We start from the raw sequence: 144,179 nt of genomic DNA on the forward strand, positions 1-144,179 counted from the left end.
GTTCAACAGATATGGCATCCCAAGCTTGCGAGACTCTAACGATGCTTAAGGAGTGGCCAGCCTATTACGTGTAGAACCTGCATTAATCTTTTTGGGGAAAAATACGTCAGTTTACACTGGTAAATACATTCAACCGACACTCTTGTAAAATGTTTAATAAAATTGATTTGAATGCACATGGCACAAACTCTTTATAACTTGGGATAATATATAAATCAAATCTTGTAAAAGAATTACATGTTCACTATGCGTTCGGTCGCCCGGGTCGTGGCGGGAAAACCAACGGCTAGACCTTTATAATTATGGACACATTGTCGGTTGTACGCCTACACTCGCGTGTCAAGGTCGTGGCCATTTCGTAAAATGCTGCCAAGGATATCCGGGACATGGTCATTAAGCTCCCAAAGGCGTAATGCCAACAAAACCAATTTTTAAATGGGTCACATTGAAAACACCCGGCTACTAATGAGTTGGGGTCAATTGCCCGACCAAGCGGTATCTTAAATACCGTAACCCAAGCCCGTATAACGGAAAATAAGTTAAAAGTATTTACCTGAGCAAGTAATATCCTTAATAAACAAATGCAAGTTTCTTTTACTGGTCTCCTATTCTGGAACGAAGGTTTAAACAACCTATTAGAATCCTAACGATTCTTTAATTTAGCCTTAGCTTAGACCGGTCAGTTTCAAAGGATATATACGGTTTTGTCGCGTGAAAGGCAAAAACCGGGAATGGAATGTGGTTTGGACCCAACAAGTTTGAAGACCTGTTTTATATGGGTATAATAACCACACTCTTGATTTTGAAGTGAAAACGATAAGGTTTGACCCGTTTCGGCTAGTTTATGTAAACTAGTTACATAAACCGAACCGTGCGCGCAAAAGGCGTAACGGGTAACCGTGAGAATCCTACACAGGTTTCCTAAGTTAATATGCTCTAAAGAGGTTGTGGTATTAGTAGGATACCTTCATAATGCCCGTAATGAGTTAAATTTCAATATACGCCCCGTCGGGGTATTTTGGTCATTTTAAATGAGGTTCCCGAGTTCTACAGGAAATGTGAGTTTTCCGAACAGTTTATAAAGTTCAAAATACTTTATTTATTATTTAAAATCAGTAGCAACTGGAATCGGGTCAAAAGACCACGTAGAACTCAAGTTATGTCCGAAAAGGGTATATTCGGTATTTACCGAACCGGTGCCATAACCGCAGGTTATGAGCAGGTTAAAAATAGTTAAAAATCTTTAAATATCTCAAAATATTATTTTACATTAGTGTGTAAAAGGTTTGGTGTCGAAATTTGGGTTTAGATAGGCTTTATGCTAATTGCGCCGTTAAATTACTAAAGTTTCCGTAATTGCGCTAATTAGCATAACTCCTATTCTAGACCTCGGATTGATGTGAAATTTTAGGGACATGCTTAGAAATCAATAACTAAGGTCATTGTCCTTTCACATGTCCAAAATTCTCATTTTAAAGTAAAAAGGGCGTTATGGTCAACTTTTAGGCGTTTAACGGAAATGTGTAAAAGACTCGGACAAACAACGAACCGGTCACAGAGGGTTATACCATCATGTAACCTGGTCCTAAGAGAGTCCTAAGGCATATCTAAAACATACCATAACGGGTCAGAACTGAGGTCAAAGCAAAAGTCAAAGTTTTGCGACTTTCGGTTCCGAACCGGGTCAAAACAGAAAACGGTCGGATCAAACAAGCTTAGACTAGTTAATATACTTATTATTATGTTATATGAGTGTTAAAACAGGTTACATGCCAACTACATTACTGATTATGCATAAAATCGCAATTTAGCATTCTGTTGACTTTTTCTAAGCAAGTTTGACTCGACATTCGGACTAGTTAGAGTGGGAAACAGAGGGTGCCCTTTTAAGGGTTTAAAGCCCACATAATTACCAACAAATAACTACCTTTGATTCGGCTAATCACTGGACCATTTGTGATTAACCGTTAAGTCAACCGTTAATTACGACGGTTTGACTTTTAAGCTATAACTAACCAAAAACTCAACTAAGAAAGGTTAAGGGTGCTTACCAAAGTCCTATGCACGACTAGGGATGGCTTGGTTCTGCTTTGGAGCTCCAGAAATGATCAGAAGTGCAAGAGAAAGGTGTGAAGAACTTGTTGTACATGAAGGCCTTTATATAGTGTTCATAAGGCACTAGATTGTTGACAACCAAGTCTACCCATGCTCATTCATCATCAACAAGTGTCCCTAAGGGCCCTAAAGCATGTAGGGGGCGCCCATGCTGCAGCATTAATGGATCTAAGTCAACTAGAGTGAAGAGGCAAGCATGGAGCAAAAGAAAAACGACCAGACAGGCCCTCGCGTGACGCGAAGGACCCCCCCTTTGGGCCTCGCGTCGCGCGACCCCCTTATGCACCAGATCTTCAATTTTTGATTTTTGCGATTTGATCCTTGGCTCTTCAAACTCTGATTGGCCATCATTTTCTTGCATATTGAGCCTTCAAAATTTACGTTTAGGGGCTTCAAGACTTATACCCATTTCGTTAAGTACCCGGTTAACTTTATTGTTACCCGAAACAGTCCTAACTTTCAATGTTGACGTTTTAATCCCTCGCATACGAATTTGATCACAACTTGCTCATATGATAACGAAACTTTATGAAATTTTTGTCGAGTATTCTAGTGAGCATAATTAATCGTTAAAAAGCTTCGGGTTTGTCAAAAGGTCACTCAGAGGTATAACTTAAACATGTTGACACATTTGACCCCTGTAGTTTGTAATTTCTCACTTTCTTCCACATTTCGATCCGTATGATCCATGATTCATTCGTTTGAAGGTACGGGCATCATTTAGGGTTAATGTACAATATAATTATCCCTTGTTGACATTTTTAACCCTCGAATCTGCATACTTTCAGTGTTTGTCAATTTTAGTCCTTTATTTAGTATTTAACACCACGTGTAAACCTAAGACACGTGTCAATACATTATTGGACGCAAAATTTCGAGGTGTTACATCCTCACCCCCTTAAAAGAAATCTCGACCTCGATATTTATTGAAATAAATGAGGGTACTTTTCTTTCATCGTGGACTCTACCTCCCACGTGTACTCGGGACCTCTACGGGCATCCCATTTCACCTTCACAATTGGTATATACTTCCTGCGGAGTTTCTTAACCTGTCGATCCTCGATCGACACAGGTTTCTCAACGAACTTTAAGCTCTCGTCGATGTGTACATCTGTATGTGGTATAACCAGTGATTCGTCAGCGAAACACTTCTTCAGGTTACAGATGTGGAACACATTGTGGATACCACTGAGCTCTTCCGGTAAGTTTAATTTGTAGGCAATCGATCCGACACGTTCGATTACCTTGAAAGGTCCAATATATCTCGAGCTTAACTTGCCTTTCTTACCGAATCGCATCACCCCTTCCAGGGTGATACCTTAAGCAAAACCTTGTCGCCTACTTCAAAATTGAAAGGCTTACGCTTCAGATCTGCGTAGCTTTTCTGCCTGTCTCGGGCAGCTTTCAATCGATCGCGAATTTGGACAATCTTGTCCGTTGTTTCAAAAATTATATCAGGTCCTGTTATCTGGACATCTCCAACTTCTGCCTAACAAACGGGCGTTCTAAACTTTCTACCATATAAGGCTTCAAAAGGTGCAGCCTTAATGCTGGTATGGTAGCTGTTGTTATAGGAGAATTCGACTAATGGTAGGTGGTTATCCCAACTACCACCTAAGTCGATCGCACACGCACGAAGCATGTCTTCCAACGTTTGAATTGTACGCTCACTCTGTCCATCTGTCTGAGGGTGGTAAGCCGTACTAAAGTTCAAACGTGTGCCCAAAGATTGTTGGAAACTTTTCCAAAAGTGTGACGTGTATCTGGTATCTCTATCAGAGATAACAGACACAGGCACGCCATGAAGGGCTACAATCTTGTCTACAAACAACTGGGCTAATATATCGGAGCTATGAGTCTCCTTTATGGGAGGAAATATGCTGACTTAGTCAGTCTATCAACTATTACCCATATTGTATCGTTTCCCTTCTTTGTCTTTGGCAATTTGGTGATGAAATCCATCGTCACCATTTCCCATTTCCACTCGGGAATTTCAGGCTGTTGTAGCAAGCCTGACGGCTTTTGGTGTTCAGCTTTCACTTGCGCACAAGTCAAACACTTTGCTACGTAGGTGGATGTAGACTTCTTCAAGCCTATCCACCAAAAGTTTGCCTTCAAGTCCTGGTACATTTTATCAGCACCAGGATGAACGGAATATCGGGAACTGTGGGATTCCTAGAGAATAACGTCACGAAGACCTCCATAAACAGGAACCCATATCCTTCCATTCAATCTCAGAATTCCGTCTTTGCCATAGGATAACTGCTCTTCAGTTACTCCTAACTTTTCGTTTGGATAGTTAGCTTCTAACACAGCCTCTTTCTGTGCAGCTAACACTCTCTCATTCAGACTGTTCTTGATTTCAATGCTCTTGGCATTGATCCTTATTGGCTTCACTCTTTCTTTCCTGCTCAAGGCATCTGTGACTACGTTGGCCTTGCCTAGATGGTATCTTATTTCACAGTCATAGTCGTTCAGAGTTTCCATCCAACGTCGCTGCCTCATATTTAGATCTTTCCGATTGAACAGATGCTGAAGGCTTTTGTGATCAGAATAGATCACAAATTTAATGCCATACAAGTAATGCCTCCAAAGCTTTAGTGCAAATACAACGGCACCCAACTCCAAGTCATGGGTGGTGTAATTCTTTTCATGCACTTTCAATTGTCGCGAAGCATAGGCAATCACCTTGCCCCTCTGCATAAGCACACAACCCATACCGGTGTGCGATGCATCACAATATACGACGAATTCTTCCATTCCGTCACGCAATGTCAACACTGGAGCATTGCTCAGCTTTTGTTTGAGGATATCAAAAGCTTCTTGCTGCTTAGGGCCCCAATTAAACTTTATACTCTTTCTAGTTAATGAAGTTAGGGGTGCAGCAATCCTTGAGAAGTTTTCTATGAAGCGTCTGTAGTATCCTGCTAGACCTAGGAAACTGCGAATCTCCGTAGGTGTCTTCGGCTCCTGCCAATTCATGACGGCTTCAACTTTAGCGGGATCCACCTGGATACCACGCTCGCTGACTATATGTCCAAGGAACTGAACTTCTCGTAGCCAAAATTCACATTTAGAGAATTTGGCATAAAGCTTTTCTTGATGAAGCAATTTAAGAATATATCGAAGATGTTTCTCGTGGTCAGCTTGACTTTTTGAATAGATGAGGATGTCATCGATGAAGACAATGACAAATTTATCCAAATAAGGCTTACAAACGCGATTCATGAGATCCATGAATGCGGCAGGTGCATTAGTGAGCCCAAAAGGCATCACTAGGAACTCGAAATGACCATAACAAGTCCTGAAAGCAGTTTTGTGCACATCTTCATCCTTGACCTTCAATTGATGGTACCCTAACCTCAGGTCAATCTTGGAAAAGTAGCTCGCTCCTTGCAACTGATCGAACAGATCGTCGATCCTGGGCAAAGGATACCTATTCTTGATTGTAACTTTATTCAGCTCACGGTAATCGATGCATAGACGCATCGAACCATCTTTTTTTTGACGAACAGGATTGGTGCTCCCCAAGGAGATGAACTTGGTCTAACAAAACCCTTGGCTAGCAGATCATCTAGCTGCGTCCTCAATTCTTTCATTTCCGTGGGTGCCAATCTATAAGGTGCTCTCGCAATAGGCGCGGCTCCTGGAATGATGTTGATACTGAATTCCACTTGCCTGTCTGGTGGCAGACCAGGCAGTTCTTCTGGGAAAACTTCAGGATAGTCGGAGATGACTGGGATGTCTTCAATTTTGGGTTTCTCCTCACCGATAGTCACCTGTGCCATATAAATGACACATCCTTTCTTCAAACATCTGGATGACTTTAGCATAGTCACTTGCGCAGGCAATCCATGTCGAGTATCTCCTTGGATGGTAAGTGGTTCTCCAGACGGAGTCTTGATTACCACTTGTTTCTTGTTGCATACAATCTGGGCCTGGTTATGCGATAACCAATCCATACCCAACACTACGTCGAAACCAGCGAGTTTAAAGGGTAACAGGGATAAAGGAAATGAGTGATTCCTAATGGATATAACACATCTATCTAAAACAGTTGAAACTGTCCCCATAGTCCCATCAGCTAGTTCTACTTCGTATTTCACATTCAAGGCTTTAACAGGTAATTTTAACAACTCGCAGAACTTATCATCCACAAAGGATTTGTCTGCTCCAGAATCAAATAATACTCTTGCGAATACATCGTTGATAAGAAACGTACTGGTTATGACGTTGTCGTTCTGGATAGCCTCTTTAACATCCATCTGAAAGACCCTCGCATTGGTCTTTTTCCCATCTTCAGCCTTCTTTACTATCTTCGGGCAGTTAGTCTTGATATGCCCCTTCTCATTGCAACTATAACAAGTTGCATCCTTGAGTTTCTTGCACTCAAGAGTCCTATGCTCAGAGGACTTGCATATCCCACACGCCTTCGGCTGGGATTTCTTTTCAAACATGCACCTTCCGAAATGGTGCTTCTGACAGACCTTGCACATGGGCTTATCGCCCGACTGTCGATCATTCTTCTTGTTCTCTGACCCTTTCTTGTGGTCACGATTGCCCCGATGCTTCTTGCTAGACCTCCGTGAATCATCATCTTCACGCTTCCTCTTCTCACTATCAGCATTTCTCAACGATCTCTGTCTCACTGCATCTAGTGTGAGAGACAGAGATATATATATGCCATGGATCTGAAGGTAGCAGGCCTAGAAGCCTTCACGCTAGCTTTTATCTCTGGGGCCAAACCCCCAATGAAGCGCGCGATCCGTTTGGATTCCAGTGTTACAAGATACGGAACCAATCTCGACAGAGTGTTGAAAGTCGTGAGATATGCCTGGCAATCCAGGTTCTTCATGACCAACGATAAGAAGTCAGACTCTATCTTCTCAACCTCGTGCTGAGGGCAGTAGTTTTCCTTGATGAGAGCAATAAATTCCTCCCATGTCATGCTATACAAAACAGCCTTCCCAGAGGCTTGAACCAGAGATCTCCACCACGCTAGGGCTTTACCCTTGAACGACTGGGATACAAACTTCACCACGTCTCTCTCAGCACAACCACTGATGTCCACAATAGTGTCCATTTCGTCTAACCAGGTCATACAATCCACCGCGCCCTTCTCCCCAGTAAAATCTCTGGGCTTGCAGGAGACAAAGTACTTATACGTGCAACCCTTGGCGCGAGGTGCGTCATCGACCACTTTCTTCTTAGGGTGGACGCTATTCTCATTGGATGAGTGCCTATCGTCGTCCTTCTTAGGCTTAGACGAAGTCGAGGGTGGTTTGCTGTGAGATTTAGAGTGGGTTTTTGGCTTTGAGTGTGGTGTAGATAAGGTCCTGCTTCGAGACTCGCTGTACTCTTCGTATTGACGATCTAAGGCCGTCTTCATAGCGTTGTCTACCAAAGCTTTCAATTCAGCACCCGTTATATGAATTTGGGCGTTATCATTGTCATCCTCCTTTGATTGACTATTAACTCCACTTGGGTCAGCCATCGAGATCTTGATCTGCTACAAGGAATATGACAGAATTTTATTTAGGAGTTTATTATGGAATTGTCTTTTATGGCAATTCATTAACCATGGTAAACATAGACCATATCTGGTTAATTTGTTACTCACTTTTATTTAGGATTTGGATATAGCTTATCCTATTTACAAATAATATTGTTAGTGGCACAAAAGCCTAGTCACAAGGACGTTTTTATAATACAAGCCGGGATTACAGAGAATCAAGGCATGAAGGTTTGAACCGTAGTTCTTTTACCTTTTCTGACAGGGAGTTATAGACTACAACTGCCTTTTGTCTTATATGACAATAAGTATGGCCCGTAGGCATTTCATCACTAATGGATGTTTAAATAAATGATCATCTTTATTGACGATTTAACCCATGATTTACAGATCATTAATTTGGGTTTTGGAATCCTTTGACGGATTCTTATATAAGAATGACGCGTGTGATTTTAACGAATCACATTAGCCAAGAACGTTAACATGTTTACAGAGGTTAACAGGAATCTGAATCTCTTAATTAAGTCTTACCATCTTGGCCGGGTCTTATAATGACACCAGGCTAGGTTTCACCATTAAGATTCTTTATTTAGGCAGATTAATTTAAAATGAATGATTTTTGATTTATTTCATATAAGAATGTATCTAATCACAAAAATGAAATTTATAACTTAACCTTCCATTAATCATAATAATGATTACATACTGCCCTAAACGGGACTTTTAAATAGACAAAATACCTACGCAGAGGTTTACAGAAAACAAGTCCATGCAGGGACCAAATACAAGGATAGATGTCCGTACAGGGACTAAAAGATAAGTCCACACAGGGACTGTAATGCAATTGTCCACGCAGGGACTAAACACGATAAATGTCCACGCAGGGACTAAAATACTCAAAACAAATGTCCTCGCATGGACTTGACTGTAATAGTAAATACTAGTACATAAAGAGACTAATGATCTCGTTTCTTCCTTCCTTTTAGTAGGTTTGCTAGGCCTTTGAGGAATCCACGATTACTTTTACGTTCTTGCTCAAAGTCTCGTTCCACTCGGTTTAGACGGTGGAGGATTTCTTCTTGCTCCGGTGGGGAAAAACGTGGCTGCTGCGACGGCTGCTGAACCAGAGGTCTAGGAGGTGCTGGATACCCATGAGCTGCATATCCTAATCCCCAAGGATTTCCATAAGGTCCTTCGGGATGGAGAGCATTGTAATTAGCCGCTACCACATATGGGTCGGCATCATAATTATAGTGAGTGTGAGTCGGCTACTCAAACGGGTTGTACGCGGTGGAACCGGCGTACGCTGGTCATAGTCGAATGGTGGCGGAGGTGGTGCAACTGGTACAGAATTCACCTCTGCAGGGTGACTCGAAGGTTCCCCTAACTGTGGTTCTTCAGGCACTGGCGGAAAGTGACTTGCGGATGTTTAGATCTTTGATGGATCTTAACTTGTTTATGTGGAAATCGGTTAGATCTAAGCTAATCATAGTGGAATGAGGCCAAAACATGATGTTCTTCAAGAACACCATGATGACATCACCCAAGAACACTTAGATCTTGGTGATTTCACGGTTAGAATCCAAGTTTTGAAAGATAAAAAGGTGTAGAATCAAGTAATGATCAAAAACGTACAAGAATTAAAGTGGAAACTTACCGGGATTGAGAGAAATCTGAGAAAACGTGAAGAAGATAGCTGGTTCGGTCAGAGCTTTCCAAAAATGGAAAGTATGACAATGACAGCCCTATTTATAGGCTCCAAAAGAGGAAAGTGGCAGCCGATCGGCCAGGAGCTCCGATCGAGTGGGCTGCTCGATCGGTTGGCAAGATGCTAGCCGATCGGCTGGCCTGTTCGATCAGGTTGCCTCCTGTTCGATCCGCGACACACTTTGGGTATTTTGCGACGATTTTCGATGCTTCGATTTCGATGGACGCTGATACGAATACGATCGGGTTCTTAGTCAAATTACTTTTAATCCCAACCACTATATCTAACATTCAATCTTCTATAAGTCACGTTTCGATGTCGTTTTCGATGGTTTTTGATTGCCTTTCGAGTTTCGATTCGATCTTCGATTGATTTGCTTGAATACCACGCCAAATATAAAGTAAAACACGCACAAGTAACACATAAGGCACACACACACGTATAATCAATACCACAATTCGTATAATTCGAAACTCGAGTTTGATGATTGTTAGATCGGCTTGATTGCTGATTAGTTAACTTTATCGCATTGTTACTTCCTATCATTCACAGTCGTAGATCGGTTCGCGTTAAAACACATTCGATTTCTTCGATTCTTGCTGATTACAACACTTACTCCACATAATACAACTAAAACACAAAATCGACTATTTACAGTCAAAGAAGGTCAAAGTTGACTTGGACTTTGACTTTGACTTTGACATTCGAAAACACGGGGTGTTACAGGGAGCTAGTGCGCTTAGTATTTCATTGCTAGTTCACTTTTAGTGTTAGTTTTCTTTTTTTTGTATTTTTGTGATTTTACTTTGGGTGGTCGAGCTTGTTTGTGCAGGTACATGTTTTGCAGGCACCATCTTTCGATATGAATTGGATAGATGATGATCCGTGTGAGTGTTGCGGAAGCGGAGAGCATCTATTAGAGGATTGCTCAGTTCTCTACGAGAAGGTTCAAGCATACAAGGATCGGGAAGACTACCTCAGCGGATTGTATGAATATAGGAGGGCAGATTATGAAGATTTCAATGGTCCATCTACACATTATCCATACTGTCACACCCCGATTTCCACGTGTATCACCGGTGGGCCCGGAGGGGGATTACCGTGACGTAGTTGGCAACAATATAGTCAAACCACACAATATATAAATGCACAGCGGAAGCATAAAGATAAATATATTTCAACAATCGAATGTAATATCCAAATATCACAAATCGTTGAAATATAATCCACAGGGGATCAAAATAAGATAGAAAAATAATTGTTCAACAGATATGGCATCCCAAGCTTGCGAGACTCTAACGATGCTTAAGGAGTGGCCAGCCTATTACGTGTAGAACCTGCATTAATCTTTTTGGGGAAAAATACGTCAGTTTACACTGGTAAATACATTCAACCGACACTCTTGTAAAATGTTTAACAAAATTGATTTGAATGCACATGGCACAAACTCTTTATAACTTGGGATAATTTATAAATCAAATCTTGTAAAAGAATTACATGTTCACTATGTGTTCGGTCGCCCGGGTCGTGCCGGGTTTAAGGTTAATAGACACACCACATAGCATAAAACCGTGGCGGGAAAACCAACGGCTATACCTTTATAATTATGGACACATTGTCGGGTGTACGCCTACACCCGCGTGTCAAGGTCGTGGCCATTTCGTAAAATGCTGCCAAGGATATCCGGGACATGGTCATTAAGCTCCCAAAGGCGTAAAGCCAACAAAACCAATTTTTAAATGGGTCACATTGTAAACACCCGACTACTAATGAGTTGGGGTCAATTGTCCGACCAAGCGGTATTTTAAATACCGTAACCCAAGCCCGTATAACGGAAAATAAGTTAAAAGTATTTACCTGAGCAAGTAATATCCTTAATAAACAAATGCAAGTTTCTTTTACTGGTCTCCTATTCTGGAACGAAGGTTTAAACAACCTATTAGAATCCTAACGGGTCTTTAATTTAGCCTTAGCTTAGACCGGTCAGTTTCAAAGGATATATACGGTTTAGTCACGTGAAAGGCGAAAACCGGGAATGGAATGTGGTTTGGACCCAACAAGTTTGAAGACCTGTTTTATATGGGTATAATAACCACACTCTTGATTTTGAAGTGAAAACGATAAGGTTTGACCCGTTTCGGCTAGTTTATGTAAAGTAGTTACATAAACCGAACCGTGCGCGCAAAAGGCGTAACGGGTAACCGTGAGAATCCTACACAGGTTTCCTAAGTTAATATGCTCTAAAGAGGTTGTGGTATTAGTAGGATACCTTCCATAATGCCCGTAATGAGTTAAATTTCAATATACGCCCCGTAGGGGTATTTTGGTCATTTTAAATGAGGTTCCCGAGTTCTACAGGAAATGTGAGTTTTCCGAACAGTTTATAAAGTTCAAAATACTTTATTTATTATTTAAAATCAGTAGCAACTGGAATCGGGTCAAAAGACCATGTAGAACAAGTTATGTCCGAAAAGGGTATATTCGGTATTTACCGAACCGGTGCCATAACCGCAGGTTATGAGCAGGTTAAAAATCTTTAAAAATCTCAAAATATTATTTTACATCAGTGTGTAAAAGGTTTGGTGTCGAAATTTGGGTTTAGATAGGCTTTATGCTAATTGCGCCGTTAAATTACTAAAGTTTCCGTAATTGCGCTAATTAGCATAACTCCTATTCTAGACCTCGGATTGATGTGAAATTTTAGGGACATGCTTAGAAATCAATAACTAAGGTCATTGTCCTTTCACATGTCCAAAATTCTCATTTTAAAGTAAAAAGGGCGTTATGGTCAACTTTTAGGCGTTTAACGGAAATGTGTAAAAGACTCGGACAAACAACGAACCGGTCACAGAGGGTTATACCATCATGTAACCTGGTCCTAAGAGAGTCCTAAGGCATATCTAAAACATACCATAACGGGTCAGAACTGAGGTCAAAGCAAAAGTCAAAGTTTTGCGACTTTCGGTTCCGAACCGGGTCAAAACAGAAAACGGTCGGATCAAACAAGCTTAGACTAGTTAATATACTTATTATTATGTTATATGAGTGTTAAAACAGGTTACATGCCAACTACATTACTGATTATGCATAAAATCGCAATTTAGCATTTTGTTGACTTTTTCTAAGCAAGTTTGACTCGACATTCGGACTAGTTAGAGTGGGAAACAGAGGGTGCCCTTTTAAGGGTTTAAAGCCCACATAATTACCAACAAATAACTACCTTTGATTCGGCTAATCACTGGACCATTTGTGATTAACCGTTAAGTCAACCGTTAATTACGACGGTTTGACTTTTAAGCTATAACTAACCAAAAACTCAACTAAGAAAGGTTAAGGGTGCTTACCAAAGTCCTATGCACGACTAGGGATGGCTTGGTTCTGCTTTGGAGCTCCAGAAATGATCAGAAGTGAAAGAGAAAGGTGTGAAGAACTTGTTGTACATGAAGGCCTTTATATAGTGTTCATAAGGCACTAGATTGTTGACAACCAAGTCTACCCATGCTCATTGATCATCAACAAGTGTCCCTAAGGGCCCTAAAGCATGTAGGGGGCGCCCATGCTGCATCATTAATGGATCTAAGTCGGTTAGAGTGAAGAGGCAAGCATGGAGCAAAAGAAAAACGACCAGACAGGCCCTCGCGTGACGCGAAGGACCCCCCCCCCTTTGGGCCTCGCGTCGCGCGACCCCCTTCTGCACCAGATCTTCAATTTTTGATTTTTGCGATTTGATCCTTGGCTCTTCAAACTCTGACTGGCCATCATTTTCTTGCATATTGAGCCTTCAAAATTTACGTTTAGGGGCTTCAAGACTTATACCCATTTCGTTAAGTCCCCGGTTAACTTTATTGTTACCCGAAAAAGTCCTAACTTTCAATGTTGACGTTTTAATCCCTCGCATACGAATTTGATCACAACTTGCTCATATGATAACGAAACTTTATGAAATTTTTGTCGAGTATTCTAGTGAGCATAATTAATCGTTACAAAGCTTCGGGTTTGTCAAAAGGTCACTCAGAGGTATAACTTAAACATGTTGACACATTTGACCCCTGTAGTTTGTAATTTCTCACTTTCTTCCACATTTCGATCCGTATGATCCATGATTCATTCGTTTGAAGATACGGGCATCATTTAGGGTTAATGTACAGTATAATTATCCCTTATTGACATTTTTAACCCTCGAATCTGCATACTTTCAATGTTTGTCGACTTTAGTCCTTTATTTAGTATTTAACACCACGTGTAAACCTAAGACACGTGTCAATACATTATTGGACGCAAAATTTCGAGGTGTTACACATACGCTAGACCACCACCACCAACAACTTATCAAGACTACTACTATCCGGAGATCGATTACCATTATGAGCAAGAGCGAGGTTACAACAACTATGAACCCGACTTGCCACATTTCCCAAGTTACCAGGAGGAGTATGATGACTATTATTATGACTCCCCTCAGCCGACATACGAGGAGCCTCAAGATTCATTACACTCTAACCTCGACGCAATCATGGACATGATGATAGAAATGAAAAAGAAAGACGAGCTGAGGGACAAATCATTTGAGGCTTTGGTTATTCAGGTTGGTCAACTAACCGAGGAAATAGCCCAAATTAAACGCAAGCGGGACGTTTTGGCTAATGGTACAATGGTGGATGGTGATGTGGTGGAAGAGGTTATAGATCTTCCGGAGTAAGAAAATGAATGTTTGAACCGAGCGGAAGACATGACACCGCGATACGAATCGGATCCGAAAGAATCCCACGTTCACATCGATCCTTCTCCCGTAATCATCACTCCAACCAACAAAGTTGGGGATGAAGGTTCGGGTATAAGGATTCGAAGGGTGGCGTTGCAAGACATTGGTCAGATCAATAAGAAGAGACCCAAAGGTTGTAAAGTACGCATGCCGGATAGAATAAAAAGAGAGTGGATTCGGCATGCCAACTACCGAGCATATGTTGGAAACTCGGTAGGCAAATGTGCACTTCGACCACCATGAGAGGCAAATCAGGTATGATTGTTGTAGAGTTTGTATTATTATTCGTTTTATTTTATTTAGTAGTTAAATGAACGTTGTGGGTGTGTTCCCTATATAACCCTCACGAGACCTACTCGTCCTCCCGAGCTATCGAGAGTTTTAAAAGGGCTTGTTGCATAAGCTAAATTCAACCGTGATTCCTACGAAAGTGAGTTAGGTTTGTTGTTATTGTACATTATTTTTCCACATAAATCAAAGTGAAATAAAGTATGGCTTGTGTTGGGATTGAACCCTGCTAAAGGAACAGATAATAAAAGCCAAAACTGGATCAGAGCAGTGGATCCAGAATAAGCAGATGTTATGCATGCAAATCTATCCCCTTGAAAGTGGTTTCAACATCTGCTGACCTCCTATCCGCTGATCATGCAAACTGCTGACCTACAACTGCTGATCAAGTCAAAGACTGTTGAAGAACTAAAGCTCGGCTGCTCAATCTACTGCCTTGTTTCAAGCACTGCTGATCATGACAAGTACTGCTGGGTTCACAGCAGTGGAAGGATGCAGCAGCTGTTTATGTTTACTTTATGTAATGAATTGTAACATCAGTAGTTATCATAGCAGTGTTTGTATAGGTCAGTTGTTAAGAGTTTGTTAGGAGGTTAGATGTCACTTTCATGGTGACGTCAGCTTAGATGCTCAGTAGTTTGCTAGTGCCTATAAATAGAACAGTGCTCTGTACTGTTCTGTTTAGCTCTTTCACCATCTTCTTCCTGCACGAACAAATACTGAGCTCGGGCTGAGGGGGAGTTTGCAAAGCATACATGCAATTGTAATCAAAGTTTGAAATAAATTTAAGCATTTGATTCTTTGTTGAAAATGTATGTTTGAAAGCATTTCTTCTGTTTGATTGTGAAAAGTTTGTTTCCATTTAATTTCCGCTGCACAACTCATTCATCAATTCATCAATTCAAACACAAATCACAATCAGTCCAAACTCAGATCCTAACAGCTTGGTAATGTTTTCATAAAAGTGGTAGAACTAGGTAACTAACAAACTTTGATGGTTGTGAGAAGCATGCTTCTACACAAGGGTTGAGATTTGTAGGTACACCATGTTCGTGAGACGGCCACTTTGTTGAAAGACGAAGAGCACACGAGGAATGAGCTCAAAAATCAGGTGCATACGTTTCCTTTTACCTTTGATTTTTAGTTAGCAAATAAGTGGAGTGTAATTTGTATTTTATTTTCCGGGGTGAAATTTTGGGGAAGGTTAGTCGTGTCACATCCCTTGTGCGATTTAAAAAAGCTCTAGTTCTTACACATTGAGGATAAGTGTGGGGATGGGGGAGTAAAAGTTTTTCGATTTTTGACCCGTTCATTTAAACACTACACATTGAGTACAATGTTTACCTCAAGTGTGGGGATGGGGAAAATTTTCAAAAATTTTTCAAAATGTCTTTGCTTGAAGCGATCTTAAGAGCACAAGTAACTAAGTCAACGAGGGATGGCACAACCCATTTGGTCTTTTGTCATTGTCAAGTTCAAATTAATAGCATGACGGGTATTTAGCGGGTGGTTATTTGGGAATAATTCGCCTGAGAAACTAACATATCATGCATGTCACATACCATACCCTTTATATGTGAGGTTTTGAGCCATTCTTACATCATAGAATTACATATTTATGTTTCTTTGTTTGAGTGGACCATTAGTCACGTATTGTAGAACTTGCGACTTTTGATACGTATGAGACCATAGACCGAATACAAGCACGAGAATGATTAAGGAATTAGGTGAACATTTTCCTTTAAAACCATTTATCTATCTTTACCCAAATAAATCCCCTAGTCTCCCACATTGAGCCTAAACCTTTCGTTTAACCAACCCAGTTAGTCCATAACCTTAAACCTTTTTTTTAAGCCCGTGTGATGAAAATTATATTGTAGGAGTATATGTTCGTATAGTTGTGATTTATTTATTTATTTGTGAAAAAAAATCAGAAAGAAAAAAAGAAGAGAAAAGTTGTTGAGAAAAATACAAAAATATGTGTTTTTGAATAAAAGGCGAAAAGTGTTGCCTTCTAGCTCGATGTCGTAGATAGTTGTGTTTAGCATAGTGATTTTGTAATAAAAATCGATTTTCATCACCTTAGCCACTTTAAAAATATCCTATTCCATACCCTTCGCCTAGCCCCATTACAACCCTTCAAAGACCTTTTGACTTGTGCTTAGTATTCGTGTTCGGTGGTGGAGAATGATTGAGTTGCAAGCCTATGCGGGTACGTGTTCTATTCGGTTTTGAGTGATTACTTTAAAAAGGTGCTAATACATCATTAAAATTAGCCAATTTGTAAACCGAGTGGAGTGAACATTGTGAGGGATATGTATGATTTGTGAGTTTCAAGGGCGGGTTAATCTTGGATAACCATTTTTATATGATTAATCATTTTTTTGCTAAATATGTTGAAAATTGTAAAGAGTTTGAACCGGGTATGACATCATACCTTAACCTTAGTCTTGGGAATGGGGCGTGTGTTTCTCGTTCGACTCACGTGAAAGTGAAAAACATATTTGCTTGAGGGCAAGCAAATGATAAGTGTGGGGATGTGATGGGTTAGAAAATTTCCAAAGCTTAATGTGTTTAATTATATCAACTTGTGTGAAATTAAGGTTTTGAATACCCTACTTTGAGATGGCTTGTATTTTGCAGGCCTTGATAGGTTTAAGGTGTATTTTAGAAGCTTTAGGAGCTTTGGAATGAAGGTGACAAGGAAATCATGCATTTAGGAGCTTACCGGAGCTTAAATAAGTGCATTTCTGTCGCAACCCCCGTCCCCCTACTCAAATACAGGAACGGGCGGCCGCGAGCCAGTTTCGGTGGTATCGCGTATTGTCTAATTTGGCAGCGGAATTTTCATCAGGACCGTAGTTAGGAAATATTTGATCAGAGTAAAATACCACATTTTCATAATATTAAACACATGGGATAAAACCCAAGTTTGCAGTACATACATTTTCATAGGAACAAATCCTATTTTATTTAAAAAAAACATCTATTTTATTTTAGGTAACTTTATTGCCACTTTTCCAAGCCTTCAGTGCTGTCCAGCTGGCTTCTATTTTGGCTTTCACAATTCGTTACCTGAAACGCGTTTTAAAAACATTTGTCAGTGGGAAATACTGGTGAGTGAATCCCAGTTTAATCAAGTTTAAATAAAAACCATTGTACAGTATTGAGGGCGATCTCGCAATTATATTTGTTTCCAAGTCATATCAATTATCACCCGTGGTACTGTCAGACCCGACTTGTGGAAATCTTACCCCTCCAGTAACAAATTTTGTATACAAAACCCCAACATACCCACGATAATTGTATCCTTACAAATACTCATAACTGCTTAATATATAACTAATTGTGTGAGGTTTTGTAAAAACAGTTAACAAAAATGAGATTACTCACAAAAAGGTTTACACAAAAAGAAGGATTACTCACATTGTTGTCTTAGATTATCCTTTAGGGTTTCCTGAGAATTATAACGGAGCAGAACTTCGTTATTTAGGGGGGTATTAGACCCGAGTATAATGCCTACTATTTAGAAATTAAGTGAGAAAGAAAGTTTTGGGACGAACTGACTGGAGATCTGAGCAAATCAATTTATAGGGCCTGAATTTGACTTTTACGCGGCCCGCGTAAGAGTAGGCAAAGGCCTACGCGGCCCGCGTCAACTCTGGTCAACGGCATAGGCGATCCGGATCAGCTAGTAGGCTCGACATGTGTTGGGCCACGTGGTGGCCCATGGTTCAGCCAGCTTTCACCTTCACGCGGCCCGCCTCAACCCTAAAAACTTCATTTTTAATTAATTTTAATAATATTTAAGGTATTCGGGGCCCGTTTTCACGTATGGGGTGTATTTTTGGACATATTGGGATATTTTAAAATATATTAGGGTGTCGGAAAATTTATAAGGGTGTCGGTTTAGAGTTGTTATATCCTCCCCACCTTGTTTTAGAGCTCGTCCACGAGATCTACTGGAACAAGTGTGGATATTTCCTTTGCATTTCTGATTCAAGCTCCCATGTGTACTCAGTTCCTCTTTTTGAGTCCCACTTCACTTTGACCAGAACTAATCTCTTATGCTTGAGGTTCTTAACTTTTCTGTCTTCAATCTGTAGAGGCCTTTCTACAAATTTGAGTTGTTCATTTACCTCTATATCCTTAAGAGGTACCATTAGCGATTCATCAGCTAAGCATTTCTTGAGATTAGATACATGAAATACATCATGTATTCCTGCCATTTCCTCTGGCAATTGTAGCTGATAGGCTACAGGTCCTATTTTTCTAATAATCTTAAAAGGTCCAATATACCTGGGACTTAGCTTTCCTCTTTTGATGAATCTTACTACTCCTTTCCAAGGAGAGACTTTTAACAATACTTTGTCACCTACCTGGAATTCTAACGCTTACCTCTGTTATCAGCATAGCTTTTCTGTCAATCACGTGTTGCTTTTAGTCGTTCCTTAACTTGAATAATCTTGTTAGTTGTTTCTTGTACTATCTCAGGTCCAGATAGTTGTTTTTCCCCAATTTCTGCCCAACAGACTGGGGTTCGGCACTTTCGTCCATAAAGTGCTTCGAATGGTGCAACATTGATACTTGTGTGATAACTATTATTATAAGAAAATTCTATTAAAGGTAAGTGATCATCCCAATTACCTCCGAAATCAATTACACAAGCTCTAAGCATATCTTCCATTGTCTGAATTGTCCTTTCGCTTTGTCCGTCCGTTTGAGGATGATAAGCCGTGCTTAGATTTAACTTGGTTCCCATTGCTTTTTGGAAACTTGACCAAAAATAAGAGGTAAAACGGATATCTCTATCAGAAACAACTGATAAAGGAATTCCATGTAATGAAACAATTTTATTTACATATACTTTGGCTAATTGTTCCATACTGAAAGTTTCCTTCATTGGTAGGAAATGAGCTGATTTGGTTAGCATGTCTACAATCATCCAGCTTGTATCATTACATTTTCTTGTTTTGGGTAATTTAGTAACAAAATCCATTGTTATCAATTCCCATTTCCAAACTGGCATTTCTAGCTGTTGCAATAATCCTGAGGGTTTCTGATGTTCAGTTTTGACTTGTGAACAGGTTAAACATTTAAAAACATAGACTGCTATGTCCTTTTTCATTCCTATCCACCAGAAATTCTTTCTTAAATCCTGGTACATTTTATCACTTCCTGGATGCATTGTATACTTAGACTTATGGGCTTCTTCTAATATATGATGGCACAGGTTTCCTAATTTGGGTATCCACATTCTCTTCTTATGGAATCTCCAAATTTCATCTGTTCCTTGTTCTAATTCCTTTAGGATACCTTTTAACTTTTCAGTATCCTCCTTGATTACTGATGTTTGTGCTTCTCTAATCTGATCATTTAAATCTACTTGCAGATTTAATTTAAGAGAACGTACCCTTTTTGGCTTTTCGTGATACTTTCGGCTTAAAGCATTAGCAACTACATTTGCTTTTCCTTCATGATAGTGAATATCACAATCATAGTCACTAAGTATCTCCATCCATCGTCTTTGTCTCATATTCAATTCTTTTTGCCCAAAAACATATTTTAAACTTTTATGATCAGTAAATATGGTAAACTTACTACCATAAAGGTAATGTCTCCAAAATTTCAAAGCAAAAATTATTGCTCCTAATTCAAGATCATGGGTTGAATAATTCTCTTCATGATTCTTAAGTTGTCTAGACGCATATGCTATAACCTTTTTGCGTTGCTTCAACACACATCCATAACCTAACTTAGAAGCGTCACAATATACTACAAAATCTTCAGTTCCTTTTGGTAATGCTAATATGGGTGCATGGGTTAATCTTTGCTTAAGAATTCTAAAAGCTTTCTTCCTGTTTTGGTCCCCATTCAAACTTAATGGATTTACAGGTTAACTTAGTTAAAGGAATGGCTATTCTAAAAAAATCTTGAATAAATCTCCTATAATATCCGGGTAATCCTAAGAAACTTCTAACCTCGGTTGGTGACTCAGGGGTTTTCCATTTGGTAATCGCCTCGATCTTTGTTGGATCCACATGAATTCCTTCATGATTGACTAAGTGTCCAAGAAACTGTACTTGTTCTAACCAAAACTCACATTTTGAAAATTTAGCGTAGAGCTTTTCCTTTCTTAATAGACTTAGAAGTGCGTGCAAATGCTTTGCATGTTCCTCTTTACTTTTAGAGTAAATAAGAATATCATCTATAAAGACAATTATGAATTCATCCAAATATGACTTACATATTCGGTTCATCATGTCCATAAATGCGGCTGGGGCATTGGTTAAACCAAATGGCATGACAGTAAATTCATAATGGCCATACCTTGTTCTGAATGCGGTTTTAGGAATGTCCTCTTCCTGTACCTTTAATTGATGATATCCTGACCTTAAATCGATTTTAGAGAAAAATCGAGCTCTTTGCAATTGGTCGAACAGATCATCGATTCTCGGTAATGGGTACCGATTCTTAATCGTGACCTTGTTTAATTCACGGTAGCCAATGCACATACGCATTGATCCGTCCTTCTTTTTAACGAATAAAATCGGTGCTCCCCATGGCGACAAACTTGGCTGTATGAATCCCTTCTCTAATGATTCATCTAACTGTTTCTTTAGTTCTTGCATTTCGGCTGGTGCCAACCGGTAGGGTGCTTTGGCAATTGGTGCTGTTTCGGGTAGCAAATGGATTCTGAATTCGACTTCTCTGTCTGGCGGTAGTCCTGGTAATTCTTCTGGAAATACATCTGAAAACTGAAACACTACCTGGAATGTCTTTTAATTCCTTTCCTTTAGTGTTAGTGATTATAGAAATCAAATACACTATAGATCCTTTTCTTATATAGCTTGCAGTTTTCATCACAGAGATGAATTTTGTGGATCTACAGGGTTTATCACCTTTAATTGTGATCTTTTCACCCTTTGGTGAATTTACTTAAATTGACTTTTGATCACATAAAATACTGGCTCTATTGGCTATTAACCAATCCATTCCTAATACAATATCAAATCCTGCTAGATTCATGGGATAAAGATTTGCCATAAACTTTTGATTTAAAAATTTTATTCTTGCTCCCTGCAAGATTTCAGAAATCCTAACCGTTTCTCCATTTGATGTCTCGACTAGACATTCTTGTGAGAGTTTAGTTAATGGTTGATTAAGAAGTTTGCAAAATGAAGTATTAATAAAACTTTGGTTTGCACCAGAGTCAAATAATACTTTAGAAAAAACATCATTAACTAAAAACGTACCGGCTATTACGTCCGGAATCATTTTTAGTGTTCTTGTTGTTCGCAGCTGGAGCCAATTTCGGACAGTTCGGCTTGATATGACCTTTTTCTCCACAGTTGAATCATAGTCCATTACTGGATTTTCTCCTGCAATCTTCTTCCTTGTGTCCTGGTGCCTTGCAGAAATTGCAGTGAGTGGAGCATTTTCCCGAATGCTTTTTCTTACAGACTTTGCAGTATGGTGCAGAGGTAGAACCTATATTCCTATGGTTGGAATTCCCAAAACGAAACTCTTGGGTAAGCCTTTGAGCTAGGTTTCTCCTCTGGTCTTCTTCTCTAGTACGCATTAGCTCATCTGTCAAGGTATTTGCTAGTTCTACAGCTTCTTCTATAGTTTGGGGTCTAGCTGCCTTGACTACATGTCTAATCTCTCCATTTAATCCCCAGATGTAACGGGAGATTAATACCGGTTCAGGTGATGCAAGGGTTGGTACTATTCTAGCATATTCAAAGAATGTGGTAGTATAACCCTTACTATCTACCCCGGTCATCCTTAAATTTAGAAACTTATTTGCTATCTGTTCCTTTTCATTGGGAGGGCAGAATTTCCTTTCTACCGTATTTTTAAATTCCTCCCATTCCATATTATAAACCCTATCACTTCCTCTGGACTGGAGGATAGTGTTCCACCATTCTAAGGCTGAGTTTTTAACAAATTAGAAGCAAACATTATTTTGTCTTTTTCAGCACACTTGCTTATTTTTAAAACAGCCTCAGTCTTTTCTATCCAGCGTAGAGCTGCAATGGGTCCTTCATTGCCCGAGAATTCTATAGGTTTGCAGGACCAGAATTCTTTGTAAGAACAACCATAAGGCATGGTTCTTCTTCTTTTGGGAATGGGTACTTGAAGTACGGGTCCATTGTTCACGCTGTGTTCTGGTTCAATTGGTCGCTTACTACTATGTTTACTTTTATTATCAGCATCCTTAACAGTTTGAAGAATAAATGGCATTGCATCTATAATTCTTTGTGCCACTATGTGTTGGATAGCACTATTATCCATTTGGTTTCCATTGTTATTGATGCTCGGATTCTCATTAACCAAGTTAATGTTACTCTAGTTATCGTTATTCAGATTTTCTTGATTTCCTTCATCAGCCATCTGAATTTTAAACATTTACCCCGTATTAATATCACAAAATAATATTTAATATAGTCAATCACATGACACGCATTTTGGTCAAAAGCGTCGATCATTGCGACTTATTCTATTCATATACTATGCATCTATTACATACCAGTACTGAAATTAAAATTACAATACCGACTGAAATTTAAAGTTACACTACTAGTAATAGGCATCCGTAGTTTTTTTTTTCATACACATACACACATATTATATTATTTTATTATTATTATTATCACTACCGTATCCACCATCACATTCCTGGATATGGATTCATCCAGAAATCCATATTGCGCTCGTCGTACTTCCAGACGAGTCGCTCTCCCACCTGTCTCATTCGTTCACTACTTTCTAAGATTTCCTCACCAAATGTCCCAAGTTCTTGTACGTTTTCTGCACTCATTGGGGGTGCAGGTTCTAGGACTGGGTTTGGAATCTGGGGTGCAGGTTCTTGATATGGGGGTGTAGGGGCCTGAATTTGGTAAGGATTTTCTAAAATCTCCCTAATGAATACATCGTGGTAATAAGGATCTAAAGGATCCAAACCTGGGTAGGCTCCTATGTTTGACATGGGCATGTCTTCATGTATCAGGTAAAGTTGCACATAGTCCCCATTATCGTCCCACCAGGGGTCGTAATTTGGGTCTAAGGGGTTTGGTGCAGGTACCCTAGGTATTTCTTCCGGATTAAAGTCATGCATTTCTACTTGATTTTCGGGGTTTTCTATTTCCATTGGTTGGTCAGGAATTGGTGGTTGTGGTTGGGGTGCTATCATTTGTTCCAGGTTAGGGTCAGCTGCAGTGGTTGCTAATATGTGGATATTGGCTATACCCCTATTAATCATATCCTGGGCATAGGCGTCGGTTTCTCTTTTAGCTGCTGCTAGTGCTCTCTGGTCTTGTAACTTTTTCATATGCTTCCTACGCTCGTGTGCCCCTTGACTGAACCATCCTCTCTTTTTCTGAGGGAATGGCTCCTCGGACTGAGCCTTAAACACGAATATTCCTTCTTCCGTATCAGCAGAGTACCCTGAGAGGGCAGGCTGAGAAGAGGCACCTTCGCTTCTAGGCGAACCAAACAATTGACGATACGCGTCAGATGGTCCTTGGTCGCTCATACTGTAAACTAACAAATAGTCAAATAACACATAGCAATAAAATACAATTAAGCACGTATTTCCATAATTTATTTCCTAACAGACTAAATTTTGATGTCAGCATAACACTTCTATGGCTGAATCAGTGGCTTAGCTCTGATACCACCTTTTGTCGCAACCCCCGCCCCCCTACTCAAATACAGGAACGGGCGGCCGCGAGCCAGTTTCGGTGGTATCGCGTATTGTCTAATTTGGCAGCGGAATTTTCATCAGGACCGTAGTTAGGAAATATTTGATCAGAGTAAAATACCACATTTTCATAATATTAAACACATGGGATAAAACCCAAGTTTGCAGTACACACATTTTCATAGGAACAAATCCTATTTTATTTAATAAAAACATCTATTTTATTTTAGGTAACTTTATTGCCACTTTTCCAAGCCTTCAGTGCTGTCCAGCTGGCTTCTATTTTGGCTTTCACAATTTGTTACCTGAAACACGTTTTAAAAACATTTGTCAGTGGGAAATACTGGTGAGTGAATCACAGTTTAATCAAGTTTAAATAAAACCATTGTACAGTATTGAGGGCGATCTCGCAATTATATTTGTTTCGAAGTCATATCAATTATCACCCGTGGTACTGTCAGACCCGACTTGTGGAAATGTTACCCCTCCAGCAACAAATTTTGTATACAAAACCCCAACATACCCACGATAATTGTACCCTTACATATACTCAATAACTGCTTAATATAGAATTAATTGTGTGAGTTTTGTAAAAACAGTTAACAAAAATGAGATTACTCACAAAAAGGTTTACACAAAAAGAAGGATTACTCACATTGCTGTCTTAGATTATCCTCTAGGGTTTCCTGAGAATTATAACGGAGCAGAACTTCGTTATTTAGGGGGGTATTAGACCCGAGTATAATGCCTACTATTTAGAAATTAAGTGAGAAAGAAAGTTTTGGGACGAACTGACTGAAGATCCGAGCAAATCAATTTATATGGCCTGAATTTGACTTTTACGCGGCCCGCGTAAGAGTAGGCAAAGGCCTACGCGGCCCGCGTCAACTCTGGTCAACGGCATATGCGATCCGGCTCAGCTAGTAGGCTCCACATGTGTTGGGCCACGTGGCGGCCCAGGGTTCAGCCAGCTTTCACCTTCACCCGGCCCGCGTAAGGTTTAGCTCGAGGGCTACGCGGCCCGCCTCAACCCTAAAAACTTCATTTTTAATTAATTTTAATAATATTTAAGGTATTCGGGGCCCGTTTTCATGTATGGGGTGTATTTTTGGACATATTGGGATATTTTAAAATATATTAGGGTGTCGGAAAATTTATAAGGGTGTCGGTTTAGAGTTGTTATAATTTCGGTAGCTAACTGAGAAACGGGAAGCACATGGAAGCATATGGAAGTGACCAAGAGTGGTTTTGAGAAGAAAGGAGAAAACATGGGATGAGAACGCAAGTTACTTGATTCGAGACGCAATAGAGGGCACATGAAAGTGTGGATTTCAGAGCAGGGACAGATAATGTGTCCCTGAGGACACATAATGCGTCCCTCATCAGTTACAAAATCGTAAAAATGCCCTTTTTTGACTAAAGAAAAGTATCATTCATGTTAGGCTTGACACATACGAATTAGGGGTTTTGCTAGGCGATTTTGGGAGCTTTTTGGGAGATTCTTGAAGATTCAATCCATCCATTATCACATTCCATCATGTCTTGAAGATCAATCATAAACCATGAGTGGCTAATTTCTCCAAGATCATCCCCGCGTGAAAGATTGTGAGTTTCTAGGGTTTGTTTTTCATGTTTTGGTTTGATACAAACATTTGTTAATGTTTGATTGAAATTGTGTGAATCATTTGTTGGTATTGCTTTGAACTCGAAATTGTTAAGTTTTCTTGCAACATTGACGTTGAGAGATGATTGCTACCATTAAGTTGTGATTTATACTAGGGTTTGGTTTTTGTTCTTGATTAATAAAGCATACTATTGTCTCATATTGTGATGGTTATCTTGCACCGGTTGCATATGATAGACGATTGTTGATGTCTAAGATTAGGATTTCGAATTAACAAACTCAAGAAGTCATTGGTGTTCATAACATAATCAAACCATTCATGTTGGATAGTTCTAGATACTTATTAATCCGAAGCCCGGGTGTGATTCGTTTTCTCGTATATTATTTTCTAAGTAATCAGTTAAGTTTTGTAGTTTTAGTTAATAAGTAGTAATATCAACTTGTCGGTTCACTCAGATTTCTTTTCAAAATCAAACACACTTATAAAATTTAGCAAACTTCATAATCACATTGTACATTTTTTTGTAATTAGTCTAACTAATCGAACAGGTCGTGCGATACTGACCACATGCTCTTCGTGGATACGATACCCAACTTACCCTAGCTACCTAGGTTAATGGGTTTTTGACTGATCGGGACGACACGGTACGTCATCCGCTCAATTCAGTTTTTAAACGAGCCAAACAAGAGTAAAGATCCACTTAGTTTGGTTTGACTTGTAACCCTAGCTCTGACCACCAAAGCAGATTATCTATTGTAAAAAAACCCATAATGCCATTATTTATCAACTAAAACGCCAATATAGTTTTTGATTTTTTTATTTGAAAAACAAGTTTCGAGTGTTTGATTAAGGGGTTGTTTGTTTACCTCTTAATGGCTCCATTAAGAGGCAAGCCTCTGAATCGGTCAGATGTATGGGCGTTTGGTTCACCAAAACACCACATCTTAATGAAACCATTCAGATCTGAATGGTTCAGCTAATTTTGAAATCTGAATGAAAGTTATGACAAGTATACCCTTGTGCCCTAACAAAAAAAAAAACATCTTCTTCTCTTATTCTATAGCCCCCATCTTCCTCTCCTCTCATCTCCTCCACAAGTTGCTGCCCCTTCTCCACAACCGGCACCTCCACAACGCCGCCACCCTCCTCCACGGCCGAACCTCCACAGTGCCGCCGCCCTCCTCCTCAGCCTACACTCCACAGCTCCACTACCCTCCTCCTCAGCCGACACCTCCACAGTGCCGCCGCCCTCCTCCTCAGCCGACACCTCCACAGTGTCGCCACCTTCCTCATCATCCGACACCTCTACAACGCTACCGCCCTCCTCCCGAGTCGCACCTCCACAATGCCGCCTCCCTCCTCCTCAATCAGTTAAGGTACCTTCATTCTATACATTCTAAAGTTATAATTAATGGTCAAGTTATACATTCTTTGTAATGGTTTAATGGTATAGTTTGTATTAAGTAGTTTTTTTTTTTGTTTTTAGAGGGGTAAAATGATATGATATTGTGATGTTGTAATTTGGTTTATTTTTTCTTTGTAATGGTTTAATGGTATGATTTGTATTAAGTAGCTTTTTTGTTTTCAGAGGGGTAAAAATGTCATTTTACACAGTCATTCAGAGGTGTAATCGAACAACACTTTACTGGTTCAGCATTTACTGGTTCAAAGCCTCTTACCTGTTCACACCTCTTATTCATTCAGCACTTATTGATTCAGATGTTGCCAAACAGCCCCTAAACTATTACAACTTTTTTAAACCAACCAGTCAACCCATTACGTCGTGGCGTAGTGGTTTGAATATGCTACGCAAGATGGAATACTTTTGATTTTTTTGTTTTTTTTAAATACGTTTCTAAAAAAAAGTTTTTTGTAAGTTTCTTAAAATTGATTTCAAAAACACTTTAAAAAAATGTTATTATCATCTTTGTCTTATGTTTTAAAATTTGTTTTTCAACTAGTACTTGGCCTCGCGCTTTGCTGGGGTCGTAGGAAGATGTTGTTGAGGATGTTTTTTAAGTATTTTTTATCTGGTATAATGATGGATTAATATTAAACCATTTAGACTTTAATCTAAACAGCAGTAAAAATAAGCAAGCCACATAATTAAGTAAACATGTCTAGAATTAAAAGTTCGTTTTAACTATAATAGATTGAATAAAAAATATTAAATTTGTTACATGGTCTATTAAAGGGTTAATATAGACCATGGAAGCTTTAATCTAAACGATGTTGCAGCATGAACATGGTGAGAGTTTGATTGGTGTCGCATACTATATCAAAGGATAAAGAAAACAAAAAAAGAAGTCGTAACATTAAACAAAATAATATCTACATGTGCTCCAGTTCGTAATAGCTGCGGCTCGGCTCTAATCATTTAATGTAAAAGTACGTCGTAATTTAAACAAATCGTGATCTTACACCGATACCAACCGCGTGAAAAAAAAATTCACATCAAAATGGTAATAAAAATAAGCATGGTATTAATGACCTGTCATAACGTAAGGGTTTTAACACTAAAAGGTTAAAATAATATAAAATAGTATATGATAGAACAACAATAAAATCTTAATATGAAAATAATATATAAATCATCAAGGGTGAATGAGAATTAAAAATATCAGTTTAGGAATTAAATGGATAAAAAAATATAGTTTATTGGAAAAAATCAAACTAAGAAAATAAGAAAAAAAAGTGATGAACTGTTCACAAATTGATTTTGAAAATATTAGTTTTGGAATTAAATGGGGGAAATATACTTTAGTGGATAAATTAAAAGTAAGAAAAAAGTGATGTATTGTTCAGGAATTGGTAGTATTTAACTCGTGCTTCGCGACGGTGTCGTAGTTCTCGTTTAATATTAATACAACGAGAGTTATAATGTAAAAATAAGAGTAAAAAAGAAAGCTAAAATCTATAAAAAAACAAAAGAAAAATTAACAAAATGGATATGAAAATATAAAAAACAAACCTGAAAAAAGTAAAAAAAAAAAAGGGATTAACTAAAACAATAAAATATTATAATTCTATAGGTCTAATAGACCAATTAGGTGTTATTCATACTCAAAATTACTTTTGTTAGTATATAGATCTAGTATTTGAGCTCTTGCTTCACGATGGGGTTGTAGAGGATGCTGGCGTGGATGTATTTATTAACTGGTATATCCATGGATTAATATTAGACTATTTAAACTTTAATCTAAACAACAATAAAAAGAAGCAAACAACACACTTAACTAAAATTGTCTAGACTTAAAAGTTAAATTTAATTATGATAGGCTGAATAAAAAAAAAGTATTTAAGTTTGTTACATGATGTATTCAAGGGTTAATATAGACCATGTAGAATTTAATTTAAATGATGTTGCGGCGTGGAAGTGGTGAAGTTCGATCAATATCTCACACTATTACAAACGATAAAGAAAACAAAAAAAAAAATAGTAACATTAACCAAAATAATATCTACATGTGTTCGGTTCATTATAGCTGCAACTCGTCTCTGAACATCGAAACGCAAGGATGCAAAAGTATGTCACCATATAAACAAATCATGATCGTAAACCAATATCAACTGCATGTTGGTGCACTACATATGTCGACTTCGTCTTGTATCGAGTCTTAATCTTAGAGTGTTAGATCAGGGCACGTTTTACGAGAAAACAGGAGATTGTATGTATCTTAGGTCAGGGTTTCGCTCATATGGTCATACATAGAGAGGTTTCGCCTGTATGAACCTTGTAGTTTCGCTTATATGTCAGTTGATGGTTTCGCTCATACGGCATGTACATTGGAGCGAAACCTCATGTCCTATATATAGGTACACATGAGCGAAACCAGGCATCATTCTCTTGTAACTCATACCGAAATGCTGCCGGTGTGAGATTTGGATGTAAATTGTCAGAAATCAATACAAAGAGGTGTTTAAAGTGATTTGCTAGCTGTTTCTAAGTCAGATACTTGTTTTCCGCACCTGTATCTGATCAAAGCTCCTCTGAACGACTCGTTCGGGTCGAAACACGATCCTACACTGCAAAAAGAAAAATCACATTGAAATGACATTAAAATAAGCATGTTGTTAATTACGTGTCGTAACGTGAAGGTTTTAACACTTAAAATAATATAAAAAATATGTATAATAAAACAATAATACAAAGATAAAAAAAACAATACATGAACCAGTGGTGAATAACATATGTATAAAACAATAATAAAATTTTACAATCTTTTGAATGTAAAAATATAAGTGAAAATACAAGTAATAATAAAATACATAAATAATAGGGTTTTTTACATATTTCCCCTTAAAAAAACTTTAAAATTGCATATATACCCGAGCCAAAAGTTAAATTGCATATTTCCCCTATATTAACTAGTAAAATTACAAATTTACCTATTTTGATTTAATCTATTAAAATTAAATTATAGAAAGACTATTTTACCCTTCATTTTACTAAATTTTAGAAAATTGCATATTTACCCTTTTTTTACTAGTTTTTGCTTTTTTCACTACTTACATTTTTTCATTAAGTTATTTTTTTCATTATTTTTCCTCGTGAACTAAAGTAACAATCATAAAAAATACAATTGACAATTATCTAAATAAAAACAAAATGCCAAAACGTTAATCCTTTACGGTACCAAAAAATCATCCCAATCGAACAACCCCAAAACTTCCATGTAACAATATCAGTCTCAAAAGTAATTTGTCTCTTTGCTGGTAATCCTCTATCCAGAACTTCTCTTTTAAAGTCTTGGAATTCTTTTACACCGTCACCTTTGAATATCTCCACATCTGTTTTTCCAATAATATCCTGGACATAAAATTAAAAAACAATGTAAAATAATATCCAATATAATCCTGACCGGTGTTATTTACGAGATGGTCATCTTACCTCCTCTACTAAATTTGGAAAATTTGGAAAAGAATTATAGATGAACCGATACCGCAAATAATTACTCAAAAAAGAACTAGTGATTGAAACCCATTTGACCTCCTTGTCATCATATTCATATGTAACCTCTTTTTCTCTGCAGATTTGGACCTAGTAAATAAACAAAGAAAACAATTTGGTTAACTAAACTAAATAACTAATCATATAGAGAGAATGTAGACAAACAAACCATGTGAGGAGGAAATAGAAAACTATTCTGGGAAATGAGAGAAGAGAAGAAGCTCAAAAGGCCATGCCATTTTCGAACCCTATGATTCAGAGGATTGAGAAGAAGATTTTTTTAATTTAGAGGTGGGTAGTTTTGTCATTTTAATAGAGAATGGGAGATATGCAATTTTTATTTAGGTTTGGGTAAATATGCAATTAAGGGTGTCTTTAAGAAGAAATATGCAATTATTCCTAAATAATAACCTATGACAAAATAGTTTATGTTAATACTCTAACAATCTATAATTTATAATACTCTATAATAAAGGGTTGAGTTCATTTTAGAACTTTAAATAACTAAGAACTTTCAGAACTTGTAATAAACAATCATGTCATTTTATTTAACTAATGTTTCATATCATGATTAGTAATATATTTGGCATTTCTTAGTGTAAAAATTAAATACAAATGAGTCTAAACATATAAAATGCCTTTAACGTAAGAAGTGAAGGAAACATTTTTTTTAAATTTTTCTCTACTACTTAAAAATGATGTTTAATTGCAAAATGTAAAAAAAAAAAATCGTGATTTTATAGTAGTAGAGTTATTATAATCGCTTTACAAAATTACATAATTACTCTAGTGTAAAATCACAAAAAAAAAAAAATTGGATTATGGGACTAAAAGACGTGCTTAATAAGATGAGAAAAAAAATTCTCTCCTTCACTTGTCACGCTAAGGGTATTTTGTATGTTAAGGCCCATTTGTATAATAACTTAGACGTATTAATGTTTGTCACTGTAACGATATTGAGCGAACAAAGAACAATCGTTTGGTAGACTATAAGTTTTAAGAACTATATGAAATTTTATTTAAAATCAATATTAAAAACACATTTATTCAACTTGTTTTATACAGAGGTCCCTAATCTAGTAATTTAGATATATCCAACTGCACTCTTAAATACCTGCAACTAATAGCCAATTTTCTATAATATATTATGTGTATATGAAAATAAAATATATTAAAAGTAAAATAATCCGCGCTAAACCGAGTCGAGTTAACGAACGAGCCAAACTGAACCAAGCTTGTTCGTTACAAATCGAGCCAAGCTAAGCTCGCTTTCTAGCTTGACTCAGTTTCAAATCGAACCATACTAAACGAGCTTTTCTCAAAGTCCGAGCAAGCTTCAGGTATTAAACTTTTTGGACATCCCTACTTCCATCCACTACAAATTATAAACCAACAATTTCATCAAATTAAAAGAGAAATTAAGAGAGAAAAATTGAAACAAAAAGTGAATTCTTTTGAAAAAAAAAAACAAGATTTATCAAATGTATTATTCCTAAATAACAATTTTAATTGTGAACAGTTGTTACTTACTATTGGTTCATGTATTGTTTTTAATTTTAAATTAAAATTTTATTATTGTTTTTTAATACCTATTATGTAATTATGTGATTTTGAATACTCACTTAGTGATTACGTGATTTCATTATAATATTTATGTGAAACCCCACTGAGTGATTACGTAATTACGTAAAAACAAAACATATAATACATAATATTTCATATGAACTACCTAATATTTCAGGTATAATCACGTATTAAGGATAAATTATATACAAAACATTGGCCGAATCAACCTATAATAACAACATAATGACGTATATTAAAGATTTAATCACGTAATAAAGCATAAACAATTAAGTTCTCATTATTGAATGTGTAATCATGTAACGAATTAACATTGAACGCATAATGATTGATGTTAAATGTGTAATCACATAATGGGTATTTAAATATCACGTAGTCATGTACCGGGTAATTTTTTTAAATATTAACGTATGAAAAAATTATAACCGTTTGAAAATCAAGAAGAAAACTAGTTCAAAAAAAGAAAAAAAAACCATCATACCCTTCTCTTCTAAAATTTGAGAAAGACAAATGTATGGTCATGATTCTCTCCACACTTCGTATGAAATTCATCTCTTATACATAATCTCTTATCTAAGTTTTTGTAGTGAATCACATAACAACCTAGGGTTTTCTCTAGTCCCCCTCGCCGCCACTTCCCTGATCAATTCCCGCCGCCGTGAATCACAGAACAACCTAGGGTTTTCTCTGGTCCCCCTCGCCGCCGCTTCCCCGATCAAATCCCACCGCCGTGAATCACAGGTAATTTCCCATCCTTTGTGGAGAGCTTTTTAATGAAGACGTCTTCGTAACCCATGGGTGAGGTTCATGGTGTGACGAAGTTCTTCGTCACTAACCTGCCGGACCGTTGCAACAATGTTGAGATTGGGGATGTTTTTAAGGTTTTCGGAGAAGTGGTGGGAGTCTATGTGGCAAGGAAAAGAGACAAGATGGGGAATCGTTTTGGTTTCATCAGTTTCAAAGGGGTAAGAGATAAGAAGGATCTGGAAGGGAGAATCCAGATGGGGGGTTCTAAGCTCTTGGTGAAGATGTTACACCCCAACCAATGGCAGAAACATCGGGGCGTGGCACTAGGCGAACCAGATTGCTCAAGAGATCCATAACAACTAAATGTTACCAATATTTTTAAGGTCAATTGTCCCATACCAATCAACAAATATTCGACAAATAATTATTATAGATAACGAGTTTCTCTCGAACAAAACAAGTTCGACAACCTAGATTTTCTAATTGATGTAGTTTCTAGACTGCCTATCTTGATTCCACAAAAGATCAGCAAACATAGCATAGCATCCTAGACACCTGTCACATACGTTAAAATAAGGTCAATACACGTAGTGTAAAGGTGAGTACACAAGTTTAATAGCATAAAGTATAGCGAAACTGTTTACGCATAACCAACATGTAAGACGTAGAAATGTGAAACAAGTAAGCTATCGACAATGAAGTATGCAACCGACATGACTGCGAGTTGTAGAATGCGCAACACATTATCACCACTGTGACCATGTGAAGTAAACCCTTAACAACCCCTGTCCACGACAGGTGCTGAGTCCAAACTATAGTACTATCGTTGCTAAGGTGTCAGGCAACAATCAACATAACATACAAGCACTCATCGAAACCCGTATAACATACGACAGCGGTTAGCTTTATAAAAGTGTTTGCGTTATGTGATCGATGTGATTTGATATAGGTAACGTATGTAACACCCAAAAGTGCGTTAAGCAAAAAGGGATCGAGTATACTCACGGTATGTGTTTAATAAATAAGCACTGCCTTGGATTGAAGGGAGCGCTTGAGAGGTTAGTCTGATCAGAGAACGATAGTGTAAGCGTTGAACAGCGTGAAAACTGTCACACCCCCAAAATACCACATGCGGAAACCCCCGCGAGGCGTGTGACGTACCAGGATCTAGCCACCAATCATATTGAACTCATAACAATATTTGAAATAAAAGCTTTCATTAGCATAAAGTGTTACAAAAACATTAAATGTAATACATCGTGCTCAGCGAAAGCATAATACATGTTTAACTAAAACCCAAGAGTATGAAATCATTTAGTCTCGTCTCAAGTTTCCATGTTCCTCGACCCATGACCACTCCAGCATCCCAGACAGCATGTTCCACTTCCACACGTATCAATAACCTACGAGCATGCACACCCGTGTATCAGACAACGCTGGTGAGTTCATAGTTTTATGAAAACATTAGTTACCAAATGTTTAGTTCCGTTCATTGATTTCAATGTTGATAATACCTCGGATACAAGACGGCTCCTGATTTATGTTTTGCATGTTCCCCAGTGCTCCTATCAAAGCACTGGGCATGACTGGGTCATTAGTTCACACCCGTCCTCTCCGGTACGGGGTGAGGGTGCCAAACCTAAGTAGCGCTACCAACTAATACCCCGTTACCTCTTCGGTAACAAAAAGATGGGACTTAAAGGTGATAGGACGAGTGTATTATCCAACATACCAGATTTTACCCACGAGACGTATTCCTCTCAGGAATACCCATGATTTACCGAAGAACCTATCCCTCTCAGGGATATCCAATGACTGTCCCAACCAACGGGACGCATGCTCAAGAGGAATGAACTCACCTTAGATTGCTCGGATTGTTAATTTACTTTACCAGTTCCCAGTTGGTCAACCAAACCCTACCGTGGTTACCAATTGAATCAGTCTCACAATCAAATAAGTCACGTATTTAACACAGATTACATTATCATCAAGATCATAGTATGACATGTATCAAGTATCCAATACACATACAAATCCACATCCCATGTGACCATCGCAAATCAACACATAGCACTTAACACATAACGGTTATTCAAACTCATACAAATCCGCAATTCACATGTACGTTTCGTAACAGTAGTTATCAGTCAAATGTGCCATTCATAAAGACCAAATCATGTTTCCTCAGTCATAATTAACCATCATTAACAGGCAGTAACAGGGTTCCATTAATCGAATCATTCCTTATTATACATGCAATTTATATAAACATCATAACCTACTGTCCATGCGAAGCTTTCCCGGTGAAATACCCTATATGACGAAAGAACACATGTTTCGTCGAGTTGACATGTGACGAAAGAACACATGTTTCGTCGAGTTAACATGTGACGAAAGACCACATGTTTCGTCGACTACTGGACGACGAACAATCCTCCAGGTTCGTCAATTAATCAATGACGAAGATCCAAGGGTTCAACCCTAGTTCAATCATGAGTCACAGTTAGCATCCAAGCCGTATCGGCATAAGTCTGTACATTCATGCCATCCAATAACCTACTCTAGCAATTGATTATTCATTAACATGACAACTCAGTATTTCAATCCCTTAACAGATTTCATGATCATCATAATACATAACACGCAGCCCTAATCCACCTATTCATTCATTTAACCTGAGCGACTATTCTCATAATTCAATTAACATGTATTTGATTCTAGATTGATATCAGTATCATACAATCCATTCTAACTGTTTGCTACTCATGGTCTTATCAATCTACAATCTTACAATCAGACATTGAACAAGCATGAATTTCATTAGGGAAAAATAACAGAGGTAACTACTAACCGGATTAGATAATTAGATGATGACACAGGTAGGCTCGGCACAAGGAGACTTCGAACAAAAGTATGGGGTTGTCGTCGACAAAGGAAGGGAGAAAGAGGTTAGGGTTTCGCTAACTGGAAACTTCGCGTACACTATGAGAATATAACGTAAATATAACTGATGCAAACTTAGGCCTCACCTGGGCCACAAGCCCACACGGTGGCGACGAAACTCAATGGTGGCGACGAAACTCAATATAGGCGACGAAACTCAATGGTGGCGACGAAACTCAATGTTTCGTCAGGTGTGGTTTCGTCGAAGTGGAGTTGGCCAAGGACATGAGACATAAGCTAGTCCTAAGTTATATAAACAATCACATATAACACAACTATATTAACAATCACATATAACACAACTATAGTAACAATCACATATAACACAACCTTAATCATGCAGCAATCATACACATGTTTATAACGCAAACGAATTACGAAAACTGAATTGCAAACAAGTGACGTGTCGAGGAAAGACCTTGAGAACTCGGGTTGTCACATCATCCCCAACTTAAAAGAAATTTCGTCCCGAAATTTGATAAGTAACCACAAAAAGTAAGGTGTTAGATCAGGATGACTGTGGATTTTCCTCGGGTGCCAAATTATCCCCACTTGAAAGGGAATTTCGTCCCGAAATTCGCCAATGACATTAGAAGTAGATTCAACTGTTTGTACAATCGAGGATAATAGAGCGTCATCTGATCTTTGCGTTCTCACGAGAACTCCGGTCCCCGTCTTGAGTCCTAACTAACTCTCACGATTGGAATTTGGACTATACACGTTACCCAATTCGTCGGGTAACTCGAGTTTGTAGGCCACGTGACTGATTCTTTCCAAGAATTCTAAATGACTCAGCGTAACGTAAATTAAGCTTTCCACGCTTCCCAAGCGTACCACACCTTCTCAGGGTTAGACTTTCAACATGATACGATCGCCTACAATGAACTCCCAGTGTTTCGTAAGCTTATCAGCTCTCCTGACAGTCACGCGTTGCCGCCCAAACGATTTCCGATCTAAACAATCTTCCTAAAAGTTTCGAGGACCTTAATCTAACAAGGAGATTAGCGTCACTATCCATGCAATGCCTCAAACAGAGTTGCCTAAATACTAGAATGGTAACTGTTGTTGTGAACTCAACCAAAGGTAGGTGTCCTCCCAATTTACTGAGTCGATCACACACATGCTCGCAGCATGTCTTCAAGTGTCAGGATGGTTCGTTTACTCTAACCGTTTGTCCTATGATGAAGAATAATGCTCATGTCTATACGCGAGCCAAGAGTGTTGTGTAGTGCTTGTCATAAATCAGGTATAGATCAAAATCAGGGATAACAGGAGTTGGCACCTTGTGCCTAAAAAGCCGCCTCTCTCAGAGGAATATTCACAAGCTGTGAAGACTCGTCAGTTTCCTTGATTGCAAGAGGGTGTACTGGTTGCATGAGACAATCAACGATCACCCAGGTGATACTGTTTCCATTCTGAGTTTCAGGTAGACCAGAGATAAACCCGTGGCAGTCTGTTCCAATTCTCCAAATGGGTGTTTCTGATTACTGACACAAACCAGAAGGTTTCTGATGTTCCACCTTGGCTTTCGCGCAAGTCAAACGCCGTTCACATGCTTTGCTGCGTAGGCCTTCAAGCCCAGTCGTTAGTACAGGATCCTTAGATCCTAACATTTTCCATCAAAATTCAGATGACTAGAATCCCGAGACTGGTGTGCTTCGCTCAGCACAAGTTTCCCTTGGATTGATGTACAGTGGGATCCAAATCCGTTCCATGAAGTAGCGAATATCATCAGGCTTGCCAAAAATCACTTCTCCATGCCCCACATGGACACAACCCGAAAATTCTCTTCCTTCAGTGCTTTAGTTCGAGCAGGGCAAATCTGATCAGGTAGGTTAGAGCCGATGGTGTGCTTCCAGGCTCGTACACGTCTAGGTTTCACAGTCGAAATCATTCAAAGGTTCCATCCAGCGATGTCATTACATGTTTTAGCTTTTTCGATACAACGGCACACGGGAGGCCCTTGTGATCGGTCTAAGTAGCGCATTTGGTACCGTCCAAGTAATGCCTCCAACTTAAATCCAAAGACCATGATTTCCACCGCAGGTTGAGACTCGTGCAACTCTTTTTGTAAATCCACTACGTAAACCATCACTTTCTCGTGTTGCATCGATGTGTAACTGGGACTCTGATTCGAACCCTTAAGGTATACCACTAGATCACCCGCACCCTCGGGTAAAGACGATGCTCGGTGCATTGTAACGTTGGGTTTCAAAAGCTGAAAAGACGTTCTCCTGTTTGTCTCTCACGAATACACAGCACCCGCACCCTCGAAAATCCTGTGATGAATCTACGATAGTATCTGACTGAACCAAGAAATTACTGTATCCCCGATGGGCTATTTGGTGCCGATCAATATCTAATGAAATGGATCTTTAGCGAGATTTACATGTATCCCCACTCTGTGGACTATGTAACCAAGAAGGTGTATCTCCAAAATCCTGAAGTCACACTTAGGTAGACTTCGCGTGAAGTTGCTCCTCCCCTAGGAGATCTAGGACAAAAATACAGGTATAAGTGCCATTCAAGGTGTTCCTTTCTCCTGGTGGTGATTCAAAACACCACCGATAAATGCGGTCGACAAATCTGGCGAAACGAGGTTGACGCATATCACTTACGTGATCCATGAGGCTGCTGGTGTGTTGGATATCTTAAATATCTTGAACAGAAAATCGTTGTGGCCATACTGGATCTGTAACGCCGTGTTAGGGATCATCCTCCCCATGGTCTTCCATCAGATGACAGTCCGATCTTAAGTCAGTTTCCGGATAGAATCTTGATTATTGCAACATGTCAAGCAGGTTGACGATGCGAGACAGGGGGTGACGGTCTATGATAGCCACCTTGTGGTAGTCTGTACACGTGCGAAAGGACTCGTCCTTCGTTTCCACAATAGAGCGCGTTTCCCAAAACGAGGAGCAAGATCTATAAAACTCCCATCATATAGTTTCCTAAGGTTGATTGGACAGTTCTTGCAACTTTCCAAGCACCAGACGATAAGGAGTACGAGTAATCAAGGCTGTCTTTGGTCATGAGATCAATCTGAGACTCTACCTAATCCGTTATGGAGGTAAACCTGAAAGTTCCTCAAGTACCACGAATGATTGGTGGATCCTCGATCCTCTTTCCTCTGCCCAACATTAGTAACGGGTGCCAACAGAGCGGAGTAATTCTTCCGTGGACACTTCTGGCCTTCATTGCTAAATTGATGCTAACCTCTGCACCACTCCGATACTTTATGACAGACGACAACTTTCTCCACACAGGGTATACTTGCGCGATATCTGGATAACCAATCCATACTGACTACTGCATCAAAACTAATAAGGGTAGTAGAAAGAAGGTCGATGTCGAACACTTGTCCCACAAGGTCGAGTTTGCATCCCAACGAACATATGAAGTTTCAATTGACTTACCATCAGCCGATTCCACAACAGGTTCGGTTCCAAGAAACATTAAGGTTAAGCAGAATAGAGACGAAGCGATTAGCTACCCATACAAGCTACCATGTTGCTATAATCCTGGCGTCGCCCACGCCAATCCTAAATGCCCTTCCATGAGCATCATTTCCAGTGTTGTTATTTTCGTCGTTCCGTTGGTTGTTGTCGTCTTGATTCTGACAACGGTCAATCCATGTCGTAGGCACCTTCATTCCCATACTGTAGGCCATGGTTACAAATACCTTGATGTTGTCGTGACTGTTGCTTCTAAGGTCGTTGCTTGAAACGGAGCCCTGCGATCTTTCACCAACATGGTCCATCTTTTCACATTCCGTGCCACATCCTAAGGTGCTATCCATTGTGCTGGCATTTGCACATTCCACACCATGATCAATTGCTATTGTTTATGTCCCGATTAATTCATAAGAGTTGACTCCCATAAGTCGCAGATTAGGGTTAAAGATTCAATTGGAGTCAAATTGCTGATGTTCGTTGTTGGTAATCCGGACCGTCCAAATACTGAAGTCGGTAAAGTACTATGCTCATCCTCTTGTCCATCGATCTAGCATGTTGATTGAGCAATACGCGGTATGTTGCGAGAGTATTGCAGGGGTGATCGCACTTCGGGACCTAAGGCGTCAACGCGCTAAGTTCCAACAAACAAAGATAGGTGAGGAAGGTATAGACCAATCATTCGATGCTGGGAAACCAACTCAGGGACGTTCGTACAAGCACCTAACATCCTATCCAGTTGCTAGGCGTTCAGATGGGCGTTCAGGCAATACTCGATAGCATCGAGATTCGTGAGGGTTCAGAAAGGATTGAAAAGATCACGTTCAAGTAGGAGGCAATCACGGTTAGAACTCCTATAGATTTGTTACGTTTCTCACAGCTCGAATAACGGAACAGAACCCCTTTTTCACTTGTTAAGCCTCACTGGGACTCGCATGCACCCCCACATTATTATTATGTGTACACCCACAATAATATTGTGATTTGCATGCTCATCTCAGTTCTGCCTAACTCATGTCAAATGGTTCCTCAAACTCGAATGCCACACAGAGGTTATCAAAACGATAAGATCACAGAAATCCAAGGACTATGGCATACTATCAACGCATCATAAAGTAAGCAAGTAATCCGTGCCATCATGCTATAGTGACGAGTGTGTGTTCGTATGCTACGTCATAAACAAATGTGTGCTAGTCATGTAATGTATGCAACGAGTGAGAAAGACGAACCTTGCAATCTGGAGCTGAGTGTCATGGTCGTATTCACGTATTCAGAGCTGTTCGGTCATAGTCTGGTTTTACAAAAACGTTTTAAAACCAAGTTCACTATAACCAGTGGCTTTGATACCAAATTGTCACACCCCCAAAATACCACATGCAGAAACCCCCGCGAGGCATGTGACGTACCAGCATCTAGCCACCAATCATATTGAACTCATAACAATATTTTAATTAAAAGCTTTCATTAGCATAAAGTGTTACAAAAACATTAAATGTAATACATCGTGCTCAGCGGAAGCATAATACATGTTTAACTAAAACCCAAGAGTATGAAATCATTTAGTCTCGTCTCAAGTTTCCATGTTCCTCGACCCACGACCACTCCAGCATCCCAGACAGCAAGTTTCACTTCCACACGTATCAATAACCTGCGAGCATGCACACACGTGTATCAGACAACGCTGGTGAGTTCATAGTTTTACGAAAACGTTAGTTACCAAGTGTTTAGTTCCGTTCATTGATTTCAATGTTGATAATACCTCGGATACAAGACGGCTCCTGATTTATGTTTTGCCCGTTCCCCGGTGCTCCTATCAAAGCACTGGGCATGATTGGGTCATTAGTTCACACCCGTCCTCTCCGGTACGGGGTGAGGGTGCCAAACCTAAGTAGCGCTACCAACTAATACCCTGTTACCTCTCCGGTAACAAAAAGATGGGACTTAAAGGTGATAGGACGAGTGTATTATCCAACATACCAGATTTTACCCACGAGACGTATTCCTCTCAGGAATACCCATGATTTACCCAAAAACCTATCCCTCTCAGGGATACCCAATGACTGTCCCAACCACCGGGACGCATGCTCAAGAGGAATGAACTCGCCTTCGATTGCTCGGATTGTTAATTTACTTTACCAGTTCCCAGTTGGTCAACCAAACCCTACCATGGTTACCAATTGAATCAGTCTCACAATCAAATAAGTCACTTATTTAACACAGATTACATTCATCATCAAGATCATAGTATGACATGTATCAAGTATCCAATACACATACGAATCCACATCCCATGTGACCATCACAAATCAACACATAGCACATAACACATAACAGTTATTCAAACTCATACAAATCCGCAATTCACATGTACGTTTCGTAATAGTAGTTATCAGTCAAATGTGCCATTCATAAAGACCAAATCATGTTTCCTCAGTCATAATTAACCATCATTAATAGGCAATACTAGGGTTCCATTGATCGAATCATTCCTTATTATACACGCAATTTATATAAACATCATAACCTACTGTCCATGCGAAGCTTTCCCGGCGAAATACCTTATATGACGAAAGAACACATGTTTCGTCGAGTTGACATGTGACAAAAGAACACATGTTTCGTCGAGTTGACATGTGACGAAAGACCACATGTTTCGTCGACTACTGGACGACAAACAATCCTCCAGGTTCGTCAATTAATCGATGATGAAGATCCAAGGGTTCAACCCTAGTTCAATCATGAGTCACAGTTAGCATCCAAGTCGTATCGGCATAAGTCTGTACATTCATGCCATCCAATAACCTACTCTAGCAATTGATTATTCATTAACATGACAACTCAGTATTTCAATCCCTTAACAGATTTCATGATCATCATAATACATAACATGCAGCCCTAATCCACCGATTCATTCATTTAACCTGAGCGACTATTCTCATAATTCAATTAACATGTATTTGATTCTAGATTGATATCAGTATCATACAATCCATTCTAACTGTTTGCTACTCATGGTCTTATCAATCTACAATCTTACAATCAGACATTGAGCAAGCATGAATTTCATTTGGGAAAAATAACAGAGGTAACTACTAACCGGATTAGATAATTAGATGATGACACAGGTAGGCTCGACACGAGGAGACTTCAAACAAAAGTATGGGGTTGCTGTCGACAGAGGAAGGGAGAAAGAGGTTAGGGTTTCGCTAACTGGAAACTTCGCGTACATATGAGAATATAACGTAAATATAACTGATGCAAACTTGGGCCTCACCTGGGCCACAAGCCCACACGGTGGCGACGAAACTCAAAGGTGGCGACGAAACTCAATGTTTCGTCGGGTGGGGTTTCGTCGAAGTGGAGTTGGCCAAGGACATGAGACATAAGCTAGTCCTTAGTTATATTAACAATCACATATAACACAACTATATTAACAATCACATATAACATAACTATATTAACAATCACATAAAACACAACCTTAATAATGCAGCAATCATACACATGTTTATAACGCAATCGAATTTGAAAACTGAATTGCAAACAAGTGACGTGTTGAGGAAAGACCTTGAAAACTCGGGTTGTCACAAAAATAGTGCGTCGAGTGTGAAGAGCTATCGGATGGTGGTTCGCTCGGATGACCGTTCGGACGGATGACCATTCGGTCGGTTGGTCATTCGAATGAGGAGGTGTATTTGTAAAATGTTTGAACTTTTGAAGTTTTCGTTGTAGTATAAATGAATCCATTCGATCTGATGGTCATCCAGACGGATGGCCATTCGATCGGATGGCTATTCGATTGAAAAGCTGATATTCTTTGAAGTTTTGAGAAATGGGTTAAGTAAGTTCAACACTTGGTCGAATAGTCATTCGATCGGTTGGTCATTCGATCGGATGGCTATTCGATCGAGCAACCAGTTTGTCTGAAAATTGTAAAAATTTGTTAAGTCAAAAGTTTTGCGGTTTAACGGAGACGGCGTGACAACGTGTTAAACAACGAGAATCACACCAAGTCCAGCTCAGTCGATCGGATGTGAACCACCCCATTCTATCAGACTCAACTGTTCAAGATGGAGTTCCATGTTCAACCCGTGAATTGGTCGTTTCTTTGGTAGAAATCCGTTCTCGGACCGGCTCTTCACTAGAGAATGAGTAGAAAGCCTGAACGAGCCAAGATTCTAACGGTTTTGAGTAAAAAGTGTAGAATGTTGAAGAAAAGTTTGAAAGCAGTTGAAAATGTTTAGATCTAATTGAGTTTTATGTTAAATCATATGGAAATCCTTTAGATCTAAACTGTTCTTGGTGAGTTGAGGTCACACATCAGTGTTCATAAGGAACCCGAGGTGACGTCACCCTCAAACAGCCCAAATCAGGTGATTTCATGGTGAAAACGTAAGATTTGATGGAGAAGATGATGAGAAAGTGTGTGCTGATGATGGAAGTACAAGATTTAGAGTGAAAAGTTACAAGAATCGCGAGAAATTGAGAGAAAAGAGCCTGAGAGTGCGTGGGTCGATAGAGCTGTCACATCAATGAACAGTTGATGTGAAGGGGGTATTTATAGTGTGAGAGGGAGAAAGGCGGTGGAGGTTAAGTGGGTCGGATAGTCGTTCGATCGGATGGCCATCCGATCGGATGTTCATCCGGTCGGATGTCCGTTCGATCGGTTGGTCGTTCGATCGGTTGGCTTGCGCGAGTTAGTTTTCCGAATTTTGTTTCGTGTGTTGAGCATTGCATTGCGTCTAGGTGAGTAAGCGATGCGATAGTATTAAACAATAGTTACACAAATAACATAACACACATAATAAACATAGAAGTAGTCTGCGTTTCGAGCTGCGGTGAGATTGCGTTGCATTGGAGTTGCGATTGCGTTTGCGAATAACATCCCAAAACATATACAAAGCACACACACAAGTAAGGCACATAATAACACACAGATTAATACCAATAGTTTGCGATGCGAGTTTGCGATAGTGATGTGATAGCGTTTAGACTAACATGCGATGCGATAAAATGTGTTAAATAGTATGCGTTGTAAATGCGTTAAATGTGATAAATGCGTTTTGAATAAGCATTATAAAATTTGTTGTAGAATTATAGTTTAAAATATCGTTCAAAATCGTTACCAATAAATCGTTTATCGAGTCTCGAGAGTACAAGACAATAATTAAGCAAGAAATGTCAGATCTGAGTAACGACCAGACTTTGACTTTAACTTTGACTTGAAAAGTCGGGTTGTTACAGAAGATAGCTAGATTTGCAGTGGAAAATAAGATGGATGACCAACCGATGGAGAATCCCAAAAGACAATCTGGAGGGGTATATGGTGTATATCATGGAGTAGCTCAGTTTAAGGTTAGTAATCCAGGTTATCCAAACCCGTTAGGTACCTCATATAGAGATTCTTTGCAGGGTAGCTCCAAGGGTGGTCGTTTGGAATAAAAGGTGGTAGAGGTTTCCAATTTTGTGAAACCGTTTGAGGCTTGGCTGGGAATTAGTCTGATGGTAAGAACGAAAGACCTCCTGACACTGGTTAAGTTGGACAAACTCCTCTTCTTTCTGATGGTCCGAAGGTGTCCCTCAAATACGTGGGTGGTCTGTATATGTTGCTGATTTTTGAGAATTCGGAGGAGATGATTAACTTCAAAGAATTTAATCCTTGTGCCAAAGACTGGTTTACGTGGATTGAAGTCTGGAAGGGCAATCTCTTCCGTTTGAACGTATTGCTTGGCTCAAGATTATGGGTGTCCCGCTACACTTGATGAGTAATGAAATCTTTGACTAGGTGGGAAGATTATTCGGAAAGGCGGTTCATGCCTCTTCGGTTTCCGAGGAGGTTAGTGATCTAACTTATGATTTAGTTGGCGTTCTTGTGGGTGATGGGGATAGGATTAGCCATTCGGTTACGTTAAAATGGAGCGATAGAAGATTTAAAGTTTGGGTCTCAGAGGAATTGGGGGATTGGATTCCAGATAGCATTAGCGACGACGGTACGTGGGAAGATAGGATTGAGGAGGAGCCCGTAGAAGGAGTGGAGGCGGTTAGAGTTGTTATGGAGTCACCGGCGGTCTAGGTGTAACACCTCGAAAAATTTCGTCCAATAATGTCTTGACACGTGTCATAAAGTTCCGTTATGTGAAAACATACTTTAGAGGGACTAAAAGTGACAAACAGTGAAAACTATGGAACGTAAGGGTCCAAAGTGTCAACAATGGATAAATAGACTCTATGATAACCCAACATAATGATTATAACCTTAAACGGATGGTTCATGGATCATATGACGCGGAAATTGCACAAAAGTGAAGTATTGCAAACTATAGGGGCCAAAAGTGTCAACATGTTTAATTTATACCTCTGAGTGAACTTTTGGCAGACCCGGAGCTTTGAGAAGCTAAAATATACTCACTAGAATATGTGGTTAAAATTTCATGAAGTTTCGTCAACGTATGAGAAAGTTATGGCCAAAACCGTACTTGAGGGACTAAAAGCGTCAACGTCGAATTTCATGGCTTTTCGGTTGAGCGCAAAGTTATCCGAGGACATTACCATGTTGGTAAATGTCCTAAGGTTCTTAAAAACCAAGTTTGGGGGTTTACGGGTCGAGAAAAGCAGCCGAAACATCGCATGCAAGTTCAGGGACCAATTCTGCCAAGTTTGAAACTTGTTGGGCTGATCAGAGGGTCAGGCGACCCGCCTGGACATGCCCAGGCGGGCCGCGTGGGACTGCCAGCATCAGATTTCGCGAAAATGGGTTGTTTGGGTCCGAATTTTGAGTTGATACCAGCTGTGTGCACCTCCATTTTGCTCCAATAATATCCCTTGCATGCCTAGCCTACTGAGAACTCACTATAACATCTGAATTTCACCTTAAATCAGATCATTCACTCTTTTTCTTGGGCACTTGGTAGTAACAATAAGCTCTCAACTCTCAAGAACATTCAAGGCAACTTTCTGGAGTTAATCTGATCATCAAAGTCGAATCCTAGTGTTCACTAAACACCTATAGGACCTTTGTAAGCTTTCAATTCATTCTCTAATCCGTTCTTGTTGTGATTATTGCTAAAAGTCAAACTGGTTGTTCATAAGCTTTGACTTTCTGATTAAACGGAGTTCTTTCAGTCATTTCTCGAATTGAAACCTGTTATATGTTGGTATTTATGTGGGAAACAAACCCTCTAAAGGGTACTATCTGAATCCCACTATATGCATGCTAATTGTCGAGTCAAACATGTTTCTAAAAAGTCAACAGAAATGATTTTCGCAAAAATAAGCTTGAATGTTAATATATTAGACATGCAATCTGATTGATCATCATAAATAACTTGTAATACATATAAGAATGTGTTTTATCATCATCCACTCGACAATCTATAGTATAGACACGAATCGGAACCGAAAGTCTTGTAAAACGACTATTTCGTAGACTATCGATTCGGATTCGTACATGCATGTTCGAGATCTGTATTGGAAAGTATTTTTGACCATTTTTATTTTGGTTAAACCTTCTGGAATTTTTGTTGATTAAGTCTATGTTTAGCCTATTCAAATGCATGTTTCCGATTTATGCATAAAGTTGACTATCTTGCCCTTTTTGATATAAAACGTGATTTTTGGAAAAGTGAAAGAGTAGAAATCTTTATTTTTATTATATAAACTTGCACCGAAAATTTCGGATCAGTTGGTGGTCCAGATTGTGAGTTATGGCCATTAGCGTAAAACTATATTATAAATTTACATAATCGGTCCTTTTCGCGTATGACCTATTTCTGGCCACGTTTTGATGCAAAACTTTCTACCAACTGATGTACTATAATATTCTGGGAATTTAGATGATTTTTAATTAATTTTTGGCTGAACGGATCCTAGATCGCCTAATTATTTCGGGTTATGTCGGTTTTGACCGTTTAAGCCATAAACTGAGTTTTACACATCCTTTTGACCCGAAACCTTTTCCTACTGATTTTATATGATGAATAAATTATTTTAAGTATTCTGGAAATATAAAAATCCTAGATTTAATTTGAAAACCCGAAAACGCCCTTAGATCGCATATTTAGCGTTTTAAGCGCATAGTAAGCGTTATACTTGTTTTAAACATGTAAGACTTGTACCTACTGATGTAAATTGCATATTTTCATATAATAACAGTACGTATAGGTATATAAACTCAGACTTCCAGTTTTGGCATTTTTAGCCCTTGTGAAATTACTAAAATACCCCTACGGTGCATAGTTTGGTTTTAAATGATAAATTTGATATATGGGTCATACCCTACTGATATAATATGTTATATTAAGTATATTTACTGTATGAACCAGACCCGAAACTCAGATTTCTAATTTTACTCTTTTATTATCTTTTAAATGACCAAAATGCCCTTCTAAGGCATAAATTGAGTTTAAAATTATTCCGGGCAATATAGAACATAACTTACTGATGTTATATCATAATTAAAGCATATTATATCAGGGAACTTGCATTTGAATCATTGGTCTACCCGTAACGCCCTTTTTGCGTTCGGTTCGGTTTACGTAACTAGGTTGCGTAAATTGACCGAAACGGGTCAAACGTTATCATTTTTGTCTCAAAATCCAGAATGTATTTAGTATACCCATATTATACAAGTATTCAAACTTGTCGGGTCTAAATCACGTTCTATCCGGTCTTCGCTTAATCGTGCGCTTGAACCGTATATTTCCTTAAAACTAACCGGTCTAAGCTTATGCTTAATTAAAGACCCGTTAGTATTCTAATTGGTTATTTATACCATCGTTCCAGACTAGAGCCTTCCGGTAAATTGTACCTACGCTTACTTAAGTGAATACGGCTGAGTTATTATAATTCTTGCAATTTAAGACAGGAGCTAGCTCAGGTAAATACTCTTAACTTATTTTCCCTATTACGGGCTTGGGATACGGTAATATAAATACCGCATGGTCAGGTATGGGATTCGAAGACCAATGTGTCGGGAAATTCAAATAACCTGTTTTAATTCGTATTGCTTGACTGAAACATTGGGGGTTAATGCGACCGTGTCCTGGATATCCTTGACTCATTAAATTGCAATGGCCACGACCTAAGCACGGGGTGTAGGCATACACCTGACAGATGCTTTATGCTTATTACTTGATTATACCCATTATGGGATTCCCAATAAGGGAATAGTGGTGTGTCGGTTAATCTTGAACCGGCATAGGACCGGGCCCCGTATGTAGAGCAAGTTATGTAAAACTGATAACATGAGATATAGTTTGTCCCAAGTATAAAAGATTAATATTGCCTTGTGCATCTTAATCAAGTGTCAAAATAGTTTTGTGCCTTGTGCGCCTAAACCAATTTTCATAAACTCTTTTCAAATGAGTCAGTTGAGTGTATTTACCAGTGAAAACTGACGTATTTTCCAAAGTCTAAGTGACAGGTACAAGTACGTAATAGGCTGGAAGCTGCTCAGGGCGTTAGTAAGGAATCTTGCAAGTTCTAGGCGTCTAAAGTCTGTTGAACATTTATCTTATTTTTTTTGATCCGCCTGTGGATCCGTTTCAACTACTTGTGATATTAAATATTACGTTTATGTAAAGTTGAAATGAATCTATTTCTGCTTCCGCTGTGCATTTATATATTGTGTTGTTTGACTATGATGTTATCAACTACGTCACGTTACCCCCACCGGGCCCACCGGTGACACGTGGAAATTCGGGGTGTGACAGGTTGGTATCAGAGCCAACATTGAGTGAATTAAACACTAGCCTTAGTGTTTAATCTCAATGACACAATAGCACATTCCCTAACCTTCTGAGTCTAGACTTAACATAGGAATACTCCCGATTCTAATCTGGAATTTACTGCTTCCAATTATTTTATATATTGGATACGTCGCCAAGCGAAGGAGCCGTAATAGGAGTTCTCCACACCCGGAGTCCCGAGATGCTGAGCTTCGTACCACGGCTAAGGTGAAATGAACATCCAAGGAGAAAGCATTCAGAAATAAAATGAGGAAGAAGCTCCTTTTACTGAAGATCGTTTCCTTATTAGTCCTTATAAGGACATATTTATCTTTCAGTCCCTACGAGGACAACATTATTTCTTTCAAGTCCCGCTTAGGGCAACTTTATACCTTTACTTTTATATAATGGAATGATTACGTTTGGACTTCCATTCTAAATAAGAAATATTAAATAAATGGAAAATATCAATTTTTATTTGATTTGCCATTTAACAAGAATCTTAGTAAGGTAGAAACCTAGCTTGAATGTCTTAATAAAAGGCCTGGCCAATATGGTAAAACCTGGTTGAAAAGATTCAAATCTCTGTTAACATCTGAGAACATGTTAACATTCTGGGCTAAGCGTGATCTGTAGAATCACACAAGCCACCCTTTTTAATAAATTATCTACAGATTCTATCTGTATACAAGTCTATTTATGACTTGATACCTTCGGGTTATGACTATGTCATAAAGTAGCAGTTGTGAATTATAACTCCCTGCCAAGAAATGAATTATCTACAGATTATATCTGTATACAAGTCTATTAATGACTTGATGCCTACGGGTAATAAATTTGAAAATTGGGATTTATTTAAAAATTCCCTGTAAGTAAAATAATCATCCCTTAAGGATGAAGTGCCACGAGCTATAATACACTGTCCGATTGCGACATCGACAGTTGTGAATCTTTGGAGATTCCCCGTCCTAAGGGGGTGAGCTATGCTCAAAAGCCCTCTAGACGATAATCTGGTCGTCATGTCATTATTATGACCGCTGAATGACATTTGATTTAAATTAAGTACTAATCCTGTCGTTATGTCATTATTATGACCGCTGAATGACAGTTGATATAAATTAAGTGCTAATCCTGCCGTCATGTCATCATTATGACCACTGAACGACAGTTGATTAAATTAATGACACTGATCATGGCGTCATGTCATTACTTTGACCGCTGAACGTATCATCAGTACAATGACTATATGTCTTAACATCTTACGAGATGTTAATTGATAGGCCCACGGGCCAGAAATTTTAATAAATACAGTGGTAGCTATGACTCCCTGTCAGAAAAAGGTAATGAACTAGGTTCAAACCTCAAGGTTTTGATTCTCTGAAATCCTAGCTTATAATTTATAAATGTCCTTGTGACTAGGCCTTTGTGCCACCTCAATATCCGTAATGATTTATAACTAGGATAAATTGTAATGCCTCGATTCTCAGAAATCATGGGTTACAAATTTAACTTGTCTACGTGACTAGGCTTATATGCCAAAGTTATATTCTCAATAAATTTGGGATAATTATAATCCTGAATAAAATAAATATCATTCTTTTCCTGCCTGCAATTATATTAAAAAGAGTCTCAGAAGGTATAACCTAGCTTGAATGTCGTTAGGGACCTGGCTACGATGGTAAGACCTGCTTAAAGAGACTCAGGTCCTTGTTAAACACCTGAAAACGTGTTAACACTCCCGACAAAGTGATGCGATGAAATCACGATGGTCACCTCTATATTAGGAACTTCCAAATTCCTTAATTAGCCTATATGATCGATAGGAATCATGGCTAATAAACGTCGAACATGATGTACACATCTAAACATCCACCTGGGATGTATGCCTACGGGCAAGGATGCATACATGAAAACGATAGTTTTATTTCATAACTTCTTGTCAAGACAATAAATTATGAAATTTTCCGATCCAAAGGAATCATTGGTTATGTTTTAAAATTTCCCTAGTGACAAGGCATCTATGCCATCGAAAAGTCCTATGGGACAAGCCGTTGTGCTATATAAGATGTCGCTATGACATTGACAGTCGTGACTTATGTCCCCTGTCTAGTAAGTATAAAGGATTTATTCCATTTAAAAACGCCAAAGATGGTTTATTTAAAAATCTAGGCAAGACATGATCAAATAAACTAAATACTATCTATTGGCCTATATGGTTTGCTTGCACCATGGTTATTTAAATTATCAGATTCGACAATTCCCTGTAATTAAGTAAGCTATTACTTCATGGTTAGTTGGCCTTCAAGGCTTCACCATGGCTGACTCCTCTGGGGCTCACAATCATCTAGTTAGTCAGAATGATGTACATTGACTAGCCTTTGTGGCAAATAAATTATCTTCCACAAGATGACGGTTGTAGTCTCTGACTCTCTGTCCAAAGGTGAAGAACTATGTTCGAACCTTAAGATCTCTGATCCAATAGGATTGCAGCTTATATATTGATGCCTTAAGTGCCATATTTTGTATGTCCTCTGTGACAAGGCCTTCGGGCCTATGATTATTAATGTCCTTCATGGCAAGCCTTCCAACTATCTAAAGATTGTCGTTATGACAAGGACAGTTGTGACATTGTGATTCCCAGTCAATAGGTAATGGACTCGGTCCAAACCATAAACACAATTGATGGTCCTTTTGACCTAGGCTAAATATAATTGACATACTTTCTAGTAGCTTACTATAAGGAAGTTATAAACCAAACAGCCATTAAGGTTTAGTAATACCATGACTTTATAAATCATCCATTACGATGATCTCATAATAACTTGCATCTAAGCATACGTTATTTTTGGTGTTAGTACCAAAGCTCCAGGATGGAGGTTTCCGACGAAGCGCACAGCAGTGCAGCGGCTAAAAACAAGAATGCAAGTATAAATATAAATCTTAATGGCACTACTCTCCAGGCCTTGATTAGCGCAGCAATTAGTGAAGTTGTGGATAAGGTGCTTGAGAACAAAAAGGAACCGAGTGTCACTCACTCAAAGATCCATACGGAAACGCATACATCAGCTCGAAAGGAGAGCTTCGTTCACTCTTCAGATGAAAAGAGCGAACCTCAGGAGTTAGTACTCTATGATAAGCCCCGTTCAACTGAGGGCGGGTGCACCTACAAATATTTCGTCTCATGCAAACCCAGAGATTTCAATGGCGAAAAAGGAGCAATTGATGCTATGGAATGGCTTGAGGAAATGGAAACGGTTGTGGACATCAGCGATTGTGCTGATAAGGACGTAGTAAAATTTGTTTCACAATCTTTTAAGGGAGAGGCTCTTGTATGGTGGAAGGCCATGATGCAGTCCACGGGGAAAATTCCCCTATATCTTATGGGATGGTCCAAGTTTGCGGACCTTATCAAAGAGAACTACTGTCCACAACACGAAGTGGAAAAGTTGGAGACAGATTTTCTGAACCTCTCAATGAAAAACCTAAATTGCCAGCAATATGTTACCGACTTCAACTCCCTATCTAGACTGGTACCCTACTTAATTACCCCGGAACCAAAACGCATTGCGCGTTTCATCGGTGGTTTAGCACCAGAAATAAAAGGGGATGTTAAGGCTTCAAGGCCAACCAACTACAGATCAGCTGTAGATCTATCCTTGTCTCTCACTCTAGATGTAGTGAGACAAAAGTCGTTCATGAATGAAACTAATGACAAAAGACAAAGGGAGGAGGATAACTCTCAGAATCCTAAGAAGAGCAAATCCAAGCTCAACAATAACCAACAGGATTCCAACAAAAAGCCTACATGCAAAACCTGTAAAAGAAGACATTGGGGGCAGTGTCGATTAAGCCAAAAGATAAAGCAATGTGGCATCTGTAAAAGAACTGGCCACCAGTCCCACGAATGTAGGGACATGAAGGATGCAAACTGTTTCAACTGTGGTGAAAAGGGGCACATCAGTACTAATTGCCCTAAGGCTGCCAAGAAAGGAGCAGCTAGGTCCGGAAAGGATAAGAAAGGAACCGCCTAGACTACCGGTTGAATACCTGCGACAGTGCACAGCGATAATAGCAATAGGTACGTCCTATACCATTTTGCATTGATAATGACTGCCAAGTATTTTTGCATTGATGCAAGGGATAATAAACCTTTAGCAAACCATAAGCTTAGCAAACTCTGGATTACATTCATAAGGACTTCATATATTAAATATGAGGTATAATTTACCAATGGAATCTTTAATGACCTCTCTCCCATCCTCGGAGATAATCCTTTCATAAGAATCTGGAGTACTCTTCCCCAGAAAGAGTACGACAATATATACTAATTATTTTATTTTATTATTTTTCCTCATTGTTTTCTATCGTCTGCGAATGCCAAACTATGTTTGATAAGAGTACCATATGAGGAATTGCGTATCCTAGTGTGTCCCATAGATTGCTTCCATGCCTGATCAGTATGGAGGTTTAATGCATGGGATCCCCGAAGATATCCTAATGGTCATATTGTACTAAAGTCGACTAGTAGTATTCAAAGGAGATATCCAATATAAAAATGTCCTTATAAGTATCTCTACTTAGGGCACCTTTGCAATGGTGAAGGGAATGTGTCATTTATCTGACACCGAAAGCGATAGATAAGCCAAAGCCTGAGAATGCAGAAATCTCTGACATCTCTATGTGTCATAATTAGCTTCTTTATAAGAATTACCATGCATACCTTCTGAGAGGCAAGAGGATGTTAGGACAAACATCCCGCTCAGGGCTGCAGTTATTGTAAGAATCTTATATCTGTTATTACCAGCGAAACAGGAAGAACTAAGAGCCAAATCCATAAGTTTTGGATAAGGTTTCGTAAAGCCAAAATTCAAAGTTCTAAGAACTCCGATTTTTAGTAAATGAGAAAGACGGTTCATCTTGCTTATGCATTGACTACCGCAACCCTATTTAGGCAATAACTAGGAATCCCCAGATTTCTGCCAGGATCGTCGATTTATTCGACTAGCTGTAAGGAATAACTATTCTTTGAGATTAGTCAAGCAGTGATTGGAATAACCATATCGCCTTAAAGATAAGCTTTTCGGTAATAGTTGTTATATAAGTATCAATGCTGCTCCTTTGGGAGACCTTGTAAAGATAAGATGTTAAACATCTATTGCTAGACAGAGAATTGGTAAGTCCAATTATCAGGATCTAAAAGTTGCCTTGGGAACAACGAATAAGACTGAGCAAATCCATAACCATCTATAAGTTGCCAGTATTCGGCAGAGAATCAAGGATTCATGGAATTAGCAAACCTCCTAAGTTCTTGTTAAAGAGATAAGGTTCAACAAAAGATATCACCCTGGAAAGGTGTGCCAATCTGTTAATTGTCAGGCTAGTAAGCTCTGAATATATGAAATCATTCGAGGTAATCGAATATATCAAGATCAAATAACTTATGAGCTAAAACCTATTTAAGGAGCTTGGTGGAGCTCGCGATGTATGGCACCCTAAGGATTTAAGGATATGTTCCGCCAATAAGTCAAGGAGCACTATCACATAACGGTTGGCAGACGGACGGACAGGGTGAGCGTACCGTCCAAACATTGGAAGACATGCTTCGAGCATGTGTGATTAATTTAGGTGGCAGTTGGGATAACCACCTACCCTTGATAGAATTCTCCTATAAAAATAGCTACCATACTAGTACTAGGGCCGCGCCTTTTGAGGCCCTATACGGTAGGAAGTGTAGATCGCCCATTTGTTGGGCAGAAGTTAGAGATGTCCAGTTGTCTGGACCAGATATCGTCTTTGAGACGACAGACAAGATCGTTCAGGTTCGCGATCGTTTGGAAAGCTGCCAGGGATAGGCAGAAAAGTTATGCGGACCCAAAGCGCAAAGATTTTCACTGCAATGTAGGTGAAAAAGTATTGCTTAAAATATCGCCCTGGAAGGGTGTGATGAGATTTGGAAAGAAAGGCAAGCTGAGCCCGAGATACATAGGACCTTTCGAGATTATCGAACGTGTCGGGTCAGTCGCTTACAAGTTAAACTTGCCTGAAGAGCTTAGTGCTATTCATAATGTGTTCCATATCTGTAATTTGAAGAAGTGTTTCGCTGACGATTCACTGGTTATACCGCATACAGATATACACATAGACGAAAGTCTAAAATTTGTGGAAAAAAAAAAAACCTTTGTCGATTGAGGATCGACAGGTAAAGAAGCTTCGAAGGAAGCACGTGCCTATTGTTAAGGTCAAGTGGGATGCCCGTAGAGGTCCCGAATACACGTGGGAAGTGGAATCCACGATGAAAGAAAAATATCCCCATTTGTTTGAATAAATCTCGGGGTCGAGATTTCTTTTAAGGGGGTGAGGATGTAACACCTCGAAAAATTTCGTCCAATAATGTCTTGACACGTGTCATAAAGTTCCGTTATGTGAAAACATACTTTAGAGGGACTAAAAGTGACAAACAGTGAAAACTATGGAACGTAAGGGTCCAAAGTGTCAACAATGGATAAATAGACTCTATGATAACCCAACATAATGATTATAACCTTAAACGGATGGTTCATGGATCATATGACGCGGAAATTGCACAAAAGTGAAGTATTGCAAACTATAGGGGCCAAAAGTGTCAACATGTTTAATTTATACCTCTGAGTGAACTTTTGGCAGACCCGAAGCTTTGAGAAGCTAAAATATACTCACTAGAATATGTGGTTAAAATTTCATGAAGTTTCGTCAACGTATGAGAAAGTTATGGCCAAAACCGTACTTGAGGGACTAAAAGCGTCAACGTCGAATTTCATGGCTTTTCGGTTGAGCGCAAAGTTATCCGAGGACATTACCATGTTGGTAAATGTCCTAAGGTTCTTAAAAACCAAGTTTGGGGGTTTACGGGTCGAGAAAAGCAGCCGAAACATCGCATGCAAGTTCAGGGACCAATTCTGCCAAGTTTGAAACTTGTTGGGCTGATCAGAGGGTCAGGCGACCCGCCTGGACATGCCCAGGCGGGCCGCGTGGGACTGCCAGCATCAGATTTCGCGAAAATGGGTTGTTTGGGTCCGAATTTTGAGTTGATACCAGCTGTGTGCACCTCCATTTTGCTCCAATAATATCCCTTGCATGCCTAGCCTACTGAGAACTCACTATAACATCTGAATTTCACCTTAAATCAGATCATTCACTCTTTTTCTTGGGCACTTGGTAGTAACAATAAGCTCTCAACTCTCAAGAACATTCAAGGCAACTTTCTGGAGTTAATCTGATCATCAAAGTCGAATCCTAGTGTTCACTAAACACCTATAGGACCTTTGTAAGCTTTCAATTCATTCTCTAATCCGTTCTTGTTGTGATTATTGCTAAAAGTCAAACTGGTTGTTCATAAGCTTTGACTTTCTGATTAAACGGAGTTCTTTCAGTCATTTCTCGAATTGAAACCTGTTATATGTTGGTATTTATGTGGGAAACAAACCCTCTAAAGGGTACTATCTGAATCCCACTATATGCATGCTAATTGTCGAGTCAAACATGTTTCTAAAAAGTCAACAGAAATGATTTTCGCAAAAATAAGCTTGAATGTTAATATATTAGACATGCAATCTGATTGATCATCATAAATAACTTGTAATACATATAAGAATGTGTTTTATCATCATCCACTCGACAATCTATAGTATAGACACGAATCGGAACCGAAAGTCTTGTAAAACGACTATTTCGTAGACTATCGATTCGGATTCGTACATGCATGTTCGAGATCTGTATTGGAAAGTATTTTTGACCATTTTTATTTTGGTTAAACCTTCTGGAATTTTTGTTGATTAAGTCTATGTTTAGCCTATTCAAATGCATGTTTCCGATTTATGCATAAAGTTGACTATCTTGCCCTTTTTGATATAAAACGTGATTTTTGGAAAAGTGAAAGAGTAGAAATCTTTATTTTTATTATATAAACTTGCACCGAAAATTTCGGATCAGTTGGTGGTCCAGATTGTGAGTTATGGCCATTAGCGTAAAACTATATTATAAATTTACATAATCGGTCCTTTTCGCGTATGACCTATTTCTGGCCACGTTTTGATGCAAAACTTTCTACCAACTGATGTACTATAATATTCTGGGAATTTAGATGATTTTTAATTAATTTTTGGCTGAACGGATCCTAGATCGCCTAATTATTTCGGGTTATGTCGGTTTTGACCGTTTAAGCCATAAACTGAGTTTTACACATCCTTTTGACCCGAAACCTTTTCCTACTGATTTTATATGATGAATAAATTATTTTAAGTATTCTGGAAATATAAAAATCCTAGATTTAATTTGAAAACCCGAAAACGCCCTTAGATCGCATATTTAGCGTTTTAAGCGCATAGTAAGCGTTATACTTGTTTTAAACATGTAAGACTTGTACCTACTGATGTAAATTGCATATTTTCATATAATAACAGTACGTATAGGTATATAAACTCAGACTTCCAGTTTTGGCATTTTTAGCCCTTGTGAAATTACTAAAATACCCCTACGGTGCATAGTTTGGTTTTAAATGATAAATTTGATATATGGGTCATACCCTACTGATATAATATGTTATATTAAGTATATTTACTGTATGAACCAGACCCGAAACTCAGATTTCTAATTTTACTCTTTTATTATCTTTTAAATGACCAAAATGCCCTTCTAAGGCATAAATTGAGTTTAAAATTATTCCGGGCAATATAGAACATAACTTACTGATGTTATATCATAATTAAAGCATATTATATCAGGGAACTTGCATTTGAATCATTGGTCTACCCGTAACGCCCTTTTTGCGTTCGGTTCGGTTTACGTAACTAGGTTGCGTAAATTGACCGAAACGGGTCAAACGTTATCATTTTTGTCTCAAAATCCAGAATGTATTTAGTATACCCATATTATACAAGTATTCAAACTTGTCGGGTCTAAATCACGTTCTATCCGGTCTTCGCTTAATCGTGCGCTTGAACCGTATATTTCCTTAAAACTAACCGGTCTAAGCTTATGCTTAATTAAAGACCCGTTAGTATTCTAATTGGTTATTTATACCATCGTTCCAGACTAGAGCCTTCCGGTAAATTGTACCTACGCTTACTTAAGTGAATACGGCTGAGTTATTATAATTCTTGCAATTTAAGACAGGAGCTAGCTCAGGTAAATACTCTTAACTTATTTTCCCTATTACGGGCTTGGGATACGGTAATATAAATACCGCATGGTCAGGTATGGGATTCGAAGACCAATGTGTCGGGAAATTCAAATAACCTGTTTTAATTCGTATTGCTTGACTGAAACATTGGGGGTTAATGCGACCGTGTCCTGGATATCCTTGACTCATTAAATTGCAATGGCCACGACCTAAGCACGGGGTGTAGGCATACACCTGACAGATGCTTTATGCTTATTACTTGATTATACCCATTATGGGATTCCCAATAAGGGAATAGTGGTGTGTCGGTTAATCTTGAACCGGCATAGGACCGGGCCCCGTATGTAGAGCAAGTTATGTAAAACTGATAACATGAGATATAGTTTGTCCCAAGTATAAAAGATTAATATTGCCTTGTGCATCTTAATCAAGTGTCAAAATAGTTTTGTGCCTTGTGCGCCTAAACCAATTTTCATAAACTCTTTTCAAATGAGTCAGTTGAGTGTATTTACCAGTGAAAACTGACGTATTTTCCAAAGTCTAAGTGACAGGTACAAGTACGTAATAGGCTGGAAGCTGCTCAGGGCGTTAGTAAGGAATCTTGCAAGTTCTAGGCGTCTAAAGTCTGTTGAACATTTATCTTATTTTTTTTGATCCGCCTGTGGATCCGTTTCAACTACTTGTGATATTAAATATTACGTTTATGTAAAGTTGAAATGAATCTATTTCTGCTTCCGCTGTGCATTTATATATTGTGTTGTTTGACTATGATGTTATCAACTACGTCACGTTACCCCCACCGGGCCCACCGGTGACACGTGGAAATTCGGGGTGTGACACTAGGAGTACACCGGAAGTCTCGTCCGGAACAAAGGAGTGTCCAAAAGGGTGGTAGTCAGACAGGTTTCCTCGGTACTGGGTTTGCGGAAGCTGGAAGGGTGGTGTCAGCTCATGCAGATGACATGGGGGGGAGGCCAGCGGGACTTGTTCGGTGCAATCCCCTAACATGGTGGAGTTCATTTCCGAGGCGTTGGAAGAAGGTGAAATTCCCGAGGTAGTTATCGGCGGGAAAATCAATTTCTCAGATAAAGATTATGGGCCTAGCAAACCTTTTAGGGCCCAGAGGAAGCCGGGAAAAAATAAGGCTACAAAAAATAATCTTTTTGTTAGTAATTGAGGCAACCTAGTTCTAAAAAGAGGAGGATGGCGGATGTTCTGCTGGGTCACGTTATTCCGGAGTCCTCTAGCGGTTTGACTGGAGAGAATGGGTCTTCAATTGACGTTAACGTGAAGGTACGTGAAGAGGTTTCGGGCCAATAGGGGGATAACAATTATAGGAAAAAGGGCGGTCTAATGGAAGCCGACGCGGGCACTGAACCAGAGATCCTGAAGAAGTCTTTCTCTAATGAGAAGGAAGTATACAAAGAAGCCGAGAAAACAATTGAATTAGGGGCAGTTTTGGGTGTGGATCTGAGCGACTACAGGGAAATGGTTGAGGAGATGATTAGGAATGAAGGCGGCCAATCAGGTATGGGATTTCCATAACTGTCACCTAATGTTGGTGGGGATTGATGTAGCGGGAGATCATTCGCAGGCTCGTTGTGGTGTCAAGCTGGTGTTTGTTGTAGCTGGATTTTCGTAGTTCTTCGTTTTCAGTTGAGGGGTTAGTGTGGGGTTTTATTGGGGTAGTGTGGTCCCTAGGTTTTTTTTTTTTTGGGGTTTTTGTTGTTCCATTCTTTATTCTCTTGTGTGAGGTGTTTTGATGTAGCTTTTCCCTTGGTCCTGTTGTATTCTGGGTGTGGTGCAGTCCTGCGTTTTTTTTGTCAGGATGGCCGATTTTTAATGAAGTTTACCTTTAAAAAAAACATAATCTCTTATCTAATTTATTAATGTGTTGTTAAAAAGGCAAAACAGCAAAGTATTTTATGTATGTTAGTGATAATGATTATCCTCATTTATCTCAATGTATCTCAATCGAGCCGGAGTCTCACTGTAAGTAGCATCTTTATTTCTACGAGGTAAAAGTAAGGCTGTTTACATCTTACCCTCCTCAGACCCTACCTTAGTTTTGCTATCGGTGGGATTTAGATGATGATAAAGATCTCAATGCCTGATACCGTAACATATCTTTGAATATATAATTCTCAACTGATCTTTTTAACCAATATGTAATTCTTTCTTTTGCAGAATCAATTCCAAGACACCATGCCCATGCGACGATTGCAGAATTAAGGTTGCTTTTTAGCGAACATTATCATTATTTACAAACTCCACCCCGTTTGGATCATTTGACCAAAACTTTGTTCGTTGAAATTTGTATAATTGTATTGGATGCTCAATTGCTCATCAAGCATTCCCATAGATGGATCCATATGAAATTTTTAATGTGGATTTAGTTTAGATTATGTTATCGGTGATGAAGAAGCTGGTAATAGATTTGTAACATGTTATGCGAATACGAAAAATGAATATCGGATTTAATTTCGTGAATTTTGAGTTAATAGTTATGCAATCAATGTCACATGTAACTTTAACACATATCTGCACAATTTAAGGGTATGTTTGGCAAAAGTAGCCGGTGGCTGGAAGCTGGTATGGAAGCTGGTAGCTATAGTTGTTAGTTGTAGCTTTTTAGATATATTTGGTGTTTGACAGAGTAGCTGAAACTTTTAATAAAATGTAAAAAATGACCAAAATAGACATAACTAAAAATTTAAAAAGTTTGTGCATTAAAAGTTCATTATCTTTAAAAAGTTTGTGCATTAAAAATGACTTTTTTCTTAAAAATTTAAAACTAGAAGCTCCTAAAAGCTGCCTACAAACATACCCTTAATGTTACATGTAACTTTAACACATATCTGCACAATTTAATATAATGGATATCGTATCCAGATATGCTATTTGTTACGGTTCTTGTTTTTTTTAAGAAATGTAAACATGTGTGTTGTCAATGACAAGCAACTTCTTTTACAACTTAAACATATGCATATTGTTTTTATGTTTATGTATTTTACTGTTATATGCGTAATTGTGTTGTTTTTAGTTTCATATGTTTTAATATTCTAGTATACTTAAACTATGGTCATGTATTTGCCATCAATATATAATCCATTAAATGTTTACATGCAGATCTATAAATGCATAAATGACGTATAACTGCGTAAATGACTTAAGTCTACATGTTTAGTACAGTGCATATTCATATACAAGTAAAAAAACATTTTTGTGATTTTTTTAGATTATATTAATATTTGAGAATCATTACATGATACTAAGGTATTGTAAAAACAAATTTAAAACGTTTATTTTTTATCACTGATTCATAATTTTAAAATATATATTTTCTACATATACATGCGTAAATCATGTACATACAACAAAAACAATAACAGCAATCATGCCTACTAGATCAGATCCCACAAATAACAAAGCTATTGGTAACGTTTTGAAATAGTGAGGTGTAAGCAGACTTTACCTCTATCCTTGGGATAGGAATATTGTTTCCACGGCTTCAACGTAAAACCTATACATATAGAATCATAAAGCTAATTTATTCATAATTTTTTTTTTTAAATCCTATGACACTTAGCTACAAATATGTAAATATTATAAGCTACACATTTCTACTACATATATATATGTTATATACCTAAATGAACAATTAATTAATTACTTTCTTGATTATTTTTATTTCATGAGAGATTAAAGCAATAAACATAACAATTTCCTTTTATTTCTATAATTTATAAGGTTAAAAAAACTTAATGATCTTTGTTATGAAAATTTCATAATATTTTCTTATAAAGAGAAAATGGTTTGGGCCCAAACCTATTTTCAATACAAACAATATAAGCCAGCTAGGTGGGCCGTGACCACTGCTACTGGAACAAGAAAAGTAGCCCGCCTGCTGAGCCCTGACTTGACGGTTCATTTTTATAATATTATTAACCCATTTGACTGATTTGACATTTTTTTTCTTCTAATAAATAAAACCATTATTGTTGGAAAAAAAATATATAAAGGTAACACATTTGCCTAACACCACAAGATTGCTATAGTACATGAAATTTGTTTTTGACTGTTGACTTGACTGTTTAAATAGATTGTGTCTATAAACACATTCCTCGAAATCAGCTTGTATAGTTAAGAAGCTGAGTTCAAGCAAATGCGAACTTGCTTAAGTAATTTTAGTTCTAGTGTAATTAGCACAAAACCTAAACCCTTGGCCCAATACCTAAATTCATTGCCCAACTCCTCTGATTTTCAATTGCCATAATTCTAGGGCTACTGCGCAAGTGAGCCTAACCAAGCTAGCTTCAGCTTGAGCTCAGGACGGACTTAAACGAGTCGGTTGGGTTTAAAAACTCTGAAGGAGCTAAAATTTGAGCTCAAGTGCGGCTTGAACCAACTCATTTGTTTTGAAAATCATGTATTTCTTACACATACAATAGATATAACAAAAATATTTCTTGCACATATGGTAGATATAACAACAAAATAGTTGGTGGTTACCCTGTTTTTTTGCCTATAAAAGTTGGGCTTATCAAATTGCCTACTTAACTTAAGTGAGCCAATGAGTGAACTAACATTGGGTTGACTCGTTTAGTTATGAGTTGACTGCGAACGAGCTTTTTACAAGTGAGTTTCGAGTAAGATTCAAGCTATTTGAGTAGGTTGCTCACATTTTACAATTATCCGTTCTCACAATTTGCCATTCTCTCCGTCACTCTTCCAATCTCTCACATTACACTACCACATGAAGACATCCAATTATTTTTAGTCATGATCATTACCTTAACCAATTCCCATTGCTCAATTCTTTATTTTCTTTGTCATTCAGTCCATCTTTCTATTTTTTTTGCGTTGCATTTTGTTGGAAAGGCATGGTTGGTTGCATTTTGATGATGGCCTACCCCTACCTTGGCCTCGGCTACTCAAGCATGTAAATGTTCTTCTTTGGCTACCTGATATGATCATCTTTGACTTTGAGTCGGCTCTTCGAGTCACGAGCAAGCTTGAGTTGTAAACAAGTCAAGTTCAACCTCAAGTTTTTAGCTCATTAAACAATTATTGAGTTATTCTGGTATGACACATATATTTTCGAGGCGGGTCTGAGCAGACCCTAACTCTGCTAGTGAACAACTTCATTTATGAGCAAGTGTTTTTAGAATTTGGGTTTTGATTTGATTACGAGTGTAAGTTTTGCAAAACACAAGAGATTTGATTTTGGAAGTTATGTAAAACTGCCATTATTTAATAAAGTCATATAAATCTTACGAGTCAAAATTCACATTAAAAGCGACACCCTTATAGTTTTGTTTCTAAAAGAGTAAAATGCACGGATAGTCCTTGTGGTTTTGTAAAATAACACCTATAGTCCCCAATATTTGGAAATTACACCGGTGCTCCCTGTGGTTTGACAGTTTGTTACTCGGATAGTCCCTGGAGTGGATGTCTGTTAGTTTTCTCTGTTAAATCTATGTAAAATGACAAACATGCCCTTAGCAATTATTTTTTCTCTCATCTATCTACAGATCTACTCTCTCTCTCTCTCCCTCTCTCTCTCTCTCCCTCTCTTTTGATGCCGAAGAAGAAATAATCATGTTTTTCTTTGCTATAAAAATCAAAACCCATAATCATAAATGAAGAAATTCTCTCTCTCTCACTCACTTTATTTAAGACTGCGGGGTATGGGGCGGGAGTTTGGGCGTGGGTAGGGGAAAACGCCCACGCCACCACCTCGGGTGGGCATGGGTTTCGGCGTGGCCCTTGAGGCATGGGTTTCAAGCCGGGCGTGGGGCGGTCTGGCCAAGCTGCCATGGCGGGCTCTAATTGGACAAACCAAAGAAGCCGTTGGGCTAGCCGTTGATTTAACTATCAATGGCTCAGATCTAGCGAAGCCCACCAAACCCACGCCCCCAACCCCCGCCCCACCATACCCTGTTTAAATGTGGGTCGCCCCATGTCTGCCACCCCAAGCCACGTGTCAATAAATGCCCCAACCCAAGCCCAACCCCCGCCCCACCATACCCCGCAGTCTAAGATCCAGATTATGTGTTCGAAGTGTCCTTGTTCTTGGGTGCTGTGGGTTATAAGCTTCGATCTCCGATGCCGATCTCGTCTTCAGGCTCGACCGAAAGCTAACAAGCAACGATCTATTCGGTCTCTCTGGTAGATCTGGATCTGCGATGAACAAGCGATTGTTTGTCGAGTGGTGGTTTAATGGTGGGTAACGACAGACCAGTGATGAAGTGATGAAGACTGAGTCGGGTATGGTTCCTACGGTTGGATCTTGTTCTTTTTCTTGAGTATGTGGGTTTAGGTTTTGGATTTTAGATTGATCTGAGGTAAAGGGGTTTTGGGTGTTCTTGAATTTATGGGTTTAGGTTTCACTTTGTTCATATCTTGGAAGATGAAAATGGGTGATTAAGATGTGTCCAGATTTAATGTTGTTTGTTTTTGAAGATGATGATTTTTTTGAAGTTCATGATGATAATGAATTTTTTGAAGATGAAGTTAATAATGAATGTTAATGTTCATTTTAGGATGATGAAATTAGGCCCAGATCTTCAAGATGTTCATGTTCTTGGAGATGTTATATATTGTATTTAATAATTAATAATTAATTGTGGGATCCAATTGATATTTTAAATGATTAATTAGTTTTTTCTTATATTTTAATAAAAGCAAGGGGGTAATTTTGTCATTTTACATAGATTTAACGGAGAAAACTAACGGACATTCACTCCAGGGATATCCGAGTAACAAACTGTCGAACCACAGGGAGCACCGGTGTAATTTCCAAAAGTTGGGGATTCTAGGTGTTATTTTACAAAACCACATGGACTATCCGTGCATTTTACTCTTTCTAAAATAACCTTAACAACAATATGCAATCTCCAGTGTTTGTTAAGAGTCTCCTTTTTTTAACCATCGACTTTCTGCATTTAAATATCCCGTAACTTTACACTTGCAAAAATTTAAACTCACGTCATTTTTGTTAGAGTCTCCTTTAATGTGTTACTCAAGTTATCGTAGGACCACTCTTTCTTTAACAGCCATTTCTATTATACCTAGAGATATTTGCAATAACATACATAAGTCTTGAACACTTTGTCAGCTCGTGTGTTTGTGTATCATAGTGTATAAAAATACAAACATGTAATACAAATATTATGTATATTGTGTATATATTTCCAAGCTCATATCTAACGTTCTAAAAATCATCAACAATGACAACAAACTTTCAAAATCAAAGGATTGAAGAAAGAAGAGAAAGAAGTTGTGGATAGAGGGAGGTCGGTCAATACACAATCTATTTATGACATGTTTTGCTCTTTTTTTCCTTATACTGACTTGTGACGTTCTTGTGTTGTTTATTACCCTAATTTTTGCTTGCTAAAAGATAGCATATATATATATGCTAGGGGTGATAATTCTTGAAATGATCCGAACATGACACGAATAAAATCAGGTTTTGGATTGGCCAATATAACTTGTTTTAAAACGCCTCGTGTTCGAGTTGATCTGTTTAGTAAACACATCGTGTGTTCTGATTATAGATAGCACATGTATGCTAGGGGCGGAAATTCTTGACATGATCCAAACACGACACGACACGAATATAATCAGGTTTTGGGTTTGCCAGTATAACGTATTTTAATTCGATTCGTATTCGAGTTAATGTGTTTAGTAAACTCGTCGTGTTCTGATTACATGTTTAAAAACAGGTTGACCCATTAAGGTTTCAAAATTTTAAAATATACTTTTTGTAATTTTCTTTCCAAAAATTACTTTTTGACTGCCATATATAAAGATGAAAAGTACCGATCCCGTAAATTGTCAAAATTGGGTACTAGTACCGAATTTACCAAAAAAAAAAAGAAAAAGTGGGTCCTACGATAACTTGAGTAAGACATTAAAGGAGGCTCTAACAAAAAAGACGCGAGGTCAAATTTTTTGCAAGTGTAAAGTTATGTGATATTTAAATGCAGAAAATTGATGGTTAAAAAAAGGAGACTCTAAGAAACATTGGAGATTGCATATTGTTGTTAAGGTTATTATAGAAACAAAACTATAAGGGTATTGTTATAAATATATTATAATATTATGGTTATCAACTCTTAAAATAGACTGTCTTCTTCTTCAAGTTTTCTTATTATTTATATACTACATTGTATCTCTTGTATTAGACAAACCTATCAATGAAATATCAATCTCTTTTCTTTCTACATCTCTTCTATATTGTTTTGCTTTTAGGCTAGTTTCACAACACGTTATCAGCACGAGCCTCTAATCAGAGTTGGATCGCATCATCATAAAGTAAGTCGGTATTGTCTAATTAACTTCTCACTAATCCTTATTATCTCAAATATAAACCATATTGTAATTTATACAATATTTGGTTGTGTTAGAAATTTGTTTTGTTCTTCTCATAATTCCTCAAAATAATTCTATTGCAATCCATACAATTTTGAGTTAGATGGAGGAATATATTATTATCGCTTTAGAAAACTTTAAATGGTCTTTATTTTTCCTTTTAGTTTACGATAACAATATCAAAATATTGTTTATTTTGTTTTCTTACACATAATACCTTTAATTGAATTATGTATTTTGTTGTAATTTGGAAATTATGAATTTTGAATGTGATGGTGAATATAAAATAAATATCCATAGATATCAATTAGTAAAGATTTGAATTTTAACATCTTAATAATCATCGATATATAATAGCATGAAAGAAGACGAAAATTACGTAAAGAATAATACTGATTAATATATGATAAACAATATGAGTATGAATGTTATTGTTGTAGATGGATTAATTTATCTTCTTTATGGTACTCAATAATATTTGTTTAGTTTATCATCAAGCTCAGTTAACACACAAAAAAAAATATTTTAGTGAGATATTTTGCCTCATATAATAATATATAATTATATATATTTTGCCTCATATAATATATAATTATATATAGATTGAGAGCCTTGGCATAGCTTGATATCTTGTAAATAGTTTCCTTCGCAAATATTAACTTTGGGGTAAATTTATTTCACGAGCATTTATGTTGGGATATTGGGTTACATAAATATCATATAAATTCTTGTAAATTCTTTTTCTCTATATACGGTATAAACGAAACTAGGACATACTTTGATTATATATAAAAGTAGTTCTAAATTATTTGATTATCTGCTATGATATTTGTGGATAATATCATATGCATGTTTGTATTTAACTTCAGTGTGATCAATAATTTGTAAGATACTATCATAAATTATAAATGTTTGTGGTAAAAGACATTTTCATAAATTAACTTGATGAGTGATAAGTGATCATATGTTTGTAAGAAAGCGAGAACTTGATGGGATATTTGTTTATGTAAAAGCAGGATGATAAGTATATATTTGTTTATTGTCATGAAAAAAAATATTTTATTTTATAGAGCTTTTATATGTGGCAACTTATAACATGTACTGGATAACTTGACTTTATATATATCTCATATTTTGTATGATATTATTTATTATACGTATAGTATTAAATAGAAGAGCTAAACCAAAGTTGGTTTATTATTACTATCATGAAAGGGCATATATACGCTTAGATATGACACCTGAAGTGTTATACTCCCTGAATCTCATTATCAAGTTATAAAAGGTCGTAAGATATTAATCGATAAATCTTACATGACTCGAACATTTAGTTACTTCTCTATTCGTATTATGTAAAGAGAAGATTATTTACGAGGAAAAATCAGATCAAACAATTTCCATTTGTCATATCTCAAATATGCTAAAGTCGTAATATTATGGAACCATGAAACTTTGTTGGTAACAGGATAGATATTTCCATTTATCACACATGAGATATGCTCTTGAAGTAGCAATATCATTAAGAGAGTATGAAAGATTGAAATGATTTTATATTTGTGTGACCAAGTAAATAATGGAAAGCTATGAAGCTTGTTCGGTTACTCCATTCACTGAAGTGAATGCGACTGTATAACTATCATTGAAAATGTTGTGAGAAACTTGTAATGAGGTCGAGCTATCAGAAAACGTAAGATATCCAATTTAATAGTGAGACCGACTATTAATATTGTAATAATAGGCATAATGAGATCGACCACTAGAAGTGGCAATATAAGGGAGTGATAATATGCGAATAATATGTGGAAATAATGATAGTGATATAACATGATAGTTTCAAATGATATCTCTCACGTGTCTTACTTTTGTATTATATACGTGCAAGTAATACATCTACGATCATAAACTAGAAGTTTACGGATCATGATATTTGATTGGCATGACCGGTTAGACCACGCCGAGTTAATGATGATGTGAAACATAATGGAGAACTGGAAGATCCTTCCAGACAATTAAAGATGTCTTTGCTCTCAAGAAGAAATTAATTATTTACCAACCAAGATAGGTGTGAATCCCTAAATATTCTGGAATAAAGAAAGGATACATATATCCAAACATGATACCATTTAGTGTTTTTAAATCGATGCATCATTTAAATGGTTATCAAATCCATAACCTGAAGTTTGTGTGATTGTGGCTTAGCTAATGTGATAGCAAGTATATTAATTCAGATTAGTATATTTATTTGGTAATAATAAATTTGATTTCCAAGTTATTAACAATCATTGGAATAAGTGTTATTGTTGAGATGATCACTAAATATCTACTATTGATCACAAAGCCAATGATCATGAGAGTAGCAAAAGTTCATTTAGGTACATGTAATTTTATATATAGTACCATCAATTCACATCAAGCCAATAAGTTATAGTTCTTCCCATACAGTTGGTTTTTGGTCAGGAACCAAAGATGTCTCATCAAAGATTTTGGTTGTGCGACATATATTGAAACTTATCCACCGCACCGCACAAATATGGGACTTCTAAAAAGTTTGAGAATATGTTGGGTATAAATAATCGTCTATGATTGAATACTTAAAGCCATTAGTGAGAAATTTGTTTATGGCTCATTGGTTTTCACTTTAGTGAATGAATGTTCCCAACATTAGGGGGAGATAATAAGCAGTTGGAAAGTGAAAAGTGAAATGAATTATCATGTCATCTTGATCCTCAAACTATAAACTATGAGCTAGAAGTCTAAAGTATAATTCATTTACCAATATTAAAGAACAAATTACCAGACAAGTTCACTGACCTAAATAAGTGACTAAGTAAGTCATATATCAACTGCTTATGCTCCAGTTATATTTGTGTCCTAAGAGGACAACCACATATTTTTGTAATGAGTCTATTGCACGCCTAAAGCGTGGTAGACTAGTTGATTCCAATAATAAAATTTCTCGAAAATTGGAGCAAGTAATTAAGATGGTCAAGTCGAGGTTATAATAATAAGATCTCCTGAAGAGACAGTAGACATGAAGGTTCAAGAAGAACCTCAGGTACCTGAAAATAAAGAGATCTCGTTAAGTTGTATCATGTCTAAGATATGTATGGAATCGAAATAAAAATCGACGTCGTTATACTTTTGTATATAATGTAGCGCTTGAAATGATTAAATGATGAGGATCAAGATTTGAGATCTGCCTATGAACGTAAACATAGAAATGATTGGCCAAAATGAAAAGATGCAAATAAGGCAGAGTTGAATTCTCTGTTGAAATGGAAAGTTTTTGGATCACTAGTCCATGCAACTGAAGTTATAAGATGTGTTGGATACAAATAGGTCTTTTATGCAAGTTATGAATTGAAAATAACATGAAGTTATTTTAAGAAAAAATGGTGGCACAAGATTTTTGCAAATAATTGATTAATGAGGAGACTCATTCTCTAGTGGTGGATACAATGACTTTCCAGTATCTTATTAGTCTGGTAAGATAAAGAGAGAATTGATATGCGTCTTATGAATGTTATGTATCACTTGATACTGAAAGTTTACATGAAAGTCCTGAAGGATTAAATTATATAAGTCATGTAAAGTAAGTTTTCGAGAACAATGTGATCATTGTATACATATTCGGATTTGAATAGGTTATGATTTTTTACATGTTGGATATAATTGGAACTCCTGATGAGTTTCTAAAGCAATTGAGTGTCTTAAAAAGTTAATTGAAACATCTTAATGATGTAATACTTGTGCACTAAGAAACATACATAGAAAACGTGTACCCGATGATTGTGATATCTCAATAAATAGTGTACACGCATGGTACAATATGGATTTTGGAGATAAAAGTAAGTGTTTATTGACATTTATGCATATGATACAGATCTATATGTGTTATATGGGTAAGTTTATGTAACACAACTCATGAAGAGTGAATGCACATGCATATTTAGATAAGATGGGAAGAATTCCCTCATGGATTGATGATGCTAGAAGCATTGATATAAAAACCTTAAGGACATACTGTCACACCCCCAAAAATCCACATGCGGGGTACCACCGCTTGGGGGCGTGACTGACCAGGATCCAGCCACCAATTATACTGAGCAATTTAATTAATGACATAAGTAATATCCACCAACCACAAAGTTAGCAAATATCAATCAAGTTCAAAAAGTTTTAAGTTCAAATAGTAGTTCAGGTACGTAGCGGAAGCATAGACAAAACAGTTTTAAAACAAGGTTCATAGTTCAAGTTTATTTAGCACCCAACACAGGGGTAGACGACCACTACACATCCCCAAGTAGCAAGCTCCTGAGTCACTGGGTACCTGCAAAGCATGCAATAGGGTATCAACAAAAATGTTGGCGAATTCACTAGTTGTCCAGTTTTTAATTACCAAAAACTTGTTTCACCAGTTAATTTATCCGTTTATACATGCCATGGGGAGCTACCCCATAAGTAAGCGACTAAACTGTTTTTCCAATACCGAATACTTACTTAACCGTACGTTTCCGCAGTGCCCCGTTTGTCAATGTTCTATCATCATTGACGGATGCCAGAGTCTATTAGTTCACGCCCGTTCCCAGTAACAAGGGTCGGTGTGAGGATGGTCGAACCTAAATAGCGCTATCAACTAATAACCCATTCGCCTGGCCCCGGTGACTAATCGGTATTATGTAGTAGGGACTTCAGTGATAGAGTTTCGTTTAGTGTTGCTTGTTGCATTCCGGTTAAACAGTAATTAACTAAGAGTCCCACACAGGGGAGAAAATAGGTTTGTATCCCTTACAAAGGATAGCGTTGTTTTAAGTTCCGTTTTCCCAAACCACCGGGAACGCATGCTTTAAAAGTTGTGAACTCACCTTGGGTTGCTCGGCAGATTAGTTTACTTGGTCAAGCACGCTGGTCACCACGTCCTAACATGGTTACCAGTTTGGGTCAGGCTCGGATACAGTTAAGTCACGTAGGTTTTACACATAACTAACACATAGCATACATATCACGTTATTGGGCCTGTCCTACCAGTTAAACAGTTACAGATAACACATGGTTCAGTTAAACAGACAGCCCAAACAAATCACAGTGTGGCCCAATAACTAAAGTAAGCACTCCAGTCGAGACAAGGTGGTCTCGACTCGAGAACACGCGGTCTCGAGTCGCAACTAGGAGGTCTCGAGTCATGGGCTTCTGGTCTCGAGTAGTGCAGGCATGAGTCGCAACCTCTGAGGTGTCGAGTTCAGTCTCGAGTCGAGATTATGAGATCTCGAGTCGAGACCTTGCTGATGTCGAGTCCCGGAAGTTTGTCTCGAGTTATCATTAGATGGTCTCGAGTCGCAATCACTGCGGTCTCGAGTTGTAGCTTGATGGTCTCGAGTCGAAACCAGGGATTTCGACTCTCATCGTCTGCTGTTTCTAGAACATCTGCATATATTGTACCATCCAACAGAATTCCAATTTCATGATCCTATGTACTATCCAATAACAATGCACAAACATGTTTCTTTGTCTAACCATTAACCAAAATGGATCAAACAACAAGGTTTTCAAATATTCAAAGCACCTTCAACTCATATTCATGTTGTTCATCATAAATTCAAACTATTCATCATGCATATTGATTCAAAACCGACCCGTAACATATTATCCTAGATCTATACTTGCAATTTCAAAAGTCTTTTCAGCCAACATTTACCATTACTATTACAAAATCATGTTTGCATCATATAACACCCTAGTCATGTATCAAGCCCCATTAAACAATCTTAATACATCATTTTACTATCATGCTTCTACCAAATCGCTCACATATCATCATGAAGGAACATTCTTAATCACTTAAATCAAGCAAAATACACTTCTCACATCATCAAGCAAACCCCTTCATCATGAATAAACAACAACTTTTATGCATTTTGTCAATAAACAACTAAAGGAGACACTAACCGGCTAGATGCTCTAAGTGTGAGTGTAAATGATGGATGAAAAAGCTTCCGAGTTCCAAGAGTCCTTGTGGTAGCCGGCTCGATCCGAGAGGGAGGGGAGGAGGTTTGTGGTGGTGTTCTAGGGTTTTAGTGAGAGGGAAAGAGAGAGTGTGAGGGAATGTTGGTTGCCCAAAAATGGCAAGGTTGGCTAGGAGCATGAGCTTTATACTTATTCCAAGTTGATGCACCCTAATGGGTTCCGAGTGGGCTGAGGAAGGCCCAGCTGAGCATGCCCCCAACCGACCCATCTGTTTACTTGTTTACTCAAGACCGAGTGGTCTCGAGTCGGGCTCATGATCTCAGTTCGCTAGTACTTATACACACATATATATATTTATTTATTACATACAGGTTATCAACACGTGGCACATCAAGATAATTCACACCTTTCATTTAATAATCCATACATACACACTGTTAATACAAGAGGGTTACTCGGGAAAACCTAGAGTGTCACATTATCCCCAAGTTTTGAGAATTTCGTCCCAAAAGTTAAGGCAGCCACTGTCAAGCTAGTATAGGTGAGAACGTTTCAACGGGGTGTCACATCATCCCCCCGTTAGTTTGGAATTTCGTCCCAAAATTCGGTTGTAGCTTCAGTGCTGGGGGTTTCATTTGGGAACAACTGGGGATACTTGCGCTTCATCTGGTCTTCCCGCTCCCAGGTAAACTCTAGGCCGCGTCGCGAGTTCCAACGAACTCGTACGAGAGGTATCTGGCTACGTTTGAGGGTTTTGATCTCTCGATCCGTGATCTCAATCGGTTCCTCGGTAAAGTGTAGCTGTTCGTCAAAGGTGAGTTCCTTGAAAGGAATTACGAGTGTTTCATCTATCAGACACTTCTTCAGGTTAGACACGTGAAAGACGTTGTGCACCGCACTCAGCTCTTCAGGCAGATTCAATCTATAAGCAACCTTACCGATTTTCTCGGTAATTTCGAATGGTCCGACATATCGCGGATTAAGCTTGCCCCGTTTACCAAAGCGAACCACACCCTTCCAGGGTGAGACTTTAAGTAGAACCCGGTCACCGACCTGGAATTCTAGTGGTTTCCTACGCTTATCATGACCAGTCTTCTCATTATATGCCACGCATTCGGTTTCTTCCAGGTATGTTTAAATTTTGGTGGTCTGACCCGTTTCAAATTTTTAAAATATTTTATAATTCCACCAATTTATTTTTGCAAATTTTTGAGGTTCGGGTGGAATTAAACGGGTTGGACAGGGTCCAGGTCAAAGAGAAACCTCCTGATTAAATTCAAGTGTGGGGAGGTTTTGTAGAGTTTTGTAATTTTATATGTCTTCGGTAGTTTGTGGCGTTGAGTTGTTTATTTTTGTATATTGAGTCTTAGTTAGTGTTTTTGAGTCATTTTTTTTTCCCGAGTCGGTACTGCTTTGGTTTTTGCTTGTTTTTGTTTATGCAGGTTTGAATATGTACCACCCGTACTCAATCTCCATTCGGGTGATTTTGGAGCTGCTTATCAGATTTCAGGCATTTATCGAGTATGCCAGTCAGAGTCAAAGCCGATCGCGAATGAAATGCTATACGATCGAGCTGGATTGGACGAGAGTTTTGGAGCATACGCGAGAATTTAACCAGCTAAGTCCTTTCCATTTATGCCCTTGTGTCTTTTATTTCTTATTTATTTTTAGTTTTTGAGTCGGTTTCCATCCTACATTGAGGGCAATGTAAAGTTTAAGTGTGGGGATGGGAACTAGTGTTCAGTGTGTCTAGTTAGTGAGTCGTTTGAGTCAAAAAATGAAAAAAATACAAAAAAATTAAAAATTTCAAAAATCCAAAAAAATTAAAAAAATAGAAAATGTCATTTGAAACAAGAAGTTTGCAAAATAGAAACGGAAAATGATAGAAAAGTCGGATTTTTGTTCGGGTTCAAATAATAATAATATGAGTAAATAATTGAGCTTGTGTCTAGTTTGGGATGTGCGGGTAGGCCTGAGTCGGTTCTGGGTTCCTTTGATCTTAATATACCTAATGTCGGTCTACTAGTGGGTTCTCATCTAGGGAAAGTGGGGAAATTGAAACCGCCAATAATAACATAAGGGGCACCGTTATAAGTTAAAACCGTTAAAGTTTGTGATCATGAAAAAAAAATAGAATAAAAAGTGAGCTAGAAACTAAATGAAAGTAGCCATTCCTATGTAATCTTGGTTGGGGATAGCGACTCTACAATCGGATTACCGCTAGGGTGTGTGAAATCGACCGTGCAAAGCTATGAAAAGAAAGAATAATAAAAAGTACCGAAGCTAAGTAGTCTGTGGTTGGGGATAGTGACTCTACAGCCGGACTGCCTCTTGTTTTGGGAAAGCACCGTCTAGACTCACGATGGAAGAAAAAAAAAAGAGAGAAAAAAAATCTGATTATAAACTCTTCTGGTTTTGATATAAGACGGTTGGGAATTGGTCCAGTGATCGTTCTTTTTGTCCTATAAGTTTGAGGTGGAATTAGGTGTACCTGCGATTCTTAGTTTGAGACCCTAGGTGGATTGACCCATACTTGAACTTAAATCGCATGATAAGGGCTTGGAACCGGGTTGGGTTTAAGAGGATCGATATACTTACAATCGCGGCTAACACGAGTTTTGGTTTTAATAAGTTAACATAAGCTTTGTCCCGAACGATTATTTCGACTATGATTCCGTTTGCATAATTCTTTTTCGGGGACGAAAAAAGGTTAAGTGTGGGGATATTTGATGTAGGGTAAAACACGCATATTTATCCCGTGTAAATTGTATAATTTTTGTATAGTTTTTATTTATTATTTTTAGTATTAGTTGTGTATTATATTACTTTGTGTTTTGGAAGGTACTGGTGCAAATGAAGCGAAAAAGAGTGATATGGAAATGACCAGCCAGTTGAGTAGGGTAGGGTGCTAGAGCCCGGAGTAAAATTGCCATTATATTTCTCGAGTGGGCCGAGCCCGCTATTTCTATATTATCTAAAAAGGGTTGCTATCTATATTATTATAATATTTGTGGAGTTGGAAATCAAATAAGAAAAGCCATCAGTCTAGTCTACGGGCCATGTGATCCATAATTCATATATAACATATATCTTTTGAGGGGGCGGCCCAATGAAAGAAATAAAGAAGGCAGCTTCATATTAATGGTTATTATTGGAGGCTGCGACATAAGGAATTATAGAGAAGAACGTGACTTTGGCCCATGAAAGCACTCGAGCCCAGCAATTTCGTAAATTATGTGGTATTGGGCGTATTAACAAGTATTTAATGTAATGTTATGATGAAAGAAAGAAAAACCTATTCGATCATACGGGAGAAGAGCCGCACACATCAGTCGAGGACATCAACAGCAGACGACATCAGAGAGGGGAGACGCACGAATTGGAAGATCACAGAAGGAACGAAAATACTCAGGGACGAAATTTAAAGCTTGTTTTGCGGGAATCATCGGCATCAAGCGGGAAGCTTGGAGAGCAAGGGATTAACGGGTTTTGCTACTCAGTTTCTCTTATTTTCTAGTTTCTTTATTTTTATTCGATGAATTCTTGCTTGAGACCTAGTTTTATTATTTTTAAGACAATGATTATTGGCTAGATTCCGTTAACTACCTAGGCATGACAATAGCATAATAAAGTTTGGATTTTTATTCGGTTTTTGTCGTGGTTGTGGATCTTTCTTGTATTGTAAACGCTATGGTAGTTTATCTTGGTGCGTATGCGTGCTTGTGATTATTTGATTATTGTCTATTGCTTCGTTCGATTCTTGGTGACGGTCTTTATCACGGAATAGAGTCGGATTAGGGTTCTTGATTTAGGTGAGTGTCTATATCACGTAATAGGTCATTAATCCTTTAGGGTGAAAACGCGTAAGTAACCTTAGAAACAATATTCGGTAATTTAATAAAATCAAGTGTGCTGCTAGACTCGTCGCGGAAAGGCTCGAGGATATTAATAGGTCTCGGTGTAGTTATAAGGAATTAACATCCCATTGTCTATTAAGCCAAAGATTAAACCCATAGCTGCTTTAGACGTTCGCGCGGCAAAGTAGAGCGTCTTACATAAGCACTTTCAAGAAACTAGAGGACGGAAAAGAAATCTAGAAAACCGGTGAGTTTAACATCCTAGGTAGTGCCACAAGAATCGCCTTGAGAGTGTTTGAGGGGCTTAGTGGTGTCTTAACAGGTTTAGCATTTAAAGATCCCGGTTCCACACCACAAAATCATCGAATAGAAATCCATTCTGAGTTTAGCTTGCGTCTAGCCTAGGTAGTTCCTTCATCATCCTTGAGTTCAACCTTCGTGTGAGTTCGTGTCTAGTTCGTCTAGTTAGTTTGTTTTTAATTATAATTTTAGGATATTTAGAAAACCCCCCATTCAAATAAACAATTAGTTAAAGTCCGTGTTAGTCTAAGTCTAGATAGAGTCGTTAGCGTAATTTAGTAGAGTCTCTTGGGTTCGATACTCGGACTTCCTTAGGCTATACTGCATCGATCGGTACACTTGCCGGTCGTGTGGTTTAGGGTTTAGAGAGTCTTAGTTTTATAAATTTAAAACTTAGAGAGTCTAGAATTAGGGTAAATTTAGTTAGTTTTAATTAACCCATTTTCAGCACATCAAGTTTTTGGCGCCGTTGCCGGGGACTCTTGGCGATTGCGTTGATTACTTTGTTTGGACTTAATTGACACATCCGTGCTATTTGTTCGTGTGTTTGAGTCGTAGGAGTCTAATTGTCCGTGTCTTTTATTTTTCTTGAGTCTTGTAAATATGTGTGAAATTTGTGGAGCACCTCATTTTACTGTTAAATGCCCCCAATATGAGGGGTCCTCTACGCCATATTATGCTAACCCTTTTGTGCAGCCGCAACCATATTTTTCACAGGGGTATTCTCTGCAAGGTTATGATCATCGGCCATATTACAATGATCTGTATCAGCAGCCGCAACGTAACCTGGTTCAGACGAGCGATAGAGGTTTTGAGGGTAGTATGAGTAGGATAGAAGAGATGTTCGCTCAGACAATGACACAAATGGCGCAGTTCATAGCGCAAAATCAAGCTACCCTGGAAAGCATGGCTGAATATACGGAGAGAAATAAAAAGAGTTTAGAGGAGGTAGTTCGAGAACGGGATGAGCTAGAGGAAGTAGAAGAAGAGTCAGTTGAGGAGCTCACTTCAGTCACGGAGACGAAAATGGACACTGAAGTCCCACCTCCGGTTCCACAAGTTCCAATTATTAATTACTGGAGTGACTCTGATGACGAGATAGATGAAGAAGAATGGGCTGTTTATCAAAGGTCGTTAGTGAAAAAAGAAGTTGTTGAAGAAGATGTGGATTTAGGAGACTCCCTTGGTTTGATGTTTGGTGCAGAAGAAGAAATTGAAGAGGTAGAAATTAAGCCGTCTGGGGAGGATGAGTTATTAGAGTTAGAATTAGAGGGTTTACCGGTCGATGAAGAGGTAGGAGTGTTGGACCCTGATAGGGACATAGCATACTTTGATGCCATACTTGAAGGTGAATCGACAGAGGTGATCGAACCTGCCCCAGACGAAGAGACTAAGTGTGGGGATCATCATGCGAGAGTGGTGGAAGAAGAAGAGCACCACAGCTGGCCCGTGGAAGTATTAGTGATAGATGAAACTAAAAAATCAACAAAACCACAGGAGAGGGCAAAGAAACGAAAAAGAAAAGATCAAAAACGGAAGAGGACCGAAGGGTTAAACAAGAAGAAGAAGGAAAAGCCTTTGAATTTTAAACATGACCAGTCTTCTCATTATATGCCACGCATTCGGTTTCTTCCAGGTATGTTTAAATTTTGGTGGTCTGACCCGTTTCAAATTTTTAAAATATTTTATAATTCCACCAATTTATTTTTGCAAATTTTTGAGGTTCGGGTGGAATTAAACGGGTTGGACAGGGTCCAGGTCAAAGAGAAACCTCCTGATTAAATTCAAGTGTGGGGAGGTTTTGTAGAGTTTTGTAATTTTATATGTCTTCGGTAGTTTGTGGCGTTGAGTTGTTTATTTTTGTATATTGAGTCTTAGTTAGTGTTTTTGAGTCATTTTTTTTTCCCGAGTCGGTACTGCTTTGGTTTTTGCTTGTTTTTGTTTATGCAGGTTTGAATATGTACCACCCGTACTCAATCTCCATTCGGGTGATTTTGGAGCTGCTTATCAGATTTCAGGCATTTATCGAGTATGCCAGTCAGAGTCAAAGCCGATCGCGAATGAAATGCTATACGATCGAGCTGGATTGGACGAGAGTTTTGGAGCATACGCGAGAATTTAACCAGCTAAGTCCTTTCCATTTATGCCCTTGTGTCTTTTATTTCTTATTTATTTTTAGTTTTTGAGTCGGTTTCCATCCTACATTGAGGGCAATGTAAAGTTTAAGTGTGGGGATGGGAACTAGTGTTCAGTGTGTCTAGTTAGTGAGTCGTTTGAGTCAAAAAATGAAAAAAATACAAAAAAATTAAAAATTTCAAAAATCCAAAAAAATTAAAAAAATAGAAAATGTCATTTGAAACAAGAAGTTTGCAAAATAGAAACGGAAAATGATAGAAAAGTCGGATTTTTGTTCGGGTTCAAATAATAATAATATGAGTAAATAATTGAGCTTGTGTCTAGTTTGGGATGTGCGGGTAGGCCTGAGTCGGTTCTGGGTTCCTTTGATCTTAATATACCTAATGTCGGTCTACTAGTGGGTTCTCATCTAGGGAAAGTGGGGAAATTGAAACCGCCAATAATAACATAAGGGGCACCGTTATAAGTTAAAACCGTTAAAGTTTGTGATCATGAAAAAAAAATAGAATAAAAAGTGAGCTAGAAACTAAATGAAAGTAGCCATTCCTATGTAATCTTGGTTGGGGATAGCGACTCTACAATCGGATTACCGCTAGGGTGTGTGAAATCGACCGTGCAAAGCTATGAAAAGAAAGAATAATAAAAAGTACCGAAGCTAAGTAGTCTGTGGTTGGGGATAGTGACTCTACAGCCGGACTGCCTCTTGTTTTGGGAAAGCACCGTCTAGACTCACGATGGAAGAAAAAAAAAAGAGAGAAAAAAAATCTGATTATAAACTCTTCTGGTTTTGATATAAGACGGTTGGGAATTGGTCCAGTGATCGTTCTTTTTGTCCTATAAGTTTGAGGTGGAATTAGGTGTACCTGCGATTCTTAGTTTGAGACCCTAGGTGGATTGACCCATACTTGAACTTAAATCGCATGATAAGGGCTTGGAACCGGGTTGGGTTTAAGAGGATCGATATACTTACAATCGCGGCTAACACGAGTTTTGGTTTTAATAAGTTAACATAAGCTTTGTCCCGAACGATTATTTCGACTATGATTCCGTTTGCATAATTCTTTTTCGGGGACGAAAAAAGGTTAAGTGTGGGGATATTTGATGTAGGGTAAAACACGCATATTTATCCCGTGTAAATTGTATAATTTTTGTATAGTTTTTATTTATTATTTTTAGTATTAGTTGTGTATTATATTACTTTGTGTTTTGGAAGGTACTGGTGCAAATGAAGCGAAAAAGAGTGATATGGAAATGACCAGCCAGTTGAGTAGGGTAGGGTGCTAGAGCCCGGAGTAAAATTGCCATTATATTTCTCGAGTGGGCCGAGCCCGCTATTTCTATATTATCTAAAAAGGGTTGCTATCTATATTATTATAATATTTGTGGAGTTGGAAATCAAATAAGAAAAGCCATCAGTCTAGTCTACGGGCCATGTGATCCATAATTCATATATAACATATATCTTTTGAGGGGGCGGCCCAATGAAAGAAATAAAGAAGGCAGCTTCATATTAATGGTTATTATTGGAGGCTGCGACATAAGGAATTATAGAGAAGAACGTGACTTTGGCCCATGAAAGCACTCGAGCCCAGCAATTTCGTAAATTATGTGGTATTGGGCGTATTAACAAGTATTTAATGTAATGTTATGATGAAAGAAAGAAAAACCTATTCGATCATACGGGAGAAGAGCCGCACACATCAGTCGAGGACATCAACAGCAGACGACATCAGAGAGGGGAGACGCACGAATTGGAAGATCACAGAAGGAACGAAAATACTCAGGGACGAAATTTAAAGCTTGTTTTGCGGGAATCATCGGCATCAAGCGGGAAGCTTGGAGAGCAAGGGATTAACGGGTTTTGCTACTCAGTTTCTCTTATTTTCTAGTTTCTTTATTTTTATTCGATGAATTCTTGCTTGAGACCTAGTTTTATTATTTTTAAGACAATGATTATTGGCTAGATTCCGTTAACTACCTAGGCATGACAATAGCATAATAAAGTTTGGATTTTTATTCGGTTTTTGTCGTGGTTGTGGATCTTTCTTGTATTGTAAACGCTATGGTAGTTTATCTTGGTGCGTATGCGTGCTTGTGATTATTTGATTATTGTCTATTGCTTCGTTCGATTCTTGGTGACGGTCTTTATCACGGAATAGAGTCGGATTAGGGTTCTTGATTTAGGTGAGTGTCTATATCACGTAATAGGTCATTAATCCTTTAGGGTGAAAACGCGTAAGTAACCTTAGAAACAATATTCGGTAATTTAATAAAATCAAGTGTGCTGCTAGACTCGTCGCGGAAAGGCTCGAGGATATTAATAGGTCTCGGTGTAGTTATAAGGAATTAACATCCCATTGTCTATTAAGCCAAAGATTAAACCCATAGCTGCTTTAGACGTTCGCGCGGCAAAGTAGAGCGTCTTACATAAGCACTTTCAAGAAACTAGAGGACGGAAAAGAAATCTAGAAAACCGGTGAGTTTAACATCCTAGGTAGTGCCACAAGAATCGCCTTGAGAGTGTTTGAGGGGCTTAGTGGTGTCTTAACAGGTTTAGCATTTAAAGATCCCGGTTCCACACCACAAAATCATCGAATAGAAATCCATTCTGAGTTTAGCTTGCGTCTAGCCTAGGTAGTTCCTTCATCATCCTTGAGTTCAACCTTCGTGTGAGTTCGTGTCTAGTTCGTCTAGTTAGTTTGTTTTTAATTATAATTTTAGGATATTTAGAAAACCCCCCATTCAAATAAACAATTAGTTAAAGTCCGTGTTAGTCTAAGTCTAGATAGAGTCGTTAGCGTAATTTAGTAGAGTCTCTTGGGTTCGATACTCGGACTTCCTTAGGCTATACTGCATCGATCGGTACACTTGCCGGTCGTGTGGTTTAGGGTTTAGAGAGTCTTAGTTTTATAAATTTAAAACTTAGAGAGTCTAGAATTAGGGTAAATTTAGTTAGTTTTAATTAACCCATTTTCAGCACATCAATGTACTGAGTAACGGGACCTATGGGCTTCGTCCATCACGAGCTCGCGTAACTTTCCATAGAGGGAACCCATATGCGCCCGGTTACATAGTAAGCGCCGTCTTCTTTTTGTTCTAACTGCTGTCTCGATCCTCGCAGGGACTCAGCCCTGATGTTCTCTGGCTTCAATGCTTCAACCTGAGCGCCTCCTATCTGAGTAGGGAGGTTAGACTGGATGGTAAGCTGTAGTGCTCGCACTCGCTTGGGTGTAGTGTCCTTTCAGCTGAGGGCGTCTGCCACGACGTTGGCTTTGCCCGGATGGTACTTGATGGCGCATTCGTAATCATTCAAGAGTTCGACCCATCAACGTTGCCGCATGTTTAATTCCTTTTGCTTGAAGATATGCTCGAGACTCCTGTGATCGGTGTAAATGGTGCATCTGGTACCGTACAGGTAATGTCTCCATATCTTAAGAGCAAAAACCAATGCTCCCAATTCCAAGTCGTGCGTAGTGTAGTTCCTTTCGTGAGTCTTAAGTTGTCGAGAAGCGTAAGCAATAACTTTCTCGTGTTGCATTAACACGCAACCGAGCCCATGAATAGACGCATCGCAGTAAACCAGAAAGTCGTCGATGCCTTCAGGTAACGAGAGAATAGGAGCACTACAGAGGTTATCCTTTAGCTTCTGAAAAGCAGACTCCTGAGCCTCATTCCATTTGTAACCAATACCCTTCTGAGTGAGAGTCGTGAGGGGTTGTGCAATCTTCGAAAATCCCTTGATGAATCTGCGATAGTATCCTGCCAATCCCAAGAATTAGCGGACTTCGGTCGGAGTTTTAGGTGTAGGCCAATTCTTTATAGAGTCGATCTTAACTGGATCGACATGAATTTCGTCCTTATTGACCACGTACCCAAGGAAGTGGACTTCTCGAAGCCAGAAGTCACATTTTGAGAATTTGGCGTACAGATGCTCATTGCGAAGGAGTTCGAGAATAAGACGCAGGTGTTGTTCATGCTCCTCTTGACTTTTCGAGTAGATCAGGATGTCGTCAATAAACACAATCACGAATTTGTCGAGGTAGGGCTTGCACACTCGGTTCATGAGGTCCATGAATACTGCAGGCGCGTTAGTCATTCCAAAGGGCATGACGAGGAATTCGTAATGACCATATCGAGTTCTGAACGCAGTTTTGGAGATGTCTTCATCACGGACGCTCAGCTGATGATAGCCTGATCGCAGGTCGATCTTAGAGTAGTAGCTCGATCCTTGCAACTGATCGAATAGATCGTCGATACGTGGGAGTGGGTAGCGATTCTTGATGGTAACTTTGTTTAGCTCACGATAGTCGATGCACATCCGGAATGTGCCATCTTTCTTTTTGACAAAGAGCACTGGTGCTCCCCAGGGTGACGAACTAGGACGGATAAACCCTTTATCCAATAGTTCCTGTAGTTGCGTAGAGAGCTCCTTCAGTTCTACGGGGGCTAGTCGATAAGGCGCACGAGCTATAGGTGCTGCTCCGGGGGCTAGCTCGATTTGGAATTTGACCTGACGATGAGGAGGGAGTCCAGGTAGTTCTTCAGGAAATACCTCGGGGTAGTCACGTACCACTTGAAAATCTTCAATCCTCTTTTCCTTTTCCTGCGTGTCGGTGACAAGTGCTAAGATGGCGGTGTGCCCTTTTTGTAAACACTTCTGGGCCTTTAAGAACGAGATGATGCCTGTGACTTCTCCGCCTTTGCCACCTTGAACGATGAGGGGCCTGCCAGAACGGCGGGGGATGCGAACTATTTTCTCTTGACAGAGGATTTCAGCGCGATGTTTGGATAACCAATCCATACCGATAACGACATCGAAGCTTCCAAGAACGATAGGGAAAAGATCGATGCTAAAGGTCTGACCAGACAATACTAGTTTGTAGTCGTTGATAACATGTGAGGCCTTGATGTTTCTACCATTAGCTAACTCGACGATATGCTTAGAACTTAATAACGTAGGCGGGTGCTTAAGCTTCTTACTAATGCGTAGGGACACATAACTAGCATCGGCTCCAGAATCAAATAATACAGAAACATACCGATCATCGAGTAGGAACTTACCCGCCACGACGTTAGGGTCATTCCTTGCTTCTCCAGCTTCGATCACAAAAGCCCTTCCTCTTGCACCATTCCCAGCATTGTTGTTGTTTTGATCATTGTTTCCAGCTCCCTGGTTGTTGTTGCGGTTCTGGTTCAGTTCAGGGCAATCCCTTCGCATGTGCCCCGTTGCTCCACACTTATAGCATACACGGTTATTTCCTTGCTGCTGTTGTTGTTGGGGTTGTTGCTGATTCTGCCTAGCTGGAAACTGACTCCTACAGTCTTTGGCTTCATGCCCCAACTTGTTGCATCGCTGGCACTGACCTTTGCTACATGCCCCATTGTGGTGTCGGTTACACTTGTTACACTTAGCGTAGTTTCCCCGATAGCCACCCTGTTGCTGAGAGCCTTTGTTGTTTTCAGTTTTCCTTTGTTGAGTCGGGGCCTGAGTGGGGTTAGCATCCTTGCTTTGATTTCCTTCCCACTTACGCTTGTTATCACCAGAAGTTGCATCAGTAGCACTGATCCTTTTGGGCAACTTGCCCTCTTCCACGGCCTGATCAGTGAGTTTGTGAGCAAGACGGACGACCGGCTGAATGGTATTGAGGTTGGCTGAGGTCACATGGCTCCGACTTTCTGGGGCCAAACCCTTGATGTACAATTCGATCCTTCGATACATAGGTCGAGACATGTTTGGGCAAAGAGCAGCATAGTCGTTGGACTGTTTGGTGTATGTCTCGATCTCTGACCCAACCATCTTGAGCTCAAAGTACTCATTTTCGAGCTTGTGGATGTCATCCCTGTGACAATACTCTTCCTTGATCATATCCTTGAAATCTTCCCATGCAGTGCATTAGCAGTTTCCAAACCAAGCATCTGGATCTGTGCTTTCCACCATGAAAGCGCGTTTCCTTCAAGTGTGCCAGTAGCAAACTTCACCCAATTAGCAGGGGGATACTCGCAGACAACGAACACAGCTTCGACCTTCTCGATCCAGTGCAGAAGACCTATGGCACCCTCAGTGCCATTGAAAGGGAGAGGCTTGCAATCCATGAAGGTCTTGAAGGTACAAACACGTGGTTGCGCAGGCGCATGCTGACCTATTGTGAGAAGCGAAGCGGATAGGTTTAGGGGTGAAAAGACGATGCAGCGGTAGGATCTAAACATCCTAAAATAACGAGTTTACCTCCAGGGTGAGCTGCGAAAGCTGCAGCCACCGTGTTGATCAGGTTAGTGAACTGAGCCTGAGTCATGTTAACGTTTCCTCTTCCGCGTCCACTCATTGTCTTCATAACCAGAAAACATAACATGAGTATGATGTCGTAATGAAGCAAGAATGAGATAGAAGAAGGGGGGTGTATCTATCTAACTAGGCAAACTAGTACGTATAGCAGAACAGAAAGCATAAAATAAGCAAGCAAGTAAACACTAGTCCGAGCTATGAGGTCTAATGCGTTAAGTCTTGCACTTGGAGTGTAGTGTCGTCACGAGTCACGGGTTATAGTCTGGTTTTTCTCAAAAAGACTTCCTTTTTAAAACCAAGTTCACTATAACCAATGACTCTGATACCAATCTGTCACACCCCCAAAAATCCACATGCGGAGTACCACCGCTTGGGAGCGTGACTGACAAGGATCCAGCCACCAATTATACTGAGCAATTTAATTAATGACATAAGTAATATCCACCAACCACAAAGTTAGCAAATATCAATCAAGTTCAAAAAGTTTTAAGTTCAAATAGTAGTTCAGGTACGTAGCGGAAGCATAGACAAAACAGTTTTAAAACAAGGTTCATAGTTCAAGTTTATTTAGCACCCAACACAGGGGTAGACGACCACTACACATCCCCAAGTAGCAAGCTCCTGAGTCACTGGGTACCTGCAAAGCATGCAGTAGGGTATCAACAAAAATGTTGGCGAGTTCACTAGTTGTCCAGTTTTTAATTACCAAAAACTTGTTTCACCAGTTAATTTATCCGTTTATACATGCCATGGGGAGCTACCCCATAAGTAAGCGACTAAACTGTTTTTCCAATACCGAATACTTACTTAACCGTATGTTTCCGCAGTGCCCCGTTTGTCAATGTTCTATCATCATTGACGGATGCCAGAGTCTATTAGTTCACGCCCGTTCCCAGTAACAAGGGTCGGTGTGAGGCTGGTCGAACCTAAATAGCGCTATCAACTAATAACCCGTTCGCCTGGCCCCGGCGACTAATCGGTATTATGTAGTAGGGACTTGAGTGATATAGTTTCGTTTAGTGTTGCTTGTTGCATTCCGTATAAACAGTAATTAACTAAGAGTCCCACACAGGGGAGAAAATAGGTTTGTATCCCTTACAAAGGATAGCGTTGTTTTAAGTTCCGTTTTCCCAAACCACCGGGAACGCATGCTTTAAAAGTTGTGAACTCACCTTGGGTTGCTCGGCAGATTAGTTTACTTGGTCAAGCACGCTGGTCACCACATCCTAACATGGTTACCAGTTTGGGTCAGGCTCGGATACAGTTAAGTCACGTAGGTTTTACACATAACTAACACATAGCATACATATCACGTTATTGGGCCTGTCCTACCAGTTAAACAGTTACAGATAACACATGGTTCAGTTAAACAGGCAGCCCAAACAAATCACAGTGTGGCCTAATAAGTAAAGTAAGCACTCCAGTCGAGACAAGGTGGTCTCGACTCGAGAACACGCGGTCTCGAGTCGCAACTAGGAGGTCTCGAGTCATGGGCTTCTGGTCTCGAGTAGTGCAGGCATGAGTCGCAACCTCTGAGGTGTCGAGTTCAGTCTCGAGTCGAGATTATGAGATCTCGAGTCGAGACCTTGCTGATGTCGAGTCCCGGAAGTTTGTCTCGAGTTATCATTAGATGGTCTCGAGTTGCAATCACTGCGGTCTCGAGTTGTAGCTTGATGGTCTCGAGTTGAAACCAGGGATTTCGACTCTCATCGTCTGTTGTTTCTAGAACATCTGCATATATTGTACTATCCAATAGAATTCCAATTTCATGATCCTATGTACTATCCAATAACAATGCACAAACATGTTTCTTTGTCTAACCATTAACCAAAATGGATCAAACAGCAAGTTTTTCAAATATTCAAAGCACCTTCAACTCATATTCATGTTGTTCATCATAAATTCAAACTATTCATCACGCATATTGATTCAAAACCGACCCGTAACATATTATCCTAGATCTATACTTGCAATTTCAAAAGTCTTTTCAGCCAACATTTACCATTACTATTACAAAATCATGTTTGCATCATATAACACCCTAGTCATGTATCAAGCCCATTAAACAATCTTATTACATCATTTTACTATCATGCTTCTACCAAATCGCTCACATATCATCATGAAGGAACATTCTTAATCACTTAAATCAAGCAAAATACACTTCTCACATCATCAAGCAAACCCCTTCATCATGAATAAACAACAACTTTTATGCATTTTGTCAATAAACAACTAAAGGAGACACTAACCGGCTAGATGCTCTAAGTGTGAGTGTAAAGGATGGATGAAAAAGCTTCCGAGTTCCAAGAGTCCTTGTGGTAGCCGGCTCGATCCGAGAGGGAGGGGAGGAGGTTTGTGGTGGTGTTCTAGGGTTTTAGTGAGAGGGAAAGAGAGAGTGTGAGGGAATGTTGGTTGCCCAAAAATGGCAAGGTTGGCTAGGAGCATGAGCTTTATACTTGTTCCAAGTTGATGCACCCTAATGGGTTCCGAGTGGGCTGAGGAAGGCCCAGCTGAGCATGCCCCCAACCGGCCCATCTGTTTACTTGTTTACTCGAGACCGAGTGGTCTCGAGTCGGGATCATGATCTCGGTTCGCTAGTACTTATACACACATATATATTTATTTATTACATACACGTTATCAACACGTGGCACATCAAGATAATTCACACCTTTCATTTAATAATCCATACGTACACACTGTTAATACAAGAGGGTTACTCGGGAAAACCTAGAGTGTCACACATACTATATGAAGTTGACAAAATATGTATGGACTAAAATAGTCGGGTCGAGTTTTGTACAGCTCGAGATATTCGCATAAAGAGGGATGTTTGATTAAATTACTAGGCATCATCAAGAGAAACTGTCAAGCTTTTAGATGGAGACTTTTTGAATGACCTGGGTACAGTCTAATTATTACTCGAACTGCAGTTCGAGTATATATGTAATTATATTTTATCAATCCCTCAAGTACATCTAGAAGATGATGTTGGGATATTTTAATATGGGCATCGTTGAACCTTAAAGGATGTTAAAGGTTCTTAAGTCACTTGTTATAAGAAATGCTTATTATCATCTCCTACCAAAGTAGAGATTCTCATTCTAGAAGTACTATCGTGAAATGCATATGTGCATTAATATGTTTTACTAGCTATTTATGGTTATAATATCTTTCAGTTGAGCTAATTGTCATGATATAGCCTTTGTCAAACGAAGAGATATTGAAATGAGTTCAAAGAAATATTTCAGTCTTATAAATGCAGGAATGTAACAAAACACAGTCATGGACATATGATATTTTTGGAGACACCTAAAGTCTCGTTAGAAGATTCTACAACATTGCTCAACATAAATGATTGCACATTAAAGGATGGGGCGACAAATAATTGGCTACAAAAGCTTTGATCAACTTTCAAGGAGGATGGACACACGTCACTTAAAGGATACATGTTAAAATGAGGGGGAGACTTATTCAAGTTGCACTCTTTTTCCCTCACTAAGTTTTGTCTCATTTGGGTTTTCTTAGCAAGGTTTTTAATGAGGCAACATACATAATCCAGAAGTATCATGAGAAGAAAATACTTGCTGCACTCTTTTTCCCTTAGCTGAGGTTTTGTCCCACTGGATTTTCCTAGCAAGGTTTTTAACGAGGCAGCATCTCAAAGCGTATTAAGTTGATAACCAAGGGGGAGTGTTATAAATATGTTATAATATTATGGTTATCAACTCTTAAAATAGACTGGCTTCTTCTCCAAGTTTTCTTATTCTATATATACTACATTGTATCTCTTGTATTAGACACACCAATCAATGAAATATCAATCTCTTTTCTTTCTACATCTCTTCTATATTGTTTTGCTTTTAGGCTATTTTCACAACAGGTATCGCTTTTAATGTGAATTTTGACTCATAAGATTTATATGACTTTATTAAATAATGGCAGTTTTGCATAGCTTCCAAAATCAAATCTCTTGTGCTTTGCAAAACTTACACTCGTAATCAAATCAAAACCCAAATTCAAAAACACTTGCTCATAAATGAAGTTGTTCACTAGCAGAGCTAGGGTCTCCTCACGCCCGCCTCGAAAAGAAATGTGTCATACCAAAATGACTCAAAAATTGTTTATTGAGCTAAAAACTTGAGGTTGAACTTGACTTGTTTACAACTCAAGCTTGCTCGTGACTCGAAGAGCCGACCCAAAGTCAAAGATGATCATATCAGGTAGCCAAAGAAGAACATTTACATGCTTGAGTAGTCGAGGCCGAGGTAGGGGTCGGCCATCATCAAAATGCAACCAACCATGCTTCTAAGGGTAGGCGGTATGGTCACCTATTTGCCTTCGGTGACTCCTTTCACCAATCGGTGAACCACACCGTGGTGATTGAGTTAGGGTGTTTGAGTAGGAGAGAGGGAGAGAAATCGGTGAATAGTCACCGAAGGTGGAGAAGAGTGATGGAGGAGAGAGAGAGGAGATAAGAACGAATCAAAATTTTTTATTTAATAATTGAGTGGGTGTTTGAACCATACCTAGTGTTTGAGTAGAAAATGGGGAGTGAAGGAGGGAGTTGACATGGCTTTATATCATTGGGTAGAGAAAACTCAAACACACTAACTCAATCACCACCATACCGCCTACCCTAAGGTGTAAGTATTTAAGGGTAAAAATTAGCTTGCACACTGAAAAACAAATAATAGGTCATTTATTTATTACTAAACTTTTATTTTCTTTCTTTTCCAAGAAGGTTTCCTGATGACTTACAATTACTAAAAAAATATTTTCTTTCTTTTCCAAGAAGGTTTCCGGATGATTTACAATAAATGCTTTGTTTATTTTACCAATTTTCTTGCTTTTGCCAAAGTATTTTTACTTTTGTTATTTTCATTCAAATTCCTAATTTTTATATGATTGTGATACAATAAGGGGTGGACTTACCTTTAGTAGGTCGAGGTTCCTGAACTCTAAGACCATACGTAGTGGTGAAGGAAGATAATGTCTTTTTCTAGCATGATTCGTCATGTGGTTGTCCAGTCAGTATTGGGGCATTTATTTAAAATGGGTATAATGCCCAATAATGCTTCATCCAATGATTACCCAATTATTTTTTTCTTGTAAAATTAAAACTAATAATATTTCATTAAATAAAAAAATTACATTGCTAAAAATTAAAAAAAAAAACAAAAAATACTAGAAAATATAAAATCTAAAGTCCGTATTTGTCCTACGAGGTGATCTATCGGTTTAGACAAAAATTCTGTCTTTCTCCATTTGCCTAAATTCTAGAAGCGCAACAATTTTTTTTGTTTTCGGCGTTTCTTTCTTGTATTGTCTCCAAACGCCTATGACCGAGATCTCGAATGTCTTGTAGGCATCGGTTCATCTTTTCGAAATCTTGCTTCATTTCGAAATTTTCCGAAGATGACTCCGCCTTTCCCCCTTTTCCCACTTCTTCTACCAGGCGGTCGTGCCAACTCCACGTCCTCATCCTCGTCGTCCAAATTAGTGTTTAAGTCGACGTTTCGAGCATCGGAAGTGGTTTTCTCCGGATCAACCGAGGATGATGTTTTGGACCGTTTTGCTTTACGTCTACCCGTAGTCAGTGGCGGAGCTTGACCAAAAGTTTCGAGGGGGCGCAAAGTGATGGGACCCAAAAAAAATTTCTTATCGTTATGTTTTGGGTCGGGCCGGGTTGGCTATTCGATTCAAGTCGGGTCAAATGATAATAGTTCCAAATAAAACCAAGTGTATATTTACAAAACCCCCCATAATTTATATACAAAGTTTATAAATATTTAGGAGATACAATTTAGGAAAAATAATCGGGAGGGCGATCCTAGGTAATTTTAAAATTTTCGAACGAAAAATAGGAACTTATACAATTCTAACCCCGAAACATTGGGGTGGGCGGGTGCACCCCCGGGCAACCACAATACTTCGCCAATGCCCGTAGTCGTCATGCTCGGTAAGTTAGACCATTTAGGACTTCCACGTATAAGCTCCCAACAATTCAAGTATGTGAAAACGCCTCTCGTTTGGTTGGTTGTACTCTTCCAACGCTCTTGTTAATATATCCGTGTCGTTTTGTCCGCTACCCAGTTATCCTTCGTGCGTTGGAAAACTTCTGGGAACTGATGACATTTCTAGTTTATATCGGTCTTGTTTGATATCGAATCTTTGTCCCGATACTCACCTTTACCCCTCACATTAAAAAAAGTTTCGCAAATTTTATTCGAAAAAGGGGTAGAGTTTGATAGTTTGCTACAAAAAATAAAAACGATTACCAAACTATTTAAAAGGTAAATAACGTTTACCAACTTCGGGGTCCTCCGATATGTCGAATCACGCCTGTGCTAACGCGTACTTCTCATCTTTCGACCAAGCTATGTAGGTTCGATTCCGGCGTGGAGCGTTTGGCTCTTTTTTTATGAGACCGTTTACCACGTTGAGACACATCGGCTACAGGCTCGGGTTGTGTCTCCGGTACTGTTTCAATGTCGGCTACAGGCTCGGGTTGTGTCTCCGGTACAGTTTCAATGTCGAGCCCATGGATGCAAAGTCGTGTGGACCGTGAAAGAATTGCGGAGACATGCCTAGTATTTGCGCGTACGCCATCATACTCGGGCCCATCTCCTAGAAATTGAAGAACGATTGCGGTAGGGTGGTGTTTGGGCGATATGAAGTTTGGTTGTCGGGTCTAGACGGAACACCGAAAGGGGGTCGGAAGGGATTCATGATATAATTTTTTTATAAAATATGAAGAAGTATTGAAGAGAAGAGTGTAAAGTTTATACAAAAAAGAGTGGAAAGTGGGGTTTTAATAGGTAAAAAAGTGGATTAAAAATAAAGAAAAAATATTCTTTTTTGATACCGTTGGACACAACGGTCCTATCTCGATCTTTGTGCGAATTTAGCATTTTAATTAAAACGCTTTGGCCTGGGCGGTCCATGCAGCGTTTAGGGGCGTTTTTTGGGAAAAAAACACCAAAAACCCCAGCACTACGGATGATCTAATATTTAAAAAAAAACAATAGAGACGTTATACAAATTTTTTAAAGGACCCTATAGAATTATTTTAAGGGACCCAATAACATCAAACTTAAGCTTATTGGAATGGTAAATCATTTCCCTTTTAAACCAAAGATCACGGGTTCTAGACCCTCCCTTTTTTGTCAATTTTTTTGCTAAATTTAAAATAACCAATAAATATATATATATATATAGAGTTAACAAAAACGATGAATAGTAAATTTATTTTTAAAATAATATATAGTTTTTTATTATTTTTTATTTAATATATTATATTATAATAATTAGAGTAAACTTCTGTTTTGCTCCCTGTGGTTTGGTCACTTTAACGGTTTTGCCCCAAACCTTTAAAAGTAGTCATTTTCCTCCAATAGTTTGCTATGGTTTTTCCATTTTGCTCTCCGCCTCTAACTCCATCCAAATTGTCGGTTTTTCTATTTTGCTCCCCGCAGGGAGCAAAATGGAAAAACCATAGTAAACTATTGGAGGAAAATGACTATTTTTAAAGGTTTGGGGCAAAATCGTTAAAGTGACTAAACCACAAGGATCAAAACCGAAGTTTACTCTAATAGTTAATTATTATATTTACTTTTAATAACATACTTTTATTTGTTTCCTTTTTTAAAACCATATATTTCCTTTACCATTTTTTAATAATTCTTTTTTTCCTTTCTTTAGAACATATATTAATTTATCAAATAATTTGATACTTCATTAATAATTTACGTTTACAACTTTTTCCTAAAAACTTAAGTACGTAATTGTGTTTGATTTTTCCCTCGACATTCTGTTATAAGTTTTGTTAAAAACGAAGTTGTACTTAAAATAAAGTATTTATTTGATATCATAAAATGTTACAATGATAAACTAAACCGTTCTAATGGTTTGGCTTTCTAAACAAATGCTTAATTTTCAAATCACATTTGTTTTACATTATCAATTTGATCGGTTTCGCCACAACGCGTGACTTAAAAAAAACTAGTAGCATATTATTTGCACAATCACCACTAAAACCTCTCTTCTTCAATACCATAATTTTGACTACCATCATTTTGGAGCTAGATCGGTGGTTGCAAAACTAATGAACCTTGGGTATTTCTGGCCCTCGATGCACCGAGACACCACTGAGCTACTAAGGAAGTGTGATGCTTGCCAAATTCATGCACCAGTCCCGAAAAATCCCAAACATGATCTTGTCCCAGTAACCTCAGCATGGCCATTTTATAAATAGGGGATGGACATTGTCAGCCCATTTCCCCCAAGCAAAGGTGGAGTAAAATCTTTGTTGGTGGCCATAGATTATTTCACCAAGTGGCCTGAGGTTAAACCACTTGCAAAAATCACGGGCAAACAAATCATTGACTTTGTTTGGGAAAACATTATTTGCCGTTATGGATTGCCGGGAGTACTCGTCACCGACAATGGAAAGCAATTTGCTGAGAAGCCTTTCAGCGTTTGGTGCAAAGAATTCAGAATCAATCAGGTTTTCAGCTCAGTGGCATACCCGCAATTAAACGGTCAAGTTGAGAGGACGAATCGAAGCATAGTGGAAGGTATCAAAACCAGATTGGGAAGGTATGAAAGCAATTGCCTTAAAGAATTGCCAAGTGTTCTATGGGCCATAAGAACAACCGAAAAAACAAGCCACAAAAGAACACCCTACAGCTTGGTATTTGGGTCTGAAGCCGTGATTCCGGCTGAAGTAGGAGTTGTAACACAACGAATTGTCAACATGGATCCCGAAACAAACCAAAAAGAGACCATGTTGAACTTACAACTCCTAGAGGAAGCACGAGACCAAGCTGCAATTCAAGAGGCCAAGTATAAACAACGAATGGAAGCCTACTATAACAAGAGAGTCAAGAATGAACGCTTCAAGCCAGGAGACCTGGTGCTTAGAAACAATGAAGCTAGCAAAAAAGAGAACCAAGAAAAGCTTGGCCCAAAATGGGAGGGCCCGTATACCATCCTTGAAGCACATAAGGGTGGATCTTACAAGCTAGCAGACTCAGAGGGTAAAAGGCTTCCAAGGCACTGGAATGGAAAAACCTTGAAAAGGTTCCATGTCTAAAGAGGAAAGATTGGTTTGTATTTCACAAGTTGTATTTAAGAGTTGCACTATGAACACCTTTTGTAAAAACAATATCTCTTGAATGAATGAAGTTGTTTTATCAAATTTGTCTTTCTATCCTAAGATCAGGTTGAGAACCTAGCAAAAAACTCCATGGCAAGGGCCATGTAAGGGGATGAGCTCCCAGGCCACATCGCTCAATAGGTTCAAGGGTTGAATGGACCTATATAGGGGGTGAGTTCCTAAATCAATACAACTCCATGAGACTCATTATCAAAAGCAAAGTTGTCTCATAGACAGGTTTGAACAACCTACACCAAATGTTCCTTAAGCCTTAGAAGAATAATCAACAAACAGGCTTACGAAATCAAATGAAAATAAGAAAATAAATAGGATAGATGCTATGTCTTCTTGTTAAAAATACCAAGGTTAAGTGACTGCAGCACTGAACCCTTTAAGGTATAAAAAACATAAAGACAACACAAACTCGACAAAGACAAAGCTACAAGAAAAAGAAATAACCTAAGGAATAATGCAACAACTTGAATGAAAAGTTATAAAACTCAAAGATACAAACCAAGCCAAGTCACAAAACTAAGAAGCCTTTAAAGGCTTGAAGCTATATATGTGACAACCAGAAACCTTAAAGGCTTCAACCTGCATACGGGATAACCAAAAGCTTGAAGGCTTGAAGCCAACCAAGCTGACTTAACAAAATAGGCAGAAGTATAAAAAAAACACAACACAAAGCAAATAGTTAAACATAATAGCATAGCAAAGAAAGCCTTGACAGACTTTCAAATATCCAAACTAAGTTAAAAGCAAGCCCTAGCGACTTGCAAACTGAGAAATTGTTCAAGCGGCCATAAAGGCCTAACAACAACCACATAACAAGAACCTTAAGGGTTCCTGTAAAACCTAATATTGTTTTAGTTAACATTACAAGCCATGAATTGTTTTAAAGAGTGCTAAGAAAGCTACGAATATCATGCATCAGTGGAAGGCTTAGAAGCCCCAGAACTGTTACCTTTGGTCTCCTTGGTCTTCTTGATCTTCTTAGCCTTCGAGCCATCACCACCGACAGCTGAACCCTCCAAGCTGGCATCCTTAGCAGCATCAAGTTCTCCCGAAAAGGTATCTTCGCTATCTTTTGAATAGGAACGTTTCCTTGAAAGAGAACCAAGCACTTCGGTACATACCTTCTCATTAAGACCATCCGGCTTTAGTTCCTGCAAGACGGAGAGGGGCTTACCATAGCAAGAAGCAACCTGGCTCACATACGGGTATGTTAGCCTCTCCATCTGCTCAACGGAACCCTTGAAGACATCGGAAGCCTCAGGACGATACAAAGGAGATTTTTTTCAAAGGATGGCCAGACTCATGAAGCTTATAACCTGCAATAAGACCTTGATGTTTCCCCAGGTTAAACAGTTTAGTGTAAACTTCACCAAGAGCAGAATTAAACTCTTTAGAGTGAAGAAGATAGGTAACAACTTGATGAAAACCCTTCTTAATAAGCCATTGGTTATCCCTAGTGGCTTGGGCAACCAAAGCCTTCAAGCCATCTTTTTCTTCATCAAAGGCCTTCTGTTGAACAACCAAGGCCTCCCTATCAGATTTTATCTTCAATCGGTCAGCTTCAAAACCTTTTTTGAGATCGTTCATCTCAATTTCGTGTCTTCTCGTCAACTCACCCACCTTCTTGACCCAAGCCAGCTCCTTTTCAGTAAAACTATCAATCTCTTTCTTCATAGCGGCAATCGAAGCTTTCATCTTTTCCTTCTTCTTGGAGGCTTCCTCATATTCCTGCATGCCCTTGGCAAAACGGGTAACACCTTCAGCCAACAAGGCTGAAAGGTTGCAGGAACTCAGCATCATCCTAGAAATAAGATGATCAGCCTCCATCTCAGAAATAGCGCTTCGAACGCCAGGAGGAGCAAAATGAGCTAAGGCTTCAGCACAAACAGCTGGATATTTGAAACTATCTCCAACTTTAACCCCCCCAGTTGGGCACATAAACCTCTTGACCCTCTGAACCTTTGAAGCTCTCAACACTTTTGACCGAAGAACCTTGAATGACAGGAGCGCTACCTTTCTTAACCAATTTCTTCTTTTTACTAGAAACAATCAATTCCTTCTCCTTACCCTTGCTGACATCAATAGCTTGATCTGCTGAAACTTCAATATCATCACTAACATTGATAGGCTCCGAACCAGATGGCTGATCAGCACCTTTCAGATAGCGTTTTGAACGACGAATGGAAGCCTTGGAAGCAGTAGCCTTGGTAAAACCTTTGACATTGGGGACATTTACATATCCAGAACCCTCGAACCTATAATCAGAACCCCTAACAACCGCATCCTCTCCCGGAGTAGCAGCAACATCATCAAAAGCAACGTCGGAAGTGTCATCACTTTTGATAAAATCAAGTGCAGACATAACTGCAAAACAAACATAAAAAACATAAGCAAACAAAGAAATAGGAACATAACAGCGCAAGAAGAAATGCATACCCTTCCCATCTCTCAAAAGCACCGGGTCTCGATCACGTTTTTCCCATAACTTACTAATACCCAATAACACCAACAAATGCTCGGGAAAGGGACGAAGCCTTGAAGGGCACTCCCTAAGAGTTTCTAAAAAAACGAGCATTTATATCAGAAGCAGAAGGCTCAGGTTCATTCAAAACGGCATCTGGGTGTCTCCAAACAAGATTAAAAGGAACAATTTCATCTAACACCCAGAAAAACCGGTCCTTCCAGACCCCAAGGGTAGAAACCATAGAAGAAATTAAGCAAGTGTACACTTGAGTGCTCTCGAAGGTAAACCACTCACCATTCTTAGCCAATTGGAAAAAAGGGCGGAATGATAAAAGAGTTGGGTCATACCCGGAAGCCCGGCACAAAACAAAGTAAAACCCTAGCCATACCAAGGGGGTGAACCTGACCGAAAGATATGCGATAATATTCCAAGACATTCAAAACAAAGTTTGAAAACGGGTGACGAAGATTGCAAAACTCAAAATGTCGACAATACAAAGCAATCGAACCAGGGGGACACCGATCGATAGACTTATCACAAGCTGGTGCAACCGGTTTAAACTTCGTCCCTATTCCCCACTCCATACAAAACAAATCGACTTCCTCTTGAGTCATTCGAGAAAACGACTTTGCTAAATCCTTACGAGCACCCATGATATGAGAAATTAAACAGAAAATAAGCAAAGGAAACTAACCTGTTTTGAAAAAAGGGGAAAACTTGAGAAAAAAGAGAGCAAGTGATGTTCTTCTGTAAAAGTATATGTAAATTAATGAGTTAGAAAATAATATAATTAGGCGATAGAATTAAAACCGCCGCCTGACATAAAGAAAAACTGCCACAAGTCATGTCAACTGTCTTGTCAAAATTCAAAATTCAAAAACCTCAACCGTTTCCAACCCTTCAAGCTTTGAACCCTTGAAGCCTTTAGGCAGTAAAATACATGTATAAAAGTCAGAAGTCTTTGAGCTTATTCCCCAAAAACCTCTGACTTGGGGGGGCTGATGACGGGGGTAGCCCAAGACCAAATATAAATGACTTAAATACATGAATGCTCAAAAGGTTAAATGGTTCAAAGGTTAAAAACCTGGGGAGTAGAGATAAAGCAATGCGGGAACAGTAAAAGGTCACATCTCTGGATTGCTTCACCAACTCACCAGCCGCAAAAGTAACACGGATCTACATAATACACTCTTTTATCCGCAGGTCAAAAGGCTTCAACCCCCGAAAGGGTAAGTCCCCCACTGCAAGCATGTTCACTAGTCAACACATTCCTCTTTGGGCTAAGTCTCTCCTTATATAAGTGACACTTCATTAAGTGAAGGGGACATTCCGATCAGCTCTGATTCTTGGAGAATCTCTGATCATTACTCTCGAGCACTTGCTTCATGCAAGTCACTTTCTTTCACATCCGACACACATATTCCTTTTACTCATACATCCGAATCTGAACACACTTCAGAGGAGGATCTTTAGCAAACAACAAAAACAATCTAGTGAACCTCTCTCCACGTCTTGCAAACGTGGGGGGACCCCACGACCTGCGTTAGGCAAAGTTGAACCCTTCAACCCTTTTGCCTAACCAGCCCAGCTACTATCCTTGGTCTATTATTTGTTGCATCAACAGGGTGGAAATACATGACATGAATAAAAATATGAATTTGTTCGGGTTTTACATTTTCATCCGTCAACCCAACACGATTGACGAACCTATTATTATATGTGTCTTTATCATTATGTTAAATATGTTGTGTTCACACATTTTTGTCTAATGGCAACTTAAGAATGTATACACGTTTGTTATGATTACAATAATTTAAATATATGTGTTAGCAATATGATATAACAATGGCAATAAGCATCTATATCTATATATCTATAATAAACTAAACCATTGGAGGACACATGTCACCCCTTGGTTAATCCACATAAGCATTACATATGCGAGTATTAGAGGAAGTGTATTAGGGAAGTTTCTTATACTCTGTCTCTCTCAATCTTCGTTAATTTTTTCACGAAAACCCTAAAGGCCAAATCATCTGCCTCCTCCGGATCTCAATCAACCCTGTGCAACAACCTTCAATCCACCTTCAATACCCAATAGTCAACATCGACGGTAATGATTCCTTGATCTTCTTATTTTATGATTGATTTTGAATGGTTTGCCTTAATCGGTTTTGTTATGTATTGATTGAATGTTATTTGAAGATCGATATTAGATTCTCTGTTTTTTATTGTTTTTGACACACGATTTCGTTTTGTTTGTTTGTATGTTTTTTATTCCATCTTTTGATGAACGCGGTGAATGTCAGTAGTTAATATTGAATCTTAATCGCCGATTGATGTTGTTTTGGTTTACAGTTTGTTCGTTAGGGTTTCTAATAGCCGATTTTCATGTTCGATGGATATAAGTTTTGTTTATTAGGGTTTTAACTACTGTGTTCATCTACTCTTATTTCTTGATTATCATCAGCCGTTTTGAGTTAATTGATGATCTATATAGTTTTTTTACATGATTTCAATATCGAATAAGTTACTCCTTTTTTTTGTTAGGGTTTGATATCTGATTTGATGTTGTTTTGTTATATGGTTTTGATTTTCACCTATATTTGGATGTAATAATTGAGTGACGTTTATTACTCATCAATTTTAATAGCGGATTTGATGATGTTTTGTTTCAGACTAGGTTGGTTAGTGTTTTTTGTTGTCGATTTGATCATTTGTAAACTTGTGTTTCGTTTTTTTATTGATTTTTGATATACAATTTGGCGATGTTTCTTTACATTATGTTGTTATATACATAAAGATTAAATCAGTGATTGCCTGATTATACTCAACAGTCTAGAACAAGCGTCTTATTTGAACTAACATTTTTTGAAGGTTTTGTTATGTTGGTTTATTTATCCTAATTAAATCTCAATTTTATGTTGTCATGTAATTGTCATACGTTGAAAGGCGAAATGGTTTACGGATTTGCTGGACATGTCTGGAACAACGAAAAGAAATCCTTGGTGAGTATTGATCTTATAACCATGTGAAACCAGATTTTTTGATGTTGTAAGAAATCCTTGGTGAGTATCCTTGGATTGTATTTGAAATATCCAGTTTTCTCACATGGTCAACTTTATGTTGCATTATCAAGAGTCAAAAGCAGAGCCGGTGTGAAGTTGCTTATACTAGACAAAGATGGGAATGTAACGAGTAAAACAACAAATGTCGTCTACAAGGAAGTTTTTTCCGGGATTTGAATAATTTTCTGTTTGTTTCTTCCAATGTATGCGTTTTTACAAAATATTAAATTTCAAAGTATAATATGTTTTTGGTTGAAGTCGTGTTTAACGCGGGCATTAACCTAGTTCACTATATAAGTTTCTTCATTTATTGAATATCAAATTCCAAACAAAAAGTTTACACAATTAATTTAGAGAAACATCGTATGAGTCTTTTAGTTTGTGTGTATAATCTTATTGAAGATCAATTATCCATGTTTTGTGGTATAAATACAAACGATATCAATTATCCATGTTTTGTGGTATAAATATAAACGAATCAAGAACGAAATGTTATGAAACTAAGAACTATAAATAATATCCATAACATTTAATCTTAACTAAATTGCAAGTCAATGCAAGTTGTGGTCATGTATTATGTTACAAAACACGGATCCAAACTCAGAACTTCAAGAACAATTCAAATACCCAAACCAAGATGTGTATTAACCATGAGACAATAGATCTGAAACGATTACAACAAGAACACTCACAAATAACTCTCAACTACTCCTAAAGATTATCAATAAAATAATATTCTCATAACCACAAGATCGATCTTAACACTAATTCTACAGTTCAAGATGAATCTACGAATACAGATGTTGACAAACCCTAATCGCTAATACGGGAAGAGAGAGAGAAAGTATGACTAAGTGAAATGAGTTGAATGACTTTGACTGAGAAGTCGTTCCCTTATATATATCAAACAGTCTTCAACACGTCTTCTCACAACCCAATTCAGTCAGTAGCCCAAAGCCCAATCTGGAACTTGATAAATGATGTCCAGCAGATGTCCAACACATTATATCCTCGCCACATGTGAAAAACATAACAAAAATATTAGAAAATATACATAACATAATCCATATATATATATATATATATATATATATATATATATATATATATATATATATATAACAATGTAATGTAACACCTTATATACACATTATTATTAGTCATTGAGATGTAGCAGAATGTTATTAATTTTAACACCCCCTGTCAGATCAATGACTATTGAATAAATCCTGCATATTTAGCCGTTTATACAAAATCTCATGCTGAGTAGCTAACATACCCTTGGTAAAAAATCTGCAACTTGATCAGCGGATTGAACACCAACTGTTTTAATAACCCCTAGTTCATAATGTTTAGTTCGATCATGAAACACAGGATTGGCAAAAATCGCCATTGCTGCTGTGCTATCACAGGCTAAACATACAGGAAGTTTTACTTCAACCCCAAGCTTGCTCAACACATTTATGAGCCATAATCTTTCACAAGCAGCAGCACATAATGCTCTATACTCAACTTCACCTGAGGATCTAGAAACAGTGCTCTTCTTTTTGTTTTTCCAAGATATAAGTGAATCTCCTAAAAAAATACAAAAACCTGCGACTGATTTTCGAGACTCGGTCACAGACTTTCCCCAATCTGAATCAGCAAAAGCTTTCACTTTTCCAGAACATAACCCCATTACCAGGTGACTTCTTTAAATACCTTAACAGCTTACAAGCAATTTCCAAATGTCCAACGGTAGGACTGTGCATGTGTTGACTCAAAAAATGCACACTGTAAACTATGTCTGGCCTTGTATGAGACAAATAGACAAGTTTACCCACTGATGCGTGTGAAGTGCGATATATATTAGGTATATATTTTAAGCCCTTTTTACACTTTTTAGCCAAGTTTTAAATTTATAAAACACGATATTTACTAACACTAAACACACATATGGGCAAGTGCACCCATCGTGGACGTAGTATAGTGTTGGTAAGATACCGAGGTCGTCCAAGGACACAAGAGCTTTTAGTACCGGTTTATCCTCAACGTCTAACCAAATCAAAATGTTAGAAAAAGGTTTTAAACTAGAAAATAAAACTAACTAAAATGCTGAAAAATAAAATAAAAGAAAAACAGATAGACAAGATGAATCACTTGGATCCGACTCGTGTGTAGTGTAACCTTTGATTATTTTCGCACTTTTGCACTTGTTTAAACCAACTGGGGTAGCCCAGTTGGCCACCGACACCCACCTCTTCCCAGAGGTACCGGGTTCGAGTCTTGGGAGTGGCATATGTCGCCCAGGGTAAGAACTCGGCATGGGGAAGTCACCGCGGAGCTAGCTTGGTCGGGTAGCGGCTCCCGGAGTGAGATCACTCCGGCGGTTGGGAGGACCGTGCACTATCCCCCCCCCCCAAGAGATTATCTTAGTTATTGTAGTAGGCCCCTCTTTTGAAGGTGACGTTACCCTCAACCCAGTAGTTTGAGTCAGCAAGGATACAATCCTAAAGGGTCGGATTATTGAAAGATAATTAACTAAGTTATTAATGCATAATGTGGTAGGCCCCTCTTTTAAAGGCGACGTTACCCTCAGCTAAGTAGTCTGAGTCAGCAGGGATACAGTCCTAAGTAGCTGGGTTAAAGTTTCAATAGTAGTTTAACTTATGAGGGGATCAAAGAGTTTGGACCCCCGCCATCCAATACCTTTGGGTATTGAAGGAGGTCCTACTAAATTTGACCCAGGTCCTTTGAAGGATCTATACACTGAACAATGCCAAGACTCTTACCAAACCGTTCCCTTAACCCCCGACCAGGTAGCCAACATACCTCCATATAGACCGTGGAGATATGAATGGTGAAAATCTTTTATTTTATATAGACAGTAAAATAATGGCAAGACACCACGGACAAACGATAAGGAAGAATCACCTTCAACATAAGAAACTAGTAATTAAACTCATTAATACAAAACCAATTAAAAAGTGCAAAAGATTAAAAATAAAAAGTATTACACTAAACGCTTGTCTTCACCAAGTGATGTAAGAGACTTAGGAAAACATGGCCTTTGATTGTCAAGAACTCTTACGATCAATCTTGGATCCCGAGATGACTCACACACTCTATGATGGACAATGGATGATGGTGGTGGATGATGGTGTTGTGATGGTGGTGGGTAGTGGATGAAGTGTGAGAGAGGTGGTGTGCCAAGGGATGAGTTGCAAGAGCTCCAAACACTCCTATTTATAGGCTGAACAGAAGCTCGGGCACGGCCCCGTGTCCATCTGACACTATCTCTCTTCATTAATTGTAATTCGCAATTACAATAAATGCGCCTGCAGGAAGTTGACCACGCCCCCGTGTCCGCTGGGCACGGCCCCGTGGTGGGCAGTAGAAGCTTCTATGGGTTTGTCTTTTATGCTGCTTCTTGGGCACGGCCCCGTGCTCGCTGAGCACGGGGCGTGTTCAGTCTTCTGTCTTCTTTGTTTTGCTTGGGAAGATGCTGTCGGGGGGTCGGGCATGTCACTTTTATTCCTTTTCTTGTATTTATGTTAGATTTTGCTGTCTTTTTGCTTCTTTTGTTATTTTGAGCTCATTTAATCCTGAAAATACAAAAGGAAGACAAAAGCATACTTTTTCCAACATTAGTACTAAAAAAAGGGTTAGTTCTAACCGTGACCATTTTGAAAACCGGTGCAAATGTTTCATCAAAACCAACCCCCTCTTTTTCACTATAACCCTTTGCAGCTAGTCTAGCCTTAAACCTCTCAATCTCACGTAAGGACTTGTATTTGATCTTATAGATCCATTTACAACCTACCAGACTTCTGCCCTTAGACACATCCACAAGATCCCAAGTCTCATTCCTATTAAGGGCCTCTATCTCATCATTCATAGCAGACACCCAATTAGGATCTTTAACATCTTCTGAAAATGACTTAGGTTCAATGTTCTTATTTAAAGAAGTTGCAAAGCACTTATTATCTATAGACAAATTTGAATAGTTTACAACTTTCTCAATTCCATATTTCACTTTACCCTCCACTACATAATCACTAAACTTCTTAGGCATGTTAGAGGTTCTACTAGACTTCCTAGTTACAGTTTGAACATTCATTTCAGAACTAGTCCCCTTATAATTTAAATTTTCCACACTACTTTCACACACCTCCCCAACCCTACAAGGCTCACTATCGCTACTTATTAGTTGTTGAGTACCAACCACGCCTCTAGAAGAGTCAGTTTCAGTCTCTGGTTGTTGAGACTGATGTGGTAAAGGCATATTAGTAGAATTATCCCTTTCTTCATCATTGGGGTCTTCTGATTATTGAGGTTCAATGTCATCATACAAATAAAAAAATAAGCATATGAACTTCGAGATGTGTGTTCATATCAAACGAATCAAAAACAGTTTTTTCTTTGAAAGGGAACACATTCTTATAAAATTTAACGTCCCTGGAGTAAAATACAGTTTTACTATCTAGACTAAAACCTTGTATCGTTTCTTTTCATTTGAATATCCTATAAACACACATTTCTCGGCCCTATTACTTAACTTGTTTGATTCATTTAATTTAGTACAAAAACAAAGACACCCAAACAATCTTAGACGTTCAAGAAAGGGTTCAAAACTATACGTTAACAATACAATTCAATATTTATATTTTATATAATGTTTAATTGGTTTTTTATATTTTGCATATTTTTCTGCTTCTTATTATTGGGCTTGGAGCTTTGTTGCAAATGGGCTCAAGGTCAAGAGGTTGAAGTTTGGCTTTGCTGGTGGGCTTTATTGTGTCCGGAAAAGAGGCTACAAGAGGCTGCCCTAATTCTTGGTTATAATAAGATGCTTCTCGAGTCTTGAGAGATCAGAATCGCTGCTCATCTTTCTCTCTCTTCACATCAACTCTTTGGCTTCTCTTTGAAACTGTTTAGGGTTTCTTTGATCTAGTGAATCATTCTAATTCACCGATCCTATGCGTTCTTGTTATTCATATAGAACAAATCATTGTGTTAATGATCCGGTGTGAGTTGTGAGGTGTTTCAATGATTATTTTGTTCTGGAGATTGTTTTGTGAATAAAATCCTTTGTTTTGGGTTTCATCGTGTTCGTATCTCTTTATACTGTGTAGTTTTTACATGGTATCAGAGCACTAGGTGCTCTTGGTGATATCGTTTCCCGCTGTGATCGAGAGCTTCATCTCAGATTCAGTTAGGACTGGGTGGTTCCTGGTGGTATTGGAGTCTTGGCAGTTCCGTTTGGCTCTACCGACTCCATATTTGGTGATTTCTATCTTCTTGGTGTTCGTGCCGCTGCGGTGATTGAAACCCTAATTTCTAGGGTTTTCTGGTGTTCTTGAAGAAGGTTCTTGTTGGTCTCTTTTATAGGGGAAACCAACAGAACTTGTGCGATTCTCATCTGATCAGGTGCTTGTAACCCTAAGTGAAGGTTACAAGCCTGATTTGCTGGAGTTACACGCACCCCCTGTGAGATCGTTCTATCTTTCTCTTATTTTTATTGTATTTTGCATCACTGAGTCGTTGTGTCTAGGCATATTGATACCGGGTTTAGCAAAGACCGGTTTGTTTTGGGGACACAGAGAGGGTTCACTCCATTGAGTTCTGTTTTATTTGGTCGTGTGTCTACAACTTCCTGGATATTGTCTGCAGAGGCACCTTTTGAGTGACGAATCTCTGATCGGACCGTTGTCCTGGTTTCGCTGGTTTTTTTTTTTTTGTCTAGTGTTATTCTATTTGTTCTTGATTGGTCTCATTCTGTGATTCTGTTTTGATACTCTGTTTATTTTTTACTGATATTCTGGTTATTATTTGTCTGTTTGGATATTGGTTGTCATGTTCTGAGATAGTTTGTTTGATATTCTGATTTTTTTTACTGATATTCTGATTTTATTATGCTGTGTTTCTTCACTTGTTTCTTGATTGTTTGCTATGACTGGTGATGATACTGTGATTACTACTACTGATAATATGACATCTACTAGTGCTACTCTTGTTAGCAAGATTGATACTGGTGATCCTTTGTTTCTTCATCCTAGTGATTGTGCTAATCTGCCATAGTTAATATTAAACTCAAGGGTACATAAAATTATAGGGTTTGGTCTAATGCTATGGTGCTTGCTTTACAATTTAAGAACAATATGGGGTTTATTGATGGTACCTGTCATAGGTCTACTACTGATGATGTTTTGGGTAGGCAATGCGATAGGTGTAACTCTATTGTTCTTACTTGGATTCTTAATTCTGTGTCTGAAGAATTTTATCTTGGTTTGGTTTTTTCTAAACTTGCTTTTGATGTGTGGAGAGATTTAAAAGAAACTTATGATAGTCTGGTGTGTTTAATCTATATCAGAAAATTAATTCTTTTAGTCAAAATCATGCCTGTTTCTGAGTAATATCATAAGTTGAATTGTATATAGAAGCAATCAGATCAGTTACTTGCTTTGCCTGCTTGTTCATGTGATGCATCTAAGCAGTTTAATGATTTCAATCATCTTATTAAACTGACGCAGTTCTTAATGGGTCTTGATAGTACATACCAGTCTGTTAGAACAAATCTTTTAACAAGAGAAACACTTCCTTCAGTGAAGGATGCTTTTTCCATTATTTCAAGGGAAGAGTCTCATCTTCATACTAAAACTGTTTCTGAAAAAACACCTAATAATGCAGTTGGTTTTGACGTTAAAACTAATCAAGTTGTTGATTCAAAGAGAAAAGGTGTTAAGTCTTCTAACCCTAAACTAAAGTGTTCTCATTACAATAAGACTGGTCATACTACTGAGAGATGTTTTGAACTTGTTGGCTATCATTCTTGGATGAAGTCAAAAACTGGTGGGAACAAGGGTAATAGGGTTAGTGACAATGTTGATGTTGATAATACAGATTCTTCTTCTTCTTCTTCTTCTGTGAGCTCTTTGATTAATGACCAGATAGCTCAGTTACTTAGTCTCTTAAATGATAAGTCCAAAGGTTTTGCTGGTAGGTGTGCTAACTCAGTTTATTTGAATAATTTTTCAATTATGTCTTATAATCCTACTTGTGGTGTTCAGCCTGTTTATTATTTTTCAAATTTCCTTAATAAGGGTAAACAAATGGGGTGGATAATTGATTCAGGGGCTAATCAGCATATGGTTACGTCAGATGTTGGTATGATTAATGTCACACCCCAACCGATGGCGGAATCATCGGGGCATGGCACTGAGCGAAACAGATTGTCCAGAAGTTTCCATAACAACTATCATCACTATTTAGTTTAAATAACACATCCCATACCGTGTCCCAAATAATAAAACAAATTATTACAGATAACAACCAGTCAAATATTCTGTTCCGACAACTCAGATTTAAATAAAAACAAATAAATATTGTTCAAATGCTCCTAAAGACCCAGCCTGACAAGATCTACAGACAACTATGCTCTAGTTGTTTTTTCCTGACAGACAACTATTTGTTGGGGGCCTCTAGAGCTTTATTCTAGCCTCGCTTTCCTAACAAGCAAACATCTTAAACACCTGTCACATACGTTAAAGTAAAGTCAATACATATAATGTAAAGGTGAGCATACAAGTTTGATAATAGTATATAGAGTTCGAAATAGTTTACGCATAACCAGCACGTACACAGAGGAAAACGAAGCATGTTAATTATCGACATGGATCTATCGATACCAATGACTGCGGGTTGACTGTCCGAGACAGTTCGCAATACATGATTACCACCATAATCCATGCAAGTAATTGTCCTTAACAACCCCCGTATGAACGGGTGCTGAGTCCAAACTATAGTACTACGTCGTTAAGGCAGGTAGACAGCATTCCATTTGTAAACACAATCAACAAGCATTCATTTAGTCACGTAATACATGCAAATCGGTTAGCGTTCAAATAGTTTGAGTAGTGTGATCTATTGTGTTTTGATATAGGTAACGTATGTAACACCCAAAAGTGCTAAAAGCAAAAAGGGGTCGAGTATACTCACAGCGATTGCTGAATGGATTGAAGGGAGCGCTTGAGAGTAGGTTAGCTGAATAGTTCGATAGCATAACGATGAGCAACACGTAACATGGAAGCAAGTGATGAAAGGGTCGAACAGCCTGGTCGATCGAACAGCAGGTTCGATCGAACGGGTTGTTCGTTCGGCTAGACAATCCGTTCGGATAGTTTGTTCGATCGGCCGGTAGGCTCGATCGGCTGGACTGTTCGAGTGGATTGTTTCTTCCTTTGAGTAGGATGCGTTTGTGTATGATGGTTTGAACTTTTGAAGTTTTCGTTGTAGTATTTGAGAACACTGAAGTGTTCTTACCTTTCAGGTCGATCGATCGAACGGTCTGTTCGATCGGCCGGCGTAACCGATCGGTTAGGAACTTCAGTAGTAGTCCTCAGTAGGATGTCACTCGATCGAACAGCATGCTCGATCGGTGGCACTCCATACTACGAACGAGTTGTAAAATCGCTTAAGTGTTGAAGCATAGTATCTCATGAACCGATGAGTAATGTTTACCAAACGGCTCGTTCGATCGAACATCATCTCGTTCAATACCATACTTCATGAAATTGTCAAAGTGTGGGACCACATGCTAGCCGATCGGCTGGCCTGCTCGATCGGCTGGCATGTTCGATCGGTTGGACTGTTCGTTCGAACAGCCTAACCGTTCGGCCAGCATCCTGACCTGGTTGGCCTGTTTGTCTAACACTTGACTGTTCTGATTATTTGACGTTATATCGAGGTAGTTTGACAACGAGCTGAACCACGGAACCTTCGTTCTTACTTGTTCCTCCTGCTCGGACAGGAATCACCCAAGTCCGGCCGGTGAACGGTTCGGAACGGCGGTTTAACGTTTAACCCGAAGTCGGTGAACCTCGTAGATAGAACCGAATCTTGAACCACACAACCATTGGAATGATTAGTGAGTTGGCTCAAGCTTCGTTTCTACCGGTTTGAAGACATTGAGTGTAAAAGAGTTGAAAGAAAGTTGGAAATCCTTCTTTCAATCCTTCGCATCATGTAAATGTTTAGATCTTTGATAGATCTTAGCTTGTCTATGTGGAAATCGGTTAGATCCGAGCTATTCACGGCGGATTAAGGCCAAAACATGACGTTCTTGAAGAACACCATGACATCATCCTAGAATGCTTAGATCTTGATGATCTCACGGTTAGAAATCAAGATTTGAAAGATAGAAAGGTGTAGGAGCATGTTTTGATCAAGAAAGTACAAGATTTAGGATGAAAACTTACCAAAATCGGAAGAAATCTGAGAAAAGGTGAGGAGCACGAGCTGGTCGGTCAGAGAGTTTCCAAAAGTGGAAAGAATGACAATGACAGCCCTATTTATAGGCTCCAAAAGAGGAAAGGGCTGGCCGATTGGCCAGACATCCCGATCGGACAGCCTGCTCGATCGAACAGTCTGTTCGATCGGCTGGGCCGTTCGATCGGCTGACAGCCTGATCGATCAACAGCCTGGTTCGAGTGTTCAGTGCGACGATTTTCGATATTTCGATTTCGATTGAAGACGATACGAGTTCGATAGAGTTTCCTATTCAAATTACTTTTAATCCCAACCACTATATCTAACATACAATCATCTATATGTCATGATTCGATTTCAATTGCATTCGATTTGAGATTCGAGTTTCGATTGATTCGACTGAATACCACACAAAACATAAAGTAAGCACGCACAGGTAACACATAAGGCACACATACACGTTATAACAACATAACACCAAATCCGCATAGTTCGAGTCTCGAGTTCGATTGATGATTTGATTAGCTTGATTATTGATTGATTAACTTTATCGCATTGTTACTTCCTACTATTCACAGTCGTAAGTCGGTTCGCGTCGATTAAACATTCGATTACTTCGATTCTTTCTTGATTACAACACTTACTCCACATAATACAAATAAAACATAAAATAGACTATTTACAGTCAAAGAAGTCAAAGTTGACTTGGACTTTGACTTTGACTTTGACATTCGAAAACACGGGGTGTCACAATTAATCAGATGGATGTCATTGAATTTAATATAAAAGTTAAACACCCTAATGGAACTAGTGCTTTAGTTACTAAGATTGGTGATATTAACTTAAGTAAGAAGGTTATCTTATATGATGTGTTTGTGGTGCCTGGTTATTGTGTTAATCTTGTTTCTGTTCATAAATTGGCTAAAGATTGTAAACTCACTGTGACTTTTGATGAAAATCATTGTTATATTCAGGATTCTCAAACAATGAATGTTCATGTGACTGGTAATCAAGTTGATGGGCTATATATATATGTGGTAGTCCAACTGTTAAGGTGTGTAATGCTCATTGTGATATTAATTTGTGGCATGCTAGATTAGGTCATCCTGTTGAACCTGTTTTACATGTTTTAAAAGATAAATTGAATGTTAAGTCTAGTAACTTGTCACCTTGTGAGATTTGTCATAGAGCTAAACAACATAGGGAACCTTTTCCTTTAAGTGATCATAAGTCTAAGGTGCTAGGAGAATTAATACGTCTTGATGTGTGGGGTCCTTATAAAGTTCAAAGTAGAGATGGTTATAAATATTTTCTCACTGTTGTTGATGACTATACCAGGGCTGTTTGGATGTATCTTATGAAACATAAAGATGAAGTTTTTATCATATTAAATGTTTTTTTAACTTTCTTAAAACACATTTTGGTAAACATGTCAAAACTTTTAGAAGTGATAATGGAACATAGTTTATTAATAAACAAATGCGTGAGTTTTGTTATGATCATGGTATAGTTCACCAAACCTCATGTGTACATACACCTCAGCAGAATGGTATAGTTGAAAGAAAACATAGGCATCTCCTAAATGTTACTAGGTTTTTACTTTTCCAATGTGGTTTTCCTCATAATTTTTGGGCTGAATATATTATGACTGCTACTTATCTTATTAACAGGACTCTATCCTCTGTCTTGAATGGGAAGTCTCCTTATGAATGTGTGTTTGGTTTTTAACCTGTTTTGGGTCAACTTAGGGTTATAGGGTGTCTTTGCTTCAACACAATTTTAAACAACTCATATAAGTTTAAAAAGTCATGCTGAAAATGTGTATCTATTGGGTATTCAAATGAGAAAAAGGGGTATAAGCTTTGGAGTCTTGATCATAGGTTGATGTTTTTTTCTAGAGATGTTAGATTCTATGAAACTATTTTTCCGTTTAAAAGAAAAGAGTCATAACCTGATCAAGATTCTTCTGAGCATGTTAATACCCTTAATTTTTTTTATTTGTATGATTCAGTAAGTACTACTCTTCCTAATGTTGACCCAACTCCCAATGATGAAAATACTCAAACAAAGTCTTCATCAGGTCATGAAACTGAGCAGTCCAGTTTTGACCGTGACACTGCTTCAGGTATGGCTGATAATCAGCAACCAAGCAATGTTGAGTCAAGTCTGGACGGGGCTGAGCATGATACTGAAAATGAAGAAATTAATAATTCTAAGGGAGGTAATGTGGAACATACTAACACTATTCCTAGGAGATCTTCTAGAAATGTTAAATTTCCTACCGAACTTAATGATTTTGTTATTGATGGTAAGGTTAAGTATGGTCTTGAAAAGGTCTTGAATTATGCTAATTTATCTCCTGAAAGTGTTTGTTTTGCATCTATTCTAAATAAAAGCTGTGAACCACAAAATTATTTTGAAGCTAAAACTGATAAAAATTGGGTTGAAGCTGTGAATTTAGAACTAGAGGCTTTATATAGGAATAATACTTGGGAAGTTGTTGATTTACCTCCTAATAGAAAACCTATAGGTTGTAAATGGGTTTACAAAATCAAGTATAAGTCCAATGGGGAGATAGAAAGGTATAAGGCTAGACTTGTGGCCAAAGGGTTTGGGCAAAAAGAAGGTATTGATTTTTTTGATACTTTTTCACCTGTTGTAGAAATGGTCACAGTTAGGTGTGTTTTGTCTATCGCAATTCATTTTGATTGGGATATTTTTCAACTTGATATTAATAATGCTTTTTTATATGGTGATCATAATGAAGAAGTTTATATGTGCTTGCCTGATGGTTACGTTAATTCCAGTTAATCAAAAATGTGTAAGTTGAAAAAAATCTTTGTATGGTCTGAAACAAACTCCCCGGATGTGGAATGAGAAGCTTGTTTCGGTATTAACTGAGTTAGGTTTTGAACAAAGTAAGTGTGATCATTCCATGTTTGTTATGACAAAAGACTCTGTTTTCATTGTTCTTCTTGTCTATGTGGATTACATTATCATTACTGGTAGTTGTTCAAAACAGATTGATAAAATTAAGTCTTTACTTAAGTCAAAATTTTGGATAAAAGACTTAGGAAAATTACAGTATTTTCTAGGAATTGAGGTCATAAGAAATAATGTTGGTTTATGCTTAACTCAAAGGAAATATTGTTTAGATTTACTTGCTGAGTTTGGTATGACCGGTTGCAAACCAGTTAGTTATCCAATTGAAGCAAATCATGTTTTGACACATTTATGTGATAAAGATAGTCAGATGTTAACCAATATCACTATTTTTCAAAAACTTGTTGGTAAACTGATTTATCTTTCACACACAAGGCCTGATATTGCGTATTCTGTTCATTTTTTGAGTCAGTTTACGTATTCTCCTACTCAGGCTCATTTTAAAATAGCTCTAAGACTTTTGAGATATTTGAAAGGTTCTCCTAGTAAAGGTATTTTGTTTAAAAAGGGTGAAACCTTAGACATCATAGCCTATGCCGATTCGGATTAGGTTAAGTGTTTAAATTCTCGGAAGTCTATTACCGGATTTTGTATTATTTTTTTGGGTAATAACCTTGTGTCATGGAAAAGTAAAAAGCAGTCCACGGTTTCTAGATCCTCTTCTGAAGCAGAGTATCTTTCAATGTGTGCTGCAACATGTGATGTTATTTGGATCTCGAATCTTTTAAATGACTGAAAGTTGAGGTTAAACTTCCAGTTCAGATTTTTTGTGATAACACGGCTGCTATCTGTATAGCAGCTAATCCAGTGTTTCACGAACATACAAAGCATTTTGAAATAGATCTTTTCTTTTTAAGATAAAAAGTTTCTAAGGATGTTATTCAAACTGTTAGTATAAAATCCGAGGATCAGGCAACTGATATTTTTACTAAAGGACTGTCTCTTGGTCCTCATGAAAAGGTTTGTCGTCTTCTTAATATGTTTGATTGGTTTAAATATTGAATTGTAGGGGGTTGTTAAAAATACAATTCAACATTTATATTTTATATAATGTTTTCATTGGTTTTTTTATATTTTGCATATTTGGTCTCCTTCTTATGATTGGGCTTGGAGCTTTGTTGTAAATGGGCTCAAGGTCAAGATGTTGAAGCTGGGCTTTGATGGTGGGCTTTATGTGTCCGGACAAGAGGCTACAAGAGGTTGCCCTAATTCTTGGTTATAAGAAGATGCTTCTCAAGTCTTGAGAGATCAGAATCACTGCTCATCTTTCTCTCTCTTCACATCAACTCTCTGGCTTCTCTTTGAAACTATTTAGGGTTTCTTTGATCTAGTGAATCATTCTGATTCACCGATCCTGTGCGTTCTTGTTATTCATACATAACAGATCATTGTGTTAATGATCTGGTGTGAGTTGTGAGGTGTTTGAGTGATTATTTTGTTCTGGAGAATGTTTTGTGAATAAAATCCTTTGTTTTGGGTTTCAGCCTGTTCATATATTTTTATAATGTATTTTTACACTATATAACATCTCATATGGTGTTTTTCCATTCAGCACAGAAACTGGAGTCCTATTAATTAATATAGAAGCAGTTAGAATACACTCATCCCAAAACCTAACAGGTAAGTTGCTTTGAAACAATAAGGCCCTAGCAACATTTAGAAGGTACCTATGTTTCCTCTCCACTACACCATTTTGCTGTGGAGTATAAGCAATTCTTGTTTGATGAAGGATACCATTATATTTACAGTATTCTTTCATTCTACTGTTAACAAACTCTAACCCATTATCACTTCTAATACATTTAACATTTTTTTTAAACTGAGTTTTAGTAATGTTTACAAAAGTTTGAAAATACTCAAATACTTCATATTTATCTTTCATCAAACAAATCCATACAACCTTTGTATAATCATCAGCTATAGTAAGGAAATATGTAGAACCTTCCCTACTAACCACCCTATATGGTCCCCAAACATCAAGGTGAACCAACTCACCTAAACAGGTTGTTTTATGATTACTTAAAGGAAATGACTCTGACTAAGAAGTCATTCCTTTATAAATATCGAACAGACAAGGCCTTTAAGGCCAGTTAATCTCTTGAGCCCGCAACAAGTCTTCTCATAGCCCAATTCAGTCAGTAGCCCAAAGCCCAATCTGGAACTTGATAAATGATGTCCAGCAGATGTCTAGCACATTATATCCTCACCACATGTGACAAAAACATAACAAAAATATTAGAAAATATACATAACATAACATAATCCTAATTTATATATGTAAAACAATGTAGTGTAACACCTTATACACACATTATTATTAGTCATTAAGACGTAGCAGAATGTTATTAATTCTAACATATTACGAAGCTTCATCATCGGTTTACATGTTTGATCACATATCACTTGCATTTAAGCTGTGACTATGAGTGACTTTTCTCGATACTATTAAAGTGATTTTGAGTCGTGCCTCACGAATACAAATACATACACACCCAAAAAACAACTAAGTTGGTTAATTTTTTATCGCATTAATAATGTTACTTTGGTCAAATTCAAATTTGTGTGCTTTAATCATATCAACGCTTTCGAGTCACATCACGTATTCGAGTCCTGTCAATATTTTTGTCATTTATCCTGTCATATGAGTATTTTTTATTAGGTCCTACTAAAAGAACACCAAGGTTTTCTTTTACTAAACACACGCAATCATTTCATCTCTTATGTTGGGTTACATTTAGATGTGAGATAAGAACACATAATTGGACTCCTTTGAAGATGCTTTAATGTGTGAAAGCTAAAGATTGAAGATTTTATGAAGAATAAAGAGACATGGTTGTGTTAGTTTGTGATTTAAAACATCAACATGTCAAAGTACGCGGCTAAATCATGACTAAATACATAGGCATGTAACATCCAAGTCATGTTGTTGAACCTACGACTAAATTAGAGTACATGACTAGATAAAAGCCAGGGCCGGACCTATAGTATAATTAACCTAGGCCTAGGGCCTCCAAAAATAGGGTCTCCACTTAAAAGAAAATTAATAGGCCTAACTATTAATATTAGTGCAAACTTATTGTTTAATTGTTTGATTCTTTATACAAGCAAACCACTATCTGTTATAATTGTGTTAGATTTTTGTTTGTTCCAAACACGGGTAAAGGAGTATCGTCTATAATAACCAAAGAAGAAAAAAGGGCCTCAAAATTTTATTTTGCCTTAGGTCTCCAAAAAGCTTTGAACGGCCCTGATAAAAGCATTTTACTTACGAATACCGTTGAAATACATAACTTAGGTTAACAAGAAGATGAACTCAACTAGAGATTTGATGAAAAGATTTTAGGAGATTCTCATAAAGATCCATAATGTGTGACTGATTGTGTAGGGGGTGTTATGTTGAACAGGATGTTAGGTTTCTTTTTTTTTTAATTATTAGAGTATGTGCTTTAATATGTATGTGTATTAGGGGTAGAGTTATTGTAAAAAGGGTGTGTTTTGTGAGAAGTGTAGAAAGGAATCTACACCATTTGATATATAATCTAATTGTTGAGATTATAATGGTAAAATTGTAAATAGTGTTTACTCTAAAATAATTAATTTTATAGATTAATGGTATAAAGGTAAATTTAACATTTTTAAATTTAGAAACTCACATGCAATGCACATGCAAATTCCCTCCTTTTTTAAACGTTAATAACTTTTTATACATAACTTTTTTTTAAAGTACACCATAATAACGAGTGTTTTTTATCTTTAATATGAGTACCATATTGTTATACTTATATAGAGAAAACAATTATGTTTCGATCGGATGTTTTAGTCCATGGTGTTTTGTCTATGTTCATACAATGGTGTTTTAATTGTATTGTGATTCAAGACGTTGTGTTTTAAAGTAAAACACCATGAACGTATATAAGACACCATAACATTGCAAATAATGAATTATGATTCAAGTCATGGTGTTTTAACATCTAGAGTCTGTAACATTGTATTGTGATTACAGTCATGGTGTTTTAACATCAGAAATAGCAATAGAATCATTCTAGATGTTAAAACAAAACGACTGTATTATGATTCAATTCATGATGTTTTTGGAATCTGTCTGGTGTTTTATACCTTAAAAAATAACAAAAATCATTCCAGATGTTAGAACACCATGGTTGTATTACGATTCAAGTTGTGGTGTTTTCTGGAATTCGTATGGTGTTTTATACGAACTAATAATTCAAAAAAGTAAGAACCGATGATTCAAAAAATACGAACCGTAATTTCCTTCGATCTCTATGAATTAGAAGATAATGATTTATAAAATCTCTGAGTTGGTATATAAAACTGAATTCTTAAATCTTTGTAAAAAAAATTATATCACTAACCTAAAATAACTCACTGAAGGTTACAAATATTATTTTATCAATTAATTAAACTTTGAAGTAAATTACATTATTGCCCTTTTTAATTAATTAAATTGAAGGACACATGTCAACACCATATTATTTCTTACACTTCTCGTAATATTAACCCTTTTTATAGGATCCTTAATTTATTTACTAGTATTCCACTATTAAATTATTTAAACCATGGTTTTGTATAGCTACATGCCTACATGTCTTTTAACTTAAATTTATTTAATAACTAGTGATATTTTCCCGCGTTTCGCGGCGGGGAATAAGTCGGTATCAATTTGGTTCATTACAGTATCTGTACTCGATATAGTAATTGAAAGAGAAAACACTACATCGATCTAAAACAAAAAACACAGATATTGATATGATACCTATATATGTTGTTCAGTTGATATCTGATATCTGTTCGGTTCGCTTACATTGTATGTTTATTTTATTTCAACATTAGGATATTGTTTTTGATAACGGATATTCAGCCACTATCGTACCAAGCCCAATCGAAACCAATTGAACAACATTTGTATCGGTACCAATATTTTTTTTTATTTTTAGTTTTTTTTTTTTTTTTTTGCTTTCAATAAACTGATAATGTATCGCTACCATATTGTACTGAACATCATCGGTACTGGTATACATTTCGTTTTATTGTTTCCTGTTTGATAACGGGTACTTTGATCGCATCTTAAAAGTTATATGAGAGAACAAAATATACATAAATCAATTAAAGTAATAAACCAATAAAATAATAAAACCTTATAAAAACAATATTGAAAAAAATAAAAACAATTGTTCCTCTCTTTCTATTTCAACATTACGATGTATATTTTTTAAACGGATATTGTGTCGCTATCATACCAAATTTAATCAAAACCGATTGAATAACATCTGTATCCGTATCAATATTTATTTTTAGTGTTTTTTGCTTTTGATGAATTAATATCGCATCACTACCATACCGTACTGAACAACATCAGTACTAGTATACATTATTTTTTTGATTTCTTGGTTGATAACCGGTACTTTAATCGTATCTTGAAAGTTATATAAAATATATGTTTAAATTAATTAAACTAATAAAAACCTAGAAAAAAAAACAATATTAACAAAATCAAGAAACACCTGTTTCATGGTATAATTCGTAAGAGAGTCCACGCTAAGGCTAGACGGTATGGATCCGTCCTCCACCCCGGCGCCGCCACATCACCACCGTCGTCCCACGCCGCCGCCCCTCCGTCCCGTCCTCCCCGTCGGAGTTTAGCCGTTTGCGACGGACCAAAGCATGTGGGCCCCCCTTGGTTGTGACACTTCGGACTTTCCCGGGAAACCTTTTTTTTAATGTAATTTACGTGTATATGTGTGTTTAAATGAGAAATTATGAATTGCTTGTTATTACGTGTTGGGTGTATATGTGTATGTATTATATATATATATATATATAAATAAATATAAGAGAGTGGGTGTGTATGTGAGATGAACCGGAACCCGAAACCACAACCAAACCCGAGAACCCGACTCGAGACCACGGTCTCGAGTGAACAGTAGCAATGGGCCGGTTTGGGCCTTGTGGCCGAGAAACCCAAGCCGAAATCCCCACTAGCCCAATTCGGAACCTTATATAAACCAACCCACCCCTCCCTTAACCATTTTTACAACACTCATCTCTCTACACTCTCACACTCTCCTCTCATCTCTCTCATTAAAACCCTAAAACCCTCAAAGAATCACCTTCCTCTCCTTTCCTTCTCCTTCTCGGATTCGACCAACAAGAGCACCCTTTGGATTAGCTTGGAATCATCACTCGAAGGCTCCAATCCATCACCAACTTGAACACCTTTGTGTCACTCTTGAACCGGTTAGTGATGATGACGTTGTTTATATGTGCTTGTTACTAAATGATGCTTGATTATGGTTGTTGTTGTTGTGCTTGCTAGACAAAATAGAGTGTTTTTCCGGTTGTTATGATGTTTGGTTAGATTGGTTATATGTTTCGGATTAAGTGCTAGCTATGTGATTCATGATTACTAAAAGGATATGTTATATTGTTTGGGTTGAATGGTCTTCTTTGTTTATTATCCGATTGACATTAAGGGCTCGGGTAGGGGACTTTATGCATGATTTTGGGTTATAAATGATGAATGTGGTTTTGAATATTGTTTGCATAAATGAAGAACATGTATGAAGATGTTATGAACATTCAAATATTATGGTTTTTGATCTGTTTTGTGCACATTATAGACAAACAAACATGTTTAGTGGGTATAGTACATATTTCTCATGAAAATGAAATCCTATTGGCTAGTACTGTTTTGCAGGTTCTAGAAACTGTTTTATGTGCACGTAATCACGGTTGCGAGTCGCAACCTTTGGTTGCTACTCGAAACCACAGCAGGATTTGTCGAGACCTCCCGGTTGCGAGTCGTAATCAACGCTTATCGATCCGATTGCGAGTCGTAACCACAACTGCTTTGTCGGAACCGCCGGTTGCGAGTCGGAATCTCTGATTGCGAGTCGTAACCAAAGCGTGACGAACCGAGACCTCGGTTGCGAGTCGCAACCTTGGTTGCGAGTCACCCTTGTCTCGACTGGGCTGTTATTGGGCCAAAGAACTTGTTGGATTATCTGCTAACTGGACTGCTTGTGTATCTGTTACTGTTTAGGCCCAATAACCCCACTGTTTGTATGTTGGACTTTCTGTTGACTGGGCTGCATGTATACCTGTTACTGTAGTTGTTTGCATTTATGTTAAGTGTGTTTTATACGTGTTTACTTGTACCCAACTTGACCCATATTTGGTAACCATGTTAGGACGTGGTGACCAACATACTTAACCAAGTAACGTATCATACCGAGCAACCCAAGGTGAGTTCACAACTTAAAAGCATGCGTCCCGGTGGTTTGGGACACGAGACTAGAACAACCCTATCCCCTGGTAAAAAGGGGATACCATTCACTTTCCTTCCCTAGTTATTGGGAACAAACTTACTTTTCCTTCCCTTGTCATTGGGAAACCTTTTAGTTAATTACTGTTTATACGGAATGCAACCAAACGGCACTAAACGCAACTCTATCACTCAAGTCCCTACTACATAATACCGATTAGTCGCCGGTGCCAGGCGAACGGGTTATTAGTTGATAGCGCTATTTAGGTCTTACCAGCCTCACACCGTGCCATGGTATGGGATCGGTCGTGAACTAATGTACTCAGGCATCCGTCAATGATGATAGAACATTGACATCGGGGCATCCTGCGGAAACGCAAACGGTCACCTAGTGTTCGGTATTGGAAAAACAGTTTAGTCGCTAACTTTTGGGGTAGCTCCCCATGGCATGTATAAACGGATAAGTTAACTGGTGAAACAAGTTTTTGGTAATTAAAACTGGACAACTAGTGAACTCACTCAGCATTATTGTTGACCCCCTTTACTGCATGCTTTGCAGGTGGCCAGTGACGGGAGCAGCTGCTTGGGATGTGTAGTGGTCGTCTGCCCGTGTGTTGGGCATTTATCATGCTTACCTTATGAACATTGTTTTAAAACTGTTCAATTATGCTTCCGCTACTTTTTACTCTGAACTTAAGACATTGAACTCTAAACTTAACACTTGCTAATCGTATGGTTAGTAAGTATTGCTTTCGTTATCAATTTAATTATTCAGTATAATTGGTGGCTGGATCGTGGTCAGTCACGCCCTCAAAGCGGGTGTCATCCGCGGGTGGATTTTGGGGGTGTGACAGATTGGTATCAGAGCCATTGGTTATAGTGAACTTGGTTTTAAAAAGGGGAAAAATCTTTTTGAGAAAGACCAGACTATAACCCGTGACTCGTGGCGACACTACACTCCAAGTACAAGGCTCGACTTATCTGACCTCATAGCTCGGACCCATAGTTGCTTGCTTAATTGTCTTATGATTTCTGCTTTACTATACGTACTAGTTTGCCTGACTAGATAGATACATCTTCTCTCTTCTACCTTATTCTCGCTATGTTACGACATCACACTCATACTATGTTTTCTGGTTATGAAGACAATGAGTGGACGCGGATGAGGAAACGTCAACATGACTCAGGCTCAGTTTACTAACCTGCTCAACACTGTGGCTGCAGCTTTTGCAGCTCACCCTATAGGTAAACTCGTTGTTTTGGGATGTTTAGATCCTACCGCCACATCGTCTTTTCGCCTCTAAACCTATTTTGCTTCACTCCTCACAACAGGTCAGCCTGCACCTGTGCAACCACGTGTTTGTACCTTCAAGACCTTCATGGATTGCAAGCCTCTTCCGTTCAGTGGCACTGAGGGTGCCATAGGTCTCCTACACTGGATCGAGAAGGTCGAAGCTGTTTTCGCTGTCTGCGAGTGTCCCCCTGCAAATTGGGTGAAGTTTGCTACTGGTACTCTTGAGGGAAGCGCACTTTCGTGGTGGAAGGCGCAAATTCAAATGCTTGGTTTGGAGACTGCTAACGCTACTGCGTGGGAAGATTTCAAGGACATGATCAAGGAAGAGTACTGTCACAGGGATGACATCCACAAGCTGGAAAATGAGTACTATGAACTCAAGATGGTTGGGTCAGAGATTGAGACCTACACCAAGCTGTCCAACGACTATGCTGCTCTTTGTCCAAACATGTCTCGACCTATGTATCGAAGAATCGAACTGTACATCAAGGGTCTGGCTCCAGAAATTCGAAGCCGTGTAACTTCAGCCAACCACACTACCATTCAGCCGATCGTTCGACTTGCTCACAAACTCACTGATCAGGCTGTGGAAGAGGGCAGGTTGCCCAAAAGAATCAATGCTACTGTCGGAACTTCTAATGACAACAAGCGTAAGTGGGATGGAAATCAAAGCAAGGATGCTAACTCTACTCAGGCCCCAGCTCAGCAAAGGAAAACTGACAACAACAAAGGCACTCAGCAACAGGGTGGCTACCGGGGAAACTACCCTAAGTGCAACAAGTGTAACAGGCACCACAATGGGGCATGCAACAAGGGTCAGTGTCAGCGATGCCACAAAATGGGGCACGAAGCAAAGGATTGTAGAAGTCAGTTCCCGGCAAGACAGAATCAGCAACAACCCCAACAGCAACATCAGCAGGGAAACAACAGAGCATGTTTTAAATGCGGGGCAACAGGGCACATGCGAAAGGATTGCCCTGAACTGAATCAGAATCGCAACAACAATCAGGGAGCTGGGAACAATGAGCAGAACAACAATGCTGGGAATGCAAGGGGCAGAGCTTTCGTGATTGGAGCTGGAGAAGCAAGGAACGACCCCAACGTCGTGGCGGGTAAGTTCCTACTTGATGATCGTTATGTTTCTGTGTTATTTGATTCCGGTGCCGATGCCAGTTACGTATCCCTTCGTATTAGTAAGAAACTTAAGCACTCGCCTGCATTATTAAGTTCTAAGCACATCGTCGAGATAGCTAATGGTAAGAACATCGAGGCCACGCACATGATCCACGACTGCACACTGGAATTGTCTGGCCATACGTTTAGTATCGACCTTTTCCCTGTCAAACTTGGAAGCTTCGACGTCGTCATTGGTATGGATTGGTTATCCAAACATCGCGCTGAGATCCTCTGTCAAGAGAAAGCGGTTCGTATACCTCGTCATTCTGGTCAACCCCTCATCGTCCAAGGCAACAAAGGTGGAGAAGTCACGGGCATTATCTCGCTTCTGAATGCCCAGAAGTATTTACAAAAAGGACACACCGCTATCCTAGCACTTGTCACCAACACCCACGAAAAGGAAAAGAGGATTGAAGATTTCCCGGTAGTACGTGATTATCCCGAGGTATTTCCTGAGGAATTACCTGGACTCCCTCCCCACCGTCAGGTCGAATTTCAAATCGAGCTAGCTCCCGGAGCAGCACCCATAGCTCGTGCACCGTACCGTTTAGCCCCTGCAGAACTGAAGGAACTCTCGACGCAACTACAAGAACTATTGGATAAAGGATTTATCCGTCCTAGCTCATCACCCTGGGGAGCCCCGGTGCTCTTTGTCAAGAAGAAAGATGGCACGTTCCGAATGTGCATCGACTATCGTGAGCTGAACAAGGTTACCATCAAGAATCGTTACCCTCTCCCGCGCATCGACGACCTATTCGATCAGCTGCAAGGATCGAGCTACTATTCTAAGATTGACTTACGGTCAGGTTATCATCAGTTGAGAGTACGTGACGAAGACATCTCTAAGACTGCATTCAGGACTCGTTATGGTCATTACGAGTTCCTCGTTATGCCTTTCGGAATGACTAACGCACCTGCAGTGTTCATGGATCTTATGAACCGCGTATGTAAGCCTTACCTCGACAAATTTGTGATTGTGTTTATCGACGACATCCTGATCTACTCGAAAAGTCAAGAAGAGCATGAACAACACCTACGTCTTATTCTGGAACTCCTTCGCAACGAGCAACTGTACGCCAAATTCTCTAAATGTGACTTCTGGCTTCGAGAAGTCCATTTCCTCGGCCATGTAGTTAATAAGAACGGAATTCACGTCGACCCCGCCAAGATCGAATCGATAAAGAACTGGCCTACGCCTAAGACTCCCACTGAAGTTCGCCAATTTTTGGGTTTGGCAGGCTACTACCGCAGGTTCATTCAGGGATTCTCGAAGATTGCACAACCCCTCACCATACTCACTCAGAAAGGCATCGCCTACAAGTGGAATGAAGCACAGGAATCTGCTTTTCAGAGGCTTAAGGATAACCTCTGTAGCGCTCCTATTCTCTCGTTACCTGAAGGCACTGACGACTTTGTGGTTTACTGCGATGCGTCTATTCATGGACTCGGTTGCGTGTTAATGCAACGCGAGAAAGTTATTGCCTACGCCTCACGACAACTCAAGACGCATGAAAGGAACTACACTACGCATGACTTGGAACTGGGAGCAGTAGTTTTTGCTCTTAAGATATGGAGACATTACCTGTACGGTACCAAGTGCACTAACTACACCGATCACAGGAGTCTCGAGCATATCTTTAGGCAAAAGGAATTGAACATGCGACAGCGTCGATGGGTCGAACTCTTGAATGACTACGAATGCGCCATCAAATACCATCCGGGCAAGGCCAATGTCGTGGCAGACGCCCTCAGCCGAAAGGACACTATACCAAAGCGCGTGCGAGCCCTGCAACTTACCATCCAGTCTAACCTCCCTACCCAGATTCGAAATGCTCAAGTTGAAGCATTGAAACCGGAAAACATCAGGGCTGAGTCTCTGCGAGTGTGACAACTCGGACTTTAGACCTACCTTGTGTAACGTATGTGAACGTGTTATGATTACGAGCTTTGATTTAAATGAATGTTATGTTATTATGTGCTACGTGTATTGCGTATCTAATGTGTTTGTTGTTATTAAAAATCGAATTGCACAACACACGGCCCAAGGGCAGCCCAAGCGGATGGGCCGGCCCACTCCCTTATGCGCACCAATTAAACACATTAGGGACTTGCTTGTTCTCATTGGTTACCAAAACATTCCACACACACAAAACCCTAGCTAAACTCTCTCTCTCCCTCTCGTTCGCGAATCAAAGGCAGCCGTACCTTGGATCCTCTATCAAATCGGATCACACTCGATCGATCGGTTAGTGTTGATTATGTTTTAGAAATTGAATGATGATATTGTTGCATGTTTTGATTATATGATCGCATGATTTGATAGATTAAGGATGTTTGATTAAGCTTGTTCGAATCGGCCGTATGTTGTGATCGGACATGTTACATAATCGGATTGTTTGCAAATATGTTAACCGGCCGGATATTGTGGGCTTGATAACCGGACTGTATACGTGATTTGATTCGGATAGTTGTTAAGGATTATTGATAAACCAATTAACATGATATATGTTCGGATTTGTTCGTATGATGCTTGCTATAATCGGTGGTGTTCGATTATGATTGCTAACCGGTCGAACATGTTTGATGATCGGCCGGACATGGTTATTAATCGGCCCTTATGTAATCGGTTGTGAATTGATATCGGTTGAATGATGATAAACTCGTTATGAAGTGTTAATAAATCGGATAGTTGAATGTTCTTGTTGTACAGATTAGGGTTCATATGAATTGCTTAGATTATGCATGATTGATCGAATAATTGCCATGTTGAAACCGATTAACTGTTAATTGATTGAAACCGATTAAATGTTCTTGTCGCACGAGCTGAAACAGTTTGACTGAATATCATGGACCGTCCGCACGGACTGTCCCTACGAGCTATCCGCACGAAGTGATAACCGCACGAATTAACAACCGGACGAACCGTCCGCACGAACCAACAGTCCGCACGAATTGGCAGTCCGCACGAACTGTCAATCCGGACGGACTGACTACCCGCCCGATCTGTCACTCGCACGAACTGTCACCCGGATGAGTGTCACTCGCACGGATTTCCATCCGGACGGACCAATTGTCACTCGCACGAAATGCCACCCGCACGGAATGCCCATCCGGACGGATTAGTTACCACTCGCACGATTTGATTTGTTTTGTTTGGGCCATGACTTATGCTTGCAACTTGTTACCTCTGTGTAACCCTACGTGCTATACGTGAATCGAACCTGACTTGAATAAATGCATGATAGGACGTGATTGACCATTACTTGCTACCTGTTCACTTGTGTATCTGCCGAGCAAACCAAGGTGAGTTCACACAGCCAAGGCATGGGATTCCCGGGTTGGGAATTGGGTTGGATATGATGAATGTGGAATGATTACTCGTACTTACGCATATACCAGACTATAGACCATCGTCCTCAGGATAGTCAGGACACGTTACGTAAAGCCTACGTAACCCAGTATATTTGCCATATGTCTCCCGGGTCGGGAAGGACACGTTACGTAAAGCCTACGTAACCCAATACCATTCACTGGCTTCCAGATCGGAAGGCCACGCTGCGTAAAGCCTACGTAGCCCCCACGCGTACCACTGTCCTCGGGGAAGGGCACGTCACGTAAAGCCTACGTGACCCCGTACGTTTTCCTGTTCTCGGTAAAGAAGAACACATGGTCGGAAGTTAGTCTAGTAAGTACCGTTAATGAGAAGCCCTCATTAGCCAGGATAAACATGGGAAGCCCCCACTAGCTATACTTATGCATGTTAGAACTTACTTTCTGTGAACTCGCTCAACTAGTTTGTTGATTATTTGCTGCATGCCTTGCAGGACCTTAGGTATATTTGGAGCTTGCACCAGAGGAGAAGCGGGTCGTTGTGGGCAAGGACATATGAATGCATATTAAACACTTTTACATTCACACATTGATACTTATGATTTGGGTTTTACATTTAATGCTTCCGCTACATATATAACGTTTGGTTTTGAACATCAATTATACTTATGATTACTATAAAATGCTATGTTTGATATAATTGATGGTTTGATCCTGGTCAGTCACGCTCCCAAGCGGTGGTACTCCGCGTGTGGGATTTTGGGGGTGTGACAGATTGGTATCAGAGCCATTGGTTATAGAGAACTTGGTTTTAATATGGGAAAACGTTTTTATTAAAACCGGACTATAACCAGAACAGTGCTCTCAACGATCCACAACGACGCTTCGCTCCACGTGCAAGACTCGACATCCTAGGTAATAAGGTTTATGTATATTGCCTGCTTGCTAGAACTGCTTAGAACCTTGCTCGCATTACGCTTAGATACACATGCTTTGATTTCATGAGGACACCTATATGCCTATGCTTTTCTGTCATCGCCCTATTCGCGAACCATTCTTACCTACGCTACCTTTTTACAATGAAGATCATGTCTGGAAGAATCAACATGACACAAGCCCAGTTAGAGGCTCTCGTTCAAGCCCAAGTCACAGCGGCATTTGCGGCTGCTCAAGCAGGTAGGATAACCTGTAGTTATAACTACGCTAGGATCTTTAGATCCTACACTCCTAAACTAGCTTTTGTATTTAAACTTTGCCCTACTCGTACACAATAGGTCAACACGCGCAGCAGCCTGTCTGCACATTTAAGAACTTCATGGACTGTCGTCCAAACACCTTCAGCGGCACGGAAGGAGCAGTGGGACTACTCCACTGGTTCGAGAAGCTAGAATCAGTCTTTGAAATGTGCGAGTGCCCTGAGGCTCGCAAGGTCAAGTTTGCTACTGGCACCCTGGAGGGAATAGCACTGACTTGGTGGAACGCCCAAGTCCAGATCTTAGGGTTGGCAGCTGCTAACGCCACCCCATGGAACGACTTTAAGGAACTCATCAAGCGTGAGTATTGCACGCGGGAAGACATACACAAGCTGGAAGACGAGCTTTATAACCTGAAAATGGTTGGATCGGAAATCGAAGCGTATACCAAACGGTCCAATGAGCTGGCCGTTCTGTGTCCAACTATGGTGGACCCTCCATACAAGCGCATTGAGTTGTATCTCAAGGGATTGGCGCCAGAGATTCAGAGCCACGTGACGTCGGCTAATCTCGAAAACATTCAGGAAATTCAGCGTCTCGCTCACCGTATCACCGATCAGGCAGTGGAACAGAATAGACTGCCCAAGCGTGTTAATGCTACTGCTAACGTCACCACCTCAGTTACTCCTGCTACAACTGGTGACAGTAAAAGAAAATGGGATGGAGATTCTAGCAAAGGTTCAGCATCCGTTCAGTCTCAAGCTCAGCAGCAGAAGACTGACCAGTATCAGAGTCCCAGTCAGCAATCCTCTGGTAGTCACAGACAGAGGAGATATCAGGGTAGTCAGCCTAGGTGCCACAACTGCAACAGGCATCACCACGGCCCATGTAACAAGGGACGTTGTCAAAGGTGTCTTAAGATGGGACACGAGGCTAAGGACTGTAGGAGTCCACGCCCTGCGAATCAGAATCAGCAGCCTCAGCAACCAGCTCCACAGAACCAGCAGCAGCAGCAGCCACAGCGTGGAAACCGGGGGTGTTTCCAGTGTGGGGCTGAAGGTCACTTCAAACGCGATTGCCCTCAGTTGAACCAGAACCGCAACAACAATAACAATCAGGGCAACGGCAACAATAACGGCGGGAACAACAACGGCAATGAAGCTCGTGGTCGTGCTTTTGTGCTAGGTCGAGGCGATGCAGTGAACGATCCTAACGTTGTTATGGGTAAGTTTCTCCTCGACAATATTTACGTTACTGTTTTATTTGATTCGGGTGCGGATACAAGCTATATGTCTGTGAAAATGTGTCAACTGCTAAAACGTGCACCAACACTTTTACCCACCAAACATGTAGTCGAGTTAGCTAACGGTAAAAGTCTAGAAGCCACGCACGTAGTTCAGGGTTGTAATCTTATCTTAGCTGGTCAAGCCTTCTCTATTGATCTCATTCCCATAGTTTTGGGTAGCTTCGACGTCGTGATTGGGATGGATTGGCTTTCCCAACACCAGGCAGAAATCTTATGCAGCGAAAAGGTTATTCGCATTCCTCGTTTGGGTCAGGAACCTCTAGAAGTTCAAGGCGACAAGAGTGGTGCAGTGGTTGGCATCATCTCTTTCTTGAAGGCTCAGAAATGCTTGCGTAAGGGTCACACAGCCATTTTGGCTCTTGTTACAGACGCCGCAGCAAAGGAAAAGAAGTTGGAAGACATTCCAGTTGTACGTGATTACCCTCAGGTGTTTCCTGAAGACTTGCCTGGCTTACCGCCTCATCGTCAGGTCGAATTTCAGATCGAACTCGCTCCGGGAGCAGCACCCATAGCTCGCGCACCATATCGTCTAGCTCCATCGGAATTGGAGGAATTGTCAAAACAGCTGCAAGAACTCTTGGAAAAGGGTTTCATACGACCAAGCTCTTCGCCTTGGGGAGCTCCAGTACTTTTCGTGAAGAAGAAAGACGGTACGTTCAGGATGTGCATCGACTACCGTGAACTCAACAAGGTGACGGTGAAGAACCGTTATCCTCTTCCGCGCATCGACGACTTATTCGACCAGTTGCAAGGGTCGTGCTACTATTCGAAGATAGATTTGAGGTCAGGGTACCATCAGCTGAGAGTCCGGGATGAGGACGTCTCCAAGACAGCCTTCAGAACTCGTTATGGTCACTACGAGTTTCTGGTCATGCCATTTGGGTTAACGAACGCGCCTGCAGTATTTATGGATCTGATGAACAGGGTGTGCAAACCCTATCTCGACAAGTTCGTCATTGTTTTCATCGACGACATCCTGATTTACTCCAAGAGTCAGGAGGAACACGAGCAACATCTTCGTCTCATAATGGAACTCCTTCGGAAGGAACAGTTGTACGCCAAGCTTTCTAAATGCGACTTCTGGCTTCGTGAAGTCCACTTCTTAGGCCACGTAGTGAACAAGGATGGGATCCATGTCGATCCATCCAAGGTAGATTCGATCAGAAACTGGCCTGCACCGCGTACACCGACAGAAATACGACAATTCTTGGGTCTGGCAGGTTACTACAGACGGTTTATCAAGGATTTCTCGAAGATTGCACAACCACTTACGTTACTAACACAGAAGGGTGTCACCTACCGTTGGGGCAACACGCAGGAAACTGCTTTTCAGTATCTAAAGGATAGGCTTTGCAGTGCACCTATTCTTTCATTGCCAGAGGGCACAGATGACTTCGTAGTATATTGTGACGCGTCAATACAAGGTCTGGGATGCGTATTGATGCAGCGGGATAAAGTGATTGCCTACGCCTCTCGTCAGCTAAAGGTTCATGAACGGAACTACACGACGCACGATTTAGAGCTGGGAGCTGTTGTTTTCGCGCTTAAGATATGGCGACACTACCTGTACGGTACCAGGTGCACGATTTACACCGATCACAGGAGTCTCGAGCATATCCTTAAGCAGAAGGACTTGAATATGCGTCAACGACGATGGGTCGAGTTACTTAACGATTACGAATGCGCTATCAAGTATCACCCAGGCAAAGCCAATGTTGTGGCTGATGCCCTTAGTCGAAAGGACACTTTACCACGACGCGTGCGAGCGCTACAGCTTACAATTCAGTCTAGCCTTCCCGCTCAGATACGAGCTGCTCAGACAGAAGCACTGAAGCCCGAAAATGTCAAGGCTGAAGCCTTACGCGGCTCACGACAACAAATGGAACAGAAGGCAGACGGCGCCTACTATGTAACGGGCCGGATTTGGGTCCCTCTTTATGGCGGTCTACGCGAACTTGTAATGGATGAAGCTCACAAGTCTCGCTACTCAGTACATCCCGGGGCGGATAAGATGTATCACGACATCAAGACCACATACTGGTGGCCTAGTATGAAGGCCCACATCGCCACCTATGTCGGCAAATGTTTGACCTGTGCGAGGGTCAAGGTCGAATATCAGAAACCAGCTGGTCTACTACAGCAGCCCAGGATACCACAGTGGAAATGGGAAGAAATTTCCATGGATTTTGTTACGGGCTTACCAAGATCGCAGCGTGGAAACGATACTATATGGGTGATCGTAGATCGACTCACCAAGTCTGCACACTTCCTACCTATCAAGGAAACGGATAAGTTCTCCACTCTCGCAGACATCTATCTTAAGGAAGTTGTTTCAAGGCACGGGGTGCCCATCTCCATCATTTCGGATCGCGATGCACGATTCACGTCAGAGCTATGGCAAGCGATGCACAAATCATTCGGCTCACAGTTAGACATGAGCACGGCTTATCACCCTCAGACGGACGGGCAGTCTGAGCGAACGATCCAGACGCTCGAAGACATGCTTAGAGCATGCGTCATTGATTTCGGCAACGGCTGGGAAAAGCATCTCCCTTTGGTGGAGTTCTCGTATAATAATAGCTATCACACCAGCATTCAAGCCGCTCCGTTCGAGGCATTGTACGGGCGTAAATGCCGGTCACCTCTCTGTTGGGCAGAGGTCGGAGATAGTCAGATCACGGGTCCAGAGATTGTTGTGGACGCCACGGAGAAGATTGCACAGATACGACAACGCATGGCGGCAGCACGCGACCGTCAGAAAGCCTACGCGGACAAGCGTAGAAAGCCATTGAAATTTGAGGTCGGGGACCGGGTTTTATTGAAAGTCTCACCCTGGAAGGGTGTGGTACGTTTTGGCAAACGGGGCAAACTGAATCCGCGATACGTCGGACCATTCGAAATTATAGAAAAGATTGGCAAGGTAGCCTACAAGTTAAACCTACCAGCTGAACTCGGGGCAGTTCACAATGTCTTTCATGTATCGAACTTAAAGAAGTGCCTATCAGATGAAAATCTCATCATTCCTTTTAAGGAACTCACTATCGACGAGCGGTTGCAGTTCGTCGAGGAACCAGTGGAAATCACGGACCGGGATGTGAAGGTCCTCAAACACAAGAGAATCCCTCTTGTACGAGTTCGTTGGAACTCCAAACGTGGCCCAGAGTACACCTGGGAACGCGAAGACAGGATGACAGAAAAGTACCCCCAGTTATTCGGAACCAATGCTACCACTACTGAGGCTGAAGCTACTACTTCGGAATTTCGGGACGAAATTCCAGATCAACGGGGGGAGGATGTGACACCCCAGGAAAATCAGTGAACAGTACAGTTTACCTAGCTTCCTCAGTGAGTGCATACCAAATTTCGGGACGAAATTTCCAATTAGTTGGGGATAATGTGACAACTCGGACTTTAGACCTACCTTGTGTAACGTATGTGAACGTGTTATGATTACGAGCTTTGATTTAAATGAATGTTATGTTATTATGTGCTACGTGTATTGCGTATCTAATGTGTTTGTTGTTATTAAAAATCGAATTGCACAACACACGGCCCAAGGGCAGCCCAAGCGGATGGGCCGGCCCACTCCCTTATGCGCACCAATTAAACACATTAGGGACTTGCTTGTTCTCATTGGTTACCAAAACATTCCACACACACAAAACCCTAGCTAAACTCTCTCTCTCCCTCTCGTTCGCGAATCAAAGGCAGCCGTACCTTGGATCCTCTATCAAATCGGATCACACTCGATCGATCGGTTAGTGTTGATTATGTTTTAGAAATTGAATGATGATATTGTTGCATGTTTTGATTATATGATCGCATGATTTGATAGATTAAGGATGTTTGATTAAGCTTGTTCGAATCGGCCGTATGTTGTGATCGGACATGTTACATAATCGGATTGTTTGCAAATATGTTAACCGGCCGGATATTGTGGGCTTGATAACCGGACTGTATACGTGATTTGATTCGGATAGTTGTTAAGGATTATTGATAAACCAATTAACATGATATATGTTCGGATTTGTTCGTATGATGCTTGCTATAATCGGTGGTGTTCGATTATGATTGCTAACCGGTCGAACATGTTTGATGATCGGCCGGACATGGTTATTAATCGGCCCTTATGTAATCGGTTGTGAATTGATATCGGTTGAATGATGATAAACTCGTTATGAAGTGTTAATAAATCGGATAGTTGAATGTTCTTGTTGTACAGATTAGGGTTCATATGAATTGCTTAGATTATGCATGATTGATCGAATAATTGCCATGTTGAAACCGATTAACTGTTAATTGATTGAAACCGATTAAATGTTCTTGTCGCACGAGCTGAAACAGTTTGACTGAATATCATGGACCGTCCGCACGGACTGTCCCTACGAGCTATCCGCACGAAGTGATAACCGCACGAATTAACAACCGGACGAACCGTCCGCACGAACCAACAGTCCGCACGAATTGGCAGTCCGCACGAACTGTCAATCCGGACGGACTGACTACCCGCCCGATCTGTCACTCGCACGAACTGTCACCCGGATGAGTGTCACTCGCACGGATTTCCATCCGGACGGACCAATTGTCACTCGCACGAAATGCCACCCGCACGGAATGCCCATCCGGACGGATTAGTTACCACTCGCACGATTTGATTTGTTTTGTTTGGGCCATGACTTATGCTTGCAACTTGTTACCTCTGTGTAACCCTACGTGCTATACGTGAATCGAACCTGACTTGAATAAATGCATGATAGGACGTGATTGACCATTACTTGCTACCTGTTCACTTGTGTATCTGCCGAGCAAACCAAGGTGAGTTCACACAGCCAAGGCATGGGATTCCCGGGTTGGGAATTGGGTTGGATATGATGAATGTGGAATGATTACTCGTACTTACGCATATACCAGACTATAGACCATCGTCCTCAGGATAGTCAGGACACGTTACGTAAAGCCTACGTAACCCAGTATATTTGCCATATGTCTCCCGGGTCGGGAAGGACACGTTACGTAAAGCCTACGTAACCCAATACCATTCACTGGCTTCCAGATCGGAAGGCCACGCTGCGTAAAGCCTACGTAGCCCCCACGCGTACCACTGTCCTCGGGGAAGGGCACGTCACGTAAAGCCTACGTGACCCCGTACGTTTTCCTGTTCTCGGTAAAGAAGAACACATGGTCGGAAGTTAGTCTAGTAAGTACCGTTAATGAGAAGCCCTCATTAGCCAGGATAAACATGGGAAGCCCCCACTAGCTATACTTATGCATGTTAGAACTTACTTTCTGTGAACTCGCTCAACTAGTTTGTTGATTATTTGCTGCATGCCTTGCAGGACCTTAGGTATATTTGGAGCTTGCACCAGAGGAGAAGCGGGTCGTTGTGGGCAAGGACATATGAATGCATATTAAACACTTTTACATTCACACATTGATACTTATGATTTGGGTTTTACATTTAATGCTTCCGCTACATATATAACGTTTGGTTTTGAACATCAATTATACTTATGATTACTATAAAATGCTATGTTTGATATAATTGATGGTTTGATCCTGGTCAGTCACGCTCCCAAGCGGTGGTACTCCGCGTGTGGGATTTTGGGGGTGTGACAGCGAGGATCGAGACAGCAACTAGAACAGAAAGAAGATGGTGCTTACTATGTAACAGGGCGCATTTGGGTTCCTCTCTTTGGAGATTTACGTGAACTCGTGATGGACGAAGCCCACAAGTCCCGCTACTCAGTACATCCTGGTTCGGACAAGATGTACCACGACTTGAAGGCTACGTATTGGTGGCCTGGTATGAAGGCCCACATAGCAACATACGTCAGCAAATGCTTGACTTGCGCGAGAGTCAAGACAGAATACCAGAAGCCAGCAGGCCTACTCCAACAACCAGAAATCCCGAAATGGAAATGGGAGCAAATTTCCATGGATTTTGTTACAGGGCTACCTAGGTCTCAACGCGGAAATGATACTATTTGGGTAATAGTGGATCGACTGACCAAGTCCGCGCACTTTCTGGCTATTAAGGAAACAGACAAGTTTTCTACCCTGGCGGAGATTTACTTAAAGGAAGTAGTTTCGAGGCACGGAGTGCCAACCTCAATTATTTCAGACCGAGATGCTCGATTTACTTCGGAATTGTGGCAAGCTATGCACAAATGCTTTGGCTCACGTTTGGACATGAGCACTGCTTATCACCCGCAAACGGATGGACAGTCCGAACGTACCATCCAAACTCTAGAAGACATGCTTAGAGCGTGTGTGATCGATTTTGGCAAGAACTGGGAGAAGCATCTACCGTTAGTAGAGTTCTCATACAACAACAGCTACCACACTAGTATTCAGGCAGCACCTTTTGAGGCATTGTACGGTCGTAAATGCCGGTCACCTCTCTGCTGGGCAGAAATCGGTGATAGTCAGATCACGGGCCCAGAGATGGTGGTAGATACAACGGAAAAGATTGCCCAGATCAGACAACGCATGGCGGCAGCTCGTGACCGTCAGAAGAGTTACGCTGACAAGCGTAGGAAACCATTGGAATTCCAGGTCGGTGACCGGGTTCTACTTAAAGTCTCACCCTGGAAGGGTGTGGTTCGCTTTGGTAAAAGGGGCAAGCTTAATCCGCGATATATTGGACCATTCGAAGTTACCGAGAAAATCGGTAAGGTTGCTTATAGATTGAACCTGCCTGAAGAACTGAGTGCGGTACACAACGTTTTTCACATATCCAACCTGAAGAAGTGTTTGTCGGATGAAACACTTGTGATTCCTTATAAGGAATTGACTATTGACGAACAGCTACACTTTACTGAGGAACCGATTGAGATCACGGATCGAGAGATCAAAATCCTCAAACGTAGCCAGATACCTCTTGTACGAGTCCGTTGGAACTCGCGACGTGGCCCAGAGTATACCTGGGAGCGGGAAGACCAGATGAAGCACAAGTATCCCCAGTTGTTCCCTAACGAAAACCCCAGCACTGAAGCTACGAACGAATTTCGGGACGAAATTCCAAACTAACGGGGGGATGATGTGACACCCCGTTGAAACGCTTTCACTAGCTTGATAGTGGCTGCCTTAACTTTCGGGACGAAAGTTCCTAAAACTTGGGGATAATGTGACACTTCGGACTTTCCCGGGAAACCTTTTTTTTAATGTAATTTACGTGTATATGTGTGTTTAAATGAGAAATTATGAATTGCTTGTTATTACGTGTTGGGTGTATATGTGTATGTATTATATATATATATATAAATAAATATAAGAGAGTGGGTGTGTATGTGAGATGAACCGGAACCCGAAACCACAACCAAACCCGAGAACCCGACTCGAGACCACGGTCTCGAGTGAACAGTAGCAATGGGCCGGTTTGGGCCTTGTGGCCGAGAAACCCAAGCCGAAATCCCCACTAGCCCAATTCGGAACCTTATATAAACCAACCCACCCCTCCCTTAACCATTTTTACAACACTCATCTCTCTACACTCTCACACTCTCCTCTCATCTCTCTCATTAAAACCCTAAAACCCTCAAAGAATCACCTTCCTCTCCTTTCCTTCTCCTTCTCGGATTCGACCAACAAGAGCACCCTTTGGATTAGCTTGGAATCATCACTCGAAGGCTCCAATCCATCACCAACTTGAACACCTTTGTGTCACTCTTGAACCGGTTAGTGATGATGACGTTGTTTATATGTGCTTGTTACTAAATGATGCTTGATTATGGTTGTTGTTGTTGTGCTTGCTAGACAAAATAGAGTGTTTTTCCGGTTGTTATGATGTTTGGTTAGATTGGTTATATGTTTCGGATTAAGTGCTAGCTATGTGATTCATGATTACTAAAAGGATATGTTATATTGTTTGGGTTGAATGGTCTTCTTTGTTTATTATCCGATTGACATTAAGGGCTCGGGTAGGGGACTTTATGCATGATTTTGGGTTATAAATGATGAATGTGGTTTTGAATATTGTTTGCATAAATGAAGAACATGTATGAAGATGTTATGAACATTCAAATATTATGGTTTTTGATCTGTTTTGTGCACATTATAGACAAACAAACATGTTTAGTGGGTATAGTACATATTTCTCATGAAAATGAAATCCTATTGGCTAGTACTGTTTTGCAGGTTCTAGAAACTGTTTTATGTGCACGTAATCACGGTTGCGAGTCGCAACCTTTGGTTGCTACTCGAAACCACAGCAGGATTTGTCGAGACCTCCCGGTTGCGAGTCGTAATCAACGCTTATCGATCCGATTGCGAGTCGTAACCACAACTGCTTTGTCGGAACCGCCGGTTGCGAGTCGGAATCTCTGATTGCGAGTCGTAACCAAAGCGTGACGAACCGAGACCTCGGTTGCGAGTCGCAACCTTGGTTGCGAGTCACCCTTGTCTCGACTGGGCTGTTATTGGGCCAAAGAACTTGTTGGATTATCTGCTAACTGGACTGCTTGTGTATCTGTTACTGTTTAGGCCCAATAACCCCACTGTTTGTATGTTGGACTTTCTGTTGACTGGGCTGCATGTATACCTGTTACTGTAGTTGTTTGCATTTATGTTAAGTGTGTTTTATACGTGTTTACTTGTACCCAACTTGACCCATATTTGGTAACCATGTTAGGACGTGGTGACCAACATACTTAACCAAGTAACGTATCATACCGAGCAACCCAAGGTGAGTTCACAACTTAAAAGCATGCGTCCCGGTGGTTTGGGACACGAGACTAGAACAACCCTATCCCCTGGTAAAAAGGGGATACCATTCACTTTCCTTCCCTAGTTATTGGGAACAAACTTACTTTTCCTTCCCTTGTCATTGGGAAACCTTTTAGTTAATTACTGTTTATACGGAATGCAACCAAACGGCACTAAACGCAACTCTATCACTCAAGTCCCTACTACATAATACCGATTAGTCGCCGGTGCCAGGCGAACGGGTTATTAGTTGATAGCGCTATTTAGGTCTTACCAGCCTCACACCGTGCCATGGTATGGGATCGGTCGTGAACTAATGTACTCAGGCATCCGTCAATGATGATAGAACATTGACATCGGGGCATCCTGCGGAAACGCAAACGGTCACCTAGTGTTCGGTATTGGAAAAACAGTTTAGTCGCTAACTTTTGGGGTAGCTCCCCATGGCATGTATAAACGGATAAGTTAACTGGTGAAACAAGTTTTTGGTAATTAAAACTGGACAACTAGTGAACTCACTCAGCATTATTGTTGACCCCCTTTACTGCATGCTTTGCAGGTGGCCAGTGACGGGAGCAGCTGCTTGGGATGTGTAGTGGTCGTCTGCCCGTGTGTTGGGCATTTATCATGCTTACCTTATGAACATTGTTTTAAAACTGTTCAATTATGCTTCCGCTACTTTTTACTCTGAACTTAAGACATTGAACTCTAAACTTAACACTTGCTAATCGTATGGTTAGTAAGTATTGCTTTCGTTATCAATTTAATTATTCAGTATAATTGGTGGCTGGATCCTGGTCAGTCACGCCCTCAAAGCGGGTGTCATCCGCGGGTGGATTTTGGGGGTGTGACATTGGTGACGCCCGTCCTCCCACGCCGCCCCCTCGGTCTTGCTCCGGCGACGTCGTCATCTCCGGCACCATACCGAAGAGCCTAAGGGGATTGAATCAATGAAAGTACGGTTTGTTATTGTAAAATTTTGATTAGTTCATTTGCTTTTGTATTTTTTTTTCCTTAATTCTAGGTTTTTTTTACTAGAGATGGATGACGCCTTCTATGTATATACATCATTTTCTATGTTCGAAAAACACGATCATTTACCATTACCCGTTTTACTATCGATTAGATCGCGCCTGCCTGTTTGTGGTTTGGTACTTAATAATTTAATTTTAATTAAGGGAAAATGTCATATAAGGAGGTAGGGCGCCCATCACTCACCACACACAACATTCAATCAATTTTCGTCATGTCATCGAGCATTATTCTATCACTAGTGATGGATTTTAGTGGAAATGTCCATCACTCACCACACACTCATCTCCATCATCAAAATCATTCACAAAACAACAAAACAACTTGAATATACAACGCGTGATGATGACGACGCGTTATCATCACCACACGTGATGATTAGTGGTGGCGGTGGTGTTTCCTTTTGTTCCACGCGTGATCTTGAGCCCATAACAGGGCGCCCCGTCCCCCCCTAAATGCAACCAAGTCTATCAAGTGTTTTAATTAAGTCACAAAAACTTTTTTTATCTAATAAAATAAGTAAACTCTAATTTAATGTTCAGTTAGTATATAATTACCAAGTTACCATTTCTTTTTCTTATTTTGACTAAACTCTAATGGAAAATTGGTATTTAATAAACCAACCTTTAACCAGTTGGTAAATAATAATCCAGCCTATAGAATTGGTATATAATAATCCTACCTATCAATATGTTGGTACTCAATGAACTTCCGTTAATTTTTTTTAACTGAAGTTAGTTTTTAAGTTTTATTTATTACACAAACAGTCCCTGTAGTTGTAATTTACTAGTTTTAACTATTTTATAAACCTCAAATCGAGGAAAAGGAGGATTTTCGAGTGGTTTTTTTGTTTCATAAAATAGTTAAAACTCACACGACCAGACAATTTTTCTTGAAATTCATGCTGTTTCAGCTCTCGATCTCCTGAACACGTTCCGGTGCTCAGTTTTTGCCAATTATGATTCGTTTTCGCCCTTTTCAGCAATTCCTAACTCCCGAGACCTGGAAAACACAAATAGATCAGCATTATACACATTCTAACTAAAAACGAAACAAAAACTACCAAAAACTGTACAAACTTTACACGGAAAATAGATGTATTTTACAATACATCAGTTGACTATTTAAAAAAAATGTAACATGTATATATCTGATATACATACATACATATATATACATATATAGGATAATGCTAGATAAAAAACCCTAAAATTCTTAGAAAACTCTGGAAACCCAAATGGGAAGCCATTTTTACCCAACCTCCCGACATTTTTTTTTTTGAAAAAAATTACACATGTAATATACATGTTTTAGAGTGTTTTGGGCCAAAAAAAAACAAAAAAGCGCCGAAGGGATTTTTTTTAAAAAAATAAACAAATTTCAGCTCCTAACACGTGTTAAGCAAAAAATCCATAATTTCGCTGAAAATTGCTGAAACTTGTTTTTTTTTTTTAAATATCCCTTCGGCGCTTTTTTGATTTTTTTGGCCCAAAAGTCTTAAAAACATGTATATTACATGTGTTATTTTTTTCAAAAAAAAAAATGTCGGGAGCTTGGGTTTTCTCGGGTTTTTTATATATATAGGGTTTTCTATCTAGCCCTACCCTACATATATATATATATATATATATATATATATATATATATATATATATATATATATATATATATATATATATATATATATATATATATATATATATATATATATATATATATATATATATATATATATATATATATATATATGCCAGTTAACTTACATTACGGCTTAACGTACATCACGTACGACAGGTAATTACGCACGTTCATTTCAAAAGAGTTAAATGCCATTTTAGTCCCTGTGGTTTGGGCCATTTTGCCAGTTTAGTCCAAAGGTTTCATTTTTAACCTGTGGGTCCAAAAAGGTTTCACAGTTGTCATTTTAGTCCACTTGGTTAACTTCATCCATTTTTTCTGTTAACGAGAAGGTCAATTCGGTCATTTTGTATGTAATTCTGTTAACTAAAAGGGCAATTCAGCCATATAAAATGACCGAATTGGCCTTCTTGTTAACAGAAAAAATGGATGAAGTTAACCCAGTGGACTAAAATGGCAACTGTGAAATCTTTTTGGACCCACAGGTTAAAAATGAAACCTTTGGACTAAACTGGCAAAATAACCCAAACCACAGGGACTAAAATGGCATTTAACTCATTTCAAAATCATGCACGTTATAAACTAAAAAACCCAAATCACGCATGTTGGAAAACATTAATCACGCATGATGAAAACATTAATCACGCACATCATACACATAATCACGCACGTTGTCATACGTGATGTACGTTAAGCAGTAATGTATTTTACACTTTTCCTATATATATAAATATCGGATTTTTTTAAACACATGCTCCTCGAAATCACGGGCCCTGTGTGGTGGTCCTCCCCGCACACCCTCATCACCGCCTCTGTATATTATATCAATCTGATGTGCTAACTCAATTCCTGAAAATAGTAACTGGAATTCTTAACAAGATATACGGATACCTTGATGGAAACTTGCAACTGCTATGACCTTAAACACAATATCAATTTAATCAAATTCAACTGTAAACTTCATTAATCGAGGCAACGGTATTGGCGAAATTGCAGGTATCTTCCGTCATTCCGTTCTTGGTATATTAATCAATGAACGCGTACGACGCGGATGTCTAACGCATCGTAACAAGGACCGCCCTGCTTGGTTGACGTATAATTGGCTCCATCGGTTCCACACGCCCAATCGATGTCGGATTGAATGGCGAAGTCCTTAGCGTTGTTCTTGGTCGTCGTCGGAGGTTAGTCAGTCGTCGGAGGGACGATCGTCTAAAACGTCGACCATAGTTTGGGAAAGTATAAAATATATTTTTTATTTAGGAAAATGTCGTAACACATAAATCTTTTAAACACCCTTTGTTTTTCATTACTACATAGACGCGAGATATTAAGATGATACAATTATCAGTATTTTTTACAAAAACTAAATACTCGATATAATATATTTTTTTTTTTTTTGAAAACAGAGCAAGGCGGTACTCGCTGAAAAAACCTATTACTTTTTTTTTACAAAACTTATCACGTTTTCATTTCACATTTATTAAAAAATGGGACGTCTCCCTCCGCTATAATAAACAATATTAAAACACAGTTTCCTTGTCAGCGAACCCTGCCGGTCACAACCGTGAGAGACGACGACAATGGCTGTTGCAGATTGATAATCTCCGACGTGTCCGGTCGCAGCACCACGTCACCATTTTTCTTCTATTACGTTTTATTTTGTTTTTGTTGTTTTACACATTCACATTGTGTAGCTTCATATTAGTCTTTTCCTTTTTGTTTGTATGTGAATTCTTCGTCGCAACGCGTGATAGAGAAATCCTACTATGACGTGTAACATATCTATAATAAATGACATATTAAGAATATTATCTATACTATATTATAATACATCTGAGAGGGACATTTTAAGATTTTTAAAACTAAAGAGTTTTTTTTTTTATAATAATTTTACGCATAAGGTATAACCTGAAAATGAGGGTAAATTAGTCTTTTAATCATCATAACTTTTCGTATGTTATTTTTTTAATTACACCGTAAAAACAAACATTTTATTCTTTTAAGTTGAGTATAGTATTGCTATAGTTTATATAAAAATTTGGCATGTTACACGATTAATAGTGTCTATGGTGAGCAATAACTAAATCGTTAACCGAAAATAGACGAACCAAACACAAATCAACCAAAAAGTGAAAACCGATTAACCAAATATCGGTTATCGACTTTTTTGTACCCTAGTTTAACCAAAATTAACCAGACCAAATCATTCATATTTTCGTATATTTTTCACCTTTTATACCTTCAGTTAATGTATTCCATATGTCATACTCTATTTCATATATTTATACTTCCATTTCATGTATTTATACATCCACGTCATGTATTTATACCTTAAGGGTCTGTTTGGTATGGGGTAATGGAATGGACGAGGTAATAGAATGGACAAAGGAATGAAATGAATCATTCCATTCCATTGTCTTGTTTGGTTACCATGTGGGAATGAAATGAATCATTACCTTGTAGTGTTTGGTGGGCAGGAAAAGAAGAAGGAATAAAATTGGCAATGGGTGGCGGTAGTCAATGGTGGCGGTGGGTGGCGGCGACGGTTGGTAGCAGCGGTGGTGTTAGTGGCGGTGGTAGGTTGTGGCGGCAGTGATGCTGGTGTTCGGTGGCAGAGGGTGGCGATGGTCGGAAGTGGTGTCGATGTTGTGGCTAAGGGTGGTGGCGGTGGGTGCACGGTGTGAATGGTGGTGGCCGATGGTGGCGCCGGTGTTCGGTGGCGGAGGGTGGTGACGGTGGTGTCACACCCCAACCGATGGCGGAAACATCGGAGTGAGACGAAAACTAGATTGTAAGAGACTTCATAACACTAATTGTGACGAGTATTTAATAGTTACTTTTTACATTGTTTGAACTAGAAATACCACAAGTTTGAAATAAATAATATACAACAAATATTCAAGTAATTAAACTTCGTTTCATTGATAATGGCTTAATACAAAAATTGAAAACAAAATACAACATGTTTGAAAGTAAATTACAATACAATTAGTATTAAAGTTTGAATGCGTTTCTAGGCAGTCCTACTAGATTCCTTGCATCATCAAAATCCTGCAACATGTATTAAAAACATAGTTCAATACAAAAAGTATTGGCGAGTATACAAGTTTGAATGAAAATATAAGTATAAAAGTTTGTCTCAAATCCAACATGGCAACTTATATTCAAGTTGTAACTAGCATACATAAACAACCTAGGCATAACAAATAGCATGGATATATAAGTTGAAACTAGCATACATAATCAACTTAAGCAAAACTAATAGCGTGGATATACAAATTGAAACTAGCATACATAAATAACCTAAGCATAACAAATAACATGTTTGATGGATTGAGTGGTTGAATACGTTTGATTGTGTGTATTGTGAATTTTATTAATTGATACATGTTGCACCCAAAAATGCGTTAAAGCGTAAAGAGGGTCGAGTATGCTCACATTGGTTGCGTGTGGAGATTCCTTTAAATGACGCACGACTAAAGGTTGGAAATCCAAAAGAACGAACAGGAGTGATTAACCTAGAGTATTAGATTGGCACATAACGAGCTCATTATTATTTATATTAATATTTCCTAATATTATAATTTAACCTATTGATAATTTTTATTGTTATAAAATTGGTAATTTATTTATGTTATTAATTTAGAGGTTTTATTATAAAAAGAAGGAAGGTTAAATAAAACTTGGTTAATTACTAAAGGATTCAAGGGTCTTAAACAAAAAGGAAAATGAAGTTTAGAAGTAAAGATCAAGATTTCGGCCAAAACAACTCTTAACCAGATTCGAACTCGCAACCCGTCTAACCCATTTAACATGTTGGTTTTAAAATGCATTTATACTCAAACTAATATGATTCATACTTAAAAAACAAAATACTTATCTCAGCGTTTTATTTCATATGTGTATTGTATCTTTACTCAAATATTGTCTTGTAATATAAAGTTCAAAAAAAAGAGTTCAGCAAGAAACAAGGACCAAAATTATGAGCCAGTGCCAACATTGATGGTTATTTGTTCCAAGCATAATTAAAAGCAATTTGAGTTTAAAATATGCAAACCCCTAATCACTCACTAGCAGTCTATTATTGCTAATATTTCTTCATTAATAAATGCCCAATATTCGTTTGTTAAACAATTTTAGTTTTTTTTAGATGAACATCCCTTGAATAAATATAATAATATAAATTAAAAAGGAAAACAGAACATACAAACTGAACTTTTTGTTATCAAAACCTTATGATTTAAAGTTTGTGTTAGATGTCTATTATTTCACAAAGAAATTAACAAGGAATAATAGATAAGAAGAATTATACCGGAATGAAAACGCATCGCGTTCCGTCGTAAACTCCGGCTACGTCTCGTAACTTCGGCGAGGGACTTCGAGTCACCGAGGGAGCGAGAATTAGTTCCTTGAGTTGTACGGGATCTTCATGTCACACCCCAACCGATGGCGGAAACATCGGGGTGAGGCACTGAGCGAAACAGATTGTCCAGGAGTTTCCATAACAACTACGATTACCAATTATTTAAGCATCACGTCCCATACCATGACATAATAAGTAGCATAGTTATTACAGACAATTCAAAGACAAATAGTTCTGTTTCGACAACTCAAAAAATAAATTGTTTTTGTTTGTTTCTAGACTCTCCTACTTGATTCCACAAAAGCAAGAGCACAACATCCTAAGCATTCAAACACCTGTCACATACATTAAAATAAAGGTCAATACACAGAGTGTAAAGGTGAGCATACAAGTTTAATAGTACAATAGATAGCGAAAATTGTTTACGCATAACTAGCATGTAACATGTAGCAAAGTGAAGCATGTAGGTTATCGACAATGAAATATGCACAGACGTGACTGCGAGTTGTAGAATGCGCAACATATATCACCACTGTGACACGTGAAGAAAACCCTTAACAACCCCTGTCCACGACAGGTGCTGAGTCCAAACTATAGTACTATCGTTGCTAAGGTGTCAGACAACAATCACTGTGTAAACATAACATACAAGCATTCATCGAATAACACGTAGCATGCAATAACGGTGAGCGTATAAATAGTGTTTGCGTTGTATGTCGATTGTGTTTTGAATAAGTAACATATGTAACACCCAAAAGTGCGTAAAGCA

Source organism: Helianthus annuus, chromosome 13 (assembly GCF_002127325.2).
Source record: "Helianthus annuus cultivar XRQ/B chromosome 13, HanXRQr2.0-SUNRISE, whole genome shotgun sequence".
NCBI lineage: Eukaryota > Viridiplantae > Streptophyta > Magnoliopsida > Asterales > Asteraceae > Helianthus > Helianthus annuus.